The 114,779-nt window shown below is 24.0% G+C and overlaps 5 protein-coding genes across 6 annotated transcripts; 2 read left to right on the plus strand and 3 right to left on the minus strand.

The window, feature by feature from the left end:
• Positions 1-4,740: 4,740 nt before the first annotated feature.
• On the minus strand, positions 4,741-8,553 carry LOC122502797. Its single transcript, XM_043613036.1, has 3 exons — positions 8,191-8,553; positions 5,357-5,593; positions 4,741-5,248 (listed from the first exon to the last, which is right to left on the minus strand). The coding sequence occupies exons 1-3, from the start codon at positions 8,392-8,394 to the stop codon at positions 4,934-4,936; spliced, it is 756 nt and encodes a 251-aa protein (XP_043468971.1). The 5' UTR covers positions 8,395-8,553; the 3' UTR covers positions 4,741-4,933.
• Positions 8,554-11,725: 3,172 nt separating this feature from the next.
• LOC122502791 (ceramide-1-phosphate transfer protein) lies at positions 11,726-15,463 on the plus strand. Its single transcript, XM_043613027.1, has 4 exons — positions 11,726-11,947; positions 14,095-14,303; positions 14,459-14,634; positions 14,959-15,463. Exons 1-4 carry the CDS (start codon positions 11,826-11,828, stop codon positions 15,079-15,081), a joined length of 630 nt encoding a protein of 209 aa, XP_043468962.1. The 5' UTR covers positions 11,726-11,825; the 3' UTR covers positions 15,082-15,463.
• LOC122502790 (solute carrier family 28 member 3-like) lies at positions 15,350-23,010 on the minus strand. 2 transcript variants are annotated; one of them, XM_043613025.1, is made up of 12 exons: positions 22,731-23,010; positions 21,133-21,180; positions 20,819-20,999; positions 19,986-20,157; positions 19,542-19,707; positions 19,067-19,261; positions 18,708-18,869; positions 18,479-18,572; positions 18,210-18,369; positions 16,306-16,474; positions 15,692-16,031; positions 15,350-15,531 (listed from the first exon to the last, which is right to left on the minus strand). In XM_043613025.1, exons 1-12 carry the CDS (start codon positions 22,764-22,766, stop codon positions 15,467-15,469), a joined length of 1,788 nt encoding a protein of 595 aa, XP_043468960.1. In that variant the 5' UTR covers positions 22,767-23,010; the 3' UTR covers positions 15,350-15,466. The 2 variants fall into 2 exon arrangements, with proteins under 2 accessions (XP_043468960.1, XP_043468961.1); XM_043613026.1 differs by lacking the exons at positions 21,133-21,180; positions 22,731-23,010 and having other exon boundaries at positions 20,815-20,955.
• Positions 23,011-24,029: 1,019 nt separating this feature from the next.
• On the minus strand, positions 24,030-64,870 carry LOC122502789 (MOXD1 homolog 1). The gene is made up of 10 exons (XM_043613024.1): positions 63,768-64,870; positions 35,303-35,455; positions 32,545-32,721; positions 31,777-31,860; positions 30,170-30,359; positions 28,995-29,260; positions 26,601-27,019; positions 25,527-25,726; positions 24,851-24,981; positions 24,030-24,343 (listed from the first exon to the last, which is right to left on the minus strand). The coding sequence occupies exons 1-10, from the start codon at positions 64,518-64,520 to the stop codon at positions 24,179-24,181; spliced, it is 2,538 nt and encodes an 845-aa protein (XP_043468959.1). The 5' UTR covers positions 64,521-64,870; the 3' UTR covers positions 24,030-24,178.
• A 26,976-nt stretch (positions 64,871-91,846) lies between these two features.
• Positions 91,847-96,218, plus strand: LOC122502788 (facilitated trehalose transporter Tret1-like). Its single transcript, XM_043613023.1, has 2 exons — positions 91,847-92,031; positions 94,287-96,218. The coding sequence occupies exons 1-2, from the start codon at positions 91,962-91,964 to the stop codon at positions 95,666-95,668; spliced, it is 1,452 nt and encodes a 483-aa protein (XP_043468958.1). The 5' UTR covers positions 91,847-91,961; the 3' UTR covers positions 95,669-96,218.
• Positions 96,219-114,779: the final 18,561 nt, after the last annotated feature.

Consider the following 114,779-nt stretch of genomic DNA (forward strand, 5'->3'; position numbering starts at 1 on the left):
TCCAACTTTTTTTTCTAGAAGTGACAAATTTAATACAAATTATAAATATTCAAGTCATTGTTATATGTCGTCAAGATCGACTCTTTAAAGTTAGTGAATAATTTTTGTGATTTAATTTTTATTTATATTAATAGTTATACTATTTGTTGTTATAATATTATTATAATTCTTACGTATTGATATTAGCAATTAACTATCTTAACACAATGAATTTTTATAATTTATAATTAAATATTTTATAATTAAATAATTAATAATTAAATAATAAATAATATTAAAATAATTAATTGATAAATTAAAATAAAAAATTAATAATTAATAAAATAATAATTAGATAGTTTAGAATTGAAAAAATCATTTTATAATAAATTTAAATTTGTTTTCAGTTTCATAAAAAGCTCTCTGAAGTGGATAGAATTTTTAAACAATATGATTGTTTAGAAGAAAATATAAATTTCTGGTTTTTTAAAGGAACGATGATTATTTATTTATTGGCATTAACTATATATTTAATTTGTAGAAAAATATTTGACTTAAGTGGCTCTCTATTTTATGTAAATCGGATAAATCGATTTCTATATTTTCATTTATTATATTCAACAACTTATCTATGTTGTCAGGCATATATTTTGTATAAAAAATTTTATACCATAAACAACAGTCTTGTGCCAAAAATTATTTGGGAAAAAGATTTTTCTAAAAAGAAGAATAACAACATTGCATTTAAAAATTTAAAAAGTTTGCACAAATTACTTTGTACATCAATTGAGGATTTAAATGATCTTTATGGATTTTCTCATTTTTGTTATATTTACTATGCAATAATCGAAATAATTATCTCCCAATATTTTTTCACTCAACACACAACATATATATTACTTTTTGGTGTCATGGTTTTAAATTTCATCACGGTGTGCGCATCGTTTCATATCTGCAGTTCTGAGGTAAAATTTTCAAATTAAATTTAAAATTCTAGAAAAAAAAATTTCGTAATAATATTAAGGAAATAATAATTAAACGTTGATTATTCGGTTATTAAATATGTAATTTATTCTATTTAAATTATTTTTGTTTTAGGCTAATCAATTTTTCGATAATATTCTCAAGAAGAAAGTTCCAATTGACAATAAACTTATAAAAATGGTACTTGACTTTTTAAAAATAATTTTTTAATTTTTATTACGTAATATAATTAATGTAAAATGAATAATTTGTAATTATCTATTAAAAATAATTCTTAAAAATTACTTTTACTTTTAAGTTTTAATTAGTTAAATACTTGAGCGTAACTGAATGATTTTACTTTACAGGATCATCTTGAAGTTACGGAATACTGTCTTAATAATAAAATTACGTTTAGTGTATGTGGTTACCTCAATATGAATTTAAATATTATTCATTTGGTAAATATTTTTACGATTCCTTATAAATTTATTTAGTTTTATTTTATATTTCAATTGTAATAATTATAAAGTAGAATATTTAAATTATTTTACAAAATATTATTCTAAACTATTGGTAAAAGAGTAAAACATATTTTTATAAACGTATGTTGGACAAAAAAAAATATTATATATACATATTTAAGTAGAAAAGAAAAAAAAAATTTTTTTTTGAAAAAGTTTGAAATTAATTAATTAATACTCTTTACAGATTGCAAATGCAGTTTTAGCTTATATATTGTGCAAAAACTGTCGAATATAATCGAGTAAAAAATGTGACGTATGTCCGACTAAAATAAATATTCTCTACTTGTTTTAAATTAAAAGAAATTTTTGAAACTTTTGTCTGAGTGTGAGTTACTTTCTCTACTATTTTTTCTTAATTTTTTAACACTTACTTATACTTACTTATTTTACATTTACTTCTTTACTGACCTTAATTACAAAAAAGATTCAAACTTGTCTGACTGAAAATGTATTTTTCTACTGGTACAATTTTATACCTAAAAATTCTATTTGTCTGACTGAAACTTACTTTTACTACTTTTTAATTAAAAATTATGAAAAAGTAAAAAAGTTTGTCTGACTAAAAATAAAATTCTCTACTGAATTGCCTGACAAAAGGAACAGTTTCCAAAAAAATTATAATGTATTATAATCATATAATAAAATATTAATATTGTAATTCATAATAAATAAAAATAATTCTAATTATAATAATTATGTTTCGAAATTGCAAGCACGTGAAATGTTTTGTCAGATAAATACCTATTTTCCCTACTGATGATAATTCCAAAAAAGGCAAATTCTTGTCTGACTGAAAACGACATTTTCTACTGGTATTAAATTAAATAATATTTTTTGAAAAATCGTCTGATTAAAACTGACTTTTACCACTTAGAAAAATTATCTACTTATTCAAAAGAATAACAATTTTAAATAAAATTATGCAAAAATTTACTGATACTAAAATTATTTTCCCTGTCAAAATTCTTTTTTACAGAAAAATAAAAAAGTTTACGGAAAATGAGTAAAATTTATGAATTTTAATCATTTTTAAAAATTACAATTAAAATCCTTCCTGAAGTCAATTATTTTCTCCAATTTGCAAACTAACTTCATCTTTAAATCAATTATTTTAAATAAATTTCGGAAACTTCTTCTAGAATTCCATTATTTAATTAAAAAACCTCAATTTTATATAATAATTGTAATTGTCTATGTTTTTTTCTTTAAGTTATTATGAAGGTATAATATTTTCAAAAAATTATAATAAAGAAATTCTTACAATTACTTTTTTATTTTAATTTTAAAATAATTTTTGAAAGATATAGTTTTTTTAATTATACAATTGAAAAATTTCCAAACAATTGAAATTTGGTAAAATGTTTTAAAAATAATTGAATTTTTTAAAAATATAAATAAAAATATAATCAAATTTTTAACGAATTTTACTTATAAATATTTGACAATGATTTCTTCGAAATTTAAATACAATTCTGTAAAAGTAAATTTTTATTTACTTTGTTCGATGATAATTGAATCTTAAAAAATTATGATTAAACAATTCTAAGAATTAGTTTTTAAAAATATTTTTAATGTAATTTTTCGAAAATAATTGAATTTCCAGAGTTTTTGTATAATTTTTAAAAAATTACTTATTTTTTGTCTCCAAAGTGTTAAAAATAATTCTAAAATGTTAATATTTTTTTATGTTTTTGAATTTTCGGAAATATGTAAATAAAAATACTGAAGATATAAATAAAATAATATAAATAAAAGAATAAATGAATAAAATAAAATATGGAACTATAAAAAATTAGAAGCTACTTTTCATTAATTTTCATTTTTAAATTTACATTTAAAGATTTTTCATTAACATTTTTGATAATTCATTTATTTTAAAAATTTGCAATTAAAATTCTTCAAAAGTTGATTTTCAAAAATTGTAACAAAATACTTGAAAATAGTAATTATTTTCAATTAAATTTTACAAAATTTCAATTATTCAAATAGATTTTTTATTCTGGATAAATATATTTGAAAAATTGAATTATCTTAAAAAATGATTTACATTTTAAAATTTTTCATTAAAATTTTTGATAATTCATTTATTGTCTTTTGTAGTTAAAATTCTTTAAAAGTTGATTTACAAAAATTGTAACAAAATACTTGAAAATAGTAACTATTTGCAATTAAATTTTACAAAATTTCAATTATTCAAATATAAAATATAAAAAATATAAAAATATAAAATTTCAATTATTCTGGATAAATATATTTGAAAAATTTAATTATCTTAAAAAATGATTCAAAAATTATTTTTGAAAGATATTTTTATAGTTATTTTTCACATTCCAAGAATCGAAATACGTACGTTTCACTTTTTTTTACTAAAAATTGTGATATTTTTTTGCAATATTTTGAAGAAAAGTCGAAAAAGTCACAATTTTTAAAAATAAATCGAAAAAATTCTCAATTAATCTTAATTACAAATATTTTTTTCGACAGTATTTAAAAAAAATTTTTTTTTTCACAAACGACAAAGAAATTAGAACGTATTTTCTGTCTTTTGGCATCAATTTGATCAATTTTAGTCAATTTGATAATAAATTTGATACTTTCAAGAAAATGGTGCGAAGTTTGTCTGATAAAAAATTTTTTTTACTACTTCTTGCAATACAAAAGAATGAAGGATATTAGAAACAAATCGATTAATTAACTAAATTTCAAAAGTACGCTTTATTTTATAACTTATTATTACTTGTTCAAAAAAAATGGAATACGTTCTTAACACAAGTTTAACATTTTTGCATAACTAATTATTAAATAATTAGAGAATAACTAAAGTAAATGTACTCTCTAAAGCTGAATAAGTAAAGTTTCACTTTTTTAAATTTATTACTCGTTCCTTGGTATGAGAATTGGAATTAGTAAAAATGTTGACTACTTTGAATCAGTAATTAACTTTTTGCTTTTGAATGAGTAAAATTTACTAATAAATTCACTAATATTAATAATAAATATAATAAAAAACTTATTATAATAAAATTTACTAATAAATTTACTAATATTATAATAAATAATTAGATATTATTATAAAAAATTTATTATAATAAAATTTACGAATAAATTTTACTAATAAATAGTAATAATACTGATTTATTAGTAAATTTTACTAATTCAAAAGCAAAAAGTCAGTCACTGATTCAAATCAGTAAATATTTTTACTAAAAATTTAGAAAGATGGAAAAATACGCACAATAAGAGTTCATTGAATGAGAAAACGATTTATAACTTCAAAGAAATGAAATAAAATCTATTCAAATTTAGAGAGTATTACATTTTTATTATCATAAATAAAAAAAAGGTTTTTTAATTGTTTACGAAGTAGTATTTACATTTTTGTTTCCTTACTTTATATTTAACATACCACACACGTATACTTGTTTCATTTTTATTTCAAATACGTCAAAAGTAGTCGATTTGCCTTATTCATTCGCATCTTCCATCGTATCTTCATTCTCATCTTTATTCGCATCTTCATTTCCATATTCAACAGTAACAATTTCAAATGGATTATCTTTTGTCCAAACGCGAAATGAATTTTTCTTTCCATCTGCTGCAATAACACTCTCACGTCGTTGATGATAACCACAATCCTTTAAGGTTTTTAAAACAGATGTCTTTGAAACTCCAATTTCCTCGGCAATTTTTCGACTGGCAATATTTGGATTTTCTTCCACTCTTGCACAAATTCTCGATTGTACTTCATCAGTCAATAGATACTTTTCACCACGTTCTTTCTAAAAAAACAATTTTACATTATTATTATTCGTTACGTTAGAAAAAATTTGGTTGTTCTGTTTTTTTTTTTTTTTTTTTTTTTATTCTTTTCCATATTCGACAGTGACAATTTCAAATGGATTTCCTCTTGACCAAACACGAAATGAATTCTTCTTTCCGTCTGCTGATATAACACTCTCTCGCTGTTGATGATAGCCAGCGTCTTTTAATGTTTTTAGAACTGAGGTTTTTGAAATTCCCATTTCGTCTGCGATTTCTCGACTTGTCACATTTGGATTTTCCTCCACGCTTGCACAAATTCTTGTTTGTACTTCTTCAGTCAAGAGATACTTTTCACGTTTTTTCTAAAAAGAAAGGATAAATTATTATTATTATTATTATTATTATTATTATTATTATTATTATTATATTAATATTATTACTATTTATTTATACATATTTTTTCAAAGGATATTAAATCGAGACAAAAACGAATCAAAATGTTGTTTCGCAACATTTTTGCTTCACTTTTTGTCTCAATTTGATATCCTTAGAAAAAATTGTTTTGAAACATAGATTTTTATTATAATTATAATCATAATTATAAATATTATTATTATAACTCTTATTAATATTATTATTACTCTACACTGAAACAAAAATTCACTCTAAATTCGAATTAGTAAAAATGTTTACTAATTTGAATAAGTGACTGTCTTTTTGCTTTTAAATTAGTAAATTTTACTAATAAATTAGTAGAAATTACTATAAATTAAAAAAATTTATTAATTCAAATTAGTAAACATTTTTACGAATTCAAAATTTAGAGAGTTTATTTAATTCAAATAACGGATTATTTAACTATTATCAATTAAATATTTACTTGAATCAAATAATTTTTATTTCAGTCAATTAAATGGTATATCTCACTTTCAATAATTAATTTTAAAAAAGTATCAAAAAATAGCTTTAATACTGAAAAAAGTAGTAAAAAAGTAGCGGTATCGAAAACTAATTTTAACGAATAAAAAAAAATTGTTTTAGTCGATTCACAAAAATTTGATTCAATATTTCCCTGACTGTTTCCTGATTTCAATCAAAAATATTTATTTTTATTCTAATACTGCTGAGAACTTTAATTCTAAATTTTTGAAAAATTCCATTATTTTCTAAATTTTTATCCTAAAAAATACAATTGCATTTAAAAGTAATTTTTGAAAGTAAGAAAATAAAATTATTTAATAAAATTTAATTCAAATTGTTCACAGGAATTAAGAAAATAAATTAATAATATTTCAAAGTAAAAATTTAAACGTTTATCCAATATTTGAAACAATTACAATTTTCAACGATTTCAATTTAATAATCTTTTAAAATTTAATTATTTCTAAAAAAATTCAACTATAACGCTTTTAATATTCAATTATTATCTAAAATTTCAACTGAAATTTGTTTTTAAATCAATTATTATTCTTATCTTTATTATCATAAAAATCTTTATTATTTGGAAAAATAATTGAACAATTGTGATGAATTAAAGAAAAAATTCAAGAATTTATCAATTTTCAAAAAAATAATGGAATTTCTGAGAAGAATTTTTTTATTTATGAAAATAATTGAATTTTTTAGTGCAATATTACTTAATTTTTTTTAAATAATTGAATCCTCGTGAAAAATTTTATTATTTACGAAAATAATTGAATAATTATAAAGAATTCAAAAGAGAGAATTTATCAATTTTTTTTGAAAAATAATTTAATTTCTCAGAAGAATTTTATTATTTATGAAAATAATTGAATTCTTGCAAATAATTTTATTTAATTCTTTTTAAATAATTGAATTCGCGTAAATAATTTTATTATTTTGAAAAATAATTTAATAATTGTGAAGAATTAAAGAAAAAATTCAAGAATTTATCAATTAGTTAAAAAATAATGGAATTTTTGAAAAGAATTTTATTATAATTATAATTGAATTTTTGTGGAAACTGTTATGGCTTATAAATATAATTAAATTATTGCGGTAGAATTTTCCAAAAAATTTTTAAATTGATTTTTTTTTTTTTTTTGAAGGATTTTATGAAACATTTTTTATAATTCAATTCCTGTGAAAATTGTATTACTTATTATCAAAAAATTGAATGAATATTTGTAAATGACATTTGAAGTCAAATATGATATTCGGATTGTTAGTATTAGTTTTATATACTAAGACATCAAATTATTGTGTACCAACACATCCAGAGAAAAATTTTATTTTAAACCATAAATGAGGCCTTGGATCGAATTACTCGCCTGACGCTCGGAGGCACGCAATAATACCAGTTGGGTAGCAGTGAGTGGCCCAGAGGCGCTTACTGCTCACTGACTGGCAGTTGGGCGTTCCTTCGAACGTCGGGCGAGTTATTCGATCCAAGGCCTCAAAATATAATTTATTCGAGTTAAATATAAGTATATTTTTCATAGATCCAACTACAGGCTATTTATTTGTTTCAAATAAAAATTTTATTCCACATAAATAGAACTTTTATTTAAAACAAGTAAAAATTTATTTCAACCAAATAAAATTTAATTAAAACAAGTAGAATTTTATTTAAACCCAATAAAATTTATTTCAAACAAGTAAAATTTATTTAAACCAAAGAAAATTTATTTGAAACAAATAAAATTTCCAGTTGCCTCTGGGTTAAATATATTTTTTTTCGTTGCAATATAGTACAAATAATATATAAAATACAATAGAACGCTAGTAATGAATGTCAATATAATATTAATAAATAGAATAATTAGAATTGCTTTCAAAATTTAATTGGTTAAACAATGCAAATCAGCCCCTGCTTTTCAGCTTCTACTATTTGCTTTGTGTTTGTCATGCTAGTGATGAAAATTAAAAACGTGCTCTTTATAGGACGCTATACTCGCACCAATAAAGAAATATTTCTATTTAATTTAAATCAACTTACGTGTAAGATATGCTTATGATCATTATTCAAACATCCAAATTGATTGAATTTCTGAAGACATATTTGCACAGTATGAAGTGATGGAATCGGTGATTCAGAAAATTCAACGGCAAATAAGTCTCTCACTTTTCGAGCACTATGTCCACACAATAATTGTTTGACAATCCATATTTTTTGTTCCGTAGTATAGATAAACGGTGGCATTGTGATTGTTTTTGAAGATATTCACTAATTTTTCGGCTCTTTGAATTTATTTTCTCATCAAGCCATTATATTAAAATGGAATGAACAACAATTTTTTTTAAAGCTAATACAGCTGAAAGGGTATTATTATGGAGAGAGAGAGAGAGAGAGACATGAAAGTGGTAAAGTGGAATAGAATTGATGCAGTGGAGAATATTTGAGGTTTTAAGAAAGGGGACAAGTTAGAGAGGAATTGTGATTGGTCGAAAGGAGCGAGGGTAGCGCCTAAGAGAGATTTTTTGGTACTTGTAACTATTTTACTTCTTGTTGCGACCGCCAGTTAGCGCTTTACTGCGTCCCCACCTAGAGAACTTGGAACCCTACTGGAAGTAGGTAGAAGTTGTGGACCTCAAGTGGCGCTGACTGTTTAGTAGGCGTTAGAATTTTTCGTTCTCAAAATTCACATGAATTTCGCTCGAAAACTACTTAATTGACCTAAATTTTATTTGGCATAATCACTTATTTACCTAAATACTGTTTGACCTAATATTTTATTGACCTAAGTATTGTTTAATTCGATCTCTTATTGACCTAAATATTGTTCGACCTAATTTCTTATGGACCTAAATATTGTTCAACCTAATCTCTTATTGACCTAAATATTGTTTGACATAATCTCTTATTGACCTAAATATTGTTCGACCTAATTTCTTATGGACCTAAATATTGTTCGACATAATCTCTTATGGACCTAAATATTGTTCGACCTAATCTCTTATTGACCTAAATATTGTTTAATTCAATCTCTTATTGACCTAAATATTGTTCGACCTAATCTCCTACCGACCTAAATATTGTTTAATCTAATCTCTTATTGACCTAAATTTTGTTTGACATAATATCTTTTTGACATAAGTCTTGTTTAATTAGATCTCTTATTGACCTAAATATTGTTCGACCTAATCTCTTACTGACCTAAATATTGTTTGACATAATCTATTATTGACCTAAATATCGTTCGTTATAATCTCCACTTGATTTAATTATTTTTTAACATAGTGTCCACTTGACCTAAACATTGTTTAACTGTTTAACATAATCCCCAATTGACCTAAAATTTACTCGAAATAAATCACACTTGACCTAAAAACTCTTTTGCAAAACTAATTTGCCCTAAAGTTGTTTCCCAATAATTCAATTTAACCGAAATGTTGTTAAATCTCACTTGATGTAAATCTTGCTTTGGATAAATCTCTTTTTTTCATTAATCTCATTTAGCATAAACATTAATTAGCATAAATCTCATTTTTACTATTTTCTTTGACATAAATCTCTAATTCAGAATATTGTCTTTAATACAAATACAGTGACTACGATTTAAATATTAAATAATCTAAATTATTTATAATTGAAGTCTTATTTGGTATGTAAAAATTAAGTGATAAAAATCTCATTTGGCATAAACATTAATTAACATAAGTCTCATTCGGCATAAACATTAATTAGCATAAATCTCATTCCTTTATATATCTTCTTTAATATAAATCTTCTTTAACAAAAACATAAATCTCCGATATATTTTATTCCCTATTTTTTAAGCTTATAGTCATAAATTTTTATGTTGGAACTCTACGGATATGATTTTATTAATGTTTAACAAATCTTAAATTACATAAATTGGATAAATTAGGCAGGATTAAAATTTCATTTAATACATAAACATTAATTACGAACACTTTTACTTGACGTAACTTCCACTTGATTTAAAATTTACTTGACATAAATCACAGTTTACTTAAATCTTTGGCAAAAACTATTTTATACATAAATCTTTTAGCATATGAACATTAATTGGCTTAAATTCTATTCAGTATAGTAAATTTTCTTTGACATAAATCACATTTATCGACAACAGTGTTGGACATAAATCTTCTTTGCTTTGTTCTTTATTGAATAATTTACACTGGACCAAAACATAAATCTATGTACACATTAAACATTAATTAGCATAAATCTTTCTTAACCTAAATTTCTTTTCACATAAATCACATTTTTACATAATTTTTAAACAATCACTTGCTGATAAATCTTAAGTGCTCTAAATTATGTAAAAGGAAAATTTTACTTTGAATTCAAACATTAATTTACATAAATCTCATTTTATAGGAACTTGACCTAAAATTTAGGTGAAATGGAAATTAATCTCAATTGACCTGAATCACGTTTGATATTTACATTTTCGACATGCTTCGTTTGATAGAAATATTATAAACATTAATTGACATAAATCTCACTTGATCTAAATCTTTCTTGAAAAAAATTTTAATCGAGAAACATTAATTGACATAAATCTAAATCTTTTTTGATAATATAAATTTTAATTTAGAAACATAACTTTACATAAATCTTTCTTGATAAAAATTTCAATTGTGAAACATTAATTGACATAAATCTAAATCTTTCTTGATATAAATTTTAACTTAGAAACATTAATTGACATAAATCTCACTTGATCTAAATTTTTTTTAATAAAAATTTCAATTGTGAAACATTAATTGACATAAATCTAAATATTTCTTGATATAAATTTTAATTGAGAAACATTAATTGACATAAATCTAAATCTTTCTTGATATAAGTTTTAATTTAGAAACATTAATATTGTCATAAACCTCACTTGATCTAAATCTTTCTTGATAAAAATTTTAATCGATAAACATTAATTGACGTAAATCTCATTTGATTTCAATCTTTCTTGGCAGAAATTTATTTTGAGAAACATTAATATTGACATAAATCTCATTTGATTTAAATCTTTCTTGGTAGAAATTTGAATTGAGAAACATTAATTGACATAATTTTTGCAACAAAATTTCCACTTGACCTAAAAATTACTAAACATAAATTGTATTCGACCTAGTCCTAAATATTAATTAATTAATTAATAAAATATTAAAAATTTCCAGGTACCTGGAATTGAACTCGAGGACATTTTATCGAATTTCACACTCACTGTGCCTTAAGCATCTCAGCTATTGTGGTTCCTTAAGAAAATGTTGATAAAAAGGACTTAATTTTGTCAAACAATCAAAATTTAAAATTAACCACTTCTGTTAGCTGAACTCTTTCATCTTCTCTAAAATTTTAAACATTTTTCCAAAAGAACAAAAATTTTGTTAATTTTTTCAAAAGATCTGTTATTTTTTTGCAAAAATTGTTAGTAAGGAGTGATAAAATTCTTTTTGTAAAGCGAGAACAAATAATTCGACATCAATCCGTGAAGCGCTGATAACTTGAAAGCAAAGTTTGTAAATTTTCAACTGAGAATTTCCTTTCTTATATGCTTATAGTCATGAATTTTCATGTTGGAACTCTACAATTGTGATTTGATTATATTGTTTTTAAAAGTAAAAATTTAGTGTTTAAGAAGGATATAAAAGAAAGAGGAAAAAATGTCAAACGAACTGGAATATTTCAATTTACACGAAGTTCATAATAATTTCGATCGTTCTCTCATTGAGGAAGATGATGTGGATATTAAAGCATATTTAGATGCCTATCACGAGTTGTTTAAGTAAGTTTTATTTGTACATTTGAGTCGGTTGTTGACGTTCACCAATCTGTTGATGACAATAATGTATATATATGCATCTTAACTACTGGAATTAAAACAAAAGAATTACTGTATCATAACAAAAGAATATTGTATTCGTTTTATAAATTTTCGTTATTAAGTATAGAATATAATTATATTTCTGCTTTTTAATTGTTATTCAATATTATAATAAAATGCGAAAAGAATAATAAAATATAAAAGAATAAATTATCTTTTTTTTAATAATGTATTCAAAAAAAAATTTCAGTAATCTTATCAGACTTATTTGCATAATTTCGATTTGAATTTTACGTTGCTATGATAAAGTGTATTTACTTTAATTGTCAGTCTTTAGAGCGAGCTTTAGAGTATTTATGTATCCATCCTTCTAAGGATATATTCTAAAAATAGTAATTCTCTATTTCTATATTTTCTATAATACTTGTAGACCTTCAAGTAGGAAGCCAATAGTAATAATTTAGATAAACATTTCTATATACATTTTAACGATCATTCAACGTCATAATGTTAAAATAATTTCATATTATTTTTCTATTTTTCGAAGAGAGTAAAAAAACGCTCTTTTATGAATTAAAAAAAATTGACAGTCATAACAAGAATTCCATATTTAAAAATATTTTATATTGTCTTTATATTAAGTTCATTGTCTTTCTTGCAATTTTTTTTATCTCTGTTAAAAATGGATATTTAAAACCTTGGATCATTATCACAATTTTATTATCGGTTATAAAAAAAAGTTTTTCCTTGTATTATCGTTACAGGTAAATCTTATATGTATGCTAGTAAATAAATTATTTGCAAAGATTTTTTTAAACTTCCAAAGATTGTTTTGTAGTTAAATAAAAATTTGCAAAAAATAATTTCCTTATTTAACAAACAGAATAAAATTCTAACAAATTATTACAAATAAATTTTTTTTTGCTTGTGAAAATTTAAATTTTTTTCCTCAATTCAAAGACTTACTGGATTTAAATTGAATCCGGTAAATTTAAATTTTTATTGGTTAATTAAATTAATAAACAATCAATATTAATATAGAAAAAGTTTTTCACTATTCGTAGAAATGTTGATGAATGTTAAAAATATTAATTTCTAAATAATCATGTCCCAAAACTAATAATAACTTAATTATTATTAGCAATTATTTTAAAAACTTTATTAAAGTTCAGTGATAAAAATTCAATTATTTTCATAAATAATCAAACTCATCGCAGGATTTCAATTATTTTTAATATAATTTTTAATTAAATCCACTAAAAACCCAATTATTTTTAAAAATTTGAATAAAATTCTTCCAAAAATTGAATTATTTAAAAAAAATTTGATATACTTTATTTCTTAGAGTGTAATAATTATATTCAATTCATTTTTAATTACATTTCTTGAATGAATTTAATTATTATCAAAAATTCTAATGCAATTCTTCGTAAAAATTCAATTATTTTAAAAAATGTTGATAAAGTTCTTTATAAGAATTCAAATTTTAGAAATATTCAATATTATTCAATGAATTATTTATTTTTGCATTTAAATAATTGAATTCTCGTAGAAATTTCTAATAAAAATTGATTTAGAATTTAAAAAAATAAAATGATTAAAGTTTTGAATAATTTTATTTATAAATTTCAAGAAAATAATGATTGACTTTTGAAAGAATTACATTTGTTTGTATAGTTGTATAGTTGTATAGTTGTATAGTTGTATAGTTGTATAGTTGTATAGTTAAATTTCCAGAAAGTGTTACATTAAAGTCATTTGAAATATTTAAATTACAGTAGACAAAATAAATAGGTATTTAAATATTTATTTTAAAAAAATTATTCTATTTTTGAATGTAATTAAAAAATTATGAAAAAATTGAGTCAAGTTTAATTTTTCGATTGCTACTTTTTTACTACTTTTTTTCTTTCTTGAAGCTAGTTTTTGATACCTTTTTAAAATTAATTGTTGAGTGTGAAAAATACCATTTTATTGACTGAAATAAAAATTATTTGATTCAAGTCAATATTTAATTGACAATAGTCAAATAATCGGTTATTTGAATCAAATAAATTTTTGTTTCAGTGTATTTTTGATTCTTTTTAAAAAAAAATTTCTGTCCACAGATTTTTTCAACTTATGGGCAGTGTCTTCAGTTTTGTGTCTTCTGACTTGAAACAAAAAATTGATGTTTTACAAGAGCTACTCGAAAAGGATAACAACAATTATCAAACAATAAAGACAATGATTGAGCATGAGAAAAATAACAATTTATTAGAAAAGAAAGATTTTATCAGTGGTGCGAGAACTTTTTTACGACTTCATAGAGGTTTAGGTATATGCTTTTTATTATTAATTTATAAAATCTAGATTAAAATGATTTTAATACTTCAAAAAAAATTATAATTATAATTAATAGCTACAATGCTCTTTAATTGATAAGATAATTAGAGATTATTTTTCTCATCTGATTAACGATCTTTTTTTCAGACTTTATTTCTGAATTTCTCAAGCAAATGGGCGAATTGGAAGATTCAGAAAAAACTTCAACTTGCTGCCAAAATGCCTACAACAAAACTTTAGCCAAACATCATCCCTGGGTTGTCAAGAAAGCTGCTGTTGTTGCCATGTACACTATGCCAACTAGAGAGAATTTATTCAAAAAGGTTTCAACTTAATTATTTTTCTTTTAATATTTTTTCTATTTTATATTCTTCTATTTCTTCTCTCTGCTCGCTTACAATAATAATTATTAAAATTTTTTTTTTTTAAAGATAATTATTACAATTATAACACTGTTAACTTAAAAGAATCAGATTGCAACGAATTGTTGGCAAAAATGTGGATCGAATCAAAAATTGATCCAAATTTTTGTCGATCCACTTTAGTATCAATATAATACTTTAAAGAAAACTGAATTTGAATTGAATAAAAAAATAAATTTTTATTATTTTCTCCAAACGAAATTCAAAATTTTTAATGTTCTTTAGGTTTGTGGAGAACATGTGGAAAGGAACATAGAAGTGCTGCCAAAAACATTGGAAGTCACCTCCATAGTTTTCGATCGTACCCATAAACTTTACGAATTACACGAATTGCATAAACTACCATAATGAAGGTAGAAAATTAATTTTTAAAGAATTTTTTGAACCAAAGGAAACTTGAATACATTTTTTAAAGCTATACATTTTTACACATTCCGTGAATGGTGTGATTCGATAGCTCGCATAATATGTACATTAATAATTTATATTTAGAAACAAATTTTATCCACTTTTATTTTTTTGATTTCAAAATTTATTTTTAAAATCGTTTTTTTAGTATTTTATCATCTACCACTTAAGTATTAGCTTCTCTTAATGATAATATTAATAATAAAAATTTGTTACGACTGAATGTATTTTAGTGCAATTCTAGTGTATAAATCTATTATGTTGTGGTGTCAAATGCCTTATTCTAAAAAGAAAAAAATATATATACAAATTAATAATTTTACTTCTAGTTTGTTGTTGGTATTGTTCCATTTGAATGGGGAGAATAAAAACTGTCATCCATTAGCATGCCTGAAAAATTAAAATTATTATTTTATGTTTTATTTTTTATCACAGTTTTTTCTTCTCTAACGGTTTTTTATTCTATTTTTATATTTTATTTTTATATTTTATTTTTGTTCTTTTATTACATAAAAGTGGAAAAAAGTGAATATTGTTAATATATACGAACCTGCGGTGCATGCAGTCAAAAAACAAACGATACTTCCGGCAATTGCTGCTCTAATGGCAACAGCAGTGACTTGTGATCTTTTGTCAGGCATCATTGTTATAAGAGCACCAGAGAGTATTCCCAGTGAAGCGGGATTTGAAAATCCACAAATTGCAAAAGTTGCGATCGCCTCAGTTCTTGGGGACAATTTACCCTCTAATTTGTATTCGCCTAATTTTTGATAAGCTACAAATTCATTTACAGCTACTTTAAGGCCTATTAAATTGCCAACGTCACCGCAACTCTCCCATGGAACTCCCATAATCCAACTTAATGGCATGAAAGTTCGCGACAAAAGAAACTGCGAAACGAAATAAATAATTTTATTATTCATTATATTATTTATTATATTATTTATAATAAGAAAAAATGATTTTTTTAAATTGAATTTAAATTAAATTTCAAAAAAGGCTCAACTCTCAACAAACCGTAAGAGTCATTTTCACTAAAAGAATATTGTTATGTGACAATGACTGATGGTTTTTAATGTTGAGTTTTTTTTAAATTCAGGATTTCATTATTTTTGGGTTAATTTTATTTAAAGTGGATTTTATTAGGACGGAAATTAACAGTACCTCGAAGGTCATTTCACTGTAGCCAACGAGTCCACCAATCCATGAGAGTAGAGCGTTTAAAAATGCTACAAATGATGTGAATGCTATAATATTGGCGGTTATTCCTAAAACTATTGGTATTCCATTGAGTGCTCCTCTAATACCAGCGTCCAGTAAACTTGCATCTTCCCTGGAATATTAAACATTCTATTTAAAAAAAAAATTATACCAAAGATTCTTATTTTTTATTTTTAATCTATACGTTGATTTTTTCTTTTATTTAGAGACATTAATGTCCACTACTGTAAATTAGGTTCTAAATCAATTTAAGTCCAAGACAATAGTTATAGGATTCAAAACCAAAACAATAATTAGGATTCGAACAAATTCAAATCCAAACTAAAAATTAGGATTCAAACAAATTCAAATCCAAAAAAAATTATGATTCAAATCCAAAACAATATTTAAGATCAAAATCAATTCAAATTTAAAACAATAATTAGGATCCAAATCAATTCAAATCCAAAATAATAACTAGGATCCAAAACATAATGAAGATAAAAAATTAAATCGTAATTATTGTTTTGGACTTGAATAACAATAGAGATGAATTGATTTGGATCCTAATTATTATTAATTCAAATCTAAAACAATAATTAGGATTCAAATCCAAAACAATAATCAGCATCCAAATTAATTCAAATCTAAAATAATAATAAGGGTTCAAATTCAAACAATATTTAGGATTTAAATTCAAAACAATATTTAGGATCCAAATCCAAAACAATAAATATGATTCAAATTCAAAATAATAATTCGGATCTAAAAAATAATGAAGCTAAAAAATTCGATTCTAATTATTGTTTTGGATTTGTATCACAATACAGTTGAATTGATTTTGATCCTAATTATTGTTAATTCAAATCCAAAATAATAATTAGGGTTCAAATCTAAAACAATATTTAGGATCCAAATCAAATTCAATCCAAAATAATAATTAAAATTCAAATCCAAAACAATAATTAAGATTCAAATCCAAAACAGTAATTAATTAGGATCAAAAACATAATAAAGATAAAAAATTTGATCCTAATTATTGTTTTGGATTTGAATCCCAATTATTGTTTTAGATTTGGATCCTAATTATTATTAATTCAAATCGAAAATAATAATTAGGATTCAAATCTAAAACAATAATTGGGATTCAAATCCAAAACAATAATTAGCATTCAAATCCAGAATAATAATAAGGATCTAAAACATAATGAAGATAAAAAATTTGATTCTAATTAATCTAATTATTGTTTTGGATTTGAATCCCAATTATTGTTTTAGATTTGGATCCTAATTATTATTAATTCAAATCGAAAATAATAATTAGGATTCAAATCTAAAACAATAATTGGGATTCAAATCCAAAACAATAATTAGCATCCAAATCAATTCAAATCTAAAATAATAATTAGGATCTAAAACATAATGAAGATAAAAAATTTGATTCTAATTAATCTAATTATTGTTTTGGATTTGAATCACAAAGAAGTTGAATTGATTTAGATTCTAATTATTATTGATTCAAATCCAAAATAATAATTAGGATTCAAATCTAAAACAATATTTTGGATCCAAATCAATTTCAATCCAAAATAATAATTAAGATTCAAATTCAAAACAATAATTAGGATCAAAAACATAATAAAGATAAAAAATTTGATCCTAATTATTGTTTTGGATTTGAATAACAATGGAGGTGAATTGCTTTGGATCCTAATTATTATTAATTCAAACCCAAAATAATAATTAGGATTCAAATCCAAAACAATAATTAGGATACAAATCCAAAATAATAATTAGGATTCAAATCCAAAACAATAATTAGGATCCAAATCATAATGAAAATAAAAAATTTGTAAACCATAACTCACGATTTATAATCTGGTAATTCTTTAAAACTAGTTTGACTCTTTTCTGTTTCCGGATAAAATAATTTCGAAAAGGCAAGAGATGCCGGCGCGGCCATTAAAGTAGCTGTTATTAAATTTGAAGGTGTTGCTCCAAATCCTATATAGGCAGCTAGAGTTGTTCCTAAAATATCGAAATTTCAACATTTAATTAAAAATTATTATTATTAATTATTAAAAATCAATAATTGGGTAATTTATACAAATTTTACACTAATTTTAGAACAACATACCGGAAACGGAAGCAAAGCCTGAACACATTATGGTATGAATTTCTGATTTAGTCAAAGAATTCATGTAGGGTTTTATAAGTAAAATGGATTCTGTCTGAAAATAATTGCATTATTTTTGATAACTAGTTAAATTTTTGTTTTTGTTAATTTTTTTATTATTGTAAATTATTAAATTTTTCTTGAAAGAACAAAAAAAGAATCACAGAAACAATTGACATTTTTTCATTACCATTCCCAAGAATGTATTTCCTGCTGCATTCATAGACTCACATGCAGTCGTTCCCACAAGTGTTTGAAGTAGCCATCCTAATTTTAAAATTACTTTTTGCAAAATACCACTGTGATACAACATTTGAATTATAAATCCAAAGAAAAATATTGCTGGCAGCGCCTGTTATAATTATAATTATATAGAATTAGTTTTTTTCTATTATATGTAAATAATTTCTTTAGATATAAAAATATGAAAAATGTTATGTGAATAATAATATTATATGTATTACAAAATATTTTTTTATAAATATTATAAATTTGATAATAATATACAAATTTGATATTATTTAAAGTCTATATATTTTTTTCACTAACCGCAAATACAAAAGTTCCACTGTCGACTAATAAATCCGAATATGCAAATTTAGCACCAACTTTAACGAAATTTAAAAATGTTTCCACTTTATTTGAAATACATTGAAATATTGCTCGTCCAACAGACCATCTTATTGTAAATAATCCAAACAAAATTTGAATTATTAATCCAGAAGCCACGGATTTCCAATTTACCTGAAAAAAAATTAAATTCCATAAAATTATTTTGTAATAAAAAGAACCAAAGTGTATTTTAGAACTAATCGCGAACTTTTTTTAAAACTTTCTTTTTTTATTATAGAAAATAATTAAAAAGTGGTTTTAACAAAAAACAAATTATTATAGTTTTACTATTTAATAATAAAAATCTTTTAATTGTTTATACTGTTTAAATATGTTTATATTTCATAATAAAAAATTATGATTATTTAATAATTAATTTTTTTCTGATAATAAATTTTCATATTATACACACTCTATTTGGATGTTTGGAAAAAATCCAACCAAACGTGACGATAAGTAAAATACCACCGAAACTTATCCATCTCTCTCGAGCACCAGCGGTGTCGAAAATTAAAAATACTATTATTAGTAGTAAAATGGCAAAATAAATTAATGTCTGTCCGTAGGTATGAAGGTAACTGAAAAATAATTTCTTTAATAGAAAGTTTAGTTAATTAATTAATTAATATTAATTCAATTTTTATTGATTAATTGATTGTAATTAATTTTAATTCGATTTTTATTGATTAATCAATTATTTTTTATTCAATTTTTATTATCATTGATATTTATCCTCTGTGTCAAAATTAAAAAATTTAGAATACATGGCAATAATAATTTTAATGATTTTTGTTATCTAGAAAATTTTTAATTTAATCACTTAAAAGTGTAATGAAATGAAAAAAAAAAAATTTACCGTTTATGACGACTAGTCTTCAAACTTGTATTGAATGGCGATAATCCAGAGCAAATCAATTTTATCAAGTGCTTTCTTAATAGAGAGTAATACAAAAAACTAGAGTAGATTATCACAATGATTATAAGAAGCATGCCAAATCCATTACAGAACTCAAAATCACAATTCGTTGCTGAAAAGTAATAAACATTTTATCAGCTTTTGTAAATTAGACAATTAATAACTTAAAATTTTTAATTACATTTTTTTATTAAATTTCTTATTTTTATTGACTTAATTCCATTAATTCTTAATTATTATTTCTCATTATTCTTAATTCTAATTATTATTATTATTCTTAATTTCTCTTTTTCTATTTATGCATTTTTTTAATTATTTATTACATTTCTCTACTTTTATTTATCTATGTCATTTTTTAATATTTTAAATATATTGAATTTTTTAATTTTAATTTAGGATAGGTATTTTTTTATTATAATGTTTTTTTATTTTCATTTATTGCGTTTTATCATTTTAGTATGTTTATTGTACTTTTTATTTACTACATTTTTCTTCTTTTTAGTATCTATAATATTTTTTCCATTTTAGTTTTTTTCTAAATTTTTTTTATTTTTATGCACCACTTTTTTTTATTTTTATTTATTGCATTTTCTTACTTTTATTTATTGATTCACATAATATTATTTATAAACGAGTTTTTTTACCTCATATATTATTCTTAATAGTATATTGTATTTTTATTTATTGTATTTTTTATTTTTTTTAAATAAATAAATTTATAATATAATATGAAATGTAAGAAAAAGAAAATTTTTTTTCTATATACTACCTACTGTTATTGTGCCAGTAAATCCCCGCGAAGGCCACGTACGATACGACTACGAGATTAAGTAACAAATAGCCACATATTTTTAATGTTTTTTTATGCGTTTCAATAAACACTTCTAATCCAGTTTTCGCTTTATCAAAAACTCCATCGTTCTCATCTAATTCCGTTTTCTCTTCTTTCGACATCTTTTGAACAACATCAGTAACAAAAATTCAATAAAAATTGTGTTATTTCATGTTTTTTTTAATAAATAAATTTTTTATTTAAATTATAAAAATTTACAACAAACTTATGTGAATTATAGTTAAGAATACGTACCTGTGTCTGAAATTTTGTCGCAGAATTAATGCCATCAATGTCGTACTCCTAAAATCGGAATGTAATTAATTATTTTATTCTGTACTAATATTATAAGATAATAATTTATTTATTTGTAATAATATAAAATAATAATTTTATAATAAAATAATAATAATTTCGTCGATGGGCTAAAAGCTTAACTTTTAACAATGAAATAAATGTGGATTTTTACCAGAAACAACAAAAAGCATCTTTACTAAAAATAATAATAAAAATAATAATAAAAATAATAATAATAACAATAATAATATAATAATAATAATAATAGTAATAATTAGTAATAATAATTCTAAAAAAATTATAATAAATAGTAATAAATTAAAAATTAGTAAATTATAATAACTTCAAAAAAGTAGAAAAAAGCTTCAGCTGGAACAACGATAAGTTTCTTTAGAATAGCGAAAGTATTAACTGAAGCAACTAAAAATTTCGTTAATACAGTGAAATTTGTAGCTGTTCCAGGTAAATTTTTTTTCCTTGCATTAAAATTAAAATAATCGAAAAAATTAAGATGATTATTAAATTTTATTAATTAAATATCTAAAATAATTAAGAAATATTAAAAAATAATATTAATATTTTAATATACAATATTTTATATATTTTTGGAAAATATTTATCAGTTCAGCTTTAAAGTGTATATGATAATTGCGTTCAAAAACTTTTTTTCCTCAATTTGAAAAGTTAAACGACGTTTTATTAATTCAAAAAGTACATTGCGAGAAATGTGATTCTGCCTTTTATGATTGATAATCCCATTCTATTGTTTAGTTACACAATGATATTTTTTAATGACACAATCTTCCATATATGTACATGAAATGTTAAGGTATTGTTTGTAAAATATTTTGCATTTTTATTTCGCATTTTTTTGCAACTACGCAAAAAATTTAAAGCAAAAAATGGAAATAAATTATTTAAATAAGTTTTAAAATTATTTTAATATTTTTAATATTCTCAATATTTGTAATATTTTAACTGTTTTTAATATTTTTTATGTTTTTCATATTTTCAATATTTCTAACATTTTCAATATTTGTAATATTTTTAATATTTCTAAGTTCTAACATTTTGAAACGTATTTCAAATAATATAATAAGTTATAAACTATATTTTTCCTAGAAAAAATATAAAAGCAAAAGAGTTACTTATGTAGGTATTATTTTTGAATTTGTATAAAATGTACGTGAAATATTTTAAAATCAAAAATACATGACATTAAAAATTTTAAAGATTTTAAAATGGAAAATGAAAATACATGAAATATTTAAAAATTCGAAACACTTGGAATATTTTAAAATGGAAAATACATAAAACATTTAAAAATTCGAAACACTTGGAATATTTTAAAATAGAAAATACATGAAATATTTAAAAATTCGAAACACATGGAATATTTTTAAATGAAAAATACATGAAATATTTAAAAAGAAAATAAAAAAAATATTTTATTTAATATTTTAGTAAAAAAAAATTTTAATATTTTATTTAAAGATAAAAAAAGTTCATTGTACACCAAATATTATTAATTATAATCGTGAATTAAAATCATTTACCTCGTTAAAGGCTTCGTTACTGATACCAGCTGCCATTGTTGATCAGATAAGTAAAAATTTTCTTTCTCCTTAATTTTTTGTCGCACGCCAATTTCTGTATGTAACATTTATACCGAAACAATTTACAATCACTTTTTGTAGTAACATTTTTTTTTTAATAAATTTCCATTTAATTTTGAAAATACTTTTATTCCCCTATTTTGATAAAAGTTTCCATATTTTTTTTTTTTTGCTGCAAATTTTCCTTTCAGTACATTATTATGCAGTTACTGCGACGGTCACTAAAGAACTACTCCCACAACTTGAGGGAATTTTCTTCAAATCCGCGATCAACACTGGGGAATGCTGTATCTCCCATCAAGTAAGATTATATAGACATTTCAGGTGCGCTGATAAGGAAAAAAAACAGAAATTCACAAGAATTGTCATTGAATAGAGTATAAATCTATAGTTTTTATTTTATTTATATTTAATTATTATTTACGTAAAAAGAAAAAGAAAGGATATTTTTTTTTTGCACCACAAGCAGTAAAATAATTTTTTTTTCGCGAATTGTCGTAAATTATTTTTTTTTTTATAAATTATCGTAAATTTTGAAAAATCGAAAAGTATTTTATCTATAAGACTCAGAAATTTGTCGATTATTTATTTTAGAAAATTTGTTATTACTCCTTTGCTAATAAACTATTAAAATTTTATAAAGTCTACCTTCAATTAACCTTTTCTAACTAAAAGGTTAATAATTATTGACGCATCCTAGTGGTGTGATAAAAAATTCTAGCTTGTTAATTACAGTAATAAATTGAAAACGACATTCAAAGATTCTACAATGTTAATAAAAAAAGATAAAGAAAAAATGACACAATAAATTTTTTTTAGAAATAGAAAATTATATAAAGAAAAACAAGAATACGTCAGAAGAAAAAGTACAACTGTTTCTCTATAAAAAATTTCTTCTTTATTTTATACAAAACACGCATTACAGAGGGATTATTCTTCTTTTCAAACTTATACAATTAATTACGATTCTTACATAAATATATTTACATGTCGACTTAAAAAACTAAAAAACGCAGTAAATACAAAAATTTTGTATTTTCTCTTTCTTCTTTTTTAAATACAGAAATTTTTTTTTCTCTTTCTTTTGTTGAGAAAATGGAAAAAATTTCTTTTTTGCAAAAAAATTTTCTTTTTCGGATTTGTTTCGAACAAATCAGTAATATATAGATTTTTTTTTCTTGCAAAAAAATAAGTATTGTCTTTTTTGGAGATTAAAAAAAAGACTCAACGATATAACTATAATGTAGAAAATAAATAAGTTAAGAGCCAATTTATACAAGTTTTTGGGGAAAAAAATAATATACACAGAGATGAGAAAAAAAAAGCAGAAAAATTGCTTTTTGGAAAAATTTGATAAGAGAATCGTTGTTAAAAAAAAATATTTAACTTTAACGAAAACTCCACCACAGTGAGACGGTTATTGTCAAAATCAAGTGGAATGAATTTGATGATGACGAGTCGACGGAGCTCGATAGTCTCCTCATTTCGGCGCAATATGTATTATTTGGTTCGGGCAGTGCCGTGAAGTTTGGAAAATTTTGAATCGTCACGGGCTGAAACATAAATTTTTAATATTGTTAGAAAAGATGAAAAATTTATTCTTTCGAAAAATGTAATTATTATTTATTTATTTATAATATATTCTTTTAATAAAAAAATTCATTTTTTTCTAAAATCTAATTATTATTTTTCTACCTATTTATCTATTTCTTAAATATTTCTCAATTTTTTATTATTTCTTCATTAATTATTTTTTTATTTATTTATTATTTCTTCATTAATTATTTCTTATTTATTTATTATTTCTTCAATAATTATTTCTTATTTATTTATTATTTCTTCATTAACTATTTCTTATTTATTTATTATTTCTTCATTAATTATTTCTTATTTATTTATTATTTCTTCATTAATTATTTCTTATTTATTTATTATTTCTTCATTTTTTATTTATTATTTATTATTTAATGTTTATTCACTAAAAATTTATTTCTATTTTATGTATTATATTATTATTTGCTAATTTACAATGTTTATTAAATTAAATATTTTTTTCTTACCATAGCAAGATTGTCGTTTCTCATTCTGCAAAATGTCATATGTTTTCCGTGATATAAACTTTTTTCAATAGATCTTGAAAGAAGTTCCTCCGTCCAAGGTAAAGATAACATATGCTCTGCGAACGTTCGTCCTGTAAACAAAACAAATATTACAAATTAAATAAATTATTAAAGACAAAATTAACATTTTTTTTAATCCAGAAAAAAGAAATTAAAATAAATTTTTATTTTTATTATTTTTTACTAAAAAAAAAGTTAATAGAATTTTATTTATTTATTTTATTTATTTAAATAGTAAACGGGCTTACAAAATATAAACTAAAACAAAGAAATATTTTTTTTTACTAAAAAAAGATATATTTGTGTTTTTTTATCTAAAAAATCATTTATTTTTATTAACCAAAAGAGAAATATTGATTTTTACTAATTAAAAAAGATATATTTTCGTTACTGAAAATAAATATAGTTAGGTATTTTTTTTACTAAAAAAAAATATTTATTTTTATTTAAATATTTTTATTATTAACTAGAAGGAAATAGTTATTTTTTTAACTAAGAAAGAAATATTTATTTTTATTAACTAAAATTAAACAATTATTTCTTAACTAAGAAAGAAATATTTATTTTTATTAACTGAAAAGAAATATTTATTTTTAATAAGAATTTTCGAATTTACCTCTAAATTCGGAAGGTTCTTCAATTATTAATGTCGAGAAAAGTTCATCATTATTATCAGCTTCCTTATAATCTCGCAACGCCCTTAAAGCAGATTCCGCTTCTTTGACCAATTGTTTGTCAAATTTATCATTTGGCTGAACTGCCGGGTACACAGAATGCTGTTGTTTCGTTAAATTTGGCAGCGCCAAAGCATCAAATCTGTAATTTTAATTTTCAAAATATTAATTAATTTAATTATACTTTCAATTAAACGAATAAATTTATTAAAATTGATTTCATCAATTTTTCTTTAACTAAATATTTGAATAAAAATCGAAAAGAATTTATTTAACAGAATAATTAAATTAAAATTGAAAAGAACTTATTCAATTTAATATTTGAATTTGAATTTTTATTCAATTGAATATTAGAATTTCAATTTTTATTCATTGGATAATTGAATATAAATTGAAAAGAATAATTTAATATTAGAATTTCAATTTTTATTCAACTGAATATTTGAATTTCAATTTCAATTTTTATTCAACTGAATAATTTAATGTAAATTGAAAAGAATAATTGAACATTAGAATTTCAATTTTTATTTACTGGATAATTGAAAATAAAATGAAAAGAATAATTGAATATTAGAATTCAAATTTTTATTCAACTGAATATTTGAATATAAATTGAAAATTAGAATTTCAATTTTTATCCAACTGAATATTTGAATTTCAATTTTTATTTAACTGAATATTTCAATTTCAATGTCGATTTCAATTCAACTTAAAATTGAATAAAAATTGAAAAGAATTAATTCTACAGAATAGTTGAATAAATATTGAAAAGAATAATTGAATATTAGAAATTCAATTTTTATTTCAATTTTTATGAATTTTATTCATTACCTATATATATTTTTATTCATAAAAAAATTTTATTTTATTATGAAATTTTATTCAATATAGTTGAATAAAAATTGAAAAGAACATTTGAATATTAGAATTTCAATTTTTATTCTTCTATAGAGTTGTAAAAATATTAAATTATCAAAAGTTTGATTGCAAAAGAATAGGGAAAAATTCAAATGTACCCAGTGCTGAGAAAAATTTTCTCGAGATGATCCATTGAGATGCCTTTGAATGTATTGATGCCGAGTGTTTCAAATAAATCTTTAACGGGCGTCATACTGTAACAAGCGGCCAATTCCGTTCTTGGATAATGGACCACAAATGCTAAACACATTTCCTGTGATGCCGCATAGCCACCCAATGTGGGACGTTTTCTGTCCAATGTTCCGTAAACGCATTCGGCGACAATTTCATCGCCTGGAAGAATTTTCACCTCCTTCTCCAATGTATGCGATTGCTGATAATCAAAATCAAAATGATTATCTTCAACAATTGGCGGCAGTTCATTGCCTTCGCGAATATGTTTTAAACTCAATTGCCGTCCAGCCAAATGCGAATGAAGAACCACCGACACAACATTCACACCTTTATTCGGCAGCATCTGTAAACGAAAACATTTTTCATCAATTTTCATCAATTTTAATCAATTTTTATCAAATTTAATCAAATTTAATCAATTTTCTACAATTTTCATCAAATTTCATCAATTTTCGTCAATTTTTATCAATTTTCATCATTTTTTATCATTTTCTACAATTTTCATCAAACTTCATCAATTTTCATCATTTTCCATCATTTTCTATCAATTTTCATCATTTCTTTGCAAAAAATACCTTTTCTTTATTATTATATGAATATTAATATTTTCTTAAATTAATACTTAAAATATTTTTCTATTTTAATTAAATTATTGCATCTTTCTTTTTTGTTATCTCTCTATTCTTTGATTCTCTTTGTATTTTTCCGATCTTTACATTTTTCATCATTTTTCGTTAATTTTTGAAATTCTATTTTCGAAATTGTTTTTTAATTTACTTTTGACTTTACGTTATTTGATTTAATTCTTTAATTTATTATTTAACGAATGTTAAATTTATTTTGTAACTTTTGATTTATTTAATCAGTTTTAAATTTACGATTAAAAATTTTTTCTGTATTTCCAATCGGGAAAATTTAATCTGATTTTAATTGCGACAAGAAATACAAAAGAAAAACAAATAAAAATCTTGAACGATAATATGTATCATGTAATAAAGTTATTAACCTAATAGTATTTGTTTAGATTTATTTGTAGACTATATCATCGCAATTATTTTCAATTTTTTTTTATCTATTTATCTAATTCATTGATTCAATTGGCCATTGAGTTTCTCAAGTTGATAACAAATAGATAAATCCCTTTATATAAATATTTTCCGTGTACTTAGAAGAAAAAATTTTTTTCCGCATCTTGATTAATTTTCAGTATTTTTTCACAAGTTCCAATTATTTTCTTAATGAATTTTTTTAGTAAATTATTTTAATGAATTCTTTGAAAGTTAAAATTCTTTTAAATGGTTTACTATTAATTTTCCCTTAACCTTTTAAGGGAAATTTTTTTTAGTAAACCATTTTAATGAATTTTTTTTAGTGAAACTTTTTAATAAAATTTTTTTGTAGTGGAACTTTTCAAAACTTTCTTTTTTCTAATTTTGAAACTTTTTAGTGAAAAAAAATTGGAAATGGAAAAAAAGGACGATTTGTTATTAATATTGGATATTTTGTATGCGAATATGGATTTTGATGAATAAAAAAAAATGCAGGAAAACGATTAAAAATCTGGTCATGGATGGAAGTGGAGTCAGGTCTTTGGTGGAAGAGGGACCGACCTTCTTAGAATTCATAATGAGAGATAACTTATTATGAGTCAACTTTTCATCTCAAGAGATTCAAATCTGCTGACAATGATCTTTCCCCTTTCTCATGGCTACACATTTCCGATTGTCGTGGGAAATAATTACATTTACAAAAAAAACCTCTTATTTCTACATTTAATGTGTGAAGATAAACTCTTTACTTAATGATTATTACTATCTTCAAATTCTTTACTAATTTACTTTTCTCCTTATTCTTTTATTTGTCCTTTAATTTCTTTTTTTTCCCTCCATTTGCAATTTCTGCTTTATTTAATTTTATTCCCATTGAATTCCAATACAATTTTTTTAACCTGTAATTTTTTATTTTTTTTATCCTGCATTTTTAATTTGTTATTTTTATCCCGTAATTTTAATTTATTTTTTATCATGTAATTTTTAATTTATTTTTTATTCTGTAATTTTTTATTTTTTATCCTGTAATTTTTAACATTCCTAATTCTTTTTCTAATCTTTAATTTTTTTGTTATTAAAAATTATATTATTATTATTATTTTATCGACATATTCTTATCAAAATTTCTTCTCTGTTTATTTTTAAATGCTAATTCTCTCCTTTTAATCGATTTGTAATTTGTATAGTGTTTTTTTTCTTTATTTGTTGATTGTATTCTTATCAAGTGTGGAAAATGAAAATTAAAATAGTGATTTTTAGTATTTTTACCATATTTGTGCAATCTTGAGTGCAGTATCCAGCGGTCGCATATTTCTTTTGCCGGGGGGGAACCACATGAAGAGGAGTCACAGCCACGCCAGCGACGAGAATACCGGCTTCATTTTTACGGAGATTAGAAGTGTAGTGAATTCTCACACCACTGCTATCAATAATTTTCTTGTGTCCCGGATTGTTGTAGTGAACCTCCAACATATAATACGATCCCTCCGTATGTTCCGCCACTGGAATTCCAATGTGTTCCGGAAACCATTCTCCTGAAGGAAAAAAGAAAACAAATTACTAAAATTGAAAAAAAAATTTGGTTCTGTATGACAAAGGAAATAAATAATTTGTTGAAAAAGTAAACTACGGAACCGAGTTCCGTACTTTTGGTTCTGCTTTGAAATAATATTTTTTTATTATTTTTTCATTTGTAATTTCTTTACTTTGTACTGTTTACTAACAAGCGATTACGGAACCGAGTTCCGTACTTTTTGTTTCTGCCTCAAAATATTAATTACTTCTTAAAAATTTTTGGCATTTTTATTTTTTCTTTATTATTTTTTTATTACTCTGTACTGTTCACTAACAATGGATTACGGAACCGAGTTTCGTACTTTTTGTTTCTGCTATAAAATATCAATTATTTCTTTACTATTTTTTGTGAAAAAAATAGTAAATAGTTTTTTTCTTTATTATTTCTTTACTCTCTACTGTTTACTACAAGAAATTACGGAACCGAGTTCAGTACTTTTTATTTCTGCCTTAAAATATTAATTATTTCTTTACTATTTTTAGCATTTATATTTTTTCTACATTATTTCTTTACTTTGTAATGTTTACTAACAAGTGATTACGGAACCAAGTTCAGTAAAAATCGACAAATGTGAAAATTTCTTACTTCTTTCCAAAAATTTATGTGCTTTTCCAAAGAAGTGAGAAATTTTCATATATATATCGATATAAAAAAGAAAAAAAATCGTTTCCTGTCTTCTTTCGAGGTAAACGAACTCTTCAATCACGATCGAATTTTGTGGTCGAAAGAAGAAGAAGAAGAAGATGAAGAAAACGAAGAGGAAAGAAAGAAATGAGAGAAAGATGAATGAAGAAATTACTCTTAGGTTTGAAAAATAAAATGAATTGAATTTAATGAATAAAAAAAAGGAATTCTTTCCCATCCTTACCCTTGCTTCCACGAGCCCAGGCGAGGACTGGTTGCAGACAGGATTCCCATTCTTTTGGCATCGTTGGACTATAGCAATGCGCCCCAGCAAGTTTCGTATGTTTTCCAAGGGTCGGTGAAGTCGAAACACATTCGTACAAAATCACGTGGTGTACAAGAGCCTCATTCGCCTTCTCGACAAGTGGTGTGTACTGCAAAAGAAGAAAGGAGAAAAAAAAAATAAGAATGAAGGAAAATAAAAAAATTGAATACAAAAAAAAATGAGAAAAAAAACAGTTGATTAACTACCACAACTTCTTCGTAAAACCAGTTTTGTCTTTAATTAACTAAGGGAATCCAGAACTTGGTGCGAAAAGTAGTTCCTGGGAAATCGATGTACACGTTTCACTTAATGACCCAATTTACTTATTTATATAGTTCAACGCGTCCCTTACTTTTTGTCATACTTTTTTTTTAAATCTGTTCTTTCCATAAAGTACCAAGAGAATTTTTAAAAATCATCTTTCCATAAAAAAATAAAATTTTGTTACTTTAAAAAAAATGTTAAAATTGAAATACAGACAAATTTTTTTTTGTCACTCATTTGAAAAATTTCTCCCTATTTTTGCTTTTACAGAAAATTCAAAATAATCGAAAGATGAGTAACCAATTAAAAATAGGTATTTTTCAAAAAAAATATTACGTCAGAAAAGGAGAACATGGAAATAGATTCTTTTTTTTTGTTTATCAGACTAAAAATCTTATTTAGTTTCGGCAGCTGTTATTTCGAAAGGAAGAAAAAAAAATCATTTTCGTCTACAAGTTTATGTTGTGGTGAAAAATTTCAAGCATTGGCAGTGATTTACAAGAAAGTGTGACATAATTTATGGATCATAAAGATCGCCTAACGCTCATCGATGAAAAGATAACAGACCAACAGGTACATTAAGCATTCTAAAAGTTTCGTGTGGACAAAGCAAGATCGAGAACGGGTTGATCCTTGATTCCAATTCTTCTTTTTTTTATTTCTTTCTTTCTTTTTTTTTTTTTTTGGTATATATCTCATTGACAGTCTGTAAACGTTTTCGGCTTAATACCAGTGACATCACTTCACAACTTTAAATCGAGTGTCTCTTTCCATTTTAGTGACAAGTTACTCATCCGTTAGATTTTATTTCTTATTTATTGTTTTACAATATTGAAAAAAATTTAGGCGTCAAATTTAATTTTTTAATTTTTAAGAAAAAGGAAACTATTTTTAATTCTATTTTTTTTAATGTAAGGTAATTTATTAATTTACTATTAATTTACTAACTTACTATGAATTTACTGTTAATTTTCAAGTTACTTTGTACAAAATTTGAGTTAAAATTAACAAATAATTGGAAAAAAACAATTTTTCTTGTTAACAATTCAATTTAGTAAAATTTTGAGTTTCACAGTTTTTCTAAGGAAATAAAATTGAGACAAAAACCGAATCAAAAATGTTGCTTCGCAACGCTTTCTATTCGTTTTTTGTCTCAATTTGATATCCTTAGAAAAATTGTGTGAAAAAAACTTGAATTGATAAAAACTTAATAGAAAAATAAATTAAAGAAAAAAATTATTAAAAAGTTTAGTCTGACTTACCCCAATCATGTGATGCTTCTCAACCATTGGAGCTTTAAAAATTTTACACCAATATTCAGTGTCCGTTGTGTCAGAGACGGCAAACTAAAAACAAATATTAGTAAAAAATATTTTAATATATTTTAATTATAAAAAAATATCAAAAATACAAACACAAACAAATATTTTTAATTTTTCAAATACAAAATTAGCAATTAATTAAAAACTATTAACCAAACGAAAAAGAAACAAATAAACAAAGGAATAAATAAATATAGAAAAATTATTTTTAAAATAATTTAAAAATATGTAAAAAAAGAAAAAAAAGAAAAAGAAATAAATATAAATAAGTTAATAAATAAGTAGACAAAAAAGAAAATGAATAACTAAATAAGTGAACAAGAAAGTAAAAAAAGACAGGAAATAAATAAACTAATGAATTAAAAAAATTAATGAACAAAGAAACAAATAAATAAATAAAAAAATAAGTAAATATTTAAATAAATAAACACGTAAATAAAAAAAAAAGTAAATACATAAATGAATAAAGAAACAAATAAATAAAAAAATAAGTAAATAAATAAAGAAACAAACAAATCAAAAAATGAGTAAACATATAAATAAACAAATAAATAAAAAAAATGATATTGATTGTTCTCGTTTAATTTTAATTTCAATGCTTCAACGATTTTTTTGAATTGAAAAAAGAAGAAAAATATTTTGTTAATAATTTTCCATTGCATTCGTTTCTTCTTCGCAGTAAAAAGATTAATGAGCTTCATTACAAACCTGGTTGAGTTTAATATCCCAGAATTGAACGTCAGGACTCCTGGGTGGAGGAGGGGGATGTGGTGCAGGGGCCCTAAGACGTAGGGCCCTACCACCGCGTTTTTCACCATGAAAAGCCGCCGAGTTTAATTCAGGATCGCTGGGATGCATTGCCCAGAGTACTCTAATCGTATCTCCCTGAAATTATACAGAATACGAGCGTCAGTCATGCATTAAAGAATCTAATATTGCGATTTCTAAGTATATTTATACACGAGGGAAGAGGAGATTTTTTTTGTTAAGGAAAAAAAGAAGAAAAAAAAATATATGAAAGAATAAAAAAAGAAAGAAACGAAAAATAAAAATTAAACATATTAAAAATACTACTATTGTCAGTACTAGTAGTAGTGGTAGTAGTAACTAGTAGTTCCTACTAGTAGAAGTAATAACACCATTATGGCTACTATCACTACTACTAGTATTAATAGTAATACCACTAAGACTACTACTATAGTTTTTAGTAATAATACCACTACAACTAATGTCATCCCTACTAGCAGAAGTAATAACACCACCACGGTTACTATCACTACTACTAGTACTAATAGTAATACCAATAAGACTACTACTATTACAAGCACCAGTAGTAGTAATAATAACAATTCCATCAGTACTACTACTAAAAATAGTAGTAAAGAAGTACTAGTAATAATTTTGTTGGCAATACTAACACTACTAGTAGAAGCAGTAGTAGCAAAGGTAGTAAAAGTAGTAGAATAGCAGTAATAGTAGAAAAAGTTGTAACAGTCGAAGTAGTGGTAATAATAGTTTTATAATTTTATTAGTAGTAGCAGAATAACTGCTATAAAATGTATCAACTATTAGTAGTAAGAAGTAGTAGTAGTAGTAGAATAGTAGTAATAGTAGAAAAAGTTGTAATAGTCGAAGTAGTAGTAGTAATATTTCTAGTGGTGGTAATAATAGTTTTATAATTATATTAGTAGTATATACTACTACTAGTAGTAGTGTTAGTAGTAGAAGTAGACAAATATAATAGTAGAAGTAGTGGTGGTGCTAGTAGTAGTGCTAGTAGTGGTGGCGGTTATAATGATAAAAGCAAGAGTAAAATCGGGGCGCTTGATACTCGATTAGAAGTATTTTAATAGGGGCCCGATTTCTTTGGGTCCGCGCTTTTGAATCGGTGGCATCCCGCTGTCTCAAAGGGTGAAGACGGCATGCTAAAACGCCTAAATGTCGCCGCGGGAATGCCGGCCTCCTAGGGTCTTTTAGGGCCCTGAGAAATTCCCAATCGGACATGAATTATAAATCATTGAGGCAAAGGGAATGTTCTCGCGAAATATTCTAATTTCGCGTTGTTACTTTTCGAATTACATGCATATCCTTCTTATTATTACGGGCATTAATTTGCAATTTTCTTAATAATGCAGACAAAAACAAAAATGAAATAAACAATAAATAATTTAAAACAATTATTTTTCTTATCGAAATAGAAAAATTTCTCCTAGTGCTGGTAGCAAAAAAAATTATTCCTAGTACTTGGAAGCAAATAACGACTTTCTAGTACTTTTGAGCAAAATAATACATTTTATTACTTATAATCAAAACATATTTTACTCCCAAGTACTAGGAAGTATTCTTTTGCACACAAGGAGTAAAAAGTAAATTAATACTTAGAAGTAAATTAATACTTCCTAGTACTTAGATGTAAATTAATACTTCCTAGTCATTGGGAGCAAAAACTTCCTAGTACTTGTAATTTAAATAATACTTCCTAGTACTTGCAGGTAAATTAATACTTCCTAGTACTTGTAATGTAAATTAATACTAAAACTAATACTAATACTACTAATTAATCCTAGTACTTGGATGTAAATTAATACTTCCTAGTGCCTGAATGTAAATTAATACTTCTTTGTCCCTGGGGTCTAAAATACTTCCTAGTACTTGCAGGTAAATTAATACTTCCTAGTACCTGTAATGTTTTAAATAAATAAGACTTTCTAGTACTTGGATGTAAATTAATAATTCCTTGTCTTTGGGACCTACAATACTTCCTAGTATTTGGATGTAAATTAATAAATTTTAGTTCTTGTTATGTATATAATACTTCCTAGTACTTGGAATTAAATTATTACTGCCTAGTACTTGGAAGTAAATTAATACTTTCTAGACTACCTAGTCCTTAGTCGTACTTCCTACTTCCTAATCCTGGAGCAAAAAATAATTCCTGATACTTGGAAGCAAAGTAATTCATTTTAGAACTTTTAACTTTTAAGTAAATAATACTTCCTTGTATTTGGGAATAAAATAACATGTCCTAGTAGTTGGAAGTAAACTAATATTTATGAGAAATTTTACTCCCTAGGAAGTAAGTATTAAAAAATTGGGATTCATTCCCAGGACCAAAAATCAGAAGTATTTTCTCCCTTGGTCTTGAATTCATTTTTATTACATTTTTTCGTTCTATTTCTACTTTTATATTTTATTTATTTTTTTCTTACAATGATAATAAAATAAATGAAATATATAAATAGATATAAATAAAATATATAAATAAATATAAATAAAATATATAAATAAATATAAATAAAATAAATAAATATATAAATAAAATAAAAAGAATTTTGAACATGTTACTTCAAGGGATTAAGAGCATATAGAATGTCAAGAGAAGAAGAATTCTTTTCTCTTCCCATCTCTAAGTTGACAATTTGACATAAAAATAAAATTTGAAATCACCTAATACAATAAAGCTTACATTTAATGGCTTATCCTCTGGATCACACGTTTCCCACTTTCTCGAGAAGATAATCGTCGTGTGAGTCTCGTTTTGATAGCCATCGACAATTTCAACATCTTGTGATACATCCGTCACTGGTGCAGTATTCGCCTCCTCAAGGCCGTGAGAATCCTAAAAAAAGAAGAGAAAAATTGGAGCATTATTAATTAAATCCTAATTACAGCATTTAGGTGCACAATAAATAGAATTTATAGTTGTAAATACTTAAATAATAATTATAGTGATACAAATTAATAAATATTACAAATTAATAGAAATTTGTGAAAAATTGAAATTTATCTTCTTAACAATTATATATGTATGTACAATTGTATAGATACAATATTGTATAGATAAAAATAGTCGAAAACGAATAAAATGGTCCATGAGTGAGAAACTAACATCGCAATCGAATTCCCTGATCGAAATTTTATTACTGTCTTCAAACAAACACGAAACTCGAGACATCCCACGAAATTCTAAGATCTTAAGATCCGATATGCATTCGGCCTTTTGTGCGAGAGTGAATAACCCCAGCAGAATGTAACGAAACATTATTCCTCTCCTTTTTTTCTTTCCCTGGCATTCGTCTTTTCTTCTTCATTTCTTTGCTTAATACCTTCAAAAGAGTGAATTCATTCTCGTATTTGCAATAATCCCACTACTTCATCCCTTCCTCACTTTCTAAAATATAAATAAAGAAGAAGAAGACGAAAAAGAAGAAGAAGAAGAGACGTTTACCAGCTCGTTGGGGTTCGTTGGATTCCATTTCCCATAAAATATATATATATATATATATATATATATATATATAGTTTTTCCATTCTCTTCATAGTTGAATCTATATGTATATACAAGAAGGGAAGTTGCCTTCCTGCTCGTAATGAATCCAAATAATTGCCAACAGTCGTCATGCTCAGCGAGTACACAGGGCGTTTCAACGTCACGCTCACCTGACTCTCTATGCATAGATGTTCGATGCAATGAACTTCATTCAGAAATAAAAGAGGCGGACACAACAGTGAAACGAAGGTTGAGGCTCTTCTCTCGTCAAGACCTTTTAAAGTTATACACAGGATCTGATTTTTTTTTAATGAGGAAGAAAAAGGGAAATCTGCTTTTGAATTCTTTCAAGTGTATCGACTTCCTCTCTGTAATTAATTTGTCTAATTGTTTGTAAACTACTTCCGAATCATCAAACAGGACAAATTCTTTTTCTTACATCCAAAACTTACAATTAGTTTCACTTTATTCTATTATTTATTACTTATTTATTATTATTGTCTTGTATTAATTCCCGTTCACCTAGTCTCAAAACTTGTAATTTTAGCCCCTAGTGTTAAAAGGGGTTATTTTAGACTCTAGTGATAAAAACAATCACTTTACTATTAAGTGTTAAAAAAATTAGTTTACTTTAGTATTAAAAACGACCTAGTGTTAAAAACGATTAATTTACTTTAAAATGGCAACAGTGGTCAGTTTACTTCCTAGTGATAGAATCAGCCACTTTATTCCCTAGGGCTAAAAAAGTCATTTTACTTCCTAGGAAGTAAAGTAATACTTCCTAGAATAATTTAATGTGGTTCCTTTACTTCTTAGTATTAAAATTAATAAAAATAATTTATTTTACTTTCCAGTATGAAAAGGGTGATTTAATTTTAATGTGCTAAAAACAGTCGTTTTATTCCCTAGGAGTATGAAACGTTTCTTTATTCTTTAGTTTTACATTTAAATTGCTTCTTAGTAATGACTCCTTGTAACAAAAACTTTTAAAAAAAGTTTAGAAAACGTTAAAAAGTTAAATATTTATTAAACGGAAATAATATTTATTTAACAGAAATAATATCTATTTAACAGAATAAATTCTGTATAGTGTAAAAAGAGGTGATTTTTTGCCCTAGGTCTAATAACATACTGGAGTTTTTTCAAAGGCGAAAAAAGTGCGATTTGAAGACTTATTGCACTATGTACAGACTTCGTCTCAAGCGGAGTTTTATTTTATTTTTCAAATTAATATGCAATATTTCAAAATGAAGATAATATCTTACATATAATTTATGCTCATTGAATTATAGTTATGCATAAAGGTAAAATTAATTTCGAGATCTTATTACGTGTTCATAGTAACTGTCAGTGACATAATTATATGACAGTCATTTGACTGTGCACCAGTGATAAGTAGAATGCGAACACGCAAAGTTCGCACCATTGCATTTATGCTATATATGCACATTGTATATACATATATATATTTCATAGCATTTGTATATATATATATATTTTTTTTTTGAAACATTTGTATATATATATATATATATATATATGCACATCATCAGCGAAGGGAAAAGTAATAATCTCAGTTATTTGATCGCTATATACACGAACCCAAGCACACGCTAATTGCTAGACAGTATGCGCGCGAGAATATATATATTTAATTACATTTATCCCTTTTAATAGTTCTGAGAACAGTTTCAGGTTCAAGGCATTTTTTTAACATTATATCTATATATCGCGGAAGCAAAGAAGGCGGGGTCAGTGCACTGGGTTTGCTATTCACTCATAGAGTCTTCGGCAAATATTCTCCATTTATTCCCGCGGTCATTTTATTTTTAATTTAATTTAATTACATTTTTTATATCGATTTGTTTGTATGTATAGTGGAAAAGAGCGATAAAATTTCTATTTCGAGAAAAATGGTAAATTTTTGTTCATCTTTGGAAGAAAAATATTCTTTGAAAAGAGGAAGTGAAAAATGCCATCTTTATCCAATGAAAATAAGAATTTTTTTCGTCTTGGGAGAGAAATGGCTGTTTTTAACACTAGGGGGTAAAATTGATCCTTTTCCACCCTAGAAGTAGTAAAATCTAGTTTATAAAGTTTATTAACTTAGTTTTGGGAGGGAAAACGACAGTTTTTAGCACTAGGGGGTAAAATTGATCCTTTTTCTACCCTAAAAATTATGAAGTATATTTCTCTAACATTTCCCTGACAATAATTTACTGACATTGGAATTATTTTCCCTGACAAAATTCTTTTTACAGGAAAAAAGGAGAGTTTACAGAAAATGAGTAAAATTGATGAATTTTAATAATTTCTAAAAAATAAAAATAATTATATAACCTTTCCTGAATTCAATTATTTTCTACAATTTTCAACTAAACTTCATCTCTAAATCAATTATTTTAAATAATTTTCCTAAAGTTCTTCTAGAATTCAATTATTTAAATATAAAACTCATTTGTTTACAATAAATTGTAACTTTCCTTTCTTTTAAGTTATTAAGGTATAATTTATTTAAAAAGTTATAAAAAAAATTCTTACAAATAATTTTTTTAAAATGTTTTAAAAATAATTAAGTTTTAGAAAAATATTAATAAAAAAATTAAAAGAAGAATTTTAATTACAAATAGAACCATAATTTCTCTGAAATTTTAATAAATCTAAAACAGTAAGAAAATTATATTTTATATAAATTTTTATTTACTTTGTTCAAAGATAATTGAATCTAAAAAAAATTATGTTAAAATAATTCTAAGAATTAGTTTTTAAAAATATTTTAATGTAATTTTTTGAAAATAATTGAATTTCTTAAAAGAATTTTTGTATATAATTTAAAAAAACTAATTAATTTTTTGATGAATTTTAATTAAAAATATAAAACAAGATTTTTTTTCAAATTTTTAAAAATAATTCTAAAAATGTTATTATTTTTTGGACGTATTTAAATTTTCGAAAATATTTAATTGAAAATACTGAAAATATTAAATTTTTAAAAATTAGAAGCTAATTTTCATTTTTAAATTTACATTTAAAGATTTTTCATTAAAATTTTTGATAATTCATCATTATTTTCCATATTTGTAAATTAAAATTTGTCAAAAGTTGATTTTCAAAAATTGTAACAAAATACTTGAAAAAAATTAATTATTTCCAATTAAATTTTACAAAATTTCAATATTATTCAAAAAGATTTATTTCTCATAGATATATTTGAAAAATTTAATTAGGTATCTTAAAAAATTATTCAAAAATAATTTTTGAAAGATATTTGCTTATAGTTATTTTTTGCACTATAAAAATCGAAATAAGTTGCATTTTATACTAAAAATGTGGTATTTTGTTGCAATATTTTGAAAAAAATTGAAAAAGTAGCAATTTTTAAAAATAAGTTGAAAAAAGTATTAATTTTCATAATTTCCTAGACAAAAGACAAAATAAAAAAAATACGATTCTTCTCTAACCTTTTGTTAAAAAAATTCTATCTTCAAAGAGTTAATAAAATTTACAACAATTATTTACGAAAATAGTAAAATACAAATTACAAGAGTAGAAAAATACAAAACTACAAAAATACTTAAAAATAATTAGACCGTATTTTTTTCTTTTGTTACGAAAATAAAAATGCAAAAAACAGTGTTAATTATAGATTTCCTCTTTATTCTTTTTGAAAGTATATACTGATATCTTGATTATCAAGTTATATCCGGTGTGACGGATAGTGTGTCGAAAATATTTGATAAAAATCAAATCCTCCTTCCCCCTCTTTCTTTCTCTCTCTCTCTTGACGGGTTATTCGCATTTAGTCGTACCGCATTCTGCACAATCCACTCGTCATTGAATGAGACCTGCTCGGAATACATGAATGCATTCGCTGAAAACGAGAATTGGCCAGCACAGGAAAGGTAGTTACCAATCCATGACGTCACATCCGTGACAAAAATTTTTCATGACATTTCATTCTTCGGGGCCGGTATATAATATATGGAAGAAAAATAATAGGGTCATTTTACTCCCTAGGTGAAAATTTGCAGATTTTCCGAATTAGGAAGTAACTAAATAAGAAAATGGGTAAAAAAAATATTAGTTTTTAATTGTATCATAAGAAAATGGGTGAAAAAATATTAGTTTTTAATTTATACCCTTGGTAAAATAAATAAAATTATTTTACTATTAATTTATTAAACTGTTAAATTAAAAGTTTCAATTTTCAAATTGCATCGAATTGATACCAACAATGTGGAGCAAGTCAAAAATCAAATTGAAAAATTCAAATTTTTGTCATTAATTTGATCCACTTTAGTATACGAATTTGTTACTTTCATGAAAACTGGTGTTGGCAATTTTAACTATTAAATTATTTAAAAAAAAAAAATTAAAAGCTATGAGGCCAAACAAGCAAAAAAATCTTATTTCTGAACATTTTATCTATTTTCTATTTTTTCCTGCGAAAATACAGTAAAATGGGTAAAACTATAAAATTTTGAAAAGTTGGGATGGATTTTAGTATTTAGGTTTAAATTTAGTATTTAGTATTTAGGATTAAAAGAGTTGTACTAATTTTAAAATTTAAAGAGTTCGGTTTTTGGGTTCAATATGTGAATCTTTGTATAAAGAAAAACCTTGGCGAAGCTTTCTTTGTCCAAGCAAAGTTGAAAACGGTTCCCATGGACCTCGTCGACGAGAAAAAGGAAGGAATTTCTCTCATGAGGACTGCAGGGCGAGGCGCCACTACAAGAACGGTAGCCAGGTGTTTCAAGGGAGACTATTCGTCTTTCTCTCTTATTCTCTTCTTCTCTCTCTCTCTTTCTCTTCGTCTCGTTCACTTTTTTCCCCCACGGCTCCTGACAACCTCTCTCTTTTCAATCTTCCTCGCACTGTTTCTTTTCTACATCCACTCTCTTATTCTTTTGTCAGATTTCCTTCTTTCTTTTTTCCCATTCCCACTCTTCAACTTTCCTTGTTTTTCTTCTTTCTCATTCTTTTTTGTTATTTGCAATTTATTATTGTTATTGTTTTTGTTATTGTTATTATTTTTTGGACCACATTATTTTTTGCTGTTTTTGTTATTTATTTCTTCTTTCTCAACCTTTTTGTTATTTGCAATTTATTATTTTTATTCTTGTTGTTATTGTTATTATTTTTTGTACCGCATTATTTTTTTTGTTATTATTTTCTTCTTTCTCAATCTTTTTGTTATTTGCAATTTGTTATTGTTATTATAAGTTACAGTCAAAATCATTGTAAAAGTAAAAATTAATGTCAAAATCATTGTTAAAGTGAAAGTTAAAGTCAAAATCATTGTGAAAGTAAAAGTTAAATTCAAAATCATTGTGAAAGTGAAAATAAAAGTTAAAGTCGAAATTATTGTCAAAGTGAAAGTTAAAGTATAAGTTAAAGTCAAAATAATTTGTGAAAGTATAAGTTAAAGTCAAAATCATTGTCAAAGTAAAAATGAAAGTCAAAATTATTGTCAAAGTGAAATTTAAAGTCAAAATCATTTTTAAAGTGAAATTTAAAGTCAAAATCATTTTTAAAGTAAAATTTAAAGTCAAAATCATTGTGAAAGTGAAAATTAAAGTCAAAATCATTGTCAAAGTCAAAATCAAAGTAGCAGTTAAAGTCAAAATCATTGTCAAAGTGAAAATGAAAGTATAAGTTAAAGTCAAAATCATTGTAAAACTAAAAATTACAGTCAAAATCATTGTTAAAGTAAAAGTAAAAATTAAAGTCAAAATCATTGTGAAAGTAAAAATTAAATTCAAAATCATTGTGAAAGTGGAAATTAAAGTCAAAATTATTGTCAAAGTGAAAATAAAAGTAAAAGTTAAAGTAAAAATTACAGTCAAAATCATTTTCAAAGTGAAAGTTAAAGTAGTAGTTAATGTCAAAATTATTGTGAAAGTAAAAATTAAAATCAAAATCATTGTCAAAGTCAAAATCAAAGTAAAAGTTAAATTCAAAATCATTGTCAAAGTAAAAATGAAAGTCAAACTCAGAGTGAAAATGAAAGTTAAAGTAAAAGCTAAAGTCAAAATCATTGTCAAAGTAAAAATGAAAATGAAAGTAAAAATAAATATTAAAATCAAAATCATTGTTAAAATGAAAATGAAAGTCAAAGTCAGAGTGAAAATAAAAGTTGTAGTAAAATTTAAAGTAAAAATAATAGTCAAAGTCAATGTGAAAGTCAGAGATTTTCCGAGTAAAATTACAAAATCGCACCCCTGGTATAAAAAATTATTTTAAAAAAATAAAAATCGAGAAAAATTATTTAAAAACTATAAAAATCGAAAAAAAATTATTTTGTAAAAATTGAAATCGAGAAAAAAATTGTTTTGAAAAAATAAAAATCGAGAAGAAAAATATTATACTATTAATTATTTCGATTGCAAAATATAATATAACGGTTAATAAATATTTATTTTTGTTTGAAAATTTTGTTATATATTGATAAGTTCTTCAATTTTTAATTCCTCAGAATATTCTTTCTTAAGAAAGGAATATAAGAAGTCATTATGTAGGCTTCGTTTCGGATCGTTTTATATGAAGCCGGTATTTCGAATAATCAATGAATTAATGTATGGCAAATGTGATAAGGGAAATTTTTGTAAAAACGTCAACACTAATTTACCAGATCGTTAACGATCTCTTTTTTTTCTCTCTCTCTGAATAATGCGTACATAAGACCTTTTGATTACTATCTCTTTATTTTTTTTTAACGATCCGCGCTTATGGCTATCACACCATATTTTTCTGGTATTAAAAAAATCATCAAATAAAGAAAAAGGACCGACGAATAATATATTTTTTTTTTAATGTGTTGGAAATGTAAATATCTTTTTATTATCATTTTATTGGGGAATTTAATTTGGAACTCACAGTTATAATTAAAATTTTTTGTAACGAAACAATGTTACACTTTTGATGTTGTAAAATTTTTCATGAATTTAATTAAACTCGATGTTTGGAATTTAATTTTAAAACATTATTATTCGTCAAGTTTTTATTAATGGGATTAAAATCTTTTATTTTTGTTAGAAAATACTTTTTCGAAATAAATAAAGTCCTTTTAGGATTAATTTTTTCGAATAAATTTTTTTAGGATTAATTGTTTAGCATAATTTTTTTAGGATTAATTGTTTAGCATAATTTTTTTTGGGATTAATTTACCCTACATTTTTTTAGGATTAATTATTTAGCATAAATTTTGTTTTACAATAAATTCTGTTTTACTTTCTACTGAATTTTTTTTCAATTTCTGTCGAAAGTTATTAAGTGTAACTTTCGAAAATTAAAAAAAAATAACACGCTGAAGATAAATTCGCATTACGGCAATGACCGTATAAGAAATTTGATCCTCCGAAACGAATCGACTCGAGGTGTTTGCAACGTGCTATAAAAGTTGAGGTAAAAAAAAGATAATCGATTTATCCATCGATTGGAAAAAAATGTAATTCAGAAGCTAATAGTGAATAATTTAATTTATTTTACATACGAAAAAAGGCAGCCAAGGAAAAAAAATTTCCTCCACTCTAATTGTAAAAAAAAAAAAAAAATTTACAATAGTTCCTTTTCTCGGGATTTCCGTAATTTTTTCTTTTTTTGAAAGAAGCAAAAAAGTACAAAACTCACATTTACACGAACAGAAAGAAACCGCAAAAATTCTTTAATAATTTCATTTTTTTTGTTTTGTTTCTTTTTAGGTATACAATTTGTTTCAGAGGATTTAAAACAATGTCCTTGTTTTGGGTTTCGAATCACAGAAATTAAATGTTACAAATTTTAATACTACAGATGCATGTAGACATTAAAAGATGGCAATTTTTAAAAGGGGAAATTTTGCGGTGAACAAAAACTCGAAGGAAGCTAAATATCCAAGAGATGGATAACCTTCCGTGCTTCCTTAAGGCGATTACTTAAGTCTTAAATGTTGGTTTGTGTATAGATTTCCTAGGATCTTGAAACAGATTGACTCTCTCTCGATCCTTGTAATTACCAACACTGAAGTGCTCCAGTTTTTGTTTTTTCGTGAAGAAAAATTTTTACTCTACCGGAACTGATATTAGAGCTGCCTATTTTTTTCCCCCTGCGTACAAATTACGTCATGGCAGTTTATTACTCTTCGTTTATAATCGACTTTGCAGATGATCAGTTTTCAAATTAGTTTGTTTTTCAACTCTATCTCTTAATTATAAATTAAAAATTTGCTAAAAAAAATTTGTTAACTCAAAATTTTTTATTTTTAAATAAAAAATAAAAAATTTTAAGTTCCTAAAAGTTAAAACTCAAAAATTATCATCAAATTCATTAAAACAATTCAATTATTTTCAAAAAATATTCCAAATTCAATTACTTTTAATATCTAGTATTTTCAGAAAATTTCGCAAAATAATTCAATTATTTAAAAAAATAATTGATAAAATACATCCAAAATTCAATTATTTTCATAAATAATAAAATTTCCACAGAAATTTAATTAATTTAAAATAGCATTTTCAAAAAAATTTCGAAAAAATCAATTATTTAACCAAATTTTTATACAATTCTTCACAATAATTCAATTACTTTCACTAAAAATAACAATTTTCAATAACAATTTTCAATAACAATTTTTTTTAAAGATATTAATAAAATTTTTCTCAATAATTCAATTATTTTCATAAATTACAAAATTCTTCTCAGGAATTCAATTATTTTTGAAAATTTTAATAAAATTTCTCTCAATAATTCAATTATTTTTATAAATAATAAAATTCATTGAAAGGATTTCAATGATTTTTTATACAATTTTATAGGAATTGATAGAAAAAAGGAATTATTCTTAAAAATTTAATTTCAATTCCTCGAAAAGATCAATTTAAAAAAATATTTTTTTTAAATTCTTTGGAAGAATTCAATTATTTACAAAAATATTAGAATTTTTCACAAGACTTTAATTCTTTTGAAACATTTTAATAAAACTTTTTGCAATGATTCAATTATTTTAAATACAATTTTATTTAAATTGTTTTAAAATAATTTAATTATTCTTTTAGATTTTAATAAAAATCTTCCGTAGAATTCAATTATTTTCAAAAATAACAAAATTTTTCACAGCTATTCAATTCTTTTTAACCTTTTGAATAATTTTTTTTTGCAATAATTCATTATTTTCTTAAATAATAAAATTCTTCTCAGGAATTCAATTACTTTTAAAAAATTTAATAAAATTCTTTGCAACTATTCAATTATTTTCATAAAAAATAATAAAATTCATCACAAAAATTCAATTATTTTCATAAATAATAAAATTCTTCTCAGGAATTCAATTATTTTTGAAAATTTTAATAAAATTCTTTGTAGAAGAAAAAATTATATTCATAAGAAATCAAATTCATCACAAAAATTCAATTATTTTTAAAAGTAATAAATTTCTTCTTGGAAATTCAATTATTTAAAGAAATTCAAATGAAATTGTTCAAAAATTTTAATAGAATTCTTTGTAAAATTTAAATATTTTTAAAACCTTTCGCAATTCAATTATTTTTAATATTAACTATTTTCATAAAATTTCCAAACCAAATTCAATTATTTAAAAAATTGTTTGTAAAAATCTTTCTATGAATTCAATTCTTTTCATAAATAATAAAAATTTCTTAGGAATTCAATTATTTAAATTAAAGTTTGCATAAAATTAGGCAAAAGAAATCTATTATTTAAACATTTTTATAAAATTCTTCTTAAGAATTTAATTATTTACATAAATAATTCTTCGTTAAGAATTCAATTATGTCGATAAATAAAAAAATATTCCCAAAAATTCAATTATTTTGAGGCATTTTATAAAATTCTTTGCAAAATTCAATTATTTTGAGGCATTTTAATAAAATTCTTTGCAAAATTCAATTATTTTCATAAATAACAATATTCATCACAAGAATTCAATTACTTTTAAAAGTAATAAATTTCGTCTTGGAAATTCAATTATTTTAAAAAATTTCCAAACAGAATTCAATTATTTAAAAAAATTTTTGTAAAAATCTTTGTAAGAATTTTTTTTAATCGTCAAGCGTTTAATTTATCGATACCTACTTTTTTACTACTTTTTTTTTAGTTTGAAAGCTCCTTTTTGCTACTATTTTAAAATTAATTATCGAGTGCAAAGTCTGTAAAAAAGAACAGTTCCTTATTTTTGAATTTTTTATTTAATTTTTATTGTATAAACAAATAAAATGTTTAAAAATAGTTTATCTCTTCTTTTCTCTTTTATATAAAATAAAAAGATTTTTATGTAAAAAGTTTATAAAAATTTCCAATAAGAAATTTTTCCAGACCAATGTTTGTCATTCTTTTTTTGCTTTTCTTTAATAACTTGATTCGGAAGTCAGTAATCAAGCGCAATATTGAATTATTCCTCGCATCCTTGAAATGAAAAGTAGTCAAGAAAGAATTGTTTCTTTGAACAAAATAAATGAAGTAAATGATGAAAAAGATAAAGATACGAATGAGAATGAGGAGGGAAGCAAAAAAAAAAAAAAAAAAATAGACGGATAACAAGAGTAAAGCAGAAAAGAATAAAGAATTACCGGAGATTTCAAAAGAAGAAAAGACAGATACGGAATGAACATTGCAGACAAATAGTATAGTATACATATATATGTATTTGTAAAATGTATTTTATTTGACTGGTTCTTGGGTGTAGGAATCGTAAATCATAGCTTGGATTATGTCGGTAGGAAGGAGGGGGGAGGGAGGGCAATGTCGTTCCCGGTATGTTAATGAACCGACCTTATATCTTCTGCTTTTATGCCCCCCCCCCCCTCCACCACCCCTTCCTCTTCACTTCTCATTCGTAACGATATACCGTTTTGCAATTCTCCCTCTCCTCTCTCCTTATCGGGGTTCAGTCCGTTACTGGCATACCGATTACACGCGATTAAAGATAATCGATTTATCGATTTTATTCGAAACGCGCGTTTCCGCCCTTGCGAGCGAGCGAGCGAGAGCAATGAAGATATTGCCTGACACTTGAACCTTTCGCTTTTGCTGTCATTTAAACGCGCAGCGTGGGGGCTTGATTTCTAATTATAAACCACGAGAGGAATTATATTTCCATGAAAGTGTTAATCAAAAAAAAAAAAAAAAAAAGACAAAAAATTAATAAAATAAACAAAATTAAATAAACGGTAAACGAAATAAGACAAATAGAATGCAGTGTAAAATTAATAGAATTTATTTTATAGAATTATTTTATATTCACTGTGACAAATAAGTCTCGTATCAATGCAATTTGACAAAACTTTGAATTGTACGTCAATTTTTAAAATTATGTTTGGGAATAAACAAAAAATTTTAATTAGGTCCAATTTTTCAAAAACCTAATTATTTTAGAATTTCTACACGAAATTAATTGTATATAAAGTTTTTAAATTTATTATAGGCCTTCTAAAATAATATTTAAAAATTCAATAATTTTTTTTTGAACAAATATTTAAAAACTTATTGTTCTTTTATTTTAATTGAAATCTCAAATAATTTCAATCTAATTAAAGCATTTTGAAAGTTAATTATTTCTATAAAATTTACAACTGTATAGTTTTGTAGTATTTCCAAGAGTCAATTATTTTTTAGAATTTTTTGGATAAAATTATTCAAAACTTTAATAATTTTCGAAGGAAAATAATATTTTAATCATATTTTTTAATAAACATTTAAATGTTATTATAGGTACTTTTACGGATGATTAATGTTACCTAAAAAGATTTCAATTTAAAAACCTTAAAATTTAATTATTTCTTAAAATTCCCGTTTTAACGCTACTAACATTCAAAAATTTTTCAAAATTTGAACTGAAAGTCTCTCTTAAAAGTCAATTTTTATTTAAATTCAACGATAATTGAATTATTTAAAATTTTAAATATTTCTAAAAATTTTATTTTTGTAAAATTTTATTATTTTCCATATTTTTAGGTTAAAATTCTTCAAAGAATATACATTGATTCTACAAAATAATTTTTTAAGAAGCAAAAATAATATTCTTTGAAGTATAAAATTTATGAATTTTTGATAATTTTGGATAATTTTAGATTTTTTAACAAAGAGTATAGACTATTAAATAAGTAAAGTATTTTTCAAGAGCACAAAAATAATGAAGCTGAATCCCATAAAAGAGAGGAAAAAATGTTGAATTTTAAGAAATTCGGATTTTTGAATTTTTTATAATTTTAGATAATTTTAGATTTTTTACCAAAGAGTCGAGACAATTTAATAAGTAAAGTATTTTCCAAAAGCACAAAAATAATGAAGCTAAATTCCATAAAAGAGAACAAAAAATGTTGAAATTTAAGAAAATCGGATTTTTGAATTTTTTCGAATTTTTGATAATTTTAGATTTTTTACCAAAGAGTGGAGACAATTTAATAAGTAAAGTATTTTCCAAAAGCACAAAAATTAAGAAGCTTAATCCCATAAAAGAGAAGAAAAAATGTTAAATTTTAAGAAAATCGGATTTTTGAATTTTTTCGAATTTTTGATAATTTTAGATTTTTTACCAAAGAGTCGAGACAATTTAATAAGTAAAGTATTTTCCAAAAGCACAAAAATAATAAAGCTGAATCCCATAAAAGAGAGAAAAAAATGTTGTATTTTAAGAAATTCGGATTTTTGAATTTTTAATAACTGCTAATATTACTAACAAATAGTAAAATTTTACTAATGTGTAGAATTTGATTAACAAATAGCAAAAGTTTACTAATTAGTAGAATTTGATTAGAAATTAAGTAGTAAATTATTTCAAAATTGGTAAAATTTTACTATTTATTAATAAAATTTTACTAATTAGTAGAATTTTATTAGAAAATAGTAAACTATCTCAAAATTAGTAAAATTTTACTATTTGTTAGTAAAATTCTAATAAAAAGAAAAATTTTACTATCCGTTAGTAAAAGTCTACTAATTAGTAGAATTTTATTAAAAATTAGTAAATTATTACAAAATTATATTAAAATTTTACTTATTATTAGTAAAATTCTACTAATTCAGATTTATAGTGTGAAAATCCTGTTATTATATCAAAATTCAAGGGGAATTAATTTCACTAAAACACTAATCAATCTATTTAAAAATAAATTGTCAAACTTTTGACATTACAATTATTAAATAATAATTACAAATTAATTATTAAATAACAATTACAAATTAATTATTAAATAATAACAAATTATTTATTAAATAATAATTAAAAATTAATTATCATATAATAATTATAAATTAGTTGTTAAATAATAATTATGAATTGACCATTACGAACACAATAATTATTTGTCGAGTGCAGGAATATTTTTACAAACCGTTGCAAATTGAGTTTAACCGTAAAGTTAGTTTAGAAATAATTAGAAACAACAGGAGAGGAAAAATAAAAGAAAACAGGGAGAAAATTTAAAAAAAAAAGAAAAAGAAATTCAGAAAAAACCCGAGAGAAAAATAATTAAAAATTATTATTCTCTGATTTATGAGCTTCAGGAGGAAATTCACACATGGTAGAAAAGTGTAGATTGCAATTCTCCTCGGGGCAGCAGCAATTGGGTCCAGTCAAGGCCTCCAGACATCGCCCCCTGTGGCGGGGCCCGACGCGAATCTTCGAACATCACTCGAGAGAAAGAGAGAGAGAGAAGGCAAAGAAGAAAAAAACAGAGATAGAGAGATGGTGGTCCCAACGAGTTGAACTTGGGATGGATGGACAGATTCTCAATTGCAACGGTGCATGCACGATCGCTCCCTGGACGCGCTGGCGATTTTACCTCTTATTTTTTTCCCCCATTACCCATGATTTTAGCTCTTTTTCATCCTTCGTCATGTCTTCTTCTTTTTCTTTACCCCTTCCTTCCATTTTCTTTTTTTTTTTTTTGCTTACTCGTTCGATCTTCTTCACCTTCTGTTCTGACAAAACATATATATATGTGTATATACGCGCGGTGTACCACACAATTACAATTCCCAGTTCAACTTATTTCCGAGGGCTCGAATAACCGGGATTTAAATCGCTATTTGAAACCAGTTGTTTTCTCTCATGAAAGAAGAAGAAGAAGAAAAATAATAAGAAAAGAAATTTTTGAAGTTATGGAATTGAAAGTGTAGAGAATATAATTTTTTTTTCTCTTTATTTATACATGTACACTTGTGCGGTTGATTTTGCTTACCGCACTTTGTCGTTTGATAGCAAAAAACAAAAAAATAGCCGGTGAAAACTTTCTTCAAATGATTTATTTGATTTCAATTTTGATCTTGTTTGATTTTTCAATTATATTGATACAAGTTTCTTCTTTTACTTTCGAAGAAATAAGATATTTGTTATTTTTTTGTTGGTTTACCACCTGTACTCTCTCTCTATAAGTAAATTATTATTTTTCACACATCAAATTAAGACAAAAAGCTAATCAAAATTGGTAATCCAATTATTTACTTAAATAGTAAAATTCTTCCCAAAAATTCAATTATTTTCATAAATAATAAAATTTTTCTCAGAAATACAATTATTTTTCAAAAAAATTGATATATTCTTTCAATTCTTGATAGTTATTCAATTAATTTTCCAAATAATAAAGTTTTCACGAGAATTTAATTATTTAAAAAGAATTAAATCAAATTCTTCACAAGAATTCAATTATTTTTATTAATAATAAAATTTTTTTCAGAAATTCAATTATTTAAAAAAAAATTGATAAATTCTTGAATTCTTCACAATTATTCAATTATTTTCCCAAGTAATAAAATTTTTAACGAGAATTCAATTATTTAAAAAAAATCAAATAAAATTCTTCGCAAAAATTCAATTATTTTCATAAATAATAATATTCTTCGCAAAAATTCAACTATTTTCAGAAATAATAAAATTCTTCTTAGAAATTCAATTATTTTTTAAAAAATTGATAAATTTCTGAATTCTTTCTTCTATTAAATTATTTATAAAAAAAATTAAATAAAATTCTTCTCAAAAATTCAATTTTTTTCATAAATAATAAAATTTTTCTCAGAAATTCAATTATTTTTCAAAAAATTGATATATTCTTTCAATTCTTGATAGTTATTCAATTAATTTTCCAAATAATAAAGTTTTCACGAGAATTTAATTATTTAAAAAGAATTAAATCAAATTCTTCACAAGAATTCAATTATTTTCATTAATAATAAAATTTTTTTCAGAAATTCAATTATTTTTTGTAAAGTTTAGAAATTCTTGAATTCTTTCTTGAATTCTTCACAATTATTCAATTATTTTCCCAAATAATAAAATTTTTCACGAGAATTCAATTATTTAAAAAAAATTAAATAAAATTCTTCGCAAAAATTCAATTATTTTCATAAATAATAAAATTCTTCGCAAAAATTCAACTATTTTCATAAATAATAAAATTCTTCTTAGAAATTCAATTGTTTTTTAAAAAATTGATAAATTCTTGATTTCTTTCTTCTATTCAATTATTTATAAAAAAAATTAAATAAAATTCTTCGCAAAAATTCAATTATTTTCATAAATAATAAAATTCTTCGCAAAAATTCAACTATTTTTATAAATAATAAAATTCTTCTTAGAAATTCAATTATTTTTTAAAAAATTGATAAATTTCTAAATTCTTTCTTCTATTAAAGTATTTTTAAAAAAAATTAAATAAAATTCTTCTCAAAAATTCAATTTTTTTCGTAAATAATAAAATTTTTCTCAGAAATTCAATTATTTTTCAAAAAATTGATATATTCTTTCAATTCTTGATAATTATTCAATTATTTTTCCAAGTAATAAAATTTTTAACGAGAATTCAATTATTTAAAAAAAAATCAAATAAAATTCTTCGCAAAAATTTAATTATTTTCATAAATATCAAAATTCTTCTCAGAAATTGAATTATTTTTTAAAAAATTGATAAATTCTTTACAAGAATTAAATTTTGAGAAACATTTAATTATTCAATATATTATTTATTTTTGTATTTAAATAGTTAAATTTCAGTTAAACTTTCTAAAAAGAAGTGATTAAAAAACGAATTTCAGCTGAAATTTAAGATAATAATTGAATATTAAAAGCGTTATTTTACGATTTTTTTTAGAAATAACTAATTTTAAAAAGATTATTAAATTAAAATCGTTAAAAATTGTAATTGTTTGAAAAACTGTAAAAACATTTAAATTTTTACTTTGAAAAATTATTAATTTATTTTCTTAATTCCTGTGAACTATTTAAATTAAATTTTATTATTTATTTTATTTGTTTACTGTTAAAAATTACTTTTAAATACAATTGTATATTTTAGGATAAAAATTGAGAAAATAATTGAATTTTTCAAAAATTTAGAATTATAAAGTTTTCAGCATCAGGATTAGAATTTTTCTAAGAATATCAAATTGAGCCAAAAAATGAATCGATAGTGTTGCGAAGCAACATTTTTGATTCGTTTTTTGTCTCAATTTGATATTCTTAGAAAAATACAACGACGAGAGAATTCAAACAATTCAGTCGCAGAAACAATCAATTACAATAACGATTAATATCACCTGAAAGCAAAGTGATTTAATCGCATGATTTTCAAATGAGATTAGAAACAAGAAAAGTCCCCCACAAAAAAAAAAAAAAAAAAAAAAAACATGAAAAAGAAATATGCCGAAGTACGCGTTTGATTTGTGGGTTCGATTACGCGCAGTGGAGTTCTACTATTCGCTTTAGATCGACGTGCTAATAATGGAGCTCATCTATCAAAAGAAATCGTTGAAGCATCTCAACTCTTAAGACAGCTGAGGGAGAGAGAGCTATGGCTATTTTGCAAAATAAAATATATTCTCTCTCTTCTCCCTTTAAAGAATTTTCAAGTCTTTCACGCATCAATAGCTACATTTGCATGTTGTGGATTAATAAATCCAGTCTTTCAAATTCTCTTCATACAATTTCAAAAGAAGAAATGAAGACGTGCGAACTGATGAAAAAAAAATGACCTTCGAACTGAAGAAAAAAAAAAAAAAAAATCACCAAGTTGGACCCAAAACTAATTCACACCGGCAACCGTTCTGCCTTTGATAATCTTAATCCATGAAATATTCGCCACAGAAGAATGAAATCCCTTTCTGATTTTAGCGCGCGCTGAGAAGCGCGATAAAGCTGTGAAATCAGCGTGGAAGGAATGAAGCTAAGCTGTTATGAGAAGAGACTGAAGAAAGAAGAAGAAAAAAAAAGGGGAGAAAAAAAATTATTGGTCATTTCAGGACTTTAATTATAAACGGCCTTTTACATTGGAGAGATTAAAACGGTTAGTAATATTCCTTAAGAAAAAAGGATTTTTAAAGAAAAAGGATTTGAAAAAAATTTTCTTTATCAAAAAGAAGAATTAACTTCTTGTATATAATATTGTATATAAAAAAGATAATGTCACTGCTACCCGAGGATTACCATTATTATCACTACCATTGGATTTTATATTTAATTAATTTTTAATTAAATCATGGCTTACATTTTTTTTTAATTGCAAAAGAATTTTATTTCCTGCAAATTTTATCTCATCATTTTTATCACTTTTTGCTTTTAAATTAGAAAATTTTACTAATAAATTAGTTGAAATTAATATTTATTAGTAAAATTTACTAATTAGAGATTAAAATAATTATTATTATTTCTATTAGTTATTATTTCAATTAAATTTACTGACTCTTTGCTTTTGAATTAGTACATTTTATTTATATTTAATTTTTACTAATTTATTAGTAAAATTTACTAATTCAAAGACAATAAGTCAGTAAATTTTACAAATAAATATTAATTTCAACTAATTTATTAGTCAAATTTATTAATTCTAAAGCGAAAAGATGGTAAATTTAATTAAAATCATAACAAATAGAAATAATAATAATAATAACAATAATAATTTAATCTCTAATTAGTAAATTTTACTAATAAATATTAATTTCTACTAATTTATTAGTCAAATTTATTAATTCTAAATGGAAATGACAATAAATTTAATTAAAATAATATCAAATAGAGAGAATAATTTAATAATAATTCAATCACAAATTAGTAAATTTTACTAATAAATAGTATAATTTCAGCTACTTTATTAGTAAAATTTACTAAATTCAAAAGCAAAAAGTCAATAAATATAATAAAAATAATAACATATAGAGATCATAATAATAATAGTAATTCAGTCTGAAATTAGTAAACTTTACTATAAAGAATACCTAGTCATTTTTATTAATTTTTTTTTAATAGTAAAATTTATTAATTCAAAAGCAAAAAGTATAGTAATTTCTACTCATTTATTTGTAAAATTTACTAATTCAAAAGCAAAAAGTCAGTAAAAATTAAAATAATAACAAATAGAGATTTTAATAATAATAATAATAGTAATTTAGTCTGAAATTAGTAAATTTTACTAAAAAATAGTAATTTATTAATTCAAAAGCAAAACAGTAGTAATTTCAGCTAATTTATTATTAAAATTTACTAATTCCAAAGCAAACAGTCAATAAATTTAATTCAAATAATAACAACTAAAAATCATCATAATAATAGTAATTCAGTTTAAAATTAGTAAATTTTACTAAAAAGTAGTAATTTTTACTACTTTATTAGTAAAATTTATTAATTCGAAAGAAAAAAGTATAGTAATTTTTACTAATTTATTAATAAAATTTACTAATTCAAAAGCAAAAAGTCAGTAACTATTTCAAAGTTCGTAAATATTTTTGCTAATTCAAATCCACTTAGAGTATCTGGAAAAAATTTTTTTTTTCTACAATTACTTTTACTAATATTGTAAAATTTTGTGAATGATCCAAGTTAAAAAAATTTTTTCCCCGTATTCAACAATTAATTTAATTCAGAAAAATAATCATAATTGAACGAAAACAAAAATCAATTATACCTCCCACATTAAATAGATCATTTAAGAAGAAAATTCTGTCACATTTCAAAATTCAATAAAAAGGGAAAAATTAAATTTTACACAAAGTCATAAATTTGTAAAGTTGGTTATAAATTTTGCCCTGAGGCCCCTTTTTCTTCTCGTATCATTGCAAATATAGCCTCGAGCGTATAATGGTTATCCTTTTGAAAAGCGCACGTACGGGTGCCAGTATTGTTAATATATGTGCACGAGTCCTGATGGGTATACCGATGGCCTTGAACGCAAGTTGCACGTGATCGTTGGAAGCGCGCTTGATTCCCTTGAATTATAATTACTTTTAACAGAACTAGGGAGAAAGAAAGGGGGGAGGGTGGAGGGTTTGACGCCACTTTATACCCTCTGCTATAGATTACAAAAATACTAGAAGGCAAATACTTTTTGCTGTCGCAATTTATATATTTATATAGTTTTGTTTTATATCCTTCATTAGGCTCGTTTGAAAAAGAGATCTTTTAATCTACTTTAATGAGATGCGGTATTCTTTTTATGTCCCATTCGAGGGAAGAGATAACTTATTATTACTGTGTTTACTGGAAGGAATTTAAAAAAATTTTTTTCCTTGGGTTTAAAGGAGGCTTTTTTGGCCCTCCATCGAGCGCAAGGTAGATTTTTGTTTATTATAGCTTTATATTATTATTACTAGGATTTTTATTATTACTGTTTGTATTCTTATTGTTGTTTTTTATTGTCATTTGTATTCTAATTGTTTTTTTGTCACTTGTATTATTATTGTTATTATTTTTAGTGACATTTGTATTCTAATTATTTTTTGTCACTTGTATTCTTATTATTTTTTTTATTGTCACTTGTATTCTTATTGTTATTATTTTTAGTGACATTTGTATTCTAAATTGTTTTTTTTGTCATTTGTATTCTTATTGTTATTATTTTTATTGTCATTTGTATTCTTCTTGTTATTTTTTTATTGTCATTTGTATTATCATTGATATATTTTTATTGTCATTTGTATTATTATTGTTATTTTTATTTTTGTCTTTTTTATTTTTATTATTATTTTCATTTTCATTATTATTATTTTAATTGTATTTATTTTTATCATTATTATTTTTATTATTAATTGCCACCTAGTATAAATTAATTTCCTTTTAAGTTGTTCCCTTTGTTGAAATTTTAAACTTGGTACTTTCGTACGAAAAGACAATTTTTATTTTTGTAACCCCATTTACATATTTAAATGAATAAATAAATTATTATCATTTCTATTTGTTATTTAATTATTTTATTTGTAACTTCTATTTGTTATTTGATTTTTTTCGGTTCTTTAATTCAGGGAATTGGAAAAAAATGTGAAAAATATTCGCTTCCTTTGAGAACCACTGTCTCGAATTCGAAGCCCTCCTTCTATTTATTCAGCGATTATATCTCTGGAAGCCACCTGGTGTCACTGCGAAATGCGTTTCGCATATTAATTATCAGATTTAATTTTTAATTTATTATTTTGCTACTGTTGAATTATTACCAATAGATTTGTAAAGAATTCATGTGCAGAAGTTATTTTTTTCTTCTCCTTTGATCCACTTTTATCTGATCGTGACCATTTTTTTAAAAACAAAGTCGAATTAACGTTGGTGTGAATTTTCATTTACTTTTTTTATTTTATATTATTTTTATGAAATTTTTTATTTGTTTTATTTTTATTTATTTAATATTTCAAACAATTGTTTTTATCTTTAGTAGCAAAAATGTGATTATTTTATTTTTTATTTATATTTAATATTTAAAACAATTAAAATAATTAATAATCTTTAGTAGCAAAAATAAGATTATTTTATACGATCTTGTGTTTTTCCAAAAAAATATTAATTAAAATTACAAATTAAATTACAGAGGTATTGAATAATATGCTAATTTTTGAATGTGGGTTAATTAATGAATGTTTGTTCGAAAAGTTTAGAGTATCATTTTTTTTTTTTTTTTTGTATCTTTACTGTCGAGGAGTTATATCATTAACGTATAATCTATTATATGTGTGTAATTTTTTTTTTCGTTCTTTTTATAGTTCGTCAAGATCAAGAACGAAACGTCAAGGCAGATCGATCGTGCCGAAGAAAGGCGGACCTCCTCTGCTATGGGCCAGATGTAAATTTATCATGACTTTATCTCGTCGGTGAGACAACGTTCGTTAATTTTATCCTTTCCTTCTTCTCCAGCCGCAGACATTTATTCCTTTTTTTTTAATGCTATTTCAGATATACTCAGGGGCACAAAGATCTTACGAGAAGTCATTAAAAAAAATCACCAAACTACTATTTTAATGAATGTGGAATTTACTCGTGTTATAATTATAATATTAAATTTAAGGCGTAATTTTTAGGCCTTTTTTTAAAGACAAATTTGTTTGAACAAAATTTTAGTGGCGGAAAAAAATTTGCAGAACGAATTTCCGAAGCGGAAATAAGTGACAGTTAATTTTAAGATTTGCCTTGTCAGTTTCTGAAAAGCAGCATTCAGGAATGATAACGCAATTGCATCGTGGAAGATGAAATAAAAGACGAGAAAGAAAGAGAGAGAGATGGACTTTCTTGTTGAAGAAGCTGAGATATCTCGATATATATATATACCCATGAGACTGCAGTCGTAATGGAAATAAATTTAATTAAGATTAGGAATTCTGAGAACCTGGTCGAAGCAGGTTCCTCCCTTGGCTTTGGTTTTGACCTTCCATTGGTTTTCTCCTTGCCTTGCTATTCTTCCACTTCGCCAGGCTCAAATTCCAATTAAAAATTTCGCGAGACACTCCCCAAGAAACTTGTCCAAATTTAATCTTATAGGCCAAAAACGAAAACAAAAGATTGGAAACGAAACGGGTGAAAAGATTTAATTATTTTGCAATTTGGATATAGGAAAGGAAATTTCTTTTTTGATCTATGAGGTATTTTTATTTTAATTGCGTTGCTATTGTATGGTCACTAAAAGGCAAAGATCAATAAATACTGGACCAACAGACTTTAAATGAACAAACTTTGTAGCAGCGAATTCTGTACCAACAAACTTTGTATCAAGAAATTTTGTTCTAAAAAATACTGTACCAATGAACATGGTACCAACAAACTTTGTATCTGTAAATTTTATACAAATAAACTTAGAATTAACAAACATTGTACCAGATTACTTCACAGATATTGCACCAACAAATTTTGAACCAAAAAATACTGGACCAACAAACTTTGTACCAACAAATGCTGGACCAACAAACTTAGAACCAACAAGCTTTGTATCAAGCAATGTTGTTCCAACAAATACTGTGTCAACGAATTTGGTACCAACAAACATTGAAAAAACAACCTTTGAATAAAAAACCTTTGTACCAGCAGATATTGTACTAACAAACTTTGTATCAAATAAATTTAATAGTAACAAATGGTGTACCATCAAAATTTATTGATTACACATGTGGTACCAAAAAACTTTATTTGCAGCAAATACAGAACCAACTAAATTTAATGGTAACAAATGGGGTACCAACAAACTTTATTAGTAGCAAATGCAGTACCAACTAAATTTAATGGTAATTAATAAGGTACCAACAAACTTTATTGGTTGCAAATACAGTACCAACTAAATTTAATCATTACAAATAGTGTACTAACTAAATTTAATCATTACAAATAGTGTACCAACTTAGAACCAACAAGTTTGTATCAAGAAATTTTGTTGCAATAAATACAGTACTAACAAACTTTGTATCAAATAAATTTAATAGTAACACAAACAAATGGTGTACCATCAAAATTTGTCGATAACAAAAGTGGTACCAACAAAATTTAATGGTAACAAATAAGGTACCAACAAACTTTATTTGCAGCAAATACAGAACCAACAAAATTGAATGGCCAAAAATAGGGTACCAACAAACTTTATTGGTAGCAAATTCAGTACCAACTGAATTTAATGATAAATAATGAGGTACCAACAAACTTAATTGATTGCAAATACAGTACCAACCAAATTTAATCATTACAAACAGTGTACCAATAAAATTTGTTGGTAGCAAATATAGTATCAACTTAATTTAATCATTACAAATAGTGTACCAATAAAATTTGTACCAACAAATACTGGACCAACAAACTTTGTATCAAAAAATTCTGTACCAACAAACTTAGAAGCAACAGGTTTTGTATCAAGAAATTTTGTTCCAACAAATACAGTACCAACGAATTAGGTAACAACAAGCTTTGTATCTACAAATTCTATACCAACTGATTTAGAACCAACAAACTTTGTTCCAACAAATGTTGTTCCAAAAAATACTGCAGTACCAACGACTTTGGTACCAACAAACATTGAAGAAACAAACATTAAATCAAAAAACTTTGTACTAGCAGATAATGTACTAACAAACTTTGTATCAAATAAATGTAATAGTAACAAATTTTGTACCATCAAAATTTATTGATAACAAAAGTGGTACTAATAAAATTTAATGGCAACAAATAAGGTACCAACAAACTTCATTGGTAGCAAATATAGCACCAACTAAATTTAATGGCAGCAAAGAAGGTACCAACAAACTTTATTGGTAGCAAATACAGCACCAACTAAATTTAATGACAACAAATAGTGTACCAATAAAATTTGTTGCTAACAAATAGTATACAACCGTAAATTGGTTTGTACTTGAAACTAGTTGTACAACAACAGATCAAAATCATCATTTACAAATAAATTAGCCTAAAGAGTCCAATCATTAAAAGACAAATCATTAAAAGCAGCAGGTAACTATTGGAGAACACAGTCGATCAAACGGAGAAAATAATTAAAAGAGGAATCGAATACTTTTTCACGAAAGTTCACGACACCGGATGATGGAATGATAATATGCGTTGGTCTGAGCGAAGGGTGTATATCGCGAAACGGCTTCATCGTCATCGAATGAGGCGGGTGCCAATTAACGAAGCTCATTAATACAATCGATCTGCTGATCTCATTGGACCAGTCAATATGTGCATGTGTTCGGGAAGGAGGGGGGGGGGGGTTTGAGCACTGCAACCGGTCCTCCCCTTGATTTCGACTCTTGGAATACGCGAAAGGTATCCCTTTCGCGTATATATATATACGATCAACGCGCTCTCGGTCAAGCAGCTCACCTTTTGTTTTGTAAGTTCTTGTGGATCGTACTGGCAATCTCCTTCGCGTTCTCCGCCTCATCCACTTCTCTTTCTAACCGACCGCCTTCTTAATCTTCCTTTAATTCCTTCGCTATTCGATTCTTTACTTTTTTTCCACCCCTCCTCCGCAGCTCTTTTTTCCTCTCATTCTCCACTTTTTTCTTCTCTCCCATTTTTTTCTTTTTTCTCCCAATCTTTCTTTACTTCACTCCTTTCTTTCTTAACAATTTTTCTTTTTACTCCTTCTCACCTTTTTTTTCCTATATAACATTTCACAACAAGTTCCCTATGCTCTTGAGAACTTCTCGAGCTTTTTTAAAAGTCTCATTTTTGTACTATCCAAATTTTCTCTTATTGAAAATTTCAAATTCTTCTTATATTCGAATTATTAATTTCTAATTAATTTAATTAATCATTACTTTGCAGAATTCGAAAACAGAAAACGGAATTTAAAAATTCGTCTCTATTTTTCAGTTTGAAATAAGTAATGATGATAATTACCAGGAAAATTTTTTTTTAAATTAAGATATTTGTGGGTAAAAAATTGTCTCAGGAAGAAATGAAGAATTTATTATATGACGTTCGTGATTTCTAGTTTATATTGTTAGGCATCGACAATCGTCAAATTAACCGGTAATGTGATACATATATAAATACAAGTAGTACGAGGATAAAACTGGTCTAACGTGATTTCACTTTCTTTAAAGTTTAAAATGAATGAAAAAGAAAAAAAAATGATTATTTTCTGTTGACAGATAATATTGATCCTGTTTCTTCGATCATCTTTCGAGCATTCTAGCAATTATAATTTTTTTCTATGTCGACCGTCGACGTACTGCATAATAATATTGTCGCATAACAATCATAATTTTTGATGAATTTTACTTTTTTACTTTTCTCTTCTTCTATACATGAATTTTATTTTGTCTATTTTGATTTATTCGAATTTTCTTTTTTATTTCAATTTAATGTATATTTCATTTTGTGTTTATGTGATTTTTTTGTCTACACTGTTATAGGAAAATCTGTATTGAATTTAATAAATTGTGCATGAAGCAAATGGAAAACCATCATTGAAATTTAATATACATTTTACAGTTTTTCTAAGAATATTAAATTGAGACAAAAAATTAATTAATTTTAAAAAAAAAACAAGAAGTAGCTTTAATAGTTAAAAGTAATTTTTAAAACTAAACAAATGAAATTATTTAATAAAATTCAATTTAAATTATTCAAAGGAATTAGGAAAATAAATTAATAATTTTTTAAAGTGAAAATTTAAATGGTTATACAGTTTTATAAATAATCAATATTCAATTATTATCTAAAGTTTCAACTGAAATTCGTTTTTAAATTAATTTTTTGTTAGAAAGTTTAACTGAAATTTAAATATATAAATACAAAAACAAAATAGTTATTATCGTATCAAGGGCGCAAAATAGGTGATTGCGGCGATGGCGAGATGAAGGGACCGAGGGGACACTTTCGCACCCTCGGCTTCGCCTCGGGCGCGAAAATGTCCCCTCGGTCCCTTCATCTCGCCAAAGTCGTAATCACCTTTGCGCCCATGTTGCGAACATAATTTTTTGTCCTAACTGCATGAAAAGTATGGCATCGAGGGCACGAGCGAAGCGGGCGTAAAAGTACTTTTGCGCCCGCTCGGGCTAGATGAAGCGGGCGCAAAAGTACTTTTGCGCCCGCTTGTGTGACGTCAGCGGGCGTAAAAGAACTTTTGCGCCCGCTTCCCCGGCCCCGGGCGAGAATCAGTTACTTTGCGCCCACTTTAAGTGCCCGAAATGACATACTTTTCGTGCAGGTAGGACAAAAAATATATTGAATAATTGAATGTTTCTCAAAATTTAATTTTTATAAAGAATTTATCAATTTTTTAAAAAATAATTCAATTTTTAGAGAAGAATTTTGATAATTATGAAAATAATTGAATTTTTGCGAAGAATTTCATTTAATTTTTGTTTAAATAATTGAATTCTCGTGAAAAATTTTATTATCTGGGAAAATTAATGAATAATTGTCAAGAATTGAATAAATTTATAAATTTTTTGAAAAATAATTGAATTTCTGAGAAGAATTTTGATATTTATGAAAATAATTTAATTGTTACGAAAAATTTTATTTAATTCTTTTTAAATAATTGAATTCTCCTAAAAAATTTTATTATTTGAAAAAATAATTGAATAATTGTGAAGAATTAAAAAAAAGAACAAGAATTTATCAATTTTTTAAAAAATAATTGAATTTTTTACAAGAATTTTATTGTCTATGAAAATAATTGAATTATTATGAAGAATTTTATTTAATTCTTTTCAAATAATTGAATTTTTGTAAAAAAATTTATTATTTGGAAAAATAATTGCATGATTGTGAAAAGTTAAAAAAAAATTTTTTAATTTATCAATTTTTCAAAAAATAATTGAATTTCTGAGATGAATTTTATTATTTATGAAAATAATTGAATTCTTGCGAAGAATTTTATTTAATTATTTTCAAATAATTGAATTCTTGTAAAAAATTATATTTTTTGGAAAAATAATTTAATTCTAGTGAAGAATTATATTAAAATTTTTATAAATAATTGAATTTTTCTGAAAAATATTATTACTTATGAAAATAATTGAATTATTGCTGTAGAATTTTATAAAAAGTTTTTAAATTGATTTTTTTTTTTGAAAAAATTTTCAAAATATTCTAAATAATTAAATTCTTGTGAAAATTTTATTATTTATAAAAAATTGAATGTTTGCGAAGAATTTCATCAAACATCTTATGAGGAATTTTATAAAAATTTGTATAGATATTAAAAATCATTTATTTATTTTCGAAAAGTTTTTGAGTATAATTAAATCGTTTAAAAGAATTTTATTACAATTTTTAGAATTCTTTTTTTATTTCAACTATTAGCGTATTTAAAGTGATGCAAATTGATTACAAAAATGAAGAAAAAAGTAGTTTTTAGTTTCATAAATTTAAAAAAGTGTTCAAATAGTAGCAAATTGTAAAAAAATGTTGTAAATATAGTTTTAGTAGATGAGTGCGAAGCCTGCTTATAATTAAAAATTTCTGCTAATTTTGTAAAAATAAAATTAGTTTTTAATGTTTTTATTACTTCAGTAATTAAGAATTAATCATCATCAGTACTTTATTTTGAGAGTTGTTCTCTTTTTTGTACTTCAATTCCAAACATTGCAAACATAACCTAAAATTTATTTTTCTTCTTTGATACCTTTCTTCATCGGATATGTTAATAAATAAAAATAAATTATTCTCTAATTATTAGTAGAGAGAATCACTAATTAGTAGTAAATAAATAACTAAAAAAATAGTCAATTTTCATTAATTGAATTAGTTTACTACAAATTTCAGTCATTTTTACATAACCTAAAAGTGAATTTAACTAATAATTGATTAATTAGTCATTATTCACTATTTCATTAGTAAAATATTACTGAATCAGTGACTGACTTTTTGCTAACAAATTAGTTATTATAATTAGTTATTTTTATTTATTATTATTAGTTATTTAATTCAAATTTAGAGAGTATACAGTAAATAATAATAATTAAAAATTAAAAATAGTTCCCTTACCAATAGGCTGACTTGCTGCGTATGATCGTTGACCCAAGCTAAAATAAGATCAGCCCCCTTCATATGGCTCTTTTCATTAAAACCAATCCCAATATAACCCAAAGTTCTAGCAGTGACCTTGAACGTGACAATCTTCTCATCAGATGGATCCCATTCAAGCACAACATCTCCATTTTCATCCATTATTTCACTTCTACTGAAATTAATTTCCTCCACCTCATCTTCCTCCTCACTCCTCATTTCACTTTCCTCAAAAATAGATCTTTTACCACAATATCGACGATATCGTTTTTTAACGCCAGAGAAATATTTCTTAGGTACATGCTTCTTTAAAACTCCCCCTTTTGATGATTCCTGCGAATTGATAATTAGTCTTTCATCATCAATTTTCTCCAATGATTTTTGACCCTGTGATTCGATGGAATTAAATAATTCATATTGATTTGGTTCGGTGTTTGTCTCGTGTCTATTGGGATAATCAAGACCATCTTCTTTGAAGGATTTAGTTTTATTTTTCAATGATTTCTGCCAAGATTCATCAACATCGAGTCTTTGCTTTCTATAGTTACCGATATGGAAAAAGGGACCCTCGATGACTGATCTTTTATTTCGATTTCGGGAAATTTTCGAATGCTGCCTTTTGTATTCGGGTGTTTTCATTTCCTCGTCCATGTGCTCAACGAAAAGATCAAGGAGATCCGCACTGGTTAGACAGTGAATGGTGAATAATAAAACTACCCTGAAGATCAACATTTTTATTTTTTTTTTGGTCACTCTCACAGTTTCATTTGACACAATTATTTTTTTGTAACACAATTTTACACTTTGTATTGTTATGTAAATAACATGTTTTTATTTTTTTTAAATTATGTTTTGATTCAAGAATTTATTATCATGTTTTTGATTCAAGAGTTTTTTTTGGAAAGGGTAAATATCGCACTTGTTTTTTTTTGCAGAAGGGGAAATGGAGAGTAATTAATATTTTTATTAATATTTTAACTCGACGAGTTGGGTTTGTGATGAGGGCTCGTTTCTCATGGTTGATTCGTACATGTTGTACGCACGACAGTTGTGGCGGTACTAATTTTAAACATGCGGCCTGCCCCTGGTTGGACGGTCGAGAATACAGCAGCTGCTTACCTGGGAGCATCGGTTCGTGTGCCTTCGTGAAGGCCCGAGGGGCCCTGCCCGTTACCAATCGGTAGGCAAAGACCCCGGAGCGACCAATCAGAACGCCGTTACAGTGGAAATGTAGTGGCGCGTCCAACGCCGAAACCAACCGCCGAAATCTTTGTATATATATGTATGTACTTTATTGCCGCTTTCGTTTCAGGCTGGTTCGACAGACTAAGTGGTACGTTGGGACCCCTTCGCATATATGTGTACTAAAACTAAATGACCTACCGCGAGAGTAGGTACGCAATTATTTTGTACCGGTTTTTGTTTTGTTTTTGTTTTGAAGGCACCTCTATACCCAAAAGGTAATTGTATTTCGGACTTTAAAACTGATGATGACGTTCTGCGGGGTTTCTAACAAATTGTTACTCTTACACGAAATATGAAGAAGAAAAAAAAGATAAAATATTAACAACATAAATGTGACTTTTATAATTTACGGACATTGTTCTTAAAAAAAATGTAATTCGTTCCGTAGATTAGAAATTTTCAATTATACCCACATCACTTTCCTTCCTGCATATTTAGTGCGATAACCGCATAAGCGATCGGTGGTAATGGCAATAAAAAAAGAATTTTAAAATTAAAAAAAAAAGTTACAAAAAATGATAAAAAAAATTCTATTTAGTTAAATAATAATTATTAAATTAAAATAGTAATAAATAGTACTACAAGGAAAAAAATGTTAAAGTAATTGTTGAGCTGAATTTTCTACTCACTTCGAGATTTTATTCCTTCGCAGTAAAATACACGGAGAGACCGAGATTACTAATTTTTGTATAAAATCACACTAGAATTTACTATATTCACATTGCAACCACCGGAAATAAGGGGACTTTTTGTATTTTTTACTATTTTCTACACTAAGTCACTAATCCCGACAAATGTTCACCAAATTAGCAAAGTTTCTTACTATTTCGTCCAATAGTTCCAAACAACTGTAGTAAAACTCAGAAACATTGTGTACGTAAAATTACTATAGTCGTTGTAAATGCAGAAAGAAAGAGTGAAAAGAAAAAATACGGATTTTTGTCGCCGGTTTCCCGTCAATTCTTGACTAGTGGAGGTAAACTGGAAGGATTTTTACATACACAGACACACACACTCACACACTTATATATTTGTTGTTGGATAAATATTTGAAGACACACACATGTTTATTTCACTTATATGTATAGACGCGGTTAATTAATACACTAATACACAACTGCACGCACGACAACGAATTTCACTGAAAGTATACATCTTTGTTTCCTTATATATTGAATGATGAAAATTTACAGCACTTACGAGAAAGCAGTTTACTTTTAACAACTTATTATAAGACATACTTCTTGGGACAGGAATAAATGCAAAATTTATTAATTTATAATGGTCAATTTCTGAGATACCGAACGACCTACGTTTCACTTTATATTTAATTATTGTAGATAATATCCAAATTTATTTTACATACGCGAAACATAGTCACTGTCAATGATCGGAAGGCATCGGCTCATTTACGGAGATTGACGAGGTTAGCAACCAATAGAAATACAGGCGCCATATGACTGCACTCGCTAGCCACACTTGCTCACCAAAAATTACTACAGTGGATAGAAGATTTTAGTGGAAAATGTTTTCATTTGTCAGATTTTGTCTAATTAAATTAGAGAAAACTATAATCAATTTTCGCTACATTTACAACTCTTACACAAAATATTAAAACTTGCTATTTCAATGTAGCAAATTTATCTATTTCTTTTGTAAATTTATCTAATTCTGTAGTACATTATGCTAAAAGTCCCCTTATTTCCGGTCATTGCAACCGTTTTTAGTAATTTTTACGAATGTGGGTCTCTCCGTGTAATAATTTAATAAAATAGCAAATAATAATCCTAGTAATTTAGAAAATAAAAATAGTAAAATAGTAAAAAAACAGTAAATAGTAAAAAAAAGTAAAGTAAAAGTAAAAAAAAGTAAAAATAATAAACAGTAAAATAGTAGAAAAAAATAGTAAATAATAATAATTTAGAAAATAATAAATAGTATCTAAAATAATAAAAAAGAACAGTAAATAGTGAAAAATAGAAACAACAATATTTCTTCTTCATTTTGGAAGATAAGAAAAAATTTTCCCACAAAAAATTCGTGTATATCCCAAGAAAATAAAATTTTCTTTTCTCCCAACAATTTTTTCTTTTAAATTTATAATTTTTCTGTTCTTCAAATTTTTAAAAAATATTTACTCTTTTTTTCCAAGAATTTTTTCTTTCAAATAATAATTTTTTCATTCTCAAAATAATTTTCTCGTTTGCCAAAAGAAATTTTTCTTGAAATAATAATTTTTTATTTCTCCCAACAATATTGTATTGTTCAAAAATTTATTTTTCCTTTTTTCTAGACAATTTTTTCTTTTAAATTATAATTTTTTCGTTATCTGCAAATTTTCAAAAAACAAAATTTTTCTTCTTCCCCAACAATTTTTTCTTTCAAATAATTATTTTTCTTTTCTCCAAACAAATTTTTTATTCATAATTTTTCTGTTCTCCAAACAATTAATTCTTTCAAATAATAATTTTTCTTTTCTCCCAACAATTTTCTTCTTTCAAAAACTAATTTTTCTTTTCTCTAAACAATTTTTCTTTCAAATAATAATTTTTTCGTTCTCCAAACAATTTTATCTTCAAATAATAATTTTTCCTTTCTCCCAACAATTTTCTTCTTTAAAAATTAATTTTTCTTTTCTCCAAAAAATTTTCTCTTTCAAATAATAATTTTTCCGTTCTCTAAACAATTTTGTTTTCAAATAATAAATTTTAACGTTCTCCAAACAATTTTTTCTTGAAATAATAATTCTTTTCTCTTAATAATAGTAAAAAAAATAGTAAATAATAATAATTTAGAAAATAATAAATAGTAAATAATAATAATTTAGAAAATAATAAATAGTAAAATAATAAAAAAAAAACATTAAATAGTAAAAAATGGAAAAATCGATTTCTTCTTCATTTTGGAAGATAAGAGGAAATTTTCCCACACAAAATTCGTGTATATCGCAGAAAAAGAAATGTACATATTTATGATGGGGAGGGAGGGGACCCTTATGGTCAAAGAAAAACAGACATTTTCCAAAAACTTAAGAGAAATAGAAACAAGAAACGTATATCGCTGGCTTTTTATCTTTGAACTTTAAACAGTCGAGAAAATTTTGAAAACAAAATTTCTAATTAATTTGGCAAAATTTTCGAAAAAAAATAATAAATAGTAAAAATAGTAAAGAAAATAGTAAACAGTAAAAATTGTAAATAATAACAACAATTTGGCATATAATAAATAATAAAAAAAATAATAAAATAGTAAAATAATAAAAGAATAGTAAATAGTAAAAATAGTAGGTAAAAAAATAGTAAAAAATAGTAAATAATAATAAATAGTAAATACGTAGTAAGACATTGTAAATAGTAAATAGTAACATAGCATAAAAACAGTAAATAGTGAAAAATGGTAAATAATAAAAATAATTTAGTAAATAATAAATAGTAATATAGTAAAAAAATAGTAAATAGTAAACAATTGTAAATAATAATAATTTAGCAAATAATAAATAGTAAAATAGTGAAGAAATAGTAAATAGTCAAAAATTGTAAATAATAATGTTTTAGCAAATCATAAATAGTAAAATAGTAAAGAACTAGTAAATAGTAAAAAAAGAAAATAGTAAAAAACTGAAAACAATAGTAAATAAAAATAACACCTGCAACGAAGTTTTTGGAAAAATTTTAAATAAAGTAAAAATATGATGTACATATCTGAAAAATGTCTGTTGCAGGTAAATAAGAGTAAACGCATCTGTGGAAAAGATGGTCCATGAAAAATTTAATACGGTTTCAGTTTAAATTTGGGTATTTCTTGAGGTTTTTAGCTTCAGAATTTACAAAAATTTTTTTTTCTCTTTCAAGGAGAAGTTTCAATATTGGGCGGGGAGAAATACTAAAAATTGTCTACGGTTCCAGCTAGAAGCTTAACATGTGGTCTGCGAGAATATCAATGTAGTGCACTTCTCAATATTCCCAACAGGAAACTCGATTTTATTTTCACATAACAATTTTCTAAATTAGTGTAAATAGAAGATTTTAATTAGCTGGTAAACTTTTTCTCTATGACTGTCTATTTTATCTTTTTTGTTTGTATCACTAAAATTGATTATTTTTTACTATATTTTGTATTTTTTGTTTTCATTATTAATATTTATTAATTTTTACTATTTTTAGTATTTTTTGTTTTCATTATTAATATTTATTAATTTTTACTATTTTTCGTATTTTTTGTTTTCATTATAATAATATTTATTAACTTTCACTATTTGAAATGTAAAATCTAAATTGTTTGGAATTTTTGTAGTTTTCGTCAATTTTTACTATTTTAACTATTTTACAAAATATATTAGTAAATTTTGTCAACATTCGAAGTGAATTTTAGTAATTTTTTTTATTCAAATTTACTTTCATGAAAAAAATGTAGAGTAACTTTTAAAAATTCTGGAGTAAATATTTTCAGCGCTAAAGTAAACTTTATTAAATTTTACTAAAATTTACTTCCATGGAAAGAAATGCAGAGTAACTTTTAATAATTCCGGAGTCAATTTTTTATGATGAAAGTAAATAATGCTAAATTTTTATCAAAATTTACTTTCCGAAAAAAATATACAGTAACTTTTACTATATTTACAATGTAAAACTTCAGCTCTGAAAAATTCTCTCTTTAGACAATTTTTGCTAATTTTTGTAGTAAAATTTACTTCCATAAAAAAAATGTAAAATAGCTTTTTGTACTTCTGGAGTGAAATTTTTGACAGTTGAAGTAAATTTTACTAATTTTTAATTAAAGGTGGTGAATTTAACAAATTTTACTAATTTTTATTAAAATTTACCTTCTTAAAAAATATAGAGTAATTTTTACTATTTACAATGTAAAATTTCAGCTTTCTGAAAATTTTCCCTTTTGACAACTTTTGCTAATCTTTATAGTAAAATTCACTTCCATGGAAAAAAAGTTCAGTATAGCTTTTACTACTTCCAGAGTAAATTTTTAATGGTGAAAGTAAATTTTACTAAATTTTTATTAAAATTTACTTTACGAAAAAAATATATAGTAATCTTTTACTATTTACAAAGTAAAAATTCAGTTCTCTGAAAATTCTGTCTTTTGGAAACTTTTACTAATTTTTCTAGTGAAGTTTACTTCCGTAAATAAAATGTAAAATAGCTTTTAGTACTACCGGAGTAATTTTTTTGATATTCTAAGTAAATTTTACTAAAATTTACTTTCCAAAAAAAATATAGAGTAACTTTTACTATTCACGAAGTAAAAATTCAGCTCTTTGAAAATTCTTTCTTTGGACAACTTATGCTAACTTTTATAAGTATACAATAATTCACTTCTATGGGAAAAATGTAGTATAGCAATTTCTATAGTAAATTTTTCAGTGGTCGAAGTAAATTTTACTAATTTTTACTAAAATCTACTTTTAAGGAGAAAAATATAGTAACAAAAAATTATCAAAAATGCGCTTTCGAATAGTTACATCCAATTTGCAAATTTTTTTTCCCCACTTAAAAAAAAAGAAACCCGAAAGAAATAATATATACTCGACGTAAGAGAAAAGAAAAGAAATATTTGAAACAATCGAAGGAAAAATAAAAGAGCGCACAAGATGCAAGTTCTTTAATGAGGACCTATTACGACTGTTAAGAAAACCACAAGTCATTCACTAACGGAGCTTCTTTTTCACCGCACAAATTTTTTTTTTCTCCTTCTTTTCTTTATCATTTAATTTATTTTATATGACTAACAGGCGTAGCGCACGACTACTTTTGCAAAAAAAAAAAAAAAAAAGATCTCGTGTCTTGCTTGGCAGGATTTCGAGAGAGTCTCTCTTGGCTTGTGTTGTCGTACAAATTGCAGATCAGTGCGCCGGATCATTGCCGTGGAGGAGAGAAATTAAAAGTCATCCTTGGGTCTTGATTCGCACGAAGGATACAAAATACTTCTTCCCTCCTTTCTTTCTTTCAGCACTAGAGAGAAAGAGAGATGTATTTCTTTCAAAATAAAGAAGTGCGACTGGACTTTAATTATGTATTTATTTTTCTCAAAACGATTTTTATAATTCTGGTTGTGTATAATTGACAAGCGAGGCACGTATGGATTATATGTAGGAATCTTTTGTTGTTTTTTTTTTGTTTCTGGAAATTAAATAAAAGAATTCCTCCCTTGAAAAAAGGGGGGGATTGCATCTTGGTTTTCGGGGGGTGTATTTGAGAAGATTTTTACAAAGAAAGAGGAGAGGGGAAAAAATACATGACGGAAAGATTTAGACTACTTCCTGCGGAAGTGTTTTTGTAATCGTAGTAGTCGCTGACGGTGATGGTTGGTAGTATGGTGTCGTTACCGAATAGAGAAGAGAAAAACCGAGGGGCTGCAAAACTAACTGCGGCAGATGCTAGCCCTTGGCACGCGCCCTTCTGCTCATTTTTCAGTGATGCTCAACTCATAAAATGATTTCTATTTATAGACAGTTGTTCCTTTCTTCTTTTTTCTTCTCTTTTTGTTTTTTTTCCTTTTTTTCTCTCTACACTTTTTTCTTCTTTATCTACTCTTTTCTTTTTTTTCCATTTTATCTTTCTCTACTTTTTTCTTCTTCTTTTCTTTCCTCCTTCTCTAAATAATAGATAATGAAAATAATTAAATTTTGAAAAATTTTTAAATTGTTTTTAGGAATTTTATTAAAATTTTTGAAAATAATTTTTTTATTTTAACTGTTAGAAAAATTCTCTATAATTTACAAATCTTATAATTTTACAGTTATTACATTTTTCTTGAATATATACTTCAGAGAAGAAAATTTTTCCACCACTAAAATTGAACTATAATGTTTGGAAAAATTGTTATTATTCTCAGAAGATGAAGGAAAATATAATATACGCAATAAATGCAAAAGGAGAGGTCAGAACAGTTGAATACCGGGGGATTATTTTTCCCCAGGTAGAATTTTATGAATAACGATCATCAGTGGTTGTCAGGTTTTGGCAGCTGGCTACGCGTACAGGTTTCACATCATGCTCCTCTGCACGCGTTTAGTGTATCAAGTTTCGTCAGTGTCTTGACACTCTCATTTGGGAAATATTACACCACTCTCCGCTCATATACACCAGAAAAAAAGAGTTATTGATTCTTTTGCTACTTCACTTTAATTTGAATACAGTGTAAACAACACAAAAAAAAATTAAACATTATTTTTCTTTTCCCCCAAGAAAATAAATTTTCTTTTATCCCGCAACAATTTTTTCTTTCAAATTTCTAATTTTTCCGTTCACCGAATTTTTCAAAAAATTTTTACTCTTTTTCTCCGAGAATTTTTTCTTTCAAATAAGAATTTTTTCCTTCTCCAAATAATTTTACTATTCAAATAATAATTTCTCCGTTCTCTGAACAATTTTTTCTTATACAAATAATAATTTTTCCGTTCTCTAAACAAATTTTGTTTTTAAATAATATTTTTTCCGTTCTCCAAATCAATTTTCTTTATAATAATTTTTCTGCTCTCTAACATGGTTTCCAGAGAACTTAAAAATATTGGAAAACAAAAGGAATAGAATTTAGAAAAAGGTACGAAAATCTAAAAATAGTATATGAAATTAAAAAAATATTCAAAAATTTTGCATGTTTTTAAAGATTTTTGAGAAAATTTAGTTCTAACCATTGTTTAGGAATAGTAAATAATTTATTTTATTAACAATTGTTAGTAAACAGAGGACAAAGTTCGCTCAAAAAATAATTTTTCATCTTCTGCTGATTATCGGCTGTGGTTACTTTTTATGAATTGTGAATTAAATTAATTTTGAGGACCTGGATATATTCATTGAAATTGTTTCAGCAATAGTTTGGAACCAGTAAAAAATTTTATGACCACCAATTGTTAGTAAAAAGAAAATAAACTTCGCTCAAAAAATAATTTTTCTTTTCTCCAAACAATTTTCTTCTTTAAAAATTAATTTTTCTTTTTTTCAAACAATTGCTTTCAAATGATAATTTTCTTTTGGTGCAAAGAATTTTTGTTTCCAAATTTTTTTTCTCTTCCAACAATTTTCTTCTTTAAAAATTAATTTTTCTTTTCTCTAAACAATTTTTTGTGGCAAAAATTAATTTTTTCTTTTTCAAAAATATTCATCGAAAAAATACTTTTTACTTCTCTGAAAAAAATTCAATGGGATGAAAAAATAATTTTTGTTCCTCCAAAAAAATTAAATCCAATTAAAATCGTTCCCTAATAGAATGAAAAGATATAAAAAAAATTCACAGTGCAAGAAACCTCCAAGAATATTCTAATAACAAAATCGTTTATCTCTAATAATAAAATAATAGTTAAAATATCTCCTAATTACAAACTGTAAAATTGATTCTATCTGCATTTAATTAATTGCGCACAGTGTGAGAAAATAATTTTCATCATCTCATTTGCGAATACATTTTTTATTTTTAATTGCTTATCTTAAATTACATTCTCATATATATGTAATGCGTGGGGAAAATGTAAGTGACAATATTAAGTTTTGCAAGTATATTATAAGTGAAAAGGAAATAAAGCACCTGTTAAGTGCGCATTCAAAAAGGGGGAAAATAGTTTTGCGCGACATTGCACCGGACTTTTTTTTTCCCCTGCAAATGGAAGATATACATTTAATATACGGCGTTTAATAAACTGTAAAACGGATCCTCTTGAGTTCACGAGTCTCATTCGGATTGAATTAATTGCCATCTTGAAACCAGTTTTGTCGGAAGGATTCTTTGGTGCGAAACTTTAAAAGTTATGCCTTTGCATTTTAATGTCCTATACCATCCTGAGATCGTCAGACTGGATAAATTACAGAAAATAAAATGATTTTTATAATAATATATAGATATATTCGCGTTGCACAGTAGCATAACGTACAAAGAGAGAGAAAGAGAACATTCTCTCCTTTCTTTTTTTTTAAATTCTTTAATATTTATTGCATTCAAAATGTTTTTCTTGAAGAAATATAATAAATGTTTAAGAATTATTTTTATTATAGTATTTTTCATATTTCTTTGTAAGTAGGTATTGTTTCTATTTTTGAAATATTTTTTGTTTTTCTGTATATTTTTTGTTTAATTTATTTTATTTTTCTATTTTTTCCCTTTATTTTAATTTTTTTTCTATACATTTTATAATTTTTTCTAACATCAATTTTATTTTAAATTTCAATATATTTTTTTCATGCCTGATTTTTTTATTCGCCCAAAAATTTGAAGATTTGAAAATAAAAAAATAATAGAGAAAAGTTGGATCTTCCTCTTTAGGGAATTTTTACTTCAAGAAGGAAAGAAATCTCGAAGGTTTATAAATCTAAAGGACAAAATAGACCACATTCTTTGAAAATCGAAAGTATAAGGATTTTCGTAGAATTGCCTCAACTACGCAGCAACCGAATGGGACTTTGTCGCGAACAGGGAAGTTCTTATATTCTTATTGTCAGCATCAGAACCTTCTTTTTTTTGTACGTAACGCATTTTCTCGGCCCTATAACAAACGACATCCTTTCTTTTGTCGGCAGTCTATTTCTATTTTTTTTTTCGTGTCAAGAAAATTGTCCATTTTTTGATTTAACTCAAAAAAAAAAGAAGTAAATCTCGTCTGAATAAAAAAATTCGGGAGAGATTTACATTTTTCGAATATTTTAATTAAATTTTAATCCAATTGAATTTGGTTTAAAAAAAATTTGACAATTTTTAAAGAATGAAATTAATTTTATTTTCTTTATTAATTGTATAATTAATGGGATTTTTTTAGAATTGAATTTGTTTATTAATTTTATAACTAATAGATTACTTTTTCACAATTAAATTTTTTTTATTAATTGTATAATTAATGGGATTTTTTTCAGACTAGAATTTTTTTTTATTAATTTTATAATTAATGGGATTATTTTTTCAGAATTGAATTTTTTTTTACTACTTTTATTTTTATAATTAGTGGAATTATTTTTTCAGATTTATTTCCTAATTAAAAACTTAAAATGTTTGTTTAACACTGGAAAATTAAAAATAAGACATAAGAATCGAGTGGCGGTTGCGAAAAATTGTTCAAATGTAAAAATCAACGACCAAATGCAAATGCTTTCGTTGGAGGTACTCCATCCAACTACTAACCGTGCTCTACCTTGCTTAACGTCCCCGATTCATCGTAAGACGCCAATGCAAAGTAGTATGGCCGCGACAGTGTTATGTAACTCTAATTTACCTTCAGTTTCGAAACTCTTGTATACATATCATAAATGTATGTTTAATTCTACTCACAAGTGGTGAGTGTGTGATGTTGTTATTTGACTCGTAGAAAAAGCGCACACCGTCAAAACACCATAGTCGGAGATAAGAAAGAGATAATGCCTAATAGAAATGAAAACACGTGAAATTTGACGATTTGAGAAGAAAAAAAAAAAATTTCTCTTGATTCTCTCTCTCCTTTCTTGAAAATTACTCAAAAAAGAAATTTGCTAGCTTTTAGAAATTGAAACAAAATTCGTATTTTATTTTATGAGTATATTTTTTATGAATTTTCTAAAAATAAAATTAGTTAATGACAAAGAAATGGTTAATAACTAAAACAATATTTAATAACTTAAAAAAATATTTATTAAGTAAACAAATTTTTATTAACTAAACAAATTTTTATTAACTAAAAAAAAATTTATTAACTAAAAAAATAGTTATTAACTAAAAAAATATTTAATAACTAAAAAGTTTGCAATACCTAAAAAAAATTCTTAACTAATAAAATATTTAGTTAATATAATTAAAATATATTTATTAACTAAGAAAATATTTAGTAACTAAAAAATATTTAGTAACTAAAAAAATATTTCTTAACTAAAAAAATATTTAGTTACTAAAAGAGTTTTTAATACAGAAAAAATATTTCTTAACTAAAAAAATATTTAGTAACTAAAAGACTTTTTAATACAGAAAAAATATTTCTTAACTAAAAAAATATTTATTAACTAAAAAAATATTTATTAACTAAAAAATATTTAGTAACTGAAAAAATATTTATTAACTAAAATAATATTTATTAACTAAAATAATATTTATTAACTAAAATAATATTTAGTGACTAAAAGAGTTTTTAATATAGAAAAAATATTTAATAACTAAAAAAATATTTATTAACTACTGAAAAAATATAGGTATTCACTAAAAAAATATTTAATAACTAAAAAAGTTCTTATTATCTAAAAATATTTATTGACAAAAAAAAGTTTTAATAACTAAAAGAATTCTTAATTCTAATCTAAAATCTTCTAAACAAATATTTAAATAATAAAACATTCAATAACCACAGAAATTTTTATTAACTAAAAAAATACTTATATTTAATAACTAATAAAATATTCAATGACGGTGAAATTACTCACGAACAAATTTAATAACCAAATAAATATTGCTATTAAAATAATAACTTAAAAAAAATCTCTCCAATACTAAAATCACAATGAACACGACAATAAATATAATCAAAATCCCCTATAAATAATAAGTCAGAATTTTTTTTTTATCACCAATGACAAATTGCATTGTAAAGAATTTGCAAGTGATACGTAAAAAAGTGAATAAAAAGAAAATAATAGCATTTCTCTCAAAATGTATTTTGAAGAAAGAGTTATTTTTCCCCATACGAGAAACTTTTTTATAAACATTGATTATGATGATCTTTTAAAATTCAAAAGACCTTTTAAAAGATTTATATTCTTTAAACTGACAGACCTTTCGGAAAAAAGCAAAAAAAAAAAATTGTGAAGAAAATAAATTCTTTTGCCAAATAAAAAAAAAGAAAGAAAATCAACTTGATGATTCAGGTTTAAGCGTGGGTACTCTCGTGCACACCAGGGTGATCACACCCTGAGATTTACTGCCCAACACTGGGTGTATATAGCTTCCTTACATGAAAAGCATTCTGAATAGTTTCAGAAACACTTTGCCAAGGGAAATTTTGTATGTGTGATAATAAAATAATTCATTGTTACGAATTTGAATTGCAATTATTCGCTTGACGAGTTCATTGATAATAAATTTTGTAAAAACAAAATATAGAAGGAAATGAAAAAAGAAAAAACAGATCGAAAATGTTAGCGAAAATTTACTTAAAGAAAAATTATGATTATTATCAACAATTGTCTTCTGGAAAAATTAATTTTTCTTTTCTCCAAACAATTTTGTTTCCAAATAATAATTTTTTCGTTCTCCAAACAATTTTATCTTCAAATAATCATTTTCTTTTCTCCCAACAATTTTCTTTTTCAAAAATGAATTTTTCTTTTCTCTAAAAATTTTTTTTGGCTCAAACAATAATTTTCTCTTCTCCAAAAAAATTCAATGCAATGAAAAAATAATTTTTGTTTCTCCGAAAAAAATTCTTTACACTTAAAAAAAAATTATTTGATTCAAATAATCGATTACTTGATTATTACCAAAAGCAAATATTTTTTCAACTAATAAATTTTCTTTTCTTCCAACAATTGTCTTCTTCAGAAATTAATTTTTCTTTTCACTAAGCAATTTTTTTCAAATAATAATTTTCCCGTTCTCTAAACCATTTTCTTTTCAAATAATAATTGTCCCGTTCTCCAAACAATTTTTTTTCCTAATACCTAATAATTTTTTTTTCTCTCAACAATTTTCTTTTTAAAAATTAATTTTTCGTTCCTCCAAACAATTTTTTCTTTCAAATAATAATTTTTCTGTTCCCTAAACAATTTTGTTTTTAAAAAATAATTTTTCAGTTTTCCAAACATTTTTTTCTTCAAATAATAATTTTTCTTTTCTCCCAACAATTTTCTTCTTCAAAAATTAATTTTTTTTTTCTATAAAAAATCTTTTTTCAAATAATAATTTTCTCGTTCTCCAACAAAATTTTCTCTTCAAATAATAATTTTTATTTGGTGCAAACAATTTTTGTTTTTCAAACAATAATTTTTCTTTTCTCTCAACAATTTTCTTCTTCAAAAATTAATTTTTCTTTTCTCTAAACAACTTTTTGTATTAAAAAATAATATTTTCATCTCCAAAATAATTCAATGCAATGAAAATATAATTATTAAATTGCTAATGAAAATAATTATAATAATTATATAATTAACTAAGAGTGAAAATAAATAAATAATAAAAATATTAATAATTATAAAAACAGCAATGAAAAATAAATAAATAAATCGTTATTAAAGGAGAAATAAAATAATCGTAAGTGGATAATAATCGGTTTTTCGAAATTATTATCGCAAAAGACAAAGGATAAATAACCCACAGAAATTGCAGATGCGTGTTTGAAGGAAGTGGCGCGTGATGAAGGCAGATGCCATGCTAGCATGAAACAAGGTTATTGTACAGCAGGTGCCATACCAACAGCAGGTGGATTTTTAGTAAATTTTCAAAAATTTCATACACACCAAAATCTAAATTCTAAATTTTCTACTCTAAAACGTAAATATACGACATTTCGCAAATATTGAGTGTGATTTTTATTTCTATAGTTGTAGAGAAGAAACGTTTTTTCGAAATATATAATAACAATAAAATAATAATGAATAAAAAAATTATAATTTTAAAATTGATCTGACAATAATAAATAATAATAAAAATAATAATAAATAAAAAAATTAAAATTTTAAAATTGATCTGACAATAATAATAAATAATAATAATAATAATAATAATAAAAATAAAATAATAAATAATTTTAATAAAGAAAAATAATAATAATAAAAAGATATATATATTGGTGGAAAATATAATATAACAAATTAAAAGTTCTAATTAAGAAAATGCGTTTAAAAAAAGTAATATACTTTAAAAAAAACTTGCGTTAATATATGTTTCGCGAGAAATGAATATAACTCGTTTTACTGTATTCTGATCGTGCCTGATTTATTTTAACGATTTATGTCGCGTACGATGCTAAAGAAATAGAAACTCGTGCAGGCATTTAAAAGCCAGTCAAAAGGTTCACGTGGAATTTCCACGAATACATAAGTGCATAAAATGATGAATGTTATGTTTTTCTTAAAATATTATTGCATGTTTCTTCATTTTACAAAAGATGCGTCTGCTTTTATGAATTCTTAAAAGTCTCTCTTCCCCTCTCTCTCTCTTTTTCTCTTTCTGTTTTGTAAAAGAAAAAAAAGAGACAAATACAATAAAAAAAATTGATAATTTATTGCACTTTCATTCAGAGTATATCATTAAGTAATATTAATTATTCACGATATTAATCTTAAGTTGCATTCATATATGTTAATTTTGAATAGTTACATTTGTTAATATGATTATACAGAGTAATAAAATTGTTGAATTTTGTAATTTTATATAGTTTTTCTAAGGATATCAAATTGAGACAAAAAATGTATCAAAACGTTGCTTCGCAACATTTTTAATTCTTCTTCATTAAATAAATAAATTCTTTTTTGTCTCAATTTGATATTGAGACAAAAATTGAGGCAAATTGAGACAAATTGAGACAAAAAACGAATCAAAACGTTGCTTCGCAACATTTTTAATTCTTTTCTTGTCTCAATTTGATATCCTTAGAAAAAATGTGTAAATATATTTGATTAATTTAATATCATTTTAATATAATCTTTTTTCAGTGTAATATTTTTTTCTATATAATATTTTTCTTAATATAATACTTGCTCTCAAATGTATTGTAATATTACTACTTTATTTAAATTTAATATTTGGATCACTCTAATATTTTTCAAATAAAATAATTTTTTTTTTATATTCGTTTTTTATTTTTCAAAAGTAATATTTAAATTATATGTCATAAAGCCTAAAGTGAAAATAAAAAATCTCTTAAATAAAATCAATAATGAATTCATTTTTTTTAAATTTGTTTAAAATTTGCCATAAAAAATTGTTTAATTTCAAAAAAAAATTCATTATAATAACAAAGTTTTACTGAAAAATAATTTTTTATTTAATCGAAATTTCCACTTTTTTATTTGAGATGACGGAAGAAGATTCAAACTTGGAAGGAATCTGAATATCGGTCGAGTAGGAATGTATCCGATGTTGATATTTTGCTTACCTACAGGACTCGAGTGTTACCACCAGGACGAGAATTTATCGACAAGGAATAACTGACCCTCCGGTTTAGTCTTCTCAAACAGTTTCAAGGTTTCTAGTCCAAGGCAGCACTGGAAGAATATTGAATATTATGATAAATATACGATTGAATATTATAATTTGAGAATCTACATTTTTACATTAGAAATAAAAAAATTATGAGAAAAATTTAAAATATTAAATTAAAATCAAAAAACAAATAAATAAATAAAATTAATAATTGTTAATATTATTAATATTTTTAATATAATATTAACTAACATTAGTTTCCATAATATTAATTAATATTAGTTTCCATAATATTAATTCAAATATTAATTATTAGTTCAATTATAAATATTGATTTTTATTTAAATTTTTTTCTACAAAGTTTATTTTTATTATTTACAAAATAATATCACAAAGAATAGTTTAATTTTTAGTTATTTATTTCCATTGTTTTTAATTTTTTTAATCGTTTTTTTTTATTTTCAACAGTTTTCAATTAATTTCTATAATTTTCTATTGTTTTCTCTTGCTTTTAAAATATATTTCTTAATTTTTCAATTGTTTTCAATTATTTCCACTTGCTATCAATTTATATAGTTTTCAATTATTTTTACTTTTAATTTTATTTGCTTTAATTTTTTTTTGCTTTTTATTGTCTTCTATTATTGCCTATTGTTTTTTCTATTGTCTTTTATTGTTTTCACTTGTTTTCTATTCATTTCATTTGTTTTTAATTTTTTCTGTAGTTTCCAGTTGTTTTTAATTCATTTTCTTTTGCATTTTCTTGTCTTCTATTATTTTCTATTGCTTTTTTTTGCATTTTAATGCTTTTTATTGTCTTCTATTTGTTTACACTTGTTTTCTATTCATTTCATTTGTCATAAATTTTTTCTGTTGTTTTCAATTGTTTTTAATTGTTTGTAGTTGCTTTGATTTGCTTTTATTGTCTTCTACTATATTTTCTATTGTTCTTCATATTTCTTTATTGTTTTATATTGTTTCCAATTGTTTTTAATTAATTTTCTTTTGCTTTTTATTGTCTTCTATTATTGTGTATTGTTTTTTATTGTCTTCTATTGTTTTCATTTTTTTCTATTTATTTCATTTGTCATAAATTTTTTCTGTATTTTTAAATTGTTTCAAATGTTTTTAATTCTTTTGATTTGCTTTCTATTCTCTTCTATTATTTTCTATTGGTCTTTATTGTCTTATATTGTTTTTAATTGTTTTGATTTGCTTTCTATTGCATTCTATTATTTCTTATTGTTCTTTATTGTCTTATATTGGTTTCCAATTGTTTTCAATTATTTTTAATTTATTTTCTTATTCGCCCTTTATTGTCTTCTATTATTTTCTATTGTTTTTTAGTCTCGTATATTGTTTCCAATTGTTTTCAAAATTTAATGTCATTAAATAAATAAAATGAAAAATTGGTATTTGTTATTTTAAGTTTGTTGAGAATATAAACTGAAATTATTTATTTCGTTGATAAAATAAGCCTTTAAAGTACATTCAACTTAGACGCACGTAAGTGCCAAAAGCCACCCTCATGCAAACTTCTGTTTACCCACTATTTCCTTAACCAAACGTTTATTTGTCGAACGAATCGTTGTTTGGCATTTCAAATGTTTACTCATTTCAGAATAAAAAATTTTTTTTTCAGTTTATGTACTAAAAAATAAATATAAAAATAAAATTTTCTACCCACCTTTTTTTAATTAAATAAATTGTAATAACTTTTCTATATTCTATCTAAAAATAATTCGGTCTCAATTTAGAATAAAAAACTACGGTCTGAATTGGTTCCTACTTGAGTCCATTGCTCCAAATGGTTAAAAAAAATTTTACAGAATAATTTAATTTGAATTTAAATTTTATTGAATTTAAATTTGAATTTTATTTAATTTGAATTTGAATTTGAGTTTGAATTTAATTTAATTTCAATTTAATTTAACTTTAATTTCAAATTAGTTTGAAATTATTTCTAACAATGTATTATAAAATATTATAATATTTGAGAAAACCGAAGCAATGATTGAAATAATAATAATGAAAAAATTGAAATACTGTAAATGAAGGGAATGGGAATTCTGCGAAATAAATGAATGATATAAAAGAAGAGTGCTTTGCATGTTACTTTGGTTGGTGGAAAAAATGGCGCACTTCCAGATTCAAAGAGAGAGAGAGAGAGAAAGAGAGAGAGAAAAAAATTCAGAAATCTCGAGGTAGTCTCAAAACAGTTCACATAGGTAACTGGTGTCCCAGGGGGCGTTGAATAATTCACCATAGCTGAGACCCGGGGGTGGCTGAGAGGCGGCTGAGGTGGGTTAGAACCTGGCGTTGAAGGACCGATCAAATATTCACATGTCCCTCAACGCGAATAGAGCGCAACCAAGTCAAGTCTGTGTCAAACCTTACCTCTTGCATTCAACTCAAAAATATCCAACCTTTTCAAAAACAAAAAAAAAATATTCTCTTCTCAACAAATTGAAAACTAATTATTATCACAAGGAAAAATTTAAATTATTTTAAAGAGTACTTTTATCCTACTATTGATTTTTTTTCTTATAAAATAATAGAGTTTAATACAAAATTATAAAAACAATTCTCTACATATGTTTTTATTTTATTTTACATATTTTTTTTCATCATCTGTAATAATAAAATAAATCTTCAATTTCCACATTGCTTCAAAGTAACTTTTCCCCCACAATTTATCATTTTTTACAAGAAAAAATCCGAAGATAGTAGAAAAAATGGTAAATTTTGTTCAGTAGTACAAGTCAGTATGAATTCGCCATAAATTAATTTTTTACTACACTATAAGTAGTAAAAACCATTTTAGTTAGACGAAATGTCTAAATTTAATAACAATAATTTACAATTTTTAATTAGTTTTTCCCTACTTCAGTAGTAAAGGTCAGTTTGCATTTTGTAATCACCCAAAAAGTTAAAATTCTTCTTTTTCTATACAAGTAGTAAAAGTCAGTTTTAGACAAAAAATTTGCTACGAATTTTAATTAAAGTAATTTTTTACTATAAGTAGTAAAAACCATTTTTACTTTTTTAGTCAGTCGTATTTTCTGAATTTAATAACTGTAGTTTAAATTTTTCAATTAGTTTTTCGATATTTCAGTAGTAAAGGTCAGTTTGTAATTAGACAAAAAGTTAAAATTCTTCATCTTTTTGTGTATATAAGTAGTAAAAGTCAATTTTAACCAGACAATTTGCTTCTAATTTTAATTAAAGTATTTTCAGTGCATTTTTTTCGATGTTAGTAGTACAAGCCAGCCATCTGAGTTAGAAAGATGATAATTTTTGACTATAAGTTGTAAAACCCATTGTTAGACAGTCGAAAAAGCTTCTGAATTTAAAACCAGAAGTCCAAATTTTTTACTCCTTTTTTTTACTTTAGTAGTAAAGATCAGTTTTCAATCAGACACAAAATTATAATTATATTTTTTCTATACAAGTAGTGAAAGTCATTTTTAGCCAGACAATTTGCTTTTAATTTTAATGAAACTAATTTAAGTGCAATTTTTATTTTTGATATTAGTAGTACAAGTCAGTCTGAGTCAGACAGAAAGTAATTTTTCACTATAAGTAGTAAACCCACTTTTTAGTCAGTCAATACAATTTTTTATTTTCATTATAACAAAAGTATAACTTTGCTTTTAATTAGTATTTTTCTATCTCAGTAGTAAAAGTCAATTTCTAATTTCTATTCATCCAAAAAGTTAATTAAAATCCTTATATTTTTTATACAAGTGGAAGAAGAGATTTTTAGCCAGACAATTTACTTTTGATTTAATTTTAATACATTATACATTAATACTAATTTAAGTGCGTTTTTGTTTTTTGATGTCAGTAGTAAAAGCCGGTGTGAGTGAGACAAAATATGGAATTTTTGTTCATAATTAGTTAAAGACATTTCTATTCAGTTGAAAAACCTCATATTTTGATAACAATAGGAAAACTTTGTTTTTAATGAGTATTTTTCTAGTTCAGTAGTAAAAGTCAATATGTATTCAGCCAAAAAGGTGAAATCCTTGTATTTTTACATACAAGTAGTTAATATCATTTTTTGTCAGACGAAATACTTCTGAATAATACTAATTCAAGTACATTTTGGTTTTTTTTATTTCAGTAGTACAGGCAAGTCTGAGTCAGACAAACAAATTTTTGTTCATATGTAGTAAAATTGCATTTATATTCTCCTTTTTTCTTATTTCACCAAAAGTAGTTTAATTTCTAATTAGTTTTTTCATATTTTAGTAGTAAAAGTCATTCTGGTCAAGACAAGAAAAAATTAAATATTCATATTTTTGTCTATATTTTATTAATTTCATTTTTATTATAAAAAAAATTTCTAATAATGACACAAAAATTTGTTTTCGATTAGATTTTCGTTTTTAGTAGTAAAAGTTAGTCGGAGTCAGACTCAATTATTTTTCTCCATAAGTAGCAAAAGTCAGTTTTAATAGGACCAAATGGTTTAAAAAGGATTTCCGATAATTGTTCCGGATGACAGTGCTTTGAGTATATTTTTAAACATGCTTTTTTGTTTCAGTAGTATAAGTCAGTCGAAGTCAGACAAATGTCATTTTTTTCAACAAGTAATAAAACTTATTTTTAGTCAGACAAATTATATTTTTTAATTAAAATTTTGATCATTTATCTAAAGTACAATTCTTTAGGTAAACTCTCCTCCAATTTTTATTAAAATCGGTTTATCCGATCGCGAGTAATTAGCTATTTACTAAAACGCTACAAATTACTTTGACCTTGAATAACTTTGGTAAATATTCGAATTTCGGAAAACTATTTACAGGTTTTTATTATACCATCATAGGCTATCGAAACATATAAGAATGAGAAAAATCCACCGACCTAATGAAAAATAGGGGCCCACTTCAGGAATTCTTACCCATTAGTAAAACCGTTTAGTAATTGGAATTACTGACTGACTTTTTGCTTTTGAATTAGTAAATTTTACTATTAAATTAGTAAAAACGACTATTTATTAGTAAAATTTACTAATTTAAAAACAAAAATTTAATCACTAGTTCAAATTAGTAAATATTTTTACTAATTCAGATTTAGAGAGTAATAATAAGTTTTAAAATAAAATATAATAATTTCGAGTATAATAAGAGTCAGTGAAATTTTTTTTCATGATTGAACGACATGAAACAGAAGTGATATAAGGGTAAAGTCTTTGGCAGCGTTGATCAACTTGAATGTTCTTGACACAATTGCAATTAATTTATTTTTCCAAATCAGAGAAGCGTTAATTGTTAAACTTAGATGGGCAGTCGTCGGCAGAAGGGAAAGAGAGAAACGGCAAGTAAAATAGAGAGAGAGGGGGAAAATAAAGGGATGCTTGAATACTAGGGGTGGTTTTCAAGTTAGTGGGGAATAGATAGAGTGAACATTAGAACAAGAGAAGAAGAATTTGATAAGGGAATTGAGGTACAGGAAGCCAAGGAGCGTCAACGACGAGTCGATATTGAATTACCAGAGAGTAATTAGAATGGTGATTACAAGAGGTGCACGCCTCGTTGACCAAATTCTTTTTTTAACCCCTATTCAATATCGTTCATTCAAGCCACACCGAAAAACACTTTTATTTATTTCAAAAACCAAAAATTCAATCTAAAAATTATTGGATTTTACTTTTAGATTTGGTTATCGTTTATTTTATTGTTGTTTATTATCATTACTATTACTGCTACTATTACTTAATTATTACTATACTATTACCCTACTATTACTATACTATTATTGTACTATTACTGTACTATTCCTATACTATTACTATACTATTATTGTACTATTACTATACTATTACTATACTATTACTATACTATTATTGTACTATTACTATACTATTACTATACTATTATTGTACTATTACTGTACTATTACTATGCTATTACTATATTATTACTATACTATTATTGTACTATTACTGTACTATTACTATACTATTACTATACTATTATTGTACTATTACTATACTATTACTATACTATTATTGTACTATTACTGTACTATTACTATACTATTACTATATTATTACTATACTATTATTGTACTATTACTGTACTATTACTATACTATTACTATATTATTACTATACTATTATTGTACTATTACTGTACTATTACTATACTATTACTATATTATTACTATACTATTATTGTTTATTACTATAAATACTAATACTATTACTGTACTATTACTATACTATTATTGTTTATTACTATAAATACTAATCTATTACTATTAATATTAATATTTAATAGTAATATTAATTACTATACTATCATTGTACTATTAATGTACTATTATTGTCTATTATTGTTTATTACTTTAAATACTAATACTATTACTATTACTATGAATATTTACTAACAAACAGAATTGATTTGAAATTCTGAATTAAAAAATTAAATACTCTTTTAAATACTATAATTACAATCACAATTTATAGTATCCTATTTTCCCTCTGCTTTCCATATATATAGTATTAAAGCACTTCACGTTTTGTCATATTTTTATCGTAAAGAATGTTTTTATGATTTATATGAATAGAGGGTGTGTTATATAATTTTATTGAAACTCTGGTTTATCATGATATAAGAACTTTCTTCTTGACCTTTGTAATGGAATCTGTAGAATCAACTACTTTGGTTGTTCGACGAATAAGTTTCCATAGGGAGAGGACATTAGGATACTCAGATGAGATATCTTTATGCGCGCCAACTGATGGGTCCATGGAATTGGTCGTTGAGACCAATCCCCGTGGTACACTTTGACCGGAAATATCCAAGCGGCTATAAAAAAGACTTATACACCACCTTATCGTGATTGTTTGATTCTGTCTTGTAAAAAAGTAGAGAGAGAGAGGAAAAAAATGTTCTATTCCTATCAAGACATCGAATTCAAAAATTCTTGTATGAATAATAACAAATTTAGATTTTACAATACAGGTTACTGTATTGTAAAATTTACCACACAGTAAATCCTGAGGTATTAAAAAGTGTTGCAGATTAAATTAACACCAAAAAAGATTAAAATAATCAATTTTAGTGTTATTTTTTACAATTAATGAAATTTTAGTTTATTAAATTTTTTTATAACTATAAAACATGAAGATATCGATAACTCCGAGTCTTCGACTCGGAGTCATCGATTTCTTCATATTTTATAATAATTAAAGATGACCAAGTAATAAAATCATTATTTTATATTATAAGAATATAATACTTCTTCAACATTATTTTCATTATTTCAATTCAATTATTATTTTCAAAAATTGAAAACTACAATTTTACTTTATATCAATTATTTTTAATAATTTTTGAAAAAGTTCTTTGGCAATTTTCAAATCCATTTGTTTACAACATTTAATTTCGCGAAAATTCAATTATTCCTAAATTCTTTAATTAAATGCATATTAGAAAATAAAACCTTCAAATAATATAAAAGAAAATTCAATTAAACTTTTTTAAAAAAAATTAATTTCAAAATTCAATTATTTCTAAAAATTTACGCTGTATTGCTTTTAATATTTAATTATAATCTAAAATTTTAACTGAAATTCATTTTTAAATCAATTTTTATTAGAAAATTCGAATTCTAATTTATTGAATAATTGAATGTTTCTCAAAATTCAATTTTCATAAAGAATTTTATTAACAAATTTTTAAATAATTGAATTCTTTTGTCGAATTTTATTAAAACTTGCATGAACATAATTTTTTTTTTCAAGGAATTCAATTATAATTGTATGAAAAATAATTAAAACGCTGCGACGAGTTTTATTATTACTAGAAATGATTGAATTCTTAAGAAGAATTTTATTACTCTGAAAAATAATTGAATTTCTGCAATAATTTCTAACTTCTTTAAAATTAAATTTTTTTGTAGTGTTTTTAACTAAAATTCTTCGATAAATCCATTATTTTTAATTATTTTTTTAAAAAAGTTCTTTGATAATTTTCAAATTTATTCGTTTACGATTCAATTTTACAAAATTTCAATTATTCGGAAATTCTGCAATTAAATATTTATTGAAAAATAAAAACTTGAAATAATTTCAAAAAAAAATCCTATTAAACTTTTTAAAAAGAATTAATTCTACAGAATTGTTTGTCAAAAATATTAAAAATTAAGAATTTCAATGATTTTAATTTGAAACTTTTTCAAAATTTAATTATTTCTAAAAATCCACGTTATAATGCTTTTAATATTTAATTATAATCTAAAATTTTAACTGAAATTCTTTTTTTAAACTATTTTTATTAGTAATTTCTACGAGAATTCAATTATTTAAATACAAAAATAAATAATTTATTAATTTCATGTTTCTTGAAATTAAATTCTCATGAAAAATGTTACCAACAAATCTTTTTAAATCATTAAATTCTTTGGACGAATTTTAATAAAATTTTTAAGAATAATAAATAATTACATTTTTCCAGGAATTCGATTAAAATTGCATTAAAAATAATTGAAATTCTGCAATGAGTTTTATTATTTATGAAAATAATTGAATTCCTAAAAGAATTTTATTTTTTATAAAAATAATTGAATCCCTGTAAAAATGTTATTATTTATGAAAATAATTGAATTATTGCGAAGAAATTTATTTAAAAAATTTGTAAATAATTGAATTCCTGTAAAAATGTTTATTATTTATTAAAATAATTGAATGTTTGCATAGAATTTTATTCAAATTTTTTTTAATAATGGAATTCTTTTGGAAAATTTTATTGAAATAGCAGATATTGAAAATTATTGAATTTTAGAAAACTTTTGAAAATAATTGAAATTTTGACAAGAATTTGATTAAAATTTTGTAAAATAATTGAATATCAGAGAAGAATTTTATTATTTATAAAGAGAATTGAAATTTTGACGAGAATTTTTAAAAAATTTTAAATACAATTGAATTTAGTAACTATGTTACTAAGTTATTCAGTTAGTTAGTAACTAACTTACTAACTTACTATTCTCCCTAGAGAAGCTAAATCCGTTGATTTTTTACAAATCGTTGACTTTGGTGTTTTATTAATTTATTTAAAGTAAAATTTTATTCATAGTTAAAAATAACACCAAAATAGATTATTTTAATCCTTTCTGGTGTTAATTTAATCCTAGAGGGATTAAACTGTTGCAGATTATTTTAATCCATTCTGACGTTATTTTAACACCTCACGTTTTACTATGCATCTGTTTGGTGCAATTTACAAACTATTTGTATTGTAAAATTTATTATCAGTAGGGATAAAATTTACAACATGTATTGTAAAATTTATCATCTCTATGGTACAATTTACAAACTGTATTATAAAATTTACCATTTGTATGGTATAATTTACAAACTGTACTGTAAAATTTATCATTTGTAAGGTACAATTTGCAAACTGTATTGTAAAATTTATCATCTCTTTGGTATAATTTACAAACTGTACTGTAAAATCTACCATTTGTATGGTACAATTTACAAACTGTATTGTAAAATTTATCATCTCTATGGTATAATTTACAAACTGTACTGTAAAATCTACCATTTGTATGGTACAGTTTACAAACTGTACTGTAAAATTTACCATCTTTGTGGCGACATTCACAATTTAAAATACAACTCTCTCCATATTGCTTCCAAAAATTTGTCCCACGTCTCGTATTAGTTGAAAGTTGAACTATTTTTTATTAGTGATTAGATAAGAATTGTAATACAAGAGATTGTCATGAATAAGTTATGTAAGAAGAAGAGGAAGAAGAAGAGAGAGGATGGAAGAGATGGTTTCGTGAATTTTGAGGGTTGTGAAAAAGAAGCTTTGAGATTGTGGTGTCTTTTGTGACAGTGCCTCGATTCTCGAGAGGCTTGTGGAACGAGCTTTTGTTCCGGTTGTCAAGGCTGTCGTCGCAACAAGGGGCTGTTTGTCATACGTCGATAGGCGTCAGAATTGACATACTCGCTGGGTGTGAAACGGAAGCGTCACCAGTCATGACAAGGGCGGAGAAATTCAGTATGCGAACATGCAAGAGAGAGAGAGAAAGGTGTACAAGAGATAAATATTTGAGGAATTTGTCGTCTTCTCTAAAGGGACTAGAAATAGGCACATAACCAATAGCGTGTTTGACAGAGAATGATAAAGGGATTTTAGTCAATTTGTATACTACAGTTGTTCCTTTATCCAACGAACAGAGACGAAAAAAATAGCATTCAAAATAAATTCCTCGCGGATTTCAAATTTTTTTTTATTTTTATTTATTTTTTTTTTTAATCTATCCCTTTTTTTGGTTTTTTTTTGTACCACTTTTGTCTATAATTATGGATGATAAAAAAGAAAAAATTAAAAGCTGGAAAAAATTATTTCAGTTACGAAATATATACAGACAAATAAAATGTATTTTATTCTTGTTAAATGCATGTGTAAAATGGGTACAGATACAGATACGTCGAGAAGAGAATTCATTGGGTTGACCTGAGTAAAACGAGCCAGGAAAGTTCATTAATGGATTAAGAGTGCTCGATCGATACGATTAGCACCAAACTCACTTTTTTAGTTTTTTTTACTCTCATATTGTAAATTTACCTTAACTGAAAAAATTTAAAATCGTTTCAAACTTATTCATAAAATTAACATTATAAACGAACTTTTTGTTAAAAATTACAAAGACAATGAAAATTTAAATTCTTCATGCATTATATTTATTAGGTTGATAAAATAAAATAGTTAAGATAACGAAATCTGATTAAATTGAGAAACATGATTAGAAACAGAAAATTATTCGCAGAAGAAAAAAAAATTATCTATATGAAAATCTATATGATTTTTTGTGAGAGAAGAAACTCTAATTATAATTCTTTTTAGAGAGAAAATTTTTTTTTAAATTTTCCTTATTACGAAAAAGCTTTTCACATTCTTTCTTATTAGGAAATAAAAAAAGAATTATTTATTAGGAAAAAAACTGTGTAGAATTATTTTTATTAAGAGAAAACTTATTAGAATTTTTTTTTACATCATAAAGAAAAAACTATTTTGAATTTTCGGAGATATAAAACTGTTAAATTTTTTTATTTAAAAAAAAAGGTTTTTACAATTTTTTAAAGGAAAAAATTTTCCCGAATTTTCTTTATTAAGAAAAAAAGTTAAAAACTTTTTTTTTCTACAACACGTTGATCGTTGAAATTGATATGAATAGGAGCATGTTGTCGAACCCTTGGTCTACGTATGGGGTTTGAATTTTAAAACTGTCCCCAGGAGAGTATGTCTCACAAAATCAGGCTCCTATACGCGGTCCTGTTCTTGCATAAGAAGATACAAGCCCCCGGGGAGAATGTTTCAAAACCTCCTTTACAGTCAGAAAATAACCGATTGATGTGTTTTAGTCCTTATTTTCTTACTTCAAAAAAAAAAAAAAAAAATTTTAAGCCGAGGTAAGTGTCTCGTATTTAAATAATTTACCACCTTTCAAATTTTCCAAATCTTTTTCAGAATTGAAAAAAAATTTTTTAATTTGAATTCCTATTTAAAAAATTAAAAAAAGAATTTGTTTTTTTTTAATTAGAAGAAGAAGAAAATTTATACTGTATCAATATAAAAATATAAGTCAAACTTATTTTATTAGTATATAAAATAATAAATTCAATAACATTCTAAAATTCGTCTTTTATATCTTATCGAAAAAAATTAAGATTACAGAAAGATATGTTTAATTCATTGTAATCTATCGTGTTGTGGATTCAATACAAGTTAAAATTTTCTTGTTTTGAATTAAATAAATTTATAAATAAATAAATTTTTAAATAAACAGAAAACAGTGAAATGAATAATGAAAAAATTTGCTCTCCTTTCACAGAAGCAGAAAAGTTTTTTGATTCAGTTGTCGATTACAATTTGTGGTAAGTAATTTTTTTCGTGTGTGAAAAATATTAGACTGATTTTGTAAATTTAAAAAATTTACAGTGGAAAAATAATTCCATTTTGTGAAATTTGATAATAAGAAATAAAATATTGTTAAAAGAAAATAAATAAAATATATGACGCTTCTTGATGAGAAGAATCTTACGCGAAAAGAAATTTAAGGTTATGATTGTCAATTTTGAAAATGCGATTATATTTCAAAATAATTTTTAAATGTAAACAAATAAAATTCATTAAAATATAAAATTTATTTCAATAAAATTTGAAAAAAAATTCAATTGTTTCAATTTTTTAAAATTATTTTTGGAAATACAATTAATTTAAAAAAAATGTTAATTACATTTTTTTGGAATTTCTGAATTAAATTATTCAAGACTTCAATAATTATTTTCAAAAACCTAATTTTTTCAGAATTTCCAAATTAAATCTTTCAAATTTTAATCATTTTTGTAAAATAAATATTTAAATACTTATTGCTTTTGATTTGCTTAAAATTTCGAAATACTTTCAATTTAAAATCAATGGGAGAATTTTTTATAAAAATTTGAACTGCAAATTTTCCAAAATTCAATTATTTTTTTAGAATTTTTGAATATTATTCAAAATTTTTAATTTTTAAGGAAGCAAACAATTTAGTAAATTTTTATATTTAAATATTATGATACTTTTACAGAAATTAGAATTTCAAAGCTTGAAATTTAAAAACTTTTTGAAATTTAATTATTTCTAAAGAATCCTATTTTAACGCTTTTAATTATTTTCTAAAGTTTTAACTAATATTCTTTTTTAAATCAATTCTTATCAGAATTTAATTATTTAAATACAAAAATAAATAATTCATGAAATAATTAATTATTTTTAAAAATTGCAACTATACCTTTCTGTTGAGTTTTTGAAATTGTGATTAAATTTTCTCACTCCACTTATTTTATTATTTACAAATTAACTGTCAAATTTTTGACATAACAATTCGAACTATAAAGCAAAAAAATTGAATAAAACAACACTAACTTCAGGTGAAGACAGATTATGTCAAACTCTTCCTATTTTTAACAATAATTGAACTTTACAGATTTAAAATTGAATTTTTTGAATAATTTAATTTTTGAAAAACTATCGAGAAAAAAATATTTTTTATTAATTATTTGTAATAATTTTTTATTTAAAAATTCAAAAAATAATTAAATTTTATGAAAGTTGTGTTTTTAATTTTTTTTATAAATAATATATAAATAAGTAGCAAATGTCTCGCCCGCCAAACGAAGTATTTAATTTATTATTATTATGTTAATTATGCAAATTACAAATTTTTTATGTTAAAATTTATTTGTGAATAATTTCGGATTTGAAATAAAAATTTAATTTTAATACATTTCTTCTAATATTCAATTTTTTTTAAATTCGATAAAATTTTTTGCATGAGATTCAATATTATTTTTAATATAGTTTTAATAATTTCTTTATAGAATAAAATTTATTTTTAATAAAATTTCTCGAAAGAATTCAATTTTTTTTTTAACTTTTCATAAAATTCTTTATAATTAATTTTATTCTCAATACATTTTTAATTGAATTATTCAAAAGAATTCGATTATTATCTTTACAAAATTTCAATAAAAAATTCTTTAAAAAAATGTATGAGAAGTTACAAAAATTTTAATTTTTAAAATTGAAAAAATTTCACATATTAACGCAAAATTATGTGTGAAGTAAATTATAATTTCTAATTTTTTTTTGCAATAACATTACATAATATATCAAAAAATGTATTCTCTAAATTTAAATTAGTAAAAAACTAAAAATTCAACCTGATTAGAACAGAAGTGATATGAATTTTCCAAAAATTATTTTTTTAATCCTACATAAAACAAGATATTAAAATAAATAAAATTATGTTTCTCTGAGAAAATAAATTGTAAAAAATTTTAATTAAAAAGAACTTAATTCTTAATTAATTAAAAAGAAGTTAGTTTTTTGAAACATTTTGTTTAATTTTTTTTAAATTAGTTGTATTTTTAAATATATATTTAATTGAAAAATTGTCAAATTATTGAAATTTCGTGAAATAGAATTGTAATGAAGTGAATTTCAGAAATAGTTTAGGGGGATTTTTTTTATATATAAATACGACGATTATTATAGTTAATAATAATTAATAATTAATTAAATAATAATAATTAATAAGAAATAAGAAGAAGAAATAATTAATTGAAAAAATTTTCTTTTCTGATAGTTTCATTCACGTCAGTCGGTTGTGGAACGAGTCTCTCATGGACATCTCCAGCTCTGCCACATTTAAAAAGTAACAATTCAAAAGTACCAATAACAGAATTCGAAGGCTCATGGATTGCGTCAACTTTAGATTTAGGCGGAGTTGTTGGAAACTTATTGAATCCAGCAATTTCCCCTTTTATGGGACGAAAATATTGTCTGGCATTTTCTACCATTCTTCAAGTAATTTCATGGTTATTTGTCATCATTGACAAGAATGTGACAATTCTCTATGCATCACGTTTCATCAACGGTCTGGCAAATTCGATAGGTTTAAATTTCGCCATAATGTACATTGGCGAGATTGCCGAAAAGAATACAAGAGGAATTTTACTTTTAATATTAAGAATAAGCCTGCAGACCGGTAGTTTAATTGTTCTTATATTTGGCGCGTATCTTCCTTATAATTTAATGAATTTAGGAGTCCTTTTAATGCCACTTTTATATATAATTACATTTCCCTTTATACCCGAGAGTCCTTATTATCTATTATTACACGAGAAAATAGAAGAGGCACAAAATTCTGTAATTAAACTAAAAGGGACGAATAATTCCGAAATTATCGACGAAGAACTTTTTCGAATTAATAATTCAACGCTAAAAGCAAAAGAAACGGAAAGATGTGCAATGTGGGATTTATTTTATTCGAAAGGCAATAGAAAAGCATTTTTTGTTCTAATTCTCCTGCAGGCGAATAAAGTGTTATCGGGAAGATTTGCAATTGCCGCTTATACACAAGAGATATTTGATTATACGGGATTTTTGTTGTCGTCGAAAAATTCGGCAATATTATACACGAGTGTTACTTTAGTAATGATTGTGATTGCTTCACAATTTATTGAGCGAATTGGAAGGAGAAAAATTGTTCTCTACTCGTCATTATTCTCGGGCATTGGTTTAACAATAGTGGGATTATTTTTTTTTATTAAATTTTATCTCAACGGGGACATTCAATCGATCACATGGTTGCCATTATTTGGTTTAATTGTTTACAATATTGCCTCAACATTGGGTGTTGGTTCATTGACTTACGTTATAACGGGGGAAATTTTTTCTCTTCACGTGAAAGTTACGGCTGTTATGTGCTCGGCAATTGTCACTGATTTAATGGTATTTCTCGTGAAATTATCATTTCAGTGGATGAATTGTAATGTTGGTATTTATACAACTTTTTGGATTTATTCCATTTGTTCTTATGTCGGTGGAATTGTCTTTTTTTTCTATGCACCGGAAACTAAGGGCAAAACTTTAGAGGAAATTCAAGATATTTTAAATGATAATAATAATTCGGGGAGGAAACTTGAAAAAAAGTCCAATTCTTTTCTATGGACAGAAACATATTAAAGGGTAAAAAAAAAATTTTTTTAAATTTAAAAATCTGCTTTTTCTAATTCTGATATTTATAAAAAAGGGAACTACCGGTGTAAATAAATAAGTAAATAAATAAATAAATTTAAATAAATAAATTTAATAAAAAAATAAATTTAAATAAATATATTTAAATAAATAAAAAATAAATAAATATGGAATTATTTCTAGAGATTCAAATAGTTCCAGATATTAAAACTGTCAACGAAGAAATAACCAAAATACAAAAAACGAAAAATAGAATTAGTTCTTAATACTCAAAACTAATGAGTATATTTTTAATGAGTACAAAATGAGTACATTTTTTCTATAAAATAAATAAAAAAGACGTCACTTAAAATATTCTATCAAAAAGATAATTTCTTTATCAAATCTTATCTTTATTTATAAATAAAATGCTGGTAATCAAAATTAGATCAATCTTTAACTATCGTAACTGTAAGAAGAGATAAAGAAAAATTCGGCCAAATTGTGTAGAAGAGTAAAAACAAATTTTAAAATTGTGCGTGAAATAAAAAATCATTTTTAAAAAAACATAATAAGTGTTCTTTTATTAATCGAAATCTTTTATTTTATCGAAATCTTTAATAAATTTTAGTCATTTATTTATTCATTTTTATATTTTTGTTTTATTCTCAGAATAAAAAAAAAATTAAATAAAGAAAAATTTCAGAATTTATAAACAAAAAGTTGACGTTCGGCTTTTTATATTAGCTTGTGAGGAAAAACAACAAATGAAATGTAAAATAGGTCAGAATATTTTCCATGATTTTACATTTTCATTCATTAAATTGTTATCATTAGTGTTTATTTTCACAGATACTTGTGTTTAGTTTGTAGAAGGAAAAAGTTCATTCCGTCGACATGACATTGTTCACATATTGATAATATTTTTTTTCCTGATAAAATAAAATTAATTTACATTAAAATTGAAAATGGTAAAAGTTTCCTTCATGAGAAAAAAAAAATTAGGTAAATAGAAATAAAATAATAAATTATGTATTTTATTTCTATATAGTTTTTATTCAAATATTTAAGGGACTGAAATTATATTAAAAAATATTTTTTAAGAAACAATGAAACTAAAAAAAATACTATTATTATTCAATTTTTTTTATTTGAAAATTCATTTGTTTATTTTTAACTAATTTCAAACTATAATTATATCATATGTTTTCAGTATTTTTTATTTTATATAATTAAAAAATTTTGACCTGAAACTAGTTAGAAAAATAAACAAATGAATTTTCAAATAAAAAATTGAATAATAACAGTATTTTTAGCATTCTCAGACTGAAAACAAAAATTGCTACTAGTATTCAATTTTTCTAATTGAAAATTCTTTTTTATATTTTCCTAACTAATTTAAGACTATAATTTTTATCATATTTTTTCAGTATTTTTTATTTTATACAATAATTAAAAAATTATGATCTAAAATCAGTTGCAAAAATAAACACATGAATTTTTAAATAAAAAATTTGAATAATAATAGTAATTTTTAGCATTTTCAGACTGAAAACAAAAATTACTACTATTATTCAATTTTCTTAATTGAAAATTCTTTTTTTTTATTTTACTAACTAATTTCAGACCATAATTTTATCATATATTTTCAATATTTTTTATTTTACATAATAAAAGAAATTATTATCTGAAATTAGTTAGAAGAATAATCAAAATTAATTTTCTAATAAAAAAAATGAATAATAATGGTATTTTTTATAATTTTCAGTCTAAAAACAAATTTTTTTTTTAAAATGCATCAAAAGTTAAGAAAATTAATTGTTTTATTTGACAATTTTTTTATGGATTCAAAAACAAATATTCTAAAAAATTACGCCTGAATTTCAAAATCTACCAATTGGTAAGTAAAACATAAATTCAAAAAGTGTCTAATATTTTCTGACTGACTATATTTTAGGACCATTGAATTCCACACAAGAAATTACGCAAAGAAAATTTTTTTTGGAATATTTAAATTATTTTCTTGACATAGTTAAAAATATCGATGTGCCCTCCCCTTGAGTTGCTAAAAAAAGTATTAGTAAAATTCGTCATTTTAAAAAAATGTTTAAATTTCGAATAAAGTTTTGGATTCAAAATATATTTGATTTTTAAAAATTATTTTTCTGTTGTAAAAGTACCTTTAAAATTTTTTATTTTTCTAATTCAAATTTCGTGACTTGCACTTAAATGTAAATAAATTCTTGTAGATCATTTTGTCTGACTAAAAAATACTTCTACTTCTTACATCAAATGTTTTATTTTTCTTTCGCATGTTGTCTGACTAATGACTACTTGTACTACTTATACTTAAGTTACTCAAACTTTAAGTCTGAATGACAACTTCTTTTACTGTAATTAAAAAAAACAATTTATTTGTCTGACTAAACCCTACTTCTACTACTAAAAACAAATTTATAAAGATTTTTCGCTTTTTGTCTGACTAAAGTCTACCTTTACTACTAATTCTTCAATTTTTAATACTTCGTGTCTGAAGGCAACTTCTTTTGCTATTATTAAGAAAAACAAATGTATTTGTCTGACTAAAACATACTTCTTCTACTAACAACAAATTTATTTTAAAAATTCAGTTTTTGTCTGACTAATGCTAACTTGTACTACTCATACTTAAGTTACTAATATTTCATGTCTGACTGACAACTTTCTTCACTATAATTAATAAATAAAAAAAATTTATTTGTCTGACTAAACTCTACTTCTACTACTAAAAACAAATTTATAAGGACTTTTCGCTTCTTGTCTGACTAATACCTACTTTTACTACTGATTCATCAATTTTTAATACTTTGTGTCTGAATGCAACTTCTTCTGCTATTATTAGGTAAGAAAAAAATTTATTTGTCTGATTCAAACATATTTCTACTACTAACAACAAAATTAATTTTAAAAATTCAGTTTTTGTCTGACTAATGCTAACTTGTACTACTGATACTTAAGTTACTAATATAGTCAGAATGACAACTTCTTTTACTATAATTAAAAAAAAAATTAGTTGTCTGACTAAACCCTACTTATACTACTGAAAATAAATGTATAAGGTTTTTTTTGCTGCATGTCTGACTAATGCCTGTTTTTACTACTAATTCTTAAGTTTTCAATACTTTGTGTCTTAATTTAACTTCTTTTACAATAATTGTAGTAAGTAGATAAATTCTTGTAGAAAGATTGAGAAATCAACATTTTTTGTCGTTAAGTTGTAATTTTTTCAAAAATTTTATCAGTTTTTTAAAAATAGAAAAATTTTCACATATTATGTTTTTTAGTGTACTTTTTGAAATATTATTATTCGAAATATCAATGTGAATGAATAAAAGAGTGCGAATATTAATAAAGTATATAGAAGTATATATATTTATATATTTGCTGAAACATGAGAGGGTTTTTAGATTGAAAAGGGTATGAAGGTGAATGTAAGGAAGGAAGGAAGCAAGCAAGTATAAGGTGGTAAGACGCACACGGCAGGGTGTCGGTTGGTTGGAGGTTGCCCGTAGGAGGTCGACCCGCTGTCGCGGCTCTAATAAGCTACCCAACCTCGTTTCACCTTACGACCCCCTTACATCCCTTTAGTAGAGCACAGAGGCGAGCTTGCAATTTGATAAACTGTCACGAGCGTTCACCCACACTCCTGCATTTAATATCGCCTGGCACAACCTTCGAGGAACACTCAACGTGTGCAAGAGTGGGTTACAGATTTCCTACGTCATGAAATTTCAATCGAATACCTCCACCATCTACCCCCCCCCCTCTCCCCACCCTATAATAAATTTATCGTTGCATTTAACCTCCACGTTTATGGAATATTTCCCATCTTAGAAAATTACTTATACCTTTGATCACGTTTCCTTTTTGTTTTTTACCGTTAAAAAAAAAAAAATGTTCAAATTATTTTTCTACTTTTAATGAATTATTATTTGTTGATAAAATAAAACTTTTAACTGTATATTAATGAATTTTTTTTACCCCCTTTTTGTATTTTGATCAAAATTGCTTTATTCTTGAATAATTGCTTTATTTCTTGAATCTAAGTTTTGTTTTAAAGACAAAGAAATTCCAGCGTTTTTTTAAGGTTTTGGTAATATTTGAATTTGATAATATTAATTACTTACCTATCTTACTTTTTCGATCAAAAAGTTGTTCGAAGCAAGTAACAGTCAAGCAAAGTATTAAACATTTCCTGATTATGTACAAGTGAAAACAGACATTTACAGTCAGACAGAAATTATTCTAATTTTAAAAGCAGTAGCATAGATTAGTATTTAATTGGTTTTACAATATCAGTAGTAAAAGTCAGTTTTTAGTCAGACAAATATAAATAATCATTGTAATTATGATTATAAGTAGTAGAAGTAAATTATAGTCAGACATAATGCTATCAACTATAATATTACAATTATAAGTGCTTTAGTAACTTTTTCTATTTCAGTAGTAGTAGTCATTCTAAGTCAGACAAAAAGTTCAAATTCTTATATTTTTGTCTAAAAGTAGTAAAATTCATTTTTAGTCAGCCAAAATTTTTCTGTTTTAAATAATAATAGAATAAGTTTCTTTCTGCCTAAATTTTGATTTTATTATTAATTACCTTAGTATCTTAGTAGTAGAAGTCACTGTTTAGTCAGACAATTAGTTTAAGATAGTAAAACTTAGCTTTAAATTATTTTTTTTTATTGAAATTAAGATTTTCAAAAATTTCAAATTCAAATCTTTTAAAATTTAATAACTTATATTATAAACATGAAGAAGTCAATCACTCCGAGTCTTCGACTCGGAGTAATCGATTTCTTCATGTTTATATAATAATCAACGATAACTCAGGGATAAAATTTGTATTTTATAATAATATTGTTACTCTAACTTCTTCGAAATTATTTTCATCCTTAAAATTCAAATATTTTTTTCCAGAATTTTTAACTAAAAGATTTCCTAACATTTGAATTTAAAACCATTTCAAAATTCAATAATTTATAAAAATCCGTAGTATAATGCTTTTAATATTAAATTATTATCTGAAATTTTAACCGAAATTCATTTTCATTTCATTTAAATCAATTTTTATTAGAAAATTCTACGAGAATTCAATTATTTCAATAAAAAAATAAATAATTTATTGAATAGTTGAATGTTTATTAAAATTTAATTTTTACGAAGAATTTCATTAACAACTTTTGAAAATAATGAATTTCTTTAAATTTAATTAAAATTTTACTGAAATTTCTAATATTAAAGAATTTTATAACAATTTTTGAAAATATTTGAAAACTTTTTGAAGAATTTTATTAAAATTTTTAAAAATACTACTTGAATTCCTGAGAAGTTTTAAATAATATTTTATAAAAATAATTTAATTTATGCGAAGAATTTTATTACATTTTTTTTAAATAATTGAAATTTTGACAAGAAGTTTATTAACATTTTTGACAATAATTTAATTCTTGAAAGAATTTCGCCACTTATTTATAAAGATAATTTAATATTTGATTAAAATTTCAAAAAAATTTTGATAATATTTTAATTTCTGCAAAGTATTTTATTAATTTTCAAAAGAATTGAATTCTTGCAAACGATTTTATTAGAGTTTATTAAAATAATTGAATTTTCAAAAAGAAATTGATTACTTTTAAAAATAATTGATTTCTTGTGGTGAATATTGTTATTTATGATAAGAATTGAATCATTTGCAACGAATTATATTATTTTATTGAATAATTCAATGTTTCTTAAATTTGAATTCTTTCGTCAAGTTTTAATAAAATTTAGAAGAATAATTGTATTTTTCGAGGAATTTATTTAGAATTGTATTAAAAAATTTAATTAAAATTTTGCCGTAAAAATAATTGAAAGTTTTTGTATAATTTGTATCAAAAATTTTTTCCAATTTCAATTTCAATTTATAATAATTGAAATTTTGCAAAGAATTTTATTCAAATTTTTGAAAGTAATTGAATTTTGGGCGAAAAATTTTGCTATTTATAAAGATAATTGAATTTCTTAGAAGAATTTTATTACTTTTGAAAATAATTGAATTCTTGTTTTTTAATTTCAATAATTGAAATTTTGCAAATAATTTTATTTAAATTTTTGAAAATAATTGAATTTTTGGCAACAAATTTTGCTATTTTTAAGATAATTGAATTCTTGACGAGATATTCGTTAAAATTTGTAAAAATAATTGAATTTCTTCGATGAATTTTATTACTTTTGAAAATAATTGAATTCTTGTGAAGAATATTGTTATTTATAAAAATAATTGAATTTTGCAAAGAATTTTTTTAAAATTCCTAAAAATAATTGAATTTTTGTGAAGAATTTTGTTATTTTTGAAAATAATTGCATTGAAACTTTTGAAATAATTAAATAATATAGAAAATTCATTTTGGTCAGAAATAGAAAAAATTTTGAAGGTTTTATATTAGTGTTTTCAATTTTAATACCCAATGGTCGTAAAAATCAGGTTTTTTAATTTTAATTTATTTTAATTTTCTTTATCTAACGAACATAAAGTGATAACAACTATTTTCCTAGAATTTAAAGAAATAAGTTGCGTTTTTTCAACTGTGTTCGTACCTTCTAAAAGTTAAAATACAACTTTAATGATGAGTATTATTTGATTTTAAATGGAACAAAAAAAAAGAGTATTAAAACAAAAATTGAGATTGTAATGGAGTGAATAAACAATTTTTTAGGAGAATAAAAGTCTATTTTCTTTTTTTTTCCTCTTTTTTATCACAGAATAAAGAATGGTTTCAAATAGGAAGTAAAAGAGGATTTTACCGAGTGAAGTAGTAGCCCGGTCCGAGGGCTCACGACCCCGCGACCCCATTTCCATGCAAATAGGAAGACCCCCATAACTCGTGGACGTAAAATCTCGGAAAAAATTACAGCATTAGTAGTTAGTTCCACGCGGAAGGCGACGGTTGATGAACTCGACAGCGATTACATTAGGTATGGAGATGGGCATTTTATCTTTAAGGACACACTAGAGGATATGACAGTTGATGCTCAAACTAGCATACAATTCAAACAAAATAAAAAGAATATTTTGTAATTTAAATTTTTCATTTTCAACAAAATGACAGAAAATTTATTTTCCGCAAAATTTAATAAAAATTATTTTTTATTTTTGGTTGATAATTTTTAATTTTTTACTTTCGACTAATGACAATTTTTTTAAACTTTCGATTGATAGGAATTTTTTTATATTCTTCATCACCAATGGAATGGAAAGCAAGTTATTTCCTTTTTTTTTCTTTGAATAAATGATGATTTTTGAATTTTACAAAAAGAGAGATAAATTGTTGGAATTTTTTGACTATAAAGAAGTTTGAAGTAAATGTCATGTGGATAGTGGTCAGGGGTAAAAAGGACGAGGATATCGAAACCATGACCAGCTGTGTCACGATCCTGAGAATCTAGAACCCTCCCCAAGTCCCTTGGGAAATGATACCACTTTGCAAGGGCAGAATGGAAATGACCCTAGAATCGCCTCCAAACTGACTCACTCTCTCTCACTCTCTGACTCTCTCTCTTACTCTCTTGGGTCGTTCTTGGTCAACGACAATGAGGACTACCAGGTTCGGAGATAACAAGACCATTTCGATCACAATCAATTGATGCTGATCTGACAAACCCTATTTCGAATTTATTCTCAAACAATTACACGAGATAAATTAAATTATTTATACAATGTGGAAATGTGAATTTTTTATTTTTTATACACTCGAGATGAATTTAAAAATTTTTGCTCTTTAAGAAAGTAGGCAATTGTTATTTTTACAGAAAATTTTCAATTAGAAATATTTCGGCTGACTAAAAATGAATTTTACTACTTTTAGACAAAAGTATAAGAATTTTAACTTTTTGTCTGACTAAGACTGACTTATACTACTGAAATAAAAATGTGGTTTTAAAAATCTGGCACTTAAATTGAAACCATTTTCTCTAACGAAAGCTGAGTTTTACTAACTAAGGGAAACAATAAAAAAAAATTATGAAACTTCTCGTCTGACTGAAATCGACTTATACTACTGAAATGGATGATCTGAAAAAAAAATTATTTAGTGTACTACTAGTTAAATTAGAAGCTTTTTAATCAAAGTGAAATTGACTTTTACTACTTATAAAAAAATTTCAAGAATCTTAAACTATTTGTCTGACTAAAGAGTGACTTACACTACTAAGATAATTAAAATAATTCGAAGGATACTAATACTACTGTTGGTAATAATAGACGTTGTTTCATTGACTAAAGACAGATTTTACTAATTATAAACAAAAGTTACAAATATTTTGTCTGACTAGGCGAGATTTTCACTACTGAAAATAAAAATCTAAGCCAAAAGAAAATTATTCTATTGTTATTTGAATTAGAAACATTTCGGCTGACCAAATATGAGTTTTACTAGTTTTAGGAAAAAATATAAGTATTTTAACTTTTTGTCTGTCTAAGATTGACTTCTACTACTTGAACAGAAAAATTACTAAAGCACCTATACAGGGTTGCCACATGTCAGGGAAATCAGGGAATTCAGGGAAAAGTCAGGAAAAGTAAAATTGGTCAGGAAAATCGGGGAAAAGTCAGAGATTTTTATTAAAGTACTGGCAAAAATTGAGTTTTGGAGAAGTTACAAATTATTGCAGAAATTCAATTATATTCAAAAATTAAAAAAAAATTGCAATCAAAATTTAAATTACCTTTAAAAATAATAAAAATTTTCTCCAAAATTTTTTAAATAAAAAAATTCTTTTTTTTTTAATTTTAAGTAATAAAATTCTTGGGAAAATTTCAATTATTTTCAAAAATTCTCTTTAATTCAATAAATTTCAATATCTACTACTTTCATAAAATTTTCCAAAAGCATTCAATGATTTACAAATTTTTTTTATAAATTTCTTCGCAATAATTCAATTATTTTCATAAATAATAAAAATTTCACAGGAATTCAATTATTTTCAAATTTTTAAAATAATTACTTTACAATAATTCAATTAATTTCATAGATAATAAAAAATTTTACAGAGGTTCAATTATTTTCATGAATAATAAGACTCATTGCAGAATTTCAACTATTTTTAATCAAATTTTAATCCAATTCCTCAAAAAATGTAATTATTTTTGAAAATTTCATTAAAATTCGTCGAAATAATTTAATTATTTAAAAATTTGTTGATTTAATTCTTTATAAGAATTCAATTATGAGAAAAATTCATTTATGCGATAAATTCTTTATTTTTGTATTTAAATAATTGAATTCTCGTAGAATTTTCTAATAAAAATTGTTTTAAAGATAAATTTCAGTTAAAATTTTAGATAATATTTAATTTTTTTAAAAAAGTTTAAATGATTTTTTTAAAATTATTTCTAGTTTTTATTTTCTAAATATTTAATGGAAGATTTTGCGAATAATCGAAATTTCGTATATTTAATTTGTAAACAAATGAGTTTGAAAATTCTCAAGGAACTTTTGCAAAAATTCATAAAAATAATTGATAAAATTGATAATTAAATTATTTCAAAGAATTTTAATACAATGTTTGAAAATAATTAGATTTTTTATTTTTATTATTTAGGAGAATAATTGAATTTTTGCAATGAATTTTTATTAGGTACATTTTTTTTTAATAATTGAAATCTTGTGAAGAATTTTATTATTTATGAAAATGTAATTGAATTCTTGCGATGAATTTTATTACATTTTTTTTAAATAATTGAATTCTTTTGAGAAATTTTATTAAAATCCCGTTTACAACTTAAATAAATAAATAAATAAAAGTAGTAGATTTTGAAAATAATTGAATTTTAAAGATGAATTTCATTATTTATGAAATGTAATTGAATTCTTGCAAAATATTTTTGAAAATAATTACATTTTTCAAGTAATTTATTTAGAATAATTGTATTAATAATTAAATTAAATAATTGAAATCCTATGAAAAATGTTATTATTTACAAAAAATAATTGAATTCTTACTACGAATTTTATCATATTTTTTTAAATAATTTAATTTATGTGAAAAATTTTATTACTTAAAAAAAGTAATTGAATTCTTGCGAAGAATTTTATTAAAATTTTTGTAAATAATTAAATTTTTTCTGAAAAATGTTATAAAAATTTAAATTGTTATAAAACATGAAGATATCGATTGCTTCGAGTCGAAGACTCGGAGTGATCGATATCTTCATGTTTTATAATAATATTCTTTTGTTGAATTTCAAAAAGATTGGAATGTGAATGTTTTGAAGAATTTTAATTTTTTTACTGTTACTACTATTATTAATAATCAAAATTAATTACACCGAATTATTTTGAGTGAATTTCACTTTTTGTCTTTAAAAAAAATGACAAGTATATTTGAACTTTAAGTCGGACAATATAAAATTTTTACTACTTAATTTATCAAAGGTTTATTAAATACTGACTAGTATCATAAAAATAAAAATTAGTTCAGTCTGACTAAGAATAAGTTTTACTACTTAAAAGCTAAAATATAAGGATTTTAATATTTTGTCTTACTAAAACTGACTTTTACTACTGACATGAGAAATTTATAAAAAATTCCAATACAGAACAAATTAAATAAACAAAAAAAACTTATTAGAAAAATTATCATCAATTACACAAGATAAATAAAATTATTTAAACAATGTGGAAATGTGAATTTCTTTCTTCTACCCACGAGATGAGTTTAAAAATTTTTCCGTTTCTAAGAAAGACAATCTTTATTTGCACAGAAAGTTGTTGAATTTTTTGTTTTGAAATTTCAGTCTCTATCTCTTGTCCTAAATAGAAAAAAGTATTTCGTACATTGGACTTTTTAAAAACTAAAACTTTTGATAAAAAAATAAAAAAATAAATAAAAGAACTAAAAAGAAAAACTAATATTTTTAACAATTTTACACTAATTAAATACCTACTCTTGAGTATGAAATAAAGTAGTTTCAAAAGAAAAAAATATAATTTGAAAAAATAAATAAAATAAAGAATCAAAGTTCAAAAGTATCGCTTTTTAAAAAAAACAATATTAAATATTCATATATATATATATATATATATATATATATATAAATTTTTTTTACCGTATTAAAAAATCAAAAATTCTACAAAATTTTTAAAATTAAATTCTTCTGACTGATTTGAAAATATTTATAGCCTTTCTCTTTTTCCCTGGGGATTAAGGCTAATTCAACAGAGAAGAATCAGAATCTAGTAAAGTCACTGAAGCTACTTTAAAACCAGCCTTAAAATAGTTTTGCAAAATTACTGTTAGTATAAATCCTCCAGCTTTCTTCGCAGTGAAGAGGGCTTTACAAGAGGAGGGGAAGTGCGGAGGCGAAGGGAGAGAATGGCACTTCCCCTTGCATCGTCACCCCATTTTGCCAGCTTTTACTTCTCTCTCTCTCACACTCGTTTGTTTCGTAATCTTTAAGATCGAAAGGGTTGGGGCGCCTTTAGAGAGTAGTGGAGAATCTTGAAAACAGTGGCAAAAATATTGTCCCACCAAATCAGATATTTTCCCATTATTTCCACATTAAGATAAATAATCCAAATTTTCCACTATTGGAAAAAAATATCTTAAAAATATTTTTCTACTATTTTTTCCCAAATATTTGTTGGTGTTTGATAATTATTAAAATCTGGGAATTTAAGGGAAAAAGTCATTTGGGTCGATTGATTTACGGGCATATATTTTAGCCGGGAAAATACGCCTTTAGTGTGCCGACATTTTCGAAGAAAGACACGGGTGTTTAGGGGGAGAATAAACGAGTAGTGATTAAATATTATGACCGTCGTAGCCTTTCACGAATAATACCGAGTTGCCTTCCAAAGATGTTACTTAGCATAATTAAAAGACCTGAAATTCTGCGGGTTAGACGCCAAGACCTATGGTTTATTCTGGTTTTCGCTAATGAAATACATATCTAACTGCGACTTTTCTGTTTTGTTTTCTCGTGGGTAATGATATTTTAATAATATTCCTTTAATTAAATTTAAATTTCCCGCCTTTGTAGATTTATGATTTTTTCACAACTCAAAAAAATGTTTTTCTAAAAATTTAGTATTTATAGATTCTAATTTGCAAATATTCGTAACTTCTTGTCTGTCACAAACAAAATTTTACTACAACAATAAAAAAGATTTTTTAAAAATGCTTTTACGACTGTCATTAAAATTGAAAGCAATTCCTTTTATTAGAAAAGATTTTTACTGTACTTAGGGACAAAAAGAAATTAATCTAAACTCGCTATGCTTGACGCATATTGACATATATTACTGAAATAATAAAGTGGTTTCAAAAATTTGCACTTAAATTCAAAACATTTTCTCTAATGAAAACTCAGTTTTACTACCTAATTGGAAACAATAAAAAAATTTTCAAACTTTTTGTCTGACTAAAATCGACTTATACTACTGAAACGGACAAACGGGTAAAGAATTTATTTAGAGCATTACTACTAAAATTAAAAGCTTTTTTGGCAAATTGAAATTGGCTTTTACTACTTATAAAAAAATACAAGAATCTTAAACTAATTGTCTGACTTAAGAGTGACTTACACTACTAAAATAATAATTAGAATAATTCGAATTGTACTAACACAACTGTCAGTAATAAAATAGACGTTGTTCGGCTGATTAATGACAGATTTTACTACTTATTAACAAAAGTTACAAATATTTTGTCTGACTCGGAGTGATTTTTACTACTGAAAATAAAAATCTAGGACAAGAGAAAATTATTCTATTGTTATTTAAATTAGAAACGTTTCGGCTGACTAAAAATGAGTTTTACTACTTTTAGAAAAAAATATAAGAATTTTAACTTCTTGTCTGACTTAGAATTACTGACAAAAATATAACCAGTTCGAGTCAAATTATTTTATATTCTAAGAAAATGGCACAAAAAAAAATAATTTATTGAATATTTGAATGTTTCTGAAAATTGAATTCTCAAAAAGAATTTTATTAACATATTTTTAAATAATTGAATTCTTCCGACGATTTTTAATAAAATTTTTAGAATAATTATATTTTCCGAGAAATTTGATTAAAACTTTATTAAAAATAATTGAAATTTTGCATTGGGTTTTATTATTTATGATAGTAATTGAATTCCTAAGAAGAATATTACTATTTTTGAACATAATAAAATTTCTGCGAAGAATTTTATTACTCTTGAAAACAATTAAATTTTTGCAATAATTTGTAACTTCTCCAAATTAAAATTTTTTTTAATGTTAACTAAAATTTTTCTGTAAATCCATTATTTTTAATAATTTTTGCAAAAGTTTTTTGTGAATTTTAAAATTCATTTTTTTTAACTTAAATTCATTTTTAAATTAATTGTTATTAGAGAATTGTACTAGAATTCAATTATTTAAATACAAAAAAAAATAATTTATTCAACAATTTAATGTTTATTAATATTCAATTTTCATAAAGAATTTTATCAACATATTTTTAAATAATTGAATTAATTCGACAATTTTAAGTAAAATTTTTAAGAACAATTCCATTTTCCGAGAAATTTGATTAAAATTTGATTAAAAATATTTAATGATTTAAGCTTTTGATTAAAAATTATTATTATTATTATTTTCTTTTTTGATTATTAAAAATAATTAAAATTTTGCATTGAGTTTTATTATGTTTATTAAAATAATTGAATAAAAATTGAATGTTTCTTAAAATTGAATTCTCATAAAGAATTTTATAAACAAATTTTTAAATAATTCAATTCGTTTGACGAAATTTAATTAAATTTTTAATAGTAATTACATTTATATTTATTTATTTATTTTTAGGAATTAAATCCCTAAAAAGAATTTTAATATTTATAAAAATAATTGAATTATATTGCGAAGAAATTTGTAGAAAATTTGTAAATAATTGAATTCCTAGTGAAATTTTTATGACTTTAAGAAAATAATTCATTGTTTGCAAAAATTAAATTTTTTGTAAATAATTCAATTCTTTTGAAAAGTTTTATTAATATAATGTTAAACAAAATTATTTCACGAAATTTATATTCTTTCTAATTAAAAATCACTCAAATTTAGTAGAATTCATGTAGAAATTCTATAGAATCGTTCTAGTGAAATTCTATAAAATAGTCACTAGAATTCATATAGAATGATTCTAGTAAAATTCTATAGAACTTTTTCAACTGGATAATAAAAACTGAAAAGTATTTGAACCTTTTATCTGACAATAACAGGATTTATCTACTTAAATTAAAGGTTTATTAAATACTGACTACTGTCCTAAAAATTAGAAGCATTTCGGTCTGACTAATAATGAGTTTTACTACTTGTAGACGAAATTACAAGAATTTTAATTTTTTGTCTTACTAAATCTGACTTTTTCTACTGACTAAAAAAATTATCAAGAATTTAAATTAAGAATTATGAATCAATATTGAAATTAAGAATTGAATTAAGAATAAATCAATAAACAAAAAAAGCATCAAAAAAATATGGAAAATTAATAATTATTATTAATTATTATTATTACTTTATTTTTATTGATATTATTATTATTATATATTAAAATTGTCAAATATTAAAAACAGTATTTCTCTCGTTGATGCAGAAATTTAATTTTCTGATTCTAAACATACGTATATATTGGCATTAGGTGTGAAATGAAGAAGGATGCAGTGATTTTTATTCGTGACGACAAACAGTGAGCCTTATGACACCCTTCGCGCCCGCTTTTTGTAAGTTAGCATGACCTTCTTCCCTTTGTATTTTTCTCGTAAGGAATAAGGAAGGGTCGGAGGAACGCAGTGGGGTGGCGTTTCATTTTTTGACACCCGGTGTATTTGATTCCACCCTTGTAATAAACCCCATGGGGCTGCCTTCGTCGGTCCTTCCTCCCTACATGTCATATCGACACCTCACACCCCAAAGAAGGGTAGGTGACTGCTAGGTAATTTGCTTTCTTATTTTCTCAACGACGAACTTCCTCTAAACCACCCCTTCCTTTTTCTCCTCTCACTCACCCCGATATTTGCCTCATCCTCAGTTGACTCGGTTTGTATTTACGTTCGAAATGTTTTTCTATTTTATTCCTCCTCCTTCTTTTTCACAGCCTCTCATCTCATTCTTTCTCTTTCGCTCACTCTATGCGCGCTTCATTGGAAAAATTTCAGAGCAAAAAAAGAGTGGAAGAAGATTTTCTTTATTGACAATGACGATCGTAAAATTCAAGATTGCCTTTTGGTTTCTTATACCTGAATTATGATGTCTCGAGGATACAATAAAAATGTGCTGTGTTCTCTTTTTCACGAAGGATGAATTTAATTTTTGTAATTGAATTCATATTTTAGTTTATGTTATGTTTGAAGATCAATTTTTCCCCCTAGGAAATCTTGTAAATTGTTAAAATTTTCGGAGAAAAAGAAGTGAAAGTCGATTTAAATCAAACAAAATTTTACTAATTTTAATAACATTTTAAAACTAGTAATTTTATAATAACTGAAATATTTAATTTAATTACTAAAATAGAAAATTTCATTAAAAGATAAATTAATAATACTTTAGTAAGTATTAATTTATTTTTTGATGAAATTTTCTATTTTAGTAGTAGTAGTCAGTATTTATTCAGACATAAACATAGCTTTGAAATTTTTGTTAGTGAGTAGTAAAAGAACATTTTAGTCAGACAGAAAATTTGGAATTCTTGTAATTCTTTCTTGTAAGAAATAAAAGTGACCTTAATTGAATAGAAAGCTTTTAATTTAAGTGGATGTTAGTTTAAATCAAATTTTCTCTTTCAGTAGTAGTAGTTAGTTATAGTCAGACAGGAATTTTTAAATTCTTTTATATTTTTATAACGTATAACATATTTTATGAAATGTTTTATATTATTATTATTTTTACTACTTATTATTATTTTCAAATAATCAATTGGTAGATTAAAAAATAAAATTTACGAAAATTTTTTAATTCTTTAAAAAAATATTTGAGATTTTGTTAAAAAGTTATAATAAAAAATAGAAATTATGCAAATTTTTTAACAAAATTTGAAAATAATCTAGTTGAAAATCGTAATTAACAAATAGAAATTTTAGGGATTTCTTTCCTAAGGATTTTTAAAATTTTCTATAAAAAAGTGTTATATAAATAAATAAATTTTGGAAATTTTAGTATAAAAATGATGCAAATTATTTTTTTTTCAAAGAAGAATAAAATTTTATTAACAAATTGTAAAATAAAAAATAGTAATTTTATAATTTTTTTTTTCTTTTTCAAAAAGAAACTTATTATTTTGTAACCAGAATTGTGATTCAGAAACAGAAAATATGCAAAATAGTTTCTATTTCTTAATCTTAGTTTCTTAACAATTTTCTAACTGTTATCAAAATTATGGATTTTTACAAATTTTATGAATATAAATATTAGAAATAAAAACTTCTTAGAAAAACTTTTTTTAGAAATAAAAATTGTTAGAAAAACTTCTTTTAGAAAACAGATTTCATTAAAAATCGCGTCTTTTACACAAAATAGATTAGAAAATATTTTTTAGAAAAAGTGACCACCTACTATAATTTTTTATAACTGCTTTTAATTTATGTTTTACAGGTTCAATTAATTTTCTAATTTTTTAAAAATTTTCATTATACTTATATTACTTTGTTCGTAAGTATAGTAAAAGTCACTTCAGTTAGAATAAAATCTAACTTTCTTTACAGCAGTAAAAGTTAGTTTCTAATTAGATTTTCCGTTACACTAGTAGACGACAGTTTCTGTCAGACAGGAATTTTTAATTCTTGAAAATTTTAGTTTTACTTAATGTTACTTTAACCGAATGCCTCTGAATTTCTCAAAAAAATAGTGGAAATAAATTTTAAGTTTCATTTTCTAAAGTTTGACATTGAATTTGTCAGTAGAAATAGTAAATTTAAGTCAGACATCGCTTTAAATACAATTGTTTAGAAACAACTCTTCTAAAAATAAATACTGCAAGTGGATTTTTAAATCTGTTTTCTATTTTCAAACTGATTAGTAGTAGAAATCGATTTTGCTCAGACATTGCTTTAAGTCTATAAAGAAAAACTAAAAGTTGATTTTTAAATCCAAATCGAAAATCGTCCGTTCCCGGACGATTTTCCTAATTTTAAATTCCTAATTTCAGAAATTCCTAAAAACGTTTTTAATTAAATTAAATTTTGTAAAGATGTATATCAAAATAAAAAGGTTAATTGAATATAAAAATTTACGAATGGAAAAGAATTGAAAATCGAATTTTGTAATTTACGAATAATTGAAATTTTGTAAAATTAAGTTGTAAACAAATGAATTTGAAAATTCTCAAAGAACTTTTTCAAAAATTATTAAAAATAATGCATTTATATCTAGAAGAATTTTAGTTAAAAGCACGAAAAAAACTTAATTTTGTAAAATTTACAAATTATCGCTTTAGATACAATTAAATACAAAATATTTAGAAAAAAAAATTGAAAGTGAATTTTTAATTCTATTTTACATTTTGCAAATTAATCAGTAGTAAAAGTCAATTTAAGTCAGACGTCGCTTTCAGTACAATTAAGTACGAAATATTTAGAAAAATAATTGAAAGTTAATTTTTAATTATATTTTCCATTTTGAAAATCAATCAGTAGTAGAAGTCAATTTAAGTCAGACGTCGCTTTTAGTACAATTAAGTACGAAATATTTAGAAAAATAATTGAAAGTAAATTTTTAATTCTATTCACAATTTGTTAATCAATCAGTAGTAGAAGTCAATTTAAGTCAGACATCGCTTTAAATTTTGCCAACATTTCTATGAAAATAAATTTCCGTTAGCCCTTTAAAATTATAATAAAATCGTTTTTTCTTATTAACATTATCGTTAATTCTTATAATATTATGAGAGAAAAAATTAAACCTAAAAATTCTTTTTACAAAATATTTATTTTCATTTCAACGTCATAATGTTGGATAAATAATTTGTGGGCAAAATTCTCTCAAGCAGAAAAGTGTACAACGTTAGATATAAAAGGGTTTAAAAACAGCTGCTATCTTTAAGATATCGAACGAAGCCCCGATGACTACAAGGAAACTTTTGTCTCGCATCTAATCTGATTTGGGCCTGCTCCAGACCAGATAACTCCTTCACGTTACTTCCTTTGGTTTCTCTTGACAATCTCATTACGTCGGATCGTTGTTAACTTGCGTGAAGACTTGCTAGAACGGATTAGCTTTTTTCCCCAAAGAAGAAAAAGAAAAAAAACACATGTTTTCACAAGTTTTTTTGGTTAAAAAAAATTATGGAAAAAAAAATTTTTGAAAAAATAGTAACAAACGTAGTGTTAACTATTTTAGTGCAACCATAGGGTTAATTTTTCGTGTTTTTAATTTAAACAAGTGGTTAATTTTTCCAGTCTAGTTTAATCAAGGGTTAATTATTTTTTAAACAAGGGACTAATTTTTTAAACGAAGGGTTAATTTTCTAGGGTTAATTTTTTATTTTTTAAACAAGGGGATAATTTTTTTAACTAAGGGTTAATTTTCTACGGTTAATTTTTCATTTTTTAAACAAGGGGCTAATTTTTTTAACTAAGGGTTAATTTTCTACGGTTAATTTTTTATTTTTTAAACAAGGGGATAATTTTTTTAACTAAGGGTTAATTTTCTACGGTTAATTTTTCATTTTTTAAACAAGGGGCTAATTTTTTTAACTAAGGGTTAATTTTCTACGGTTAATTTTTCATTTTTTAAAAAAGGGGCTAATTTTTTAAACGATGGGTTAATTTTTTAAAGTTAATTTTTATTTTTGAAACAAGTGGCTAATTTTTTAAACAAAGACTTAATTTTTAGGGTTAATTTTCGTACGTTTTAAACATGGGGGTTAAATTTTTAAATAGTGAATAAAGTTAGAAAGTGGAAATTAATTTGAGGGTTAATTTTTATTTTTTAAACAAAGGGATAATTTTTAGGGTTAATTTTCATAGGTTTTAAACATGGGGGTTATTTTTCAAATAGTATAAATAAATTAGAAAGTAGAAATTACATAATAAAAGTGACTTTCTTTTCTCTCTTAGTGCAGAATATGTATAAAATATA

Source organism: Leptopilina heterotoma, unplaced genomic scaffold (genome assembly GCF_015476425.1).
Source record: "Leptopilina heterotoma isolate Lh14 unplaced genomic scaffold, ASM1547642v1 Lhet_238, whole genome shotgun sequence".
NCBI classification, from domain to species: domain Eukaryota; kingdom Metazoa; phylum Arthropoda; class Insecta; order Hymenoptera; family Figitidae; genus Leptopilina; species Leptopilina heterotoma.

What these genes read in the sequence shown, in the direction of transcription:
- LOC122502797 (XM_043613036.1), bottom strand. Translation starts at nt 8,394, where the DNA reads ATGCCACCGTTTATCTATACTACGGAACAAAAAATATGGATTGTCAAA. An exon ending in ATCATAAGCATATCTTACAC is followed by an intron (nt 5,594 to 8,190) that starts GTAAGTTGATTT and finishes CTTTCTTTTTAG; the next exon opens with AAAAAACGTGAAAAGTATCT. An exon ending in GAGGAAATCCATTTGAAATT is followed by an intron (nt 5,249 to 5,356) that starts GTCACTGTCGAA and finishes TTGTTTTTTTAG; the next exon opens with AAAGAACGTGGTGAAAAGTA.
- LOC122502791 (XM_043613027.1), top strand. Translation starts at nt 11,826, where the DNA reads ATGTCAAACGAACTGGAATATTTCAATTTACACGAAGTTCATAATAAT. An exon ending in GCCTATCACGAGTTGTTTAA is followed by an intron (nt 11,948 to 14,094) that starts GTAAGTTTTATT and finishes TTCTGTCCACAG; the next exon opens with ATTTTTTCAACTTATGGGCA. An exon ending in ACGACTTCATAGAGGTTTAG is followed by an intron (nt 14,304 to 14,458) that starts GTATATGCTTTT and finishes TCTTTTTTTCAG; the next exon opens with ACTTTATTTCTGAATTTCTC.
- LOC122502790 (XM_043613025.1), bottom strand. Translation starts at nt 22,766, where the DNA reads ATGGCAGCTGGTATCAGTAACGAAGCCTTTAACGAG. An exon ending in TTTCCAAACATCCAAATAGA is followed by an intron (nt 19,262 to 19,541) that starts GTGTGTATAATA and finishes ATTTTTTTTCAG; the next exon opens with GTAAATTGGAAATCCGTGGC. An exon ending in TTTGACTGCATGCACCGCAG is followed by an intron (nt 15,532 to 15,691) that starts GTTCGTATATAT and finishes TTAATTTTTCAG; the next exon opens with GCATGCTAATGGATGACAGT.
- LOC122502789 (XM_043613024.1), bottom strand. Translation starts at nt 64,520, where the DNA reads ATGTTGATCTTCAGGGTAGTTTTATTATTCACCATTCACTGTCTAACC. An exon ending in GGGATATTAAACTCAACCAG is followed by an intron (nt 31,861 to 32,544) that starts GTTTGTAATGAA and finishes ATTTGTTTTTAG; the next exon opens with TTTGCCGTCTCTGACACAAC. An exon ending in GAAACGACAATCTTGCTATG is followed by an intron (nt 24,344 to 24,850) that starts GTAAGAAAAAAA and finishes TTTATGTTTCAG; the next exon opens with CCCGTGACGATTCAAAATTT.
- LOC122502788 (XM_043613023.1), top strand. Translation starts at nt 91,962, where the DNA reads ATGAAAAAATTTGCTCTCCTTTCACAGAAGCAGAAAAGTTTTTTGATT. An exon ending in GTTGTCGATTACAATTTGTG is followed by an intron (nt 92,032 to 94,286) that starts GTAAGTAATTTT and finishes CTTTTCTGATAG; the next exon opens with TTTCATTCACGTCAGTCGGT.